A 144179-nucleotide genomic window follows, 5' to 3' on the forward strand; every position below is an offset into this window, starting at 1 on the left:
CTCGAAACACTCACCTGCTGTCTGGTCGACGCCTTTCCACAGCTGTAAGCTCCCTGTATCCCCTGTATAGGGAAGAACCCACCATACTCGAAATACTCACCCGCTGGCTGGTGGACGCCGTTCTACAGCCGTAAGTTGCTGCACCTACTATACTGGGAAGAACCAATCCGTACTCGCAATACTCACCTGTTGTCTGGTCGACGCCTTTCCACAGCTGTAAGCTCTCTGCACTCACTGTCTAGGGAAGAACCAACCGTACCTGGAGTACCTACTTGCTGTCCAGTCGACGCCCCTCTTCACCGCTGTAAACTTTCTGCACTTGAGAGATCGAGAAGAGTACTTACCTGCTGTCCAATCCACATCCCCTCCATCGCCGAGAGCCTTGGCATCCGAAAAGTCTGAGGGGTTGAGTGGACCGAGTCCTCGCCTGTTGTCCGGCCGACGTCCCGGCGGCCACTGGATGCTGGGGAGGAAGGAGGAGTTTTAATTAGGATCTACAAATTCTTTTAATCAATAAAGTCTGTTACATTTTTACTTTCCTTGTCCGCCTGGTTTCTGGTTTGCTCCTCAGTGGTACATTCTAAAGGGAGGGGGTAGACCCAGTCGACCCTCCCGACCTGTGACATTTAATTTGGACTTCTCAGTGCATGCTCTTTGAGGAAGTTGCCATAGACCTGCATTATAGGACTGACAGACAAGAACGGTTTGACCTAAAAATATCAAAATTGAAACTACTGCGGAAGCAAAGACACCTACATCTTGGATGCCCTTGAGAAAAGCTAAAACATACCAAAAATTAATTTCAAAGTGAACTATCCCTTTAGATGGCTAACGTAGGCTCTGACCTGACCATGAATTCTTTTCTTGTGTATAAATGGGGCCTAAGGGCCACAATATTGCACTTCAGTCTTTTGCCAGTATGTAACACCATAGCAACCTCAAATCAACACGCTAAAAAAACACTCAAACACATTATTAACCATGACCTAACGCCCTGGAAACCACACACAAAACCCTAGCATCATGGTAATGGATTTTGCATGTAAATGTCACCCATGTTTTCTTCATTAAATGTGAGAGTCAAGTTATTCACAAGTTTTCTTTTACTGAATACTCTAATTGCATTTACACTGACTAACATTTCATGCTTGTTAACAGTTACATACAAGCTAAGACATTTATCAGTTACCTGACGTGGCCAGATGACTTGATGTAAATCACTATCCAAGATTTATGAAAATGAATGCATTGTCACTTTTTCTATATGTGTCTCTTAGTTGAGGCTTTAAATTCCTCTTAAATAAGTGGGACTGCAGATCTCAGACTGGACCACATTAATCGAATAGTGTTTGATAAGCACAAACAGCGCTGATGAATCTTCTCGTGTCTTATTCTGCCTTAGCCCAGCAGGTTTACAAACAGAGACCACGGATACTGGAGCCATTGAGGGAAGATACATGTATCAGTATCTTTCTCCGTCCATCTTCTTTCACCAGCTCTCATGCTGAAGTCTGGAGTCCTGCAGCCTCATTTGTGAATTAGCTTTGATATCAACACGGAATTGCAGGTGTACAGTAATAGCATGCATTTGTGGTAGCAGCAGTGTCCTTGATTTTTTCTGATGGACTGGAAAATGCAGAGTGGCGTTTGCTGATTATCCATTAAATCTTCAGCCTTGCTAGCTAATTACAAGTTGTTTAAGGGGCAATTATTATTTTATTTTTTTATAAATAAAAATATAACTATCCAATTATATAATTTATAATTTAATTAGAGGCAAATTTTGATGGCTTTTGAATAAATCAACAATGAGGGTGACGGTATCAAACTAGCAGGTCAATTGGTACTAAATAGCTACATTATAAACACACTGACTCACATAATAAAACAAATCTTCCAAAGTAGGCTATGTTTTACAGTTTCGAAAAGGAGAGTGTGAGATGTTTAGAACGAACCGATTCACTTTGAATCTGACCTTTCCAATGCCAAAGCCTGTTTGAATTTATTTCTTCTGTTGAACACAAAAGAAGATATTTTGAAGAATGTTGGTAACCATTCAGTTGATGTGCCCCATTGACTTCCATAGTTTTTTCCCCCCATACTATGGAAGTCAATATGGTCAGTCAACGGTTTGGTCATGTTTGGGTGAACTATCCCTTTAAAGGTAGGCTGTGTAACTTTTTTTTGTTCAAAATTGACCAAATGTAACGAATGAGTCAATAGGCCTACATCAATCATTTACATTAAACCTACGTTTTTAAGTCTATTAGGTTTTATCAAAAGTACTTGGTAACCAAGGAGACATGACAACATGACAAAAGAAAGTAAAGAATTTTTTTGTAAATTGTGAAAAGCAATTTTAATTTTGTCTCGCTGTGTATCACTGTTTTGGTAGCCCTAAACCTGTTCCCCATGTTTATGTAATGGCATGTGGCAAAACTGAACATACAGCGCCATCTTATGGACATTCAACACAAACAATCATAGTTCATTGTCTTTACAGGAGCTGGGAGTTACCATATTGAACTCATGTGACATCCATCTAGAATTTACTCTAAATGTTCCATAGAAATACTCTAAATGTTCCAATCCAATCTGACTTGTTGCATACACTGTTCCTTCGTTGGCCAGAGGAGAACTGGCCCCCGACTGAGTCTGGGTTCTTTTTGGGTTCTAGGTAGTGTACACTAGGTTTTTTTCTCCATTCTGTCATCTGATGGAGTTTTGGTTCCTTGCCACTGTTGCCTTGGCTTTTGGCTTGCTTAGTTGGGGACATTTAATATTCAACAATATTATTGATCTGCCTTACTTCAGGTGGACGTTGACGCAATTTTCTTCTAGAAACAAACTTTGTTGTAGTATTTTCATGTTATCACTCTGAAGTTGCTTTGATACAATCTGTATTGTAAAAAGTGCTATATAAATAAAGGTGACTTGACTTGACTAGAATTGTCTAGGCTAAATTCAATTCAATACCAGAAAGTGAAAGTCTTAATTTTCACATCACACAAACCCATACAGACTCCCTGCATATGAATACTTACTACACAGTATGGCAAGTCTATTTAGGAGTTGCAGACCTACTCTTCCAGCGATATTATGCTATCCCATGTGACTATGGGAGCTAGAAGACATCAGATCCAAAAAATTTGGTTGACCATTAGTAGGTAGGCTACCAAGAGTTGTTGATCCTAGTTAACATGTAGGCCTACTTGTTTTTTATAACCAAACGTTTTGTAGTGGTTGTTTTTGGGCTACACAGCAAAGATGGTGGATGTATGGAAACAAATGGACAGTAGGCTATTCATTACACAGATATAAGAACACTTCATCAACAACTGAGAAGTTCATTCTCTGAGAGTACAGGGATTCAGATGCTTTGTTTTCCTACACAACACAAATATATAGACTCAAACCTGACAAATACAGATGTGTACCTTCACAAACATTCAGATAAAAGATTAACAATAGAAAAAATGACGACAAACCAAACATGACATGAGAATGAATTCCATTATTTGTCCTCTAGTGCTCTCTAGTGTTAGTGAAGAGCACAGCTTTTTTTCCGTTTTGGGTTGAAATTCAATTCATTACCAGTGGTGGGTCTGATGCTCATCGGTGCAGGCACATGATTCTGAAATAACTGTTTTAGTAAGTTTTCCCTGACTTGATTACACCGGTAAGTTTGCAGAACATGCAGAACCACTCAAGCTTAAATATATGATTCAATTTAACTAATGGCTTAAAACAGCCCATTTTGGTCGGTTGTGTTTGAATAGAGAAGTGAGATGGTCTGAAGTCTTAAGTTCTTGGGGGGAGGGGGGGGTGAAGCTAAAACAAAATCTTTGTACACTATATGAAGTACACTAGGTAGTGTACACTAGATAGTGTACACTAGGTGAAGTACACTAGGTAGTGTACACTAGGTGAAGTACACTAGGTAGTGCACATTAGATGAAGTACACCAGATGAAGTACACTAGATGAAGTACACTAGATGAAGTACACTAGGTAGTGTACACTAGGTGAAGTACACTAGATGAAGTACACTAGGTAGTGTACACTAGGTGAAGTACACTAGGTAGTGTACACTAGGTGAAGTACACTAGATGAAGTACACTACCTAGTGTACTTCACCTAGTGTACACTACCTAGTGTACTTCATCTAGTGTACTTCACCTAGTGTACACTACCTAGTGTACTTCATCTAGTGTACTTCACCTAGTGTACACTACCTAGTGTACTTCATCTAGTGTACACTACCTAGTGTACTTGGTCTAGTGTACACTACCTAGTGTACTTCATCTAGTGTGCACTACCTAGTGTACTTAGTCTAGTGTACACTACCTAGTGTACTTCATCTAGTGTACTTCACCTAGTGTACTTCATCTAGTGTACTTCATCTAGTGTACTTCACCTAGTGTACTTCATCTAGTGTACTTCATCTAGTGTGCACTACCTAGTGTACTTCATCTAGTGTACTTCATCTAGTGTACTTCACCTAGTGTACTTCATCTAGTGTACACTACCTAGTGTACTTCATCTAGTGTACACTACCTAGTGTACTTCATCTAGTGTACTTCATCTAGTGTACTTCATCTAGTGTACTTCACCTAGTGTACTTCATCTAGTGTACACTACCTAGTGTACTTCATCTAGTGTACTTCACCTAGTGTACTTCATCTAGTGTGCACTACCTAGTTTACTTCACCTAGTGTACTTCATCTAGTGTACACTACCTAGTGTACTTCATCTAGTGTACTTCACCTAGTGTACTTCATCTAGTGTACATCATAGTCCACTACTGACTGCTCTTTTAGCATACTGACATATGCACACTGACATATGCAAGAGAAGTGATGAAACTGTGACAGCAACATTGCGTCCTCTTCAGTCCGAACTAACCTGTGAAGTCCATGTTGGTCTTTTGTTTCCCACACAACACAAAAGCCAATCACACAAAGAACAATATAAAGAACAGTGAGGTAAGTGGCCGTCCCTGTGCGTCTGCTGGGCTGGATCATCTCAGTGGAGAGGTGAGAGTTGAAACTCTCAGAAGAACAGCTGATGATTTCAGCTCCGCTCTCAGGGGAAGAGAAACTGTGACGGAGGAAAGAGAGACAAGGGTTCGGCCCCAGGGAGAAAGAGCTTTCCAATGGTTTATTCATTTCTTTCTTTTTGTTGTTGTTGTTTTTGCAAAAAGCACACATCTGACTACGTGTTTTTTTTTTTTGTTCACTGAGGTGATTTCGAATGATAATCATTATATATTAACGATATAGTATTTGAATGATAATGTTTTATTTGGCCTTTATTTGGCCCAATCATTTTACTATGATTGCTCTGAGAAATAAGTGATATTCTCAAACTTAAAAACAAATTTGTAACATGACTGAAAATATACCATGATGCTTAAAATCTAATATACATTTTTTCATGACTCTTAATTGAGTCTCTGTTTGTTACTGAAATCGTAGTCAGGCAAAAAGTCAAACAAAATTTTCTTCCACAGGAAATACGCAAGTCATGGAACACTAACACCAACAGTCACACATCCTCCAAAAGATAATTAACACTCGGGAGAGAACTGCTGATAATCTCAAAACACGTTTTTTTTTTTTTTTAAGACACTGAGCGGAAACCTGTGATGGTTCCAACACTTTCATACAGTGTTTTTGGGTTTCCTAAGATTAAAGTGTTTTAGGGGACACATTAAAGGGTCTTCAGGTTGTAAACGGAGTCCTAACTGAATGTCATTAAATTAATGTTAATATTCCAGAATTAGTAATACTTCAGATTTAAAATGTTTTGCTACTGTACATAACAGAGCACATTGTTATCCACACAAAGACAAAACACCTACAGGGTGCGCTAGAATTATACAATAAAAATTAACTGAATAAAAACGTTCATAAAAAAATTACAAAACTTTATATAATTTAATAATAGGTCACACATGAACATCTGCCCTACTGAATTAATTATAAGGTGATTCATATATGCAAATTACTTAATATACAAACACACTATCATTCTAATGTTTGGCATCAGTAAGATTAAAAAATAACATTTTATTCAGGCAGGAAGCAATACAATTTTTAAAAATGTCAGTAAAGTCATTTGTTAAATGGTATAAAAAAAGATCTCCATGTTAAAAGATCTCAATGTTATCTTAAATGTTAAAAAAAGATTTCCATTTCAAATAAAATATGTTATTAAATAAAATGTCCACAAAATATTAAGAAGCACAAGTGTTTTCAATGTTGATAAATGTTTCTTTAACAGCAACTTACTCGGCATATCAGAAGGATTTCTGAAGGATCATGTGACACTGAAGACTGGAGTAATGGCTATGTTTTGTCATTTAAAGCTATACTGCTCTTTAACCTCCTGAGACCCAGAAAAAAAAGTTTTTTGAATTTAGTTTTTTTCCATGTCATCACACTGTTTATAGCACAATAAACAAACGTTATGCTATGTCCTCTGTAGTGGACGCCAGGACTAAGTTGTTTAAAAAATAAAATGACATGAAATTATATGTATAGGAAAAAACAATGGGATTTTTTTTTTTCAATCACGAATAAATTTTGGCGTTTCAGGATTTTTTCAACCAAAATTTGTATAAAGATTATTCTCAACTATGTTATGAAAGAAATAATGGAATGAATTGATACACCATTTTACTTTTTGCAATATGTGGGTAAAATGGCCATAAATTAATATTCCCATTCAATGCAATGTATCTATACACTGTATCTAATTTGCACATTAATGTGTTCTTGGAGCAACATTTAATGAAAAAATGAGTGTAATAATTGGAGTAATAATTGGCAATATTTTAATAATAATATCTAATATTTCACAGGAATATTGATGTATAATTTATTTCCATTTTCACTTGTTGTGTCTCCCAGAATGCCTGATAAACATGATTTAAGTCCTGATGTCCTCTACAGTGGACACGTTTGAAATCAATGCCCTGTTCTGTAACAGAAAGTCATTTTTTTATTTGAAACCCCTTAACATTTTCCTGAGATGCTGTTTTATGAAATACAATTTGAAAAAGTAGTCCAATTTAAATTATAATTATAATATATTATCATATTTCCGTAAGAATGCTACATTTGATCACTAAATTAATGTCAGACATTTTTAAAGACCAAGGAGAAGTTGTTTTCATGGTGAAACCTCCAAACATTTGGTATCTCTGAAAAGCCCTGAATGTGCTCTTTACAGGACACCCAGGTTGTGTCATGTGACATGTATGATGTCAGAGAAATTCACTAAAATATAATGTCCACTACAGTGGACAAAAGTCTATTCTTGGGTCCCAGGAGGTTAAGAAAAAAAAAAAAAAAAAAAAAAAAACACAAAGTATACAAGGACAACACGACTGTGTCATAAAAATGGGAAATATATTTTTATTGGTACCTTTAAAGATACAGGTGTCATGAATAACAGAAATACTCACAGTAATGATCATGTTGGAAAGCAAACTCGGCACCTCAAATTAGCTTTCTCTCTCACACACACACTATATACATATACACTTGTGTCCACCCACCTACACCCACACCCACACCCACACACACACACACACACACACACACACACACACACACGTCACATTTTCCTCACCAATCTCTTGGTTTGTTCTCCAAGAACATTGTTCTCCATATTCTGATTGATACATACAGATGGAAAATATCCATTTCTTCACACTTTTCCCATAAGCATTTTAACATGGATCTTCAATGGGCTTCAATAGCAGTCTATTTATTTCGAGTTTTAGCAGGAGGGAAGTTCGAAGATGGGAGTTAAGGAGTCTCTGTAGACAGAGCCAAACAAGAACTATCAGTAAGCGATGTCAAGCCTCAACATGCTCAGTGCAAGTTCAATTAACATGTTTTACATGCACACAAACTCAACAATACATGAGGGCAAGTGTGAATCCGGAGCGGAAAAGGAAGAGAAAGATTTGGTTCATTTAAAGTATGTGATTCACGACGCAAATATACTGCACTGGATTATGGGTAAAAGGTTCACAGCACAGAATGCATACAGTGCATAATGTATAAATTAGCACATGCTTAAAATAAAAACAAACAAAACAGTGCATGATGGCGGGGTTTTTTTTTAGGTATCAGTATTGACAGAACTGCAGTTGGATACATTTGACTTTCAGGAATGGATTTTCAACACAATCTCCGGGACTTACAGGAATCTGTTCAACACTCAAAGGGGGGAAAATAATAAAAACACTCATGGAAAAAGGGAATCTTCTGTGTTATATATATTAAGATCTATAAAATCATACTCACTCAACACCTGTTAGTAATTCTCAGCCAATTGTGACTGCACCATCCACTTCACACCAGGATTTTAAAAAAGGCAATCTAAGATTTATTATACATATTTATATTTATGTAAATAAAAAAAACAATCTTTTAACAATCAATAGATTTTTTGATATTCATTTGAATCAGGTATTGAAATACCTATTTGTTCATTTCAGTCACCCTTTCTGTGAAACACTGCAGCACTGAGGTCGAGAAAAAATGGTTTGTGGCACAAAAAAAAAAAAAAAATCGATAATTTCATATAAATGTTATGCCAGAACTTTCATTTAAAAAGGGCCTTTGAGATGCTGCACTAAGCGAAACGCTCACAGACACATTTCTAAAACGTTTTCTGGTCCTGTATTCCAGACCAAAGGATGGAACAATGAACTCTCCGGCCTGGGAATGGGTATTCCACTTGGGTACGTTTATTCCCCCTCTCCTCGTTACTGTGTCTGTTTTTCGGTCTCTCTGGAGAGGGGTGGGCGGTTACCATCCATTGATGATGTGGTTCATGTAGTCCTCGGTTGGCAGGCGTGCCATACCCTCTCCCCCGACTCCGTCCTCTCGGAACGGGCTGTGGAAAGACGCCTGTCCTCTCAGTAGTCTTTGCTCCCGCCGGTCCAACATGTGCTTGTACTGGTAGCGCTGCTGAAACAGGTCTTTGGCGTAATCATACAGCTTCATGTCAAGATCGTTGAGCTCCTCGATGCGCTGTATCGTGTCGTTGTCCAGGTCCACGCCAGCCGCCCGCGTGCTGTTGTACTGCATGAACGGCCGGATGAACTTGAGGTGGAAGGTGCGCTCGAACAAGTACTGCGTCTTCCGCTGGAACTCCGTGAGGCCGTAGAAAGCCATGTCTCGCAGGTTTTTCTTGGCTGATTCGAGCAGGAGCTGCGAGCGCCTCTTCTCGGGGACCGTTGAGAGGTTATAGCAGCCTACCAGGCTGAGGTCAGCCAGCATGCGCACTTGCCGGTTATTGGCTAGGTTGTAGGGGCAATCCATGAATTGCTGCAAAGTGCACCCTGACCAGTCCGTGCCCTCGTAGCAGGATGGCAGCTCTTCGGGTGTGGGGGTCCGTCCGTCACACATGTGCAGGGACGTCTTCCACGTGGCCCCGCGCTGGACGTGCCTCCATTCGCTAAGATAGCGGGAAACAGGGTCCCTCAGTAGAGTGATGTAGTAGAACTTTCTGTAGGAAACAGGATAGGAGAACTCCATTAGTCACAAATCAAACCAATAACATACAAGATTAGGATATTTATATTTAAGAATTTGGCAGACACTTGTATGCAAAGCGACATTTGATAAATGTAAAGGAACTGAATGATCTTGTCTTTGCTAGTGCCATGCTTTACATGAATATGCTATTAATATCAACAAAACACGTACAGTAGAACAAAAGAAAATGATCACAATGTGTTTTGTGGGTGTAGTATGTCTATAACTTTGTCCTACAATTAATACTCTGTTTTGGAAGACAAGATGTAACAGGTGTAAACCGTGACTCAATAAATGCCTGAATTGCTCAGAGTTTTCCCAGCATGCCCTGGGGCACCAATGTCTTAATCCTTTCCCACCACTTCACATCCTGCCTGCTTAGATTCTTTTGTGATCGATGGACCTTGAAACATCATTGTATATGCTACAAAAACAACAACTAGGAACATTCCTGGTCTGGATGTGATCAAGGAAACCTGATATACAGTGGAGGAGAATATATGTGGCATATTCATAATATATGTGGTGTGCTATTATGTATTAAAATAATTATACAATATAAAAATCTGTATAATTTATATTAATTAATAACATAATGTTATAATACAAGCTCCACTGATATAGCATGTCACTAGCAACACATGGTGATGGGTTTGACTAATAATACAAAAAAAGTTTACCTTGCAAATATTCAAAGTCACTTTGGATAAAAGCATTTGAGATTCATTTCAATTAATCAGTTTTAATGAACTTTGTGTCTACTAAATGCAACTCAATTTATAATATAATAAGTAGCAAAATGGCATTAAAGTTAAGTTTCAATTAATTTCAGAGAATCGGTTTTAAATTAATTGAATAAAAACTCAAATTTCACCCACACACACTACACAGATCTTGTATGCCCATGCACACTCCCTTAACAAGAGATGAAAAAAATCCGTATACCCAAACATCTGCAAACATCTTTAAATCATCATTATATGGAGCTGAAGTGAAAAAACAGGCATGGCTCAGAGTCTTTTACTGAAAGGCTGTTTTGAAGTGAGAGCAGTCAGATAACGATGGTGATGAAACCACCTCAAGAAAAGACCTTAGATCTTACACTGCTTACACACACATTATAGCGACCTTTCCTGAAAAACATGCAAAAATAATTTACCAGAGCGTTCTGCCACTCATGGCATGCTACAGGGACAAAGGCCACAGGGAAAACGAGTTTCAGCGGAACCATGCAAAGGATTTGTGGAGTGGGAGGAAGACCAAGCACTGCCAACAACCTAGCAGGTGGTTTTCAACAGATTAATCTCAACCAAACTGACGACAGAGAGATTTAGCTCTCAGTTACTGATTCAACGCCCCCCCGTCACCACCCGCTCCAGCTGTGCTTCACCCTACATTACCTCTTCACACCCCTGTGACCAAATGTGCCAAGGTAACAGATTCCCCTCAAAGTGCCAGAGAGCTGATTACACATTCGAAAACAGCATGAAATCTCTGATTAGACAAGAACAGTGGGCAATGCTGAAATTCATTGCTGGTGACCCACATTGCACTTAAAGGTATCACTGGGTGCTGAGATACACTGAGCAATCATCTTGCCTCTGGCCAACAGGCGGCAATCCAGCCAACATTGTGCACTCAAATGCTCTTAAATGGTACATGCAGTTCCCTTACTGACCACATGGTGGCAGTGTGCATGTATTAACCAGGCCCTAACAAAAGCATAGGACGGTTACCGGTATGCACATTTCAATACCTTCCCTGTCACAGCAAGAAGACTCTCAGACTTGCAAAGATCGTTGTTAAAAGTGACTTTCTGACTTTTTCAGACTTCTGTTGATCTTTTCCTCTTTTCTCCTAAATCAATAGAATAATTTGTTTGACTCTTTGTCTTTTCAGGATCTTCAAATATCTTTTTGTTCATTCCCTTTTCCTTTCTCACTATTTGGTGACAAGGCTGCAGGCTTATAATCATTAGTGAGCCTGAGAGACATCGGAGATCCCTCTGCAGTGCCAAGGCTTCCTGTATTAATAACTCTCATGTTTCCACAGCGATTAAACTCTGGGCCCCATCAACACACATGGCAGATCCAAATCCCAGCCAATAACTGGCTGCCTGCTCTGTGCAAGGTCGGTCAATACTAATAACACACAGTGAAACAGCCACATTATTAATGAGAATGGACCCAGTACTGAGACTTGGGGCACCTCACAATGTAACTGAGGGTCATACTACGAGCTTGGACTGCTGCAGTGTGCAGACTCATAAATTAAGCTATTGAACACTAGTCTCTTTTATAAAAGTGTTTCATAATTAAATTAAGACCAAGCTGAGGCCAGCTTGGGTGGAAAGATTTCAGCATGTGTGCTTGTGTGCAAGGTTGCTTTGGCAAAATCAACAGGAAGTGTAGGAATCTGGCGGATGTTGTTTTAAGTATTTGTTTAATCCTCTTGTACTACAAAACGTCAATGTCAGAAAGAGTATAAATTTGTACATAGTTTTACATCAACTGACTGATGGGTTGCCTAAATGAACAGTTGAGTAATCCTAAGACACTGTAAAATTACAGACCCGGGGGGGCTGGGATATGTCTGTGGTCGTTCATCATTCATCTCCATCCATGCTTTTTCACTTTTGAAATCAAACACACTTAACAAAAACATTAAAACAAGCCACAACTTCATTAAAAATCCCATTATTGAGGTTACAACCCTGCACTCTCCCACTGAGACATGGGAAAGGAAATGTGGCTCTTGAGAGAGACGGAATGAACAGCCCGCTGGAGAGTCAAGGAGTTCAAGGTCAGAGCTGAAGACAGAGCGTGCTGGAAGACTCCTCCTCGGGCTGACAGCTCACAGTGGAGCCGTCACAACTCTCCATCTGACACAACTCCACATGCAAATCAGCCTCTCAAATATATGAAGACTGCACAAAGACCAGTCACCCTTTCTGACAGACCCGACACAAAACAGCTGTGGGGGCACTTTTTCCTCTTTCAGACACACAGCAGAAGTGGAAGAAAAATAGAGAGAACAGCTTCCAGTGTTTGGTTTGGATGAGTGTGTTAACCCTGATAGTGTTTGTTGGGGCCAAGATGTTTTTGTTCTCTCACATACACACCCAGGAGGCCATTCATCTCCATTGCTGGCTTCTTAGGAAGTTTCACTCCCAGGACTTCCACCCAATAGTGCGTTTAAACTAGAGAAGTGAAGCATTGCTGCATTATTGATGGAGTACCTACACTGACTCTTGACGCAGGGTTCAGTCACCTCACCAGAGCCTCCAAACTTCTACTGGTTTAACATGTTAGTACCCCTGACTGGCTTAATTTCACCAGGGAGGGTTGTGCTGTCCTGGGTGTTTCAGTTCTGTTTTCGCTGCTCTGAGTGCGGATTGGGAAATGAAAGTTTCTTTTTTTTGCCAGCAAAAAGCACCAGACTGTGCAAAATGACTCTAGTCTGTCATCCTGGAGATGGTCCACTTGAAATTCCATTTCTCTGTAAGAGCCGAGTATAAAAAAAGAAAAGCATTGCCAATTCAGTGTGGACATTTGTGTACACACACAAAACTCTGTCTAACACACAACTGAACATTACCTCTTCCTGACCACACAAGGATGATTACACACACACTGACATATCAATGACACCAGGATGTTTTTTTTATGATTACAAGCATTTGATCCTTCAAATTTTGATGCAAGGCTCCACAACACAAGTCGTTTTGAACTGGCCCACCGCATGCGTAGTGATATAATTATACCTTTCATCAGATGATGTAACTCTACTGACATATTCAGGGTTTGGTGGGCCTGGTTGTTTCTTTCACAAAGAGACACAAAGTTGCTTTCCAGTTTATTTATTCCATTTATTTTACTAATGCACAAAAATTGCACCATACTTTATGGGAGTGAGCCATTGAGAATTATTAAAAACTCTTATTTGAAACGTTGCCATTAAATCTTATTAACATGGAGCGGTCCACATTTACATCCTTAAAGTAATTAATCTACACAGAATAAAACCCCAAAGTGTGGCTATAAACTGCTTAACTCATCTGGACTGAGTCAGAATTGTTGAATAAAAAGTGATGTTAATCAAACTAGTGTAAATGTTGTAACCTGTTAATATGTGGGGTTTTTTGTGTGTGGTGTGAAATCAGCCCTATAGCAAGCTCTTTTCCATCCGGCACAGCCCTTCATTATGGAAAAGCTGATTTTTCACACAATGTCAGTGATCATTTTTAACCTCGTTTTGGAGGATTCTTGTCTTAGAAGTGCCTGGAACAACACTATAGACCAGTGAGAGGTCTGTATGAATTATATGAATTATATTACCGTTCAAAAGTTTTGGATCAGTAAGTTTATGAAAGGAATCGCTTATGCTCACCAAGGCTTCATTTATTTGATCAAAAATATGTTGTGAAATATTATTACAATTTAAAACAGCGGTCTTGTATTTTTCATTTACTTTAAAATGTAACGTATTCCTGTGATGGCAAAGCTGAATTTTCAGCCATTTCTCAATCATTCAATCATCAATGTTCAAATCAAATAAGTCATGCTGCTTTATATTTGTGTGGAAACCACGTTTCTTTTTCCCCAGGATTCTTTGATGAATAGAAAGTTCAAAAGGGCATTTATTTGCAATAGAAATGTTTTTAACAATGTAAAAAACAACAACTTTTTGATCAATTTAATCTATCCTTGCTAAAAAAAGGAAGCAATTAAAAAAAAAAAAAAAAAAAAAAAATTTTTTTTTGAACTTTTGCATATAACGCAACGCTCATGCTAACAGTATGCAGGCTAAAATATGCAAGGAATGAGGTCGAATATCACAATCATTTCACATAACACTGCGTTATACACATTTAAAATATAACCAAATTCCATGAAAATCCAGACATCTGATAAATTATGCTTTATACAATCCTTTGAAACAAGATGAGCTATTTTTACTCTGATCTGAGAATATACACAAACATGATGAAGTCATGATGAAGTGTATAGGGAACCAGAAGTAAGATGAAACCAGAGAATGAAAGAAGTTTCAGTAGGTGGAAATTTTATCCGTGACGGCATCAAACCTGTTAAAGTACGGTGGGAATGAGGATTTCAACTAGATTTCTCTGACTATCAAAGACACCATAACTGCTTTCACCAGGATGAGTGTAAATTCCACCTTATTCGTGGCGCTCGCTGTCGCATGCTAGCCGTTACAGCTGAGAGAGCGTGACTAACAAGAGAGCGGCGATTCTTTCGTCTTGGGATGTGGGAGGATGAGACACAAATAAAGATGGCAGTGTGTCCATGAGAGAGAGGAAGAAAGGAGAAAAAGGATGAGGAGGGAGGTATAAATAATTCGATTTTTATGGGGAAAAAAAATGTGAGTAGTGCCCCAAATAGGGGTAGGAACCACGAATAAAACAGAACATCTTGGAAATGTGGTAAATAAGTCAGTGAGGATGTGTGGACCCCCTGCAGGTCCTACCCGGGGTCTCGTAAAGCAGCTATCTTAAACCAGCACAGGTGTTCCTCTTTAGAACGGGTGATAAATTACATGTTGAGATGCTAGCAGGCGGAAAGACTTAGGCAGGTTTAAGATCTGCCAAATGTGCAAGGACAGATCAAGCACCAAACCAACACACCGAAGGAACCCTGCGTGACCTCTTGGGTGTCATTAAAAAGCTGTCATGATGTGAATTGTGACGGGCATTGCGGGGCATCAGTAGTCTGAAGATTATGCGAGCGGTGCGGAAGCAGAGCTATGATTTCATCTGGAACTTTTTCAGCTTTTTTTAAGTCGGAACATCTGTTTTCTCACACTCCATAAAATGAGCATCACATGCTAACATCTTATAATGCAACAGCTCACAACATGTTAACAGATTATTGGGAATCAGAATTAAATCTGTGAAATATTAGCAGAAAGACAATGATCAAACATAAAAAAAATGTTTTGTGACGATGAACGACGGACGGAAAATGTGAGCTGACCACACATATGCTGTGCAATTTAAAAAGCCATGTATTAAGGAAAACATACAGAAGATTGCAGCTGAACTTTAAATAGAGAGGGAGTTATCGGTGGAGAGACAGACAGCAGCGAAACAGTCGATAAAGATGGAGCAGAGACTTTAATAAAGCTAGAGCTTATTGTTGCATGCGACTCTTCATGTTTATGTATGATTGATGATTCAGGAGGGACTAAGGCAAGAATGGAGACTAGAGAGGGAATAATGAAGGATTTCATAAATCCTTCTCATAATATGATGCCCTCCTGAGAGAGTCTAGGATGACCTGGCCTTTAACATCCAACCCTGAATACTTACTCCTTGCTGATGGGGAGAGTTTTCAGAGAAAGGTTTTCAGGTTTTCCATGGAATATTTTGAGTGATAACCAAACAAAACTAGAACCAAAAACAACAAAAGCTAAACAAAACAATAAAAAAAGCCTACCAGTCTTTAAGAAATCTGGTGGCCAATAAAAAAACAACAACAACAATACAATGTTAAATTTTACAACAACGAATACTATTACTACTGTATCATTACTAATTATATATAATTCATATAAATAATAAATTATTATTACTATTATTGCAAAATAAATGTAATATTTATATTTTTTCGAAATAACATTTTATTAGGTTTAACAACAGAATAACAACCATTTAAAAAAAAATAATAATAATTTGAATATGTCATAAATATTCAATGCAGCACACAGACATGACCAAATACCATGTGCCCTTAAAAAACAGACCAAAATAGGAAGAAACTACCATGGGTGCCCTTAAAAACCAGACCAAATAGTAGCGTGTGAGAAAGAGACGAGTCAGACCACCACCCACGTAAGACTCTAAAAGCACAATAAAAGAGCTCTCCACCAGGAACTCTACGGTTCTGATCCAATTAGTAGCAGGAATGTGAGCAATGTTTATAGCAAAGAGACCCCCTAACAGCCTGAGGGGAAGATCCTCCGTTTCACCTTCACTGACTTCTCACGGACACACACTGCAATTCCAACAGAACCCACAATTCCTACAGAACTGCTTGGAATAAAATGGAAACATGATCTCTTCGGTCCAGGGTATTTAATGCATACAGTCCGGACTAAATTCGAATTCTTTCCCTGTCCGTTTTGTTTATTAAACTAATCTTATTTCTTTCTTTCATTAATTCTATTTAGAACAAAGGTGTCTGTTTTAGTGTTGGATTCCTGGGTTCGGGTTTAAACAGTGAGTATCTCTGGAAGACGAGGACGGAATGCGTTTAACCCCAGGCGTCTTTAGACCATCGTCTTACCAGACAGACAAAGAGATCTTAGAGAAAGAGAGCGCGAGACAGAGAGGCTTGGAAGTGAAATACATGAGACCTTTGTTCTAATGATCACTCTTACTTTCAGTTTGAGACTGAGTGTGCTTTTACTGCATGATAAATTAAGTTAAATGGTAACACTTTAGTTTAGGGTCCATTTGTCACTATGAACTAGCATGCATATTACTAAGATATTGGCTGTTTATTAGTACTCATAAAGCACTAAACTTATGCCTCATTCTGCATGACCATATTCTACATACATTACTAACTATAATAAGCAATAATTAAGTGTTTATTGAGGCAAAAGTCGTAGTTAATAGTTAGTTACTTATTTGGACCCTAAACTAAAGTGTGACAAAAATGGGACCGCAAAAAACAACAACAACATAAAATATAAATAATTAACACAATTGTAAATAATGTAAAAATAATGAAAAAGTTATAGTAAACTTGAGTTAAAGAAAAATGAAATATTAACTAAAAACATACAAATATACATTAAAAATAAGATAGCAAAAGCAAATTTGAGTTAAAGACAAATATTATATTAATAAAATAATTAAAAAGTAAAAAATATAAAGTAGAAATATAAAGAAGGCTAAATAACAAAAGCAAAAATATGGGTTAGTACATTTTTATATACAGGTCCAGGAATTTTGGGTTTTCATGAGCTGTATGCCAAAATCATCAGTATTAAAACAATAAAAGACCTAAAATATTTCAGTTGGTGTGCAATGAACCTAAAATATATGAAAGTTTAATTTTTATCATTACATTATGGAAAATAATGAACTTTATCACAATATGCTAATTTTTTTAAAAGGACCTCTATATATATATATATACAGTATATATATATATATATATATATATATATATATATATATATATATATTAATAAAAAAAGGAAAAAGGTACAAGAGACAAAAATAATATTTTATAATACTATGAATTATGAAATAACAAGAAAGTAACAATTGTAAATATGGTTAAAATTCTGATGTGGGCCGATAAAGACAGACCATCTCTCTCTCTCTCTTCTCTAATCACCCCAGCTGAAGCGTTCTTTCTCTGATCTTCCCACTGAACTGTTTTTGAGCTCCTGTCTTTGGCGTCTCTAACCAACCCCTGCCTTCATCCTATTGGCCTTTTAATTAGGTTGCTATGGTGACACACAGACAGGTGTACTCAGTCTCTGGCATCCAGCGTTTTTCCCCTCCGCTTGTTTTTTAAAACTACTGAGGCGCGAAGCAGATGCCGTTCCTTTCTCTGCTCCTTCCTCTTCCTCATCCTCACTACCTCTTTCTCTCTCTCTCCGGCTCCTCTTTTTCAGGCTGTTTGGAAGGAGGCCAGAGGCTTTTCCCCTTTTTTCCTGGCTAATGCACATCACTGCTGGTGTTGCACATCCATCTTTTCAGGCTAAACTGTCTATTTATTGTGCCTTATTGTACCATGTACTGCTATTTATTCATTTATACAAGAATATACACATTTATTTTACTGCCATGCTGAAAAATGAGACCAGTATGCATTGTGTTGCTAGTTAGGATTGGTTTATGTTAGTCAGAATATACTGTGTGCTGATATTTGTATCTTTAGCTTGTTATCTGTTTTATATTCCAACCATCAATAGTTAAGATAGGAGAAATGCAAGAGTTTAACATGTGTTCACATTATTCTGTGCAAATAAACAAAGAATGTCTTATTTAGTGTACAAAGACAACAAACACACAAGGAAGACATGACGCACACTCGCACAGTTTGATGTTAATAAGTGTTTCTGACCTCTCCAGGATGCCTGTCACACATCACATATTCCTGGATAATTGCAAAGTCTATTTTCGCTCTATTCAATGAAGATCGTGCAAATGGAGACATTTGTGAATTTTGTCATTTTAAAGCACAGACGGCATCTTTATCATGGCGACGCTGAGAGAAACCAGCATAAAGATAAACAAGAAAAAAAGTGAAGGCTCAAATGAAACATTGGCCTTGCTGTAATGCATTGAGGGTCCTTGGTAGGAGGTCAGACAGCTGAAGCCTGCATATGCCTGAAGGTTGATAAAAGCAGACGGGCCTTGGAGACCCTTCAGGGCCAGTTGTTGATCTCCCAGACTTGAACTAAAACACACACACACGCACACACAAAGCAAGCTAATAGCCAAAGTATAGCCAAAACAAAAGGAGCATAATTCCTGAGTCTGACAAGATTACAAGTTGTGTATATTCGAACTAGGAATATATCAACTCTCAGTGTATAATGTCATCAGGAAGAAATGAGGAAAGAAAGAAATAAAAGAAGGAAAGATTGAAGGATATGTTATTTATGTGTATATATATATATATATATATATACACTCACCGGCCACTTTATTAGGTACCCCATGCTAGTAACGGGTTGGACCCCCTTTTGCCTTCAGAACTGCCTCAATTCTTCGTGGCATAGATTCAACAAGGTGCTGGAAGCATTCCTCAGGGAGTTTGGTCCATATTGACATGATGGCATCACACAGTTGCCGCAGATTTGTCGGCTGCACATCCATGATGCGAATCTCCCGTTCCACCACATCCCAAAGATGCTCTATTGGGTTGAGATCTGGTGACTGTGGAGGCCATTTTAGTACAGTGAACTCATTGTCATGTTCAAGAAACCAATTTGAAATGATTAGAGCTTTGTGACATGGTGGAAGTAGCCATCAGAGGATGGGTACATGGTGGCCATAAAGGGATGGACATGGTCAGAAACAATGCTCAGGTAGGCCGTGGCATTTAAACGATGCCCAATTGGCACTAAGGGGCCTAAAGTGTGCCAGGAAAACATCCCCCACACCATTACACCACCACCACCAGCCTGCACAGTGGTAACAAGGCATGATGGATCCATGTTCTCATTCTGTTTACACCAAATTCTGACTCTAACATCTGAATGTCTCAACAGAAATCGAGACTCATCAGACCAGGCAACATTTTTCCAGTCTTCAACTGTTCAATTTTGGTGAGCTCTTGCAAATTGTAGCCTCTTTTTCCTATTTGTAGTGGAGATGAGTGGTACCCGGTGGAGTCTTCTGCTGTTGTAGCCCATCCGCCTCAAGGTTGTGCGTGTTGTGGCTTCACAAATGCTTTGCTGCATACCTCGGTTGTAACGAGTGGTTATTTCAGTCACTGTTGCCCTTCTATCAGCTCGAACCAGTCTGGCCATTCTCCTCTGACCTCTGGCATCAACAAGGCATTTCCGCCCACAGAACTGCCGCTCACTGGATGTGTTTTCTTTTTCGGACCATTCTCTGTAAACCCTAGAGATGGTTGTGCGTTCTGGCACCAACAATCATGCCACGTTCAAAGTCACTCAAATCACCTTTCTTCCCCATACTGATGCTCGGTTTGAACTGCAGGAGATTGTCTTGACCATGTCTACATGCCTAAATGCACTGAGTTGCCGCCATGTGATTGGCTGCTTAGAAATTAAGTGTTAACGAGCAGTTGGACAGGTGTACCTAATAAAGTGGCCGGTGAGTGTACATATATATATATATATGTGTGTGTGTGTGTGTGTGTGTGTGTGTGTGTGTGTGTGTGTGTGTGCGTGTGTGTGTGTGTGTGTGTGTAAAGAAAAAGAAGGGAAGAAAAAGGAAGAAAAAAGAGGAAAGATAAAAATTAAAGTACAGGAAGAAAGCAGGAAAGAAAAAGAGAACAGAAAAAGGAGAAAAGAAAAGTAAGGAATAGAAGTATAAAAGGAGGACAAAGAAAAAGAGGAAAGATAAAAGGAGGAAAGTAAAGGAAAAAAGAGAAACAAATGGAAGGAATGGAAAAATTATAGGAGGGAAAAAGTAAAAGGTAAGATGCAGGAAAAGAAAAAAAGAAAGAAAGTACGGAAAACAAAAAGGGAGGAAAGGAAACAAAAAAAGACAACATGATAGTGTACGATTCAAAAACAAATCTTGATTCAGTTATTTTCAATGAATCAGTCAAACTGGGGCCGGTTTGCATAAACTACTAAGAATATTGTCAAACAAGCTATAGTCATCATATTTTTTTCTTTAAGACAATTCATAACTTTTTTAAGTTAGTTTCATAAAAAAGTAGATCGGTCTAATTAAATAGCAAAAAGTAAGACTGGTCGCCCCTTGACTAAACACTAGTTGGTCATACTAATACTAATATGTTTAAGCAATTAGTTAGCAATTCAGTGCGGTCTATTCTTTCACTGACCTAAATTGCAAGGAAGGAAAGACTGAAAAGAAACAAAATACACAATTGAATAAAAAAAAAAAGGCAAGACAAATGTAGCCCTTTTCACAACCACTACAAACTGGTTCTCCCCCGCAGAGAGAGTCGCTGTGTTGTTCAGACTGCTGATCAGTAAATGAACTGGATTTCTGCATCTGGTAACTCTAGCAGAACAGATGCCCATTATCACAGTTTAATCAGCCCACTGATCCTCCATGCTGACCGAGGGACGGATCTAAACACATACGCTCCTCATCGATCAATACGGATCTGTCAGCAGGGATCAGACAGTGTGTGACAGGGCGATACATGGTGCTTGGAATGGCAACTCCTTCAAATCTCATTCATATTCAAACACACTTTTCTATGCCATACCTGGTCACCAAACATGTTTCCCTTCCAATAATGCTTTTCTCCAACAACAACAAAAAAAGATTTGCTGTTATTTTATCTAACAAATGAGAAATAGTCCCTATGTTGATAGTGCTTTATCGAAGGATCGAGCTAATTCAGAATACATATTTACTCCTGTAATGAGGTTGGATCGTTCTTGGTACATAAATGGGTTTAGTGTGATTAAAAGTCAAATGCACATCAGAAGTGAAACAGAAATACTTGTGTAAATTAATACTTTTATGTTTTCTCAGAGCTTTCTAATGGCTTTTCCTATGACAAACTGTAAAAAGCAAAACAACTGCATTGAATGTTATGTGATCCACAAAACAAATCGTTCTTTTGAATCAATTGAATCTATCAGACCACAATTCATTTATTCACAGATAAATCATGATGATTCATTTGCTAAAAAAGACTGAATCAAAATAAATCATCTCAGCTGATTCAACAACTCACTTACTGGAACGGCTCACAACTCACTAAATCAGCGAGTCAGTTGTATCCTAACATAATATCCTGTGGATTTTATACAACACTTATCTAGATTTTCTTCTGATAAAGGAGTGACTCCCTCTTTAATGAAGAAATCAGAGAAGCTCTGGATTCTGCTTTTCATCCGAGTTAATCATTTCAAACCTTTCCAAGAAATCAGTCTGTGTAATATGAGCATAATCTAACACCTGAGATACCAGATCCTGGAGTGAGTGAGTGTGTGTGTGTGTGTGTGTGTGTGTGTGTGTGTGTGTGTGTGTGTGTGTGTGTGTGTGTGTGTGTGTGTGTGTGTGTGTGTGTGTGTGTGTGTGTGTGTGTGTGGGAATAAGTGCAGAGTCATCAGCGGCCAGACGGCACCTTCACCTCAGTCCAATTTGTGTTCCAGTGAATCTTGAATCTCTCTTCTGCTTCCCAGAATCCCTCCATTATCTATCTACCCCTTCTCCACCAAAACACTGCTGGTTCTAGAAGTTGGGAGATCTGTAAATCGACCCACTTTTTCAATAATTTGAGAGCAACTACAACTACTAAAATGACTATGTATGTTACTATATAACCTGCCACACATTCTTTGGATGCTAATATATATTTTCAAGTTTCATAAATCAATTCTTTCATTGTCTTTATGAGACATCTTTATCACTTATTGGAACCAAAGCTATAACAATTAACTTGTTAATTGCGTTACATAACTGTTAATTGTTGTGTATATGCATATACAGCTGAATATACAGTACAAACTATTTTCTGTCAACCTGAGTTTAGGAAACTTTACTAGGTGACGACATTAAGACACCCCATATCCACTATGTTAGTCGTTCGGGGTTGAAGAGAAGCAGGGTTTGGGGCCAGAGAGGAAGTGGACTCAATTAACAATGTGATCAAGTTTGGTCTGCATCACTTCACCATACACACTAGGTAGGTCCCTCACTTCCTTCCACCTGTGTGAGTACAAGTGCCCCACTCAATCACTCCAGCTTTCACCCAGACAGTTGTTCAGCACCAAGGACAGCGGTCAAACGCAAATAAATGTCTCGGGAGTGGAGAACCGAAATTCAGCACTCTTAGCGAGACACGACGGCAGCCACTCAGCAAAGATAAGACATATCGTCAAAGCACTCAAGAAACATCACGGACATGCACTGATACACAAACACACAGTATGGGTAGGCACCGTGCACAGCGCCTATGCCTCAGCGGGTTTGATAGCAGTCGGGGTTTCAGGTGAAGTGACAGGTGACATGTGGCCTGCTCAGCATTTTCTTCAAATCACAAAACCTTGGAGAAGCAAGTGACATGTGAAGTGTGTTTGGTCCTCCTTGTGATCCATCAAAAGAGCCAGTATAAGCTTTAAAGTGAATCTGAAATCACGACACACAGCTCTTTGTTGGTTACAGTGTCGATACAACAAAAGTGTCAAAAAGGAGGTGGTCACTGTCCGTTTAATGCATGCATACATTCAATAAACCAAGAGCTGAAAAACGGTTGAATAATATGGCTGTACTGATTATACATCCATGGCTCGATTTAAAAAAAGAAACAGTATAGTCATTTCTCACATAGACAGCTTCGCGGTTATGCAATATATAAAACATCATAGCGTGATGGGAGATTTAGGTCATGCCACCCACCCTGTAATCAAAGGTTTGGTGGAAAATACTAAATATAACCCAAATTTACTGGTATACACAAAGAGTAATATTTCATATGAACGATTACAGATAAACAACAAAAGCCAAAACATTATGAAGCCAAAGATGGTAGATATATCGCACAGCTAATGACTCATTTACATGAAATAAAAGAGTAATGATGCTATTTAAACTGAGTCATAATTTCAGCAAGAGCTCTTGGCATCACACAATAAAAGGTAATCAAATTATATTCTCATTGGCTCAGCGGTAGAGAAGAGCACACCACAAGAGCACAAATAGCATCTCTCTAACTGATAATAAACATAAATGTGTTAGTGTTTCTCACCTTTTATGACTATTAAACAAGCCCTAGTGTTAGTGCCGTATGTTTCTAGAATAAAAAAAATAAAAAAAGAGTTTGATAATAGAAATTAGACAATTAGGTTTAATTTTTTACCATTAGTTAACATGAACTAACAATGAACAATACTTCTGCAGCATTTATTCATCTTAGCTTATTATGCCAATTTAAAAATGTATTAATAAAATTAAATATTTTTCATTCAATATTTTTCACATTAAATAAAATATTTTGAATGTGCTTAAAAATATAAAAATTTTCTGTTCAACAGAAGAAAGAAACCCTCAAGTTGTTCCAAAACTGTGAGTATCTGATGACAATTTTCATTTTTGGTTGAACTATCCCTTTAAGAAACTTCTTTCAAAACATTAAAGTAAAAAGTTACCAGCAAATCTACTAAATAGTGATCAGATGGCTAAAAACTTCATCTGCTTTTTGAGTTCTATCTATTTTTGCTCTTAGCAAAGGTCATAAGAAATCTAGTGCTAGACATACAAATGTATACAGTGATGATTCATGGTAATCACAGGTTTGAGTGCTAACATCTGTGAATCTGTGCCTTGTTCCAAATATACATATCATAACGCAATTACCCCTAAACAACATAAAAAAAATTTAAAAAATCTTAGCCTAAGATAGCACACCCACAGACCATCCACAATCCGTTCAATGACTCTAGCACACTGCACACAAAAATGGCAAGTGCTAGCTGAAAAATTCTCATTGGATGGCTTGACCCAATTTTGGTATTTCGAACCAACACTGCAGTGCGATGAACATATTTTCAGCATTTTTTATTTAGATTAATGTTAATTTATACATAAACTATTGTTCATTCATGTTAATTCATAATACAAGCTTACATTATATCTTGAGGTTTTCTTTTAGTTAAAACATTAAACAAAAAAATATACAGAACAAAAGCGTTTGTACAGAATGTACACATGCACTTGAGTTGGCATATGGTTATCGTGTTTATATTGTTTCACATGCTCATGAATATCCACATGCTCAGGTGAAATTCAGCTCCTCAGTCTGATAACAATAAGGCCGGCTGCAGAGAAAACGCTCTCCGCCGACACAGGCGTTGCAGGGACACAAAGATAACTGTGTGTTAAGCAAAGTTTTTTGCAGCGCATTGTGTTTTCTGTTTTCAAACCCATCTCCCCGGACTAAACTTAAAGGAAGCATATGTCTCACAATCAGATAAGTTATCTTCTCGGCTGATGGACAGCTGTCTTTCCTCATTCGATTGATCAATAACGAATGTTCGGTGTTTGGAAATTGGATATCATGTGATTTCTCATTCTGATGGTGATATTACGATAACTCAGTTTCACCCAACAATGTTTGTTCACAATCTCTGATCAAATACAATTGTTTACTCGCTCCACAGTGCCACCAAATGCATTTAGTTATAACTGAGTTTTAGTTTACCTGCATTCATCATGGATTCACTGTATTTATGGCCAGCAACATGTAGCAAAATTTTAATAGTATTTTTATTTTTTTTATAGTTAAAATAATCAAAAGTCGGGTTACAAGGGACTACAGAAAGAAAAAAGAAGTCTCCTTCACAAAATATTGCACCATTGTGCATCATATCAAACAACACCGCTCGCTTTCTTTTATCTCTCTCTCTCTCCTTCACCCTCTCTTAATGTGAGAGATATTACAGCTAGGCTTCTGATATTAAAGCAACATGCAGAAAAACGTGGTCTCTGCCTGTCATATTTGCCTCAAAGACATAAACTTCTCCTGTCCTTGAACAACTCTCCTCCTCTACTTCCTGCTCCATTGTGCTGGTGTTTCTAATCTCACGCTTGGTTAGGATTAAAAAACTCAAAACGCTGTAATCTCGCCCACTTCAGAGCGGAGACAAAAACATCTCAGAGTCTGAAGTGCTTTATCCACCCCGATTCAACATGAAGAGGAGATTCCTCTAAACTTCAAAGTCTGTCACCGGATCAGCCCTGCCAGTGAGCGAGAGGAAACTGCCCTTCACCTGTCATTTGCACGGCAGTAACGCGCTCCACTAGTCTTATTTCCCAGCCATTCATCCATTGTGGAAGAAGACTGGAGCGGGCTGATCAAAGAAACTGAGCAGAGGGAAAAGTGGTTTCATTTCGGTGGCGTAAGAAGGAATATTCAGCAAACCAGACTGACACTCCTCCTCAGCTAAACTCTGTTAACAAGAGCACAGACGCTCTCGCTCGCAAACTGATGGAAGAAGCTCCTCGTCCTTCCCTCGCTCTCTCAAGTCCTTACCGTCTTCCATCTCTCTCTCTCGCTCTCACTATTTCTCCTTCTTTAGTATGATAATGAGTCTCATTATTCCATTTTACCTCCCTCTAAGGCTCTGACACAATTACCTCCCTTCGCTAATGTTCGACTCGCCTGTGTGTGAGAGAGACAGAGAGCAAGTGGAGGACATTAATAAAGATTGTGGTTGCTGCGTTTTAATAAAACTGTATGTTACTTTACTATTTAAAAAAGCCTTTCGCGCTAATTTATTCATAGCAGAAGTAGACATGACCAGAAACAATAGTGAAAAGAGAAGGACATGTAAAAAGAGAAACCTATTCAAAATGTTTCTATCTAAACTTTTTTTTATTTATTCTTTTGGCATTTTTGCAGTTTTTACATTAAGAGTGTTTTTAAACTAGTTAGTTAGCCTATGTTATTTGTGGCAAAAGTACATAGATGCAATGGGTTCAGGAAACATTGTGGGTCAGAATTGAATTCACATCCCCCATGTGAGCACCACAGAGCAATAGCCATACATTAAAATAATAATTATTAAAAACAACATATATATATATATAAATATATATTTACATTTAGACCGCTAAGTAAATGTCTATGGAAGTTTGTGTAGAAGAGACTATTCTCCCTCTGGCACATGTGAGAGATGGTCTGACTAACCATATGATTTCTATCGATCTGACAGTCGCCTGCGTTCATTTGTAGGACTACTTTCAGAAAATGATTCAATAGAAATCCTCTAAAAGATAGCCTTGGCCTTTAACAACGCAATTATTCTCAGACTGTCTGTTTTTTGATTTATGGGTATGTGTAGGAAGAGGAAGAGGAAGAGAAAGGGACAGGGACAAGAGAAAAAAGCCCTGTGCACATCTGGAGAAGTTTTGCAAACTTGAATCCCTTGAATTTCTCTCCATGGGACAAGAGAAAACGAATAGTGAGTCTGGAAAACACCTGACAAATCTATTAAAATTAAAAACAAAAATACAAATACGCAGGAAAAAAAACACACAAATGTATCAAAAATAAATAGGAACAATAGTAGATACTGATAAAAAAAAAGAAAAAAGATAACCGATATCTTGAATTTTTTCATTTAGTAAAGACCCCAAACGAATAAGAGGTTTGAAAAGTGTTTTAAACAAAATCTTATCATAAATCTAATTAAAATTTAGCAAGCAAATCAATCAAGCTTATTTTTTTTAAGTTAAAGTAGGTTAGTTTTAGTCTGTAGAAATTATAAATAGCTTAACTCATCCCACGCCATTGACAGAATTTTCTGTCATTTATGAGACAACGCTTTCCCGCCATTGTTGGAAATTTCTGGCAAACCATATTTTTCACTGTTATTAACCAGACGCGACTCGACGCCGCGATATGCGATAAAAGGTATCTTTTCCATGTTAATCAGAGGTTTTGTCCTGACCAGCTGCGACGGCGACACGTGATGATTCCATTTTAGAAACGGTTTCCATCTCTGCGACATCGCGGCTGGAACAACAACAGAAAGTATGATAATCCCAGGTACTGTGTATGTGCTTTATTTAATGTTAAAAGCACCAATTTTGACCCAGCGTATATTTTCAAATAGACAACTCCTATTTCAAGTAATTTCCCATTCCACTTCTCGTGTGTGTTTTCGTGACAAAACGTGGTTTGGGGACAAGATAGAGTTGTTGGGTGACAGTTGTTGTCAGCTCGTGTAGTGTGTAACCCCCTATTGCAAATCATTTACGTAGTGTGAACACCACAACGACTTCAAGACTCCAGAGCAAGACATGTAGTCTAAACAGCACAGCGATCTGCCGACGTTTAAAGTTGTGTAGTGTGAACTAGGCATAACTCATTGTTAACAGACAAGTGTATTCCATGACAACGATTGTTTCAGTATCTCAGTATGCATTTTAAATAATGTTAAAATGGTCTAATATTCATGAATTTGATGATGAACTTCTCTTCTGATTGGCTGTGATTTTTATCGCGTTACGTCTGGTGTGGAAAGACAAATAATTTGTCGCTGGAATCTCATCGCATCACGTCTGGTTAGGACACGGTGATATGGTAGGGGGCGCTATTACGCATCTTCTGAAAGAGTACAGAATCTCCGGATCAAAACAATTATAAAAGCATTGGCTTATGCACATGTAAAAAACCACAATCATCAAACATTAAGCAGCATATAAATCAAAACTGCCTAAAGTTACTGAATGAAATGTCAACCCAGGATGAGCTTTAGGACTGTGCAAGCTTTGGGGGTGTTGTAGGACTCCATCTACTCCATCTATGTTTTTTATCATCATTCTGAATCTGATCTGGACGTAGTCTTTTGATTTTCTCAGCTTTTTGTTCAAAATGTTGTTAAAAATGTTTTGTCCCAAATTCAGTAGTTGATAAAAAAAGAATGCATGAGGCTAGAATAAAATGATTCTTTTTTTTTTAAGCAGAGGCTCTGTTCTTTCATATGATATATTGCATGTTCAGATATTTATACAACAAAATCTGTCGGCCATGAAAATGTAAAAAATAAAAATAAAAATAAATAATTTAAAAACAATAGAAGTTATCAGTATATCCCTGATTAGCTACCCATGTTATCAGGAAGTATTTACATTGGGAGAGTAGTTCTCCTTTATCAGATAATTAATAAATGAACAGGTCATTATGCAGCACTCATCTCTAAATCTATACTTCACCCAAATCCTCTTGAGCTGTATTCAGGGACTGAACCCCCCCGGCATATCCATTAGAGTGGGGGAAAGAAAGAAAGGGGTGGTCCTACTCCTTTATTCGGTTTAAAAAGAGTGCAGCGTCTATGTGGCGGCTCACAAGCATACTTTGTGAATTTCTCAGGAGCTTGTGTTCCTTTCCTGTCTCTAAAGACCCGGACGGGTGGCACGGGGGTGGAGCATTACGGCATGTCGCGTTCCAGGGCTCTGGGCGGGGGAGATCCCTGCGTGCCAGTCTGTCTGTGAGGAGTGGATGACAGCTGAGAATGAGAAACATTTGCTGGGGCCACAGAGCAGCTCTGGGGTGGAGATCCTGCCACAGTCAGACCCCTCACCTCAAGTCAGCCCGTCACCTCCACTAACACAGCTCACCAATCAGGCCTGGAGCTGAAGTACAAGGCCCTGGTGCATTACACACACACACACACACACACTCGCACACATAATAGCTCGGCTTTCTTCAGGTCCCATGAGGCACGTCAGCAAATGATTGTGCTGGCGGGAACACCCTCCTCCTCAAACATACACTTTTGCTAGCGAGATAAAGAGTTGACGTCTGTTCACACCAAGCCTGGAATTTCAGCACAGGATTTTAAACTGTGTGTCCCAGTGAACCACTTCACAGTTTTGTGGGGTTTTAGAAGGCAAAAACAATCAGAGTAAAACAAAACAAGCTAAACTGTATGCAAATACTCTCACAGAGAAAGAAGACTCCCACAGGGATAGAATTCCCACAGGACTAGTTTTGGTGAGGAAAATCACTTTAGTTTGGGATATATTATACTGTTTATTGGTGTGAACAGGCCTTGAGAGATAGAATGAGAAAACATGAAGATGACTGTTAGAGAGACAAAAACAGAGAGACGATGGCTGGGACAGATGTGCAGACGCACTCATGCACCTGAGCTCTGCAGTGCTGTGCAACACAAGTGACTGTTGCCAAACGGAAGAGCTTATTGTTGCCAAAACTAATTAAAGAAATCCTTCACCCACAAACTAAAACAGTCATTATATACTTTCTTCAAGACACTTTCTATTCACATATTACACATCAGAGTCCAGCACAGGTCCTGTTCGATAAAGTTTGGACACTCATTTGGTCATCCAAAAGTCTTCATGCTCACATGATATTTCCGAAATGATTATAATTTAGTGCTCAAGAAACATGTCTTATTATTATCAATATTGAAAACAGTTGTACTGCCTTAATATTTTTGTGGAAATCTTGATCATTTTTTCAGGACTCTGTTGAATAGAACGTTTTATTTATTTAGTTATAAACATTTATTTGAAATAGAATAACCTAACCATTCCAATACGTTCACTACTACTTGGCAGGGTGACAGTATTGTGTGCGTGTTTGGCATATGCTGCATGTTAAACATTAATGAACAGTTAAGCACATGAGGGAGATGGAAGTTCCTCTACTCGAGTTGTGTGGGAGTGTCAGTCTACAAGCTTCCTCCCATACTGGGGTCACAGAGTCACACAGGGTTCAATTCCGGCACAACCGCAGGCTTCAAAGATCGGCATTTCTGTTGTCTCGTTTGAAGAATGAGGTGCCACATTCCCCCGGGTCACACACACATATACACACAGCTGAACGTGACTTTTCACAAGCCGCCGTGACAGACTTATTAGTGCCATGGGCTGCAGGGACGGATAATGGCACACATGAATGGACAGAAGGAAAACTCCCAACCCAAAGGCAAGGTGCGAATGTAGTCTCAATGTCAATCAACTAGATTGACAGCTCTCTTCAGGCTACTCAAAACACTTGACAGTAAAAGGTAAGACACCAGAGGAAATAAAACAGAATCCAGACAAACAGGGCAAGTCCTCTGAGAAGGACATGGTACTTAAGAGAACGATCTGTTCACAGAGACGCTATTTCACCAGTGGTGAACACTCGGAGTAAACATCTTCCTGGGACGGTGTCAACTGAATGAAATGTAAGAAACAAGTACACCTTTGATGCTTAGAAATGATAGACACTGCAGCCCTGTCACCATACACGGATCAGCCTCAGTATTCGAAATGTCTTTACTGTAGATTGACGCTTTTTCAATTGTAAAAATAGTTACAATTGAAAAAAAGTTGTCGTACTAACAAATTCATCCACTCAAATAGCACAAACCTACACCAAAAGACAATCAAAAATGGCTTTGCTCAGATGAAAGAACGAAAATGAAAAGTGCCTGACTTATCTGATTCCCACAAACCTTAAACCCCCCCCCAAAAATCCTAAACAATGAATATTCTGTCATCATTTACTCACCCTTATGTTGTTCTAAACCCATATGACTTTCTTTCTTATATAGAAGACGTTTTAAAGAATATCCTGGTCATTCTTTTTGATATAATGAATGTGAATGAGGACTGGGGCTGTCGAGCTCCAAAATAACTGTGAAAGTATCATAAAGGTTGTCCATATGACTAATATTCCAAGTTTTTAGAAACCATAAATGAGTTTTGTGTGGGTAAAACTTAAGTATTTCACATTGAAAATCTTTTAATTTGCTTTAACTCTCCTTAATTTAGAGAAGAAGAAATGTCTGATTTGTAAATGAATCGCTTTTTTGAACCAAATCTTAACAATGAAGAAATATCTCTGGTTCAAAAAAACAGTCAGAATGATTAGTTTGAATCCTTTTGGAAGCATTAAAGCTTCAGTTCATTGTAATTTCATGGAAAAATAATGAAAACCGTCACTTCAAATTGTCTTATTTTGTGTTCTTTACTAGAAAGAAACTAATATGAGTTTGGAGCAACATGAGGGTGAGTAAATAATGACAGAATTTTCATTTTGTGAAAATTTACAGCTGGCACAGAGCCTCACACTTTGCAATTACCAGATTTCATTTCTCCATGTGAAGAGAGAGGCAGCAAAACAAAGAAAGTGAGAGTATGAGAGACACACGGATGGGGAGTCAGATAAAAGTAGATGAAAACTGAGCAACAGCAAAGAGGAACCTCTGAATACCTTCCTCAAACGCTCGCTTTCTGTCTCATCTTTAGCCTCTGTAAGCTTGAGACAAAAGTGTTGGCGCTTTGATCCCTCAGTGAAAGGACTGTCTCTTGGCAGAGACACGGTGTTGTAACTCTGTGGTAACTTTACCGATTTCAGGAAACGGAAAGAGCGTGTAAAAGTATAAACTCCACTTCTAAGAGGAACACCTCCTCGCTTGCAGAACTTTTACTTGCATAAATGGTTTTAAGAAATCAGAAAACAGCAAATAGACCTCATTTCACTCACACCGACTGGCTGCCCAAAATGATGGACAACTGCACTGTCCAATGAGGAGAGCAGCTTCTGACAGGAGCCTACGCACTTCCCTGGATGCTACTCAAACTCTCAGGCCACTGTTTTTTGGTTAATTTATGGCTTGTTTTGCATGAACCAAATACGCATTTGCATAGCAACAGAAACCCTTTCACAATCCTCCACCATTTGCTGACTGTAAAGGGAAGGGCAAGCTGGAATGCAACAGATGAGTTTAAAGCATTGGGTGGAGATCATCCAGATGACAGATATACCCTTGGATCAACCGTCATATGCAGTGAAATCATCTACTCTAATAATAGTAAACTTTAAATAATAGCAAATAATCTGAACTAAGCAGTCTTTGAACAGCTTAAATTCACCACCAGTTGTTAAAGTTTCTAGCCTCTTTAAAGACCCCAAAGTAAGCAAAAAAGGAAACAAATGAAGAGTTTGGTTCCAAAACGCGATAAACGCCATTTAAAAAAAAAAAAATAGTTACTGCAAAAATCAGTATTGTATCTGGTTGGTATTGAAAAGTCAATGTTTAATTTTAAGTAAAATGCCGATATCCGCCGTGTTATTCTGTCATGTTTTCTCCCTTTCTTTCCAAACCGCGACAAACGCCAGTCTCCCTTCTCTGCAGAATGCGATATATCCGCTCTCAACCAATCACAACGCACCATTCCACACAATGTAAACGGTAACGGTAGTGCCTTAAATACACCCGGCTTCCTAGTTTTTCTTATCTATTTTGTACTTTTTCGATCAACAAACAAACAAAAAAATGAATAATTTTGACGGCATTGATGAACCTGTGGTTGTTTCTGCGGTGGGTAAGAAACGTAAGGCATCGAAATCGAATAATTTACGTGAGGAGGTTAAGAAGATGAGGCACTCGGGAGGAGGGAAAATGTTTTCAATCTTCTTTACAGTTCTTAATAAAAATATTATACTAATAAACTTACGTTGTTGTGTATTTTCAACAGTTTCAATATGAAAAAAAAAAAACTTTTCTATTGAATCAATGGATTAACTGCATTTTTAATAATAATAAAAAAAGGATTTATTGCATTTTGGGGGAAAAAATAATCCGTTTTTATAATAAATCTTTAATAATCAGAACCTGGATTTAAATTTTTTTTTTGTTATTATGACCTACAAATGCTATGTGAAAGTTTGAAACAGAAAATAGTGGTTTTCATCTTTCCACTTTCTTGGTAAAGAAAACACATTTTTACTCAAATTAATCTAAATGGATTTATTGCGTTTCGGAACCAAACTCTTCAAATACCAAAAAAACAGCTTGTATGACCCTGTGCATGTTTATCCGCAGTCGTCCATATCAAAGTTATCTGGATAATCTTAGTCTTTGATGACAGTCAAAAGCGAAAGACCCAGATGGTCTCAAGGCAGGACCACTGACACAGAAGGACCCTTGATCCCATGAGGCGTTATTATTGGCAACATGATCAGAGATACCTGAAATACCTCACACTGAGATACCACACTATAAAAGGGAATGAAACTGAGAAAAATAAAATGTCCTTACCTTGAGTAGAAATGCAGAGATGGTCAGCATGAGAAACAAAAAGAGAGAAAAAATAGAAAGAAATTAGTTTTAAACAGGCATTTTTACTATTGCTCATAATTAAAGGAGAACTCTGGCGCAAAATGAACCTTTGGTCTAATTATACATTGTTACCTAGTCAACCGTTATCTGAGATTTGTTTTCATGATTATCGAATGTAAATAGTTTTATCTCTAAAAACAGTTTAGCCTATAAAGCTAGTATAACGCTAGTATATTGGGCATAGATCAATGACAAATAAAAATCGCTTGTTAATAGCACTAACAAGGCTCAAAATAGCCCCACACTAACACGGTAGCATAATGAGGGTCCCTACCTTCAAACCGAAGCATTGAGAACTTTGTCAGTGTCCAGACAGTTTAATAAGAAGATATTTTTTACATACAGTCAACTTCGCGTATACAGGCAGAAGCCATCTTTGAAATACAGTCTCTACCAGTTGATCTACGAACGCCGATCCAAGCCTGCTGTTCGCGCTCACCTTATCACAACTTATAGCTCGTTCACATCTCACCAGCGCACTTGGATCGGCGTTCGTAGATCGACTGGTAGAGGCTGTATTTCAAAGATGGCTTCTGCCTGTATACGCGAAGTTGACTGTATGTAAAAAATATCTTCTTATTAAACTGTCTGGACACTGACAAAGTTCTCAATGCTTCGGTTTGAAGGTAGGGACCCTCATTATGCTACCGTGTTAGTGTGGGTCTATTTTGAGCCTTGTTAGTGGTATTAACAAGCGATTTTTATTTGTCATTGATCTATGCCCAATATACTAGCGTTATACTAGCTTTATAGGCTAAACTGTTTTTAGAGATAAAACTATTTACATTCGATAATCATGAAAACAAATCTCAGATAACGGTTGACTAGGTAACACTGTGTAATTAGACCAAAGGTTCCTTTTGCGCCGGAGTTCTCCTTTAAAGGCAGTGAAAGTGATTTGTTCCAGAAACATTTTTGTTATGCTGGTTGAAAGTCTCTTTGCATCCTGATAGCGATCACTAAGTTAAGTGGCCTAAATGTGTATAAAAATGAGTGTGGTCAACCATAACGTTGTACACATTTTAATTTTTTTCTTAAGTTTAACGCGTTAAAAATATTTTACGCAATTAACACAGCATCTGTTTTTCCCGACATCCTTTGGCTACCGTAACATTATCATCACGCTCTTATTTATGCAAATGCTTTTAAACCATTCAAGCGCGACAAGACAAAAGTGTCCTCAAGAGCAGTCTTAAATGAGTTAAAGGGGTCATATAATGCCATTTTTGTACAAGCTAGTATGATTCTTTAGGGTCTAAATTAAAAGTTTGTAATATACTTTAATTAAAAATTCTCATCATTAGTATGGTAAGAAAACACTTATTTTACTTGGTCAAAAACAGCTGCTTTCAGAAACGCCGTTTCAGTGCATATGACTTTAAATGATCATGAGCTTTGCTCACCCCGCCCCTCTGTTCTGTGCGTACACCGTTTGTAACACAATAACACAATAACACAATAGTGCGTTGTTCAGTATAAACGTGGGATTATGAATTATATTGAGAACATCATACATAGAAAACATGCCGTAATGTACCCTGAGTGTAAACCTTAGACGCATTCATTGTGAAGCGTGCAGCTAGCGATTTGGAAAGATTAATATAAATACAGCTCGGTCACGAGCGAGGGCGGGTCTGTGTTGAAACGATGCTGTCAATCAACAATCGTGGGAGGGGCTTCAAAGACGATGCTGTCAATCAACAATTGTGGGAGGGGCTTCCGAGCGTGTGACGTCACAAAATCAAACGGCTCAATTTGAGGCAGGGGAAAACATAAGGAGATTAAAACAAAAACACTGGATGGATTTTTATCATTTTATGATGGTTGTGTAGAGGCACTGCCAACACACATTTCAGTACAATCAACTTGTAAAAGTGCATGTACCATTATATGACCCCTTTAAATAAAGTCTTAAATGAACGTGAAGAGTTGTGAGAAAATGGGATGCGTGTCAGATCCACGTCATGTGCAGCAGCGGCAGGACTGAGTGACAACAGCCACTAATGCAGTCTGCCATTAATGTTAATCAAAGAACATAGGGAACAGAGAAAATTACTCATTGCCCTTGACTAAAGAACTTTTGTAGCTTTTAATGACGATTCATCTATTCTATATTGGATTTTTAATTTATGCAGTGCAGACTGTTTGATAACCATTTAATTTCTGTATATTTCCTACCTGTTAGACAGGTAGAAAGGGCACAGGTAAATACATTTATTATGACATTTATTATGTTTTAAGATCACTTAAATTCAAAGTTGTCATATTTTTTGAAGCCTAATACATTTTAAAATTGATAGCTTTCAGTTACACTGTAATATTGAATGGTTTAAAATTGAGAAAAAAAATACATTCTTCAAAACACCTTCTTATATGTTCAAAAGAAAGAAAGAAATTCATACAGGCTTGTTAAACCTTCAGGGTGCGTAAATGATGAATTTTCATTTTTGGGTGAACTATCCCTTTAAAGGTAAATGATTTGAATAAAACCAGGTAAACCAGCACTAAAGCAGCACATAAATGGAATGCAAGATAGTCTTTTCCAAAGAGATAAAAAAAAAAGAGACAACAGTAAAGCAAGATCAGTACAGTTTCTAATTTGTGAAATCTGCCTTTTACAAGCGAACGTTGCAAACAGTGACAGGTTCATTTCAGATCTTTTCTTCTCCGATCTGGGAGATAAAAAAACAGTGAGGAGCAGACAAAAGGAGAAAACACGAGAGTTTAGAGCTCGCTGCAGAAAAATTATAACATCTGATGAGGTCAGATTAAATCTTTTTCCTGTCCTCTCTATCGCAGCTGTGATCGCATGAGCAGGTGGCCATGTGTGGATTTGAATATGAGATGTGTGGTGCATGTTTCTGGCTCAGATTAGCAGTGTGAACATCACGCTAACAGGATCCACAGGGATAATCTGAGAACTGAGGGACATCAAACGCACAGGCCTATGAACTCCGGATTACCAGCAGTATGGAGTTAACTGTCATCATCACCAGTTTAGCAAAGTGACAACAACAGCAATAATCATCATTTTAAAAAGCTACCTTTAAAGGTGCTCAAATAAAATAAAAAAAAATTTATTTTATTTTTTATTATTATAATCAATTATTCAATAATAACAAAAATAATAATTATTTTATTTTTTATAGCAACATGCATTTCTGTCTAATAATTCTTTGAAATGATATGCTTGATGAAATCGTATGCTGCTCTATGTCAAAATATTTACTATTTTAATGCTGTCCTGATTTACATCTTTGTTAAATTGAGTCCATTCCATTTCAAATCTTGCTCTTTTTTTTAGTATGTTAATAAGTGTGCCGAAGTTGGTATGTTCCCCGTCTTCTGTTGTAAATATGCAAAATATGTAATAAAAAAATAAACATGTATTGAATAATAAGAATAATAACTACATTGATTTATTTTACATTTAAAAACAAAGAAAAAACAAGATATAAAAGGAAAAAATAATAAAAGAAAATAATAAAATCTAACAGTTAGTTTACTAAGATAAAATAATCATCGGTTATCAGCCATAACATGAAAATAATTACTGGTTTGGATACATGAAAAATAATTTTAATACCAGTGCAATATGAATATAACCCATGATCATCATATGGTTCGCTAACAGTCAATAAGGATGCCATCTGAACTTGAGACTTGCATTTTATATGTAACATATGCTAACTTAACAGACAGGGTTCACCGTTATTAGCATAAAAAAGTGACTGTTTGGGTTAGTCAAACACAGCTAGAATTCCTTGTGAACCGCATGACATTCAGTCAGACACAGAAGGCATTCTCAGTGTATGTTGTTTTTCACAAGTCTGTGTTTTTTGCCCTTTTCCTCTCTGCCCACTCAAGCACTCTCAACCAGTGTTGTTTTTTTATATTAGGGAACAAACAGGTGATGAACCAGTGGCTTTTGGATAATTCAACCATATGGTGCCCCGAGCCACGATGAACCTCAGCCAGCCGCCAGGATGAAAAATGAACAGATGCGTGAACCTTTCTGCAAGATTAAAAATGCAGTTTATGAAAAGGGGCATCAACCCAATGCTGCCATTTACCATAACACAGACACAATCAATCAACCTAATGGGCTTTAAATGGCAAAGCTCATCTTAAAAAAAAAAAAAAAAAACGGGCGTTAGCCGCATCTCCACAAAGAACTTCAGCAAAATAACTAAACATTTTTGCTTTGCAGAAACTAAGTCGATCCATTGTTTAACCCACCAGTGATTCACACACTTTACAAATGCATCAAGCTAATCTTCTTTTATCCAGAAATGTTTTTTTTTTTTTCAATCAGAATTTTGAATTAATTTGTAATGAAATAAACTGATTTTTTTTATAATTATTAATAGAATTTCTATTATTATATATTATAATTATAAAAAAAAAAATATATATATATAAATGATATCTTAACAATATCATTTTTTTTTTTTTTTTGCTTTTGAATTCAAAATTTGTCTTAATTAGACAAAGATTTACATACAAATGTAGCTGAAAAATTGGGATGCATCGAGAATCACTTTGGAATTGTGTCAAGACTCACTGAACTGAAATCAAATCCATTATTTTGTACCTAAAAGATTTGTGGTGAGCGAGACGATTCTGCTTTCGAACAATCAGGCTTGATGTTCGATCTGGAAAAAGCAATGGGATCATTCTGACAAGGAGGCGGCATGCCATAAAATAAGTCCCTACAGGGACTAACCCTTTGACCTCTAAGCCTGATGTTAATGGTGGTACTCTAGCCCACATGCAGGCTCAGATTCCTGCTGACCACTGACCTCTAAACGGAAGAAAAAGAGCTTTAAGACAACAGTGAGTGGATCCAGATGGCTCTAAAACAACTAATGTAGGAACTCACAGAGAGAACCAGTGGAATAATGTAATAATGGACAAAAGAGTCTCTCTGGGCCATGGTGCCACCTGCCACTGCCAGCCCTGCCTGACTTTAGAAAACTCTGTGTCTGTATATCATGTCATCATGACCACCGTTATCATAATGTTCAGCAACAGATCATGACACAGTGATTTGTTAATCCAGAGTCTCGGCTGTCATGCTTCGTACCCAACCCACACCACAGACCACAAACAGCTGCTCGCCGAAACGCTTTCCAGTTAATTACAGCCTTACAGTTAGGGGCGTATGACGAGCATGTAATTAAGAGAAACCAAGAATAAGACGCAGCTAAACCAAGCCAGGCCATGCTACAAAAACAAAGAAGAAAGAGAAACGCTTTTCAGGAGAACAAGAAAACAAATTGACATTGACTTTTTAAATAAATGTTTCTGGTCTTGTTGCACGGTTCATCAATGCACATTATCCTAAAGGGCAAAAAGTTTGTTTTTAAAATATTTCATCTAAATGTAATTTTCTCCACCACTAAAATGAAATATAACATTAGTCAAACATTTTATAGCTAAATGAGCCAATCAAGTCGAAGTTCTGCCCTACAATATTTCATGCTGAATACACTACTACACCAAATTTTCTTCATCAGTAATCAGTAATTGTCTTATTTTTAGGGATGCACGATATAGGATTTTGGCCGATATTCGATATGCCGATATTTTCAAACTAATTTTGCCCGATGCCGATACCGATACCGATATATATGTATTTTTGATATGTATTTTTGATCATTGTAAGTGCAAAAAAAAGCTTATTAAAGCTTCTATTAATGTTCTCAGTCAAGAGCAGTGAGTGATTTCCTCTGTGTTTTGTTGTTTTATTAACATTAACGTGATAGTTCTCCCAAAAATTTTAATTGTCATCATTTACTCTCTCAAGTTTCTTTCTTCTGTTGAAATTATAAAAGTTATTTGGAAGAATGTGGCTAACCAAACAGTTGCTGTACTTCAGTGACTTCCATAGTATATTTAAGCACAAGAAAGAAATGAATCCAGGTTTGAAACAACATTAGATAGACAGAATTTTTATTTCTGGGTGCAGTATCTCTTTAAAGACAAGCGGCAGAATATTATTACTGTCTCTTTAAGAACTGCACGCGAGTAACGCGACGCGTCTAATATACACGCATTTGACAAGCAGATTTTCTCTGTTTGCTTTCACTTTAGACATAACCAACTTTGTTTATGTAAACCTTGTGTGTATTTGACAGTATCAGCGCAATAAGACTCGAAAGATTAGTCCAGTATGCAGACTCTGTGACCGGCTTTTAGTTCCTGTGAGCGTCGGGTGTTTAACGCGCTCAGAAAAGCGGATGTTAGAACAGCGCATCAGCACGTGAATGACATGTTTACCTAGCAAGACTTTGACGCACATGCAAACAATGAACTTTTGTGAATTGCCGTGTCCCGTGAGTGTAACTCTACCTCTGCGTTTACATGTGATGTGAATGTACGTCGCGTTGTACAGTATGTTGAGATGAAGGCGCCAGAATTGAGCTGATAGAATGCACGATACTATGATTTTTCTTCAAAAGCAGATCGTGGAGACATTTTAATCGTCCACCATCAAAAACCGTGAGACGCACGGCACACCCCTAGTTGGAAGTTTAAGTTGCTGGCGCTCATGCTTCGTTCACGGTCGTCACGTGCGCATAGGAACACGCCACCCTATCGGCAAGACTCATCGGCAGAAATATTCATATCGGCCGATGCCGATGATGGTCATTTTAAGCTTTTATCGGCCGATACCGATGTTGTCCCGATATCATCGTGCATCCCTACTTATTTTCCAGTTAAAAACCATATCATAATAAACATCTTTTAAACAAAATAAATTACAATATACACGATTATAAAAATAGTTTGAGAACATATAGAATTCAATTTATTTTTCCTCACTTTTAAATTTTAATTTTTTTATATTTTTATGCTTGTGTTAAGCCCAAAACCATCAAAATTATGTTATGCAAGAAAAATAAATAAATAAATAAACAATGATTTTAACTTAATTCCAAACATATTCTCTGAAAAAAGAAGGTCTTTATCACAGATTCGCTTCTGAATCTGAAATACATTTATATTGCTTTAAGGATGTTTCAATATTTTTCCAAGATCATGGGTTTATTTCCAAGAAAGAAGTTACTTTGGATGAAAAGCATCTGCCAAAATGTAAATGTTTCACTTAGAAATGTTAACAGCATTGTGAATGCAGTTTCATGCCTTCAATCCTGTAAAACTTAAAGGGCAAATGTAAACAAACCAAGGTTTTCAGCATTCCTTGACCAATGGAAAAATCGCTCAGCATGTATCTACTAATTGACCACATGACGGTTAAGTGCTTTTCATTGACTTTCTGTCTTTCACAGCTCCATTTCCAAACAGTGTTTGATTATTGACATCAACGAGGGGAAGACCCTTCAGCCATCATTGAATTTTAATTGTTTAAAAAAATAACCCTGTCCCTTGATGTTTCTTAACATGACAGCTATAATCGATACCCTATCCATTAGTATGGAATACTGGGTGAAACTGAATAGATGTTAACATGTGAATGGGGGCATTAGTTTGATCGAACCTCTTCTCTCAGGTGGCCAAATGGTCTATTTAGAGTTCACCAACAGGATAGAGGACAAGCCAATTTCACTGCATTAACATTAAAATAATATTATACAATCATATATCAAAGCAGAAAAAAAAAACAGGCAAATAGAAATATCTTATGTTCTTAAATGAAGCTCAAAGCAGTCCTGAGAACAGTCTGTAAATCCTATTTGACCCAAAACCTTTAGGAAGAATCCCAGATGAGCCGTTTTCCTTCTCTCAATGCTTTGAAAGGCCATTTCTTCCCTGAAAGATGCTTAAATATGATTTTGGCTTTATTCAGTCCATCCTCGGCTGCTGTTAAAAGCTCCAGTCTGAAGGTTTAATGAAACTGAAGGTAAAGGGAAGGAGGCTTTGGCTCATTCTTCCATTAAACACCTGCTAAAGGAGGCTAAAGCCATCATTCAAAGACTCATTGGGTTTGCTGACCCTAGTAAATGATAACAGGATGCAGCTGCCAGCATTAGGATCAGCACAAACACACATATATGTGTGTACACACACATAAACAAAATCCTCAATAACAGGACCAAAAAAAGCAAAATGCCTGGTGACATGCGACAAAATGGCAAATAAAAGCTTTGACAAACTATATTTGGAGATGGTTGCAGAGTGTTTACATTAGCAATGAGGTTTACTTTGTCAAAATTGTTTTTATATATTTTTGAATTATTTTGTTTAGAATGTGTACAATAGCATGATAAACAACTCATTTTAAAAGGCATGTATGCGCATACATAGTTCTGGAAATGACTCCATTTAAATGTGTAATTTACACCTCTTAACGACAAGACCATCTGGGCAACAGCTACTTGGGACACAGAAGGTGATAACTGACACAATAAATCACAGTTCACCTCGTGTTTCACTACAGAGGGACCCAGACCACTGCATCCAGCACTGAACTCCATACACGCAACCGACCAACGCAAGAGCGCACACACACGTCATTTTTAGTGCCTGTATGAAGTCATGCACACATGTGTCCTGCAGAGACAGTAACCAACATCATTTTACATCTGCTAGGTTCGCTTGCATTGCAGACAGAGTGAGAGACACGACATGGCCATTTTGAAGTATCTCCTGTTAAGCGAGTGTTACAATAACCAAAATTAGCCCAGCTTTTAGTCAATATGAGTGGAAGTTGGGTTAAAGTGTGCAACCCACACTTCTTTTAACCCAGCATGTGTTCTGTCCGATATTTATCCAGTGCTGGGTTGCCAAATGGGTTGTTTTTAACCCAGCCATTTTTAGTGCACAGGTGTAATGAGCAAAATTTCATTCAATCGACCAATCTCAGGCTAAAATCAATCATTTTAAATTAATTTAGCAATCACAACATTTTAATTTCTAAAGATTACATTTTTTAAATTATTAATGTTTTAAAGATCAACTTTGAGCGTTAAATGACGGCAAATGTAATGTGAATGTGTGTGAAGAAATGAGAATGCAAAAACCTGTTTAATAGCTGAAATGTTACTGATATATTGTGCATACCTAGGTTTACTATTTTGTTACCAAAGGTAATTACATCTTTAAGCAGTGAGTAAACACTTTGAGATTAGCATTAAACTAAAAGGGAAAGTACTCTGCCATGTTGGGGATGGACGGATGCTTTAAATGCACCTGAAAAAGGAAACAAAACCGGACTGAGTTTCACATATCGTACAGTAGTACATTAAAAAAATGAAGTCAACCCTGCTACGCAAGAAAGACATGATTCTTTTGCAGTTCTCTCTGTCGCAATCCAGTTTTACTGGCAGAGACCAGCACTTTTTATTCTTTTTTTTTACGTCATCAATTATAATTCTTTGGAAAAACCTGAACACTATGACAAAAAAATCCCCTGGTCACAGTCCCCGTGGCTTCAACAGGGCTGCCAAAGTCCAAACACTGGCGGACAAAAAATGATGATGGAGCAGAGTTCCTTCGAAATGACGCAAGACGCAGCAAAGTAAATCAAGTGGTTTCACTCACAATCTATAAATCACATCCAGTTTCCTCCACCAGTGGCCATTAAAACAGTCTGAAATAGTGTGCGAGATGTCTTTGAAGTGTAAGGCCTGCAAGCAACGTGTACTGCACCTACTAACATATTCAAACCCCTGCACATCAGCGCTAATCCAAGGAAAACACTGTGCACTGGAGGAATAAGCAACTCGTATCAATTGATCTTCTAGAAAGCCTGCATGTTTGGCTTTCAATCACGTCATCATACAGCAAAGGCCTATACGTAGCCGTGGCCGCTGCGCTTCAAAAGGAAAATCCCCTTCAGCACTTTTTTTTTTCAATGAACAAACTTTCCAAAGCACCTACTCAGGAGTTTAGGGGGAACGGGCGGCTTGTTGAGGTAAAGACATGCTCGGCTGATGAGAATGATGGATGGTTGGATTTACTTGTGTTCTCCCAACTAGAACCTCGCTCAAACAAATACAAACAAGTCTTATAAGTGAAACATACAAAGCGCTAACTTAAAGGGATAGCGATAGATTTACCCACTTAAAGCTAATATTTAAAAATACTAATGACACTATTAAATGCAATCTTTTGCAAATCTCAAAATGAATGTCCATTTTTCGTACTTTACGTTATAATGTTGTGATGCCTAAATTCACTTGTAGCACTTAAAACAGTTTATTTTGGTTATTAGTATTTAATTATTAATTTATATTATTAATTACAAAATTGCTTAGTGTTTTCATGTTATGATTGAGATTTGAGAACCCTTAAAATGGCCAGTATTAAAATTCTAAGTCGACTTTTCAATTTCAATATCAATGTATTCCTACAAAAAAAAAAACTTCTACACTGACTAAATCTATTGAAAATTAAAGAGTGAATGAGAGACTGAGAGAAAGGAGAGAAAAGATTGACAGACATGATGGGTCTTAACTACTTTTAGTCCAGAGAGAAAAGACTGAAAAGCTTGCAGAGATTCAAAGGGTCTTTGTCTGCTTGCAAAGCAATGATTACCCACAATTCCCTGCACATACTCATAGCTTTCACAGGTGGGTCTTCTTTTTCTTGCAGTAGTCATTGTCTGCAGATGCCATTGAAATGGATTTGCATTTCCAACAATTCAATTATCATGCTCATCGAACAGACCAGCGTAGTTCACATACCTCCATACTACAAGATTCCTGCATTGCCTTTAATATATTAGATCCCAAGTTTCCCCTTTTAAATTTATTATAGAAACGCAGGACAACACCTCAGAACATTTAATAACAGAAGACTGGATGTTCTTGTAAGAATGCTTGTTCCCTCGGTTTCTTTTCATTTCGTTCTGAGGAACAACTTCAATAGTGGTTTGATCATGAAGAGAAATGCGTCCGTTTATGGGAACTCTCTTCCTCTGAGGAACAGCTGTGAGGTGACGAATCTGTGACAGTTTTTTCTCAAGTGAAGCAGTACCGGGACATGTGGGTGCGAGCCCCAACCCATCTGCAGCACAATGGAAAAATGAATATTTCAAAAGCATTTCATCATCCATTTGCACAAATTCAATCTACTTGTCAATTTAGGCTGTAGTTCACAAAAGCTCCAGCCTTTCCCAATGGCAATAAAAATCCAGACATATTAAAAACCCACACTCAGGGCCACACCAAGAAATTTAAACAAACACACACTACCAACAAACAACTCTGAGTGTCTTCCTCAAGCTCCTTAAAGGGATGGTTCATCAAAAGTGAACCTTATGTCATCATTTACTCAACTTCATGTCATTCAAAACTTGTACGACTTCCTTTTTATACAAAAGGCCTGGCCACACTTTTCAAGGTAATGGGACTGACAAGCACTTCTTAAGATCCAGTTGCATAGGTTAACAATTCACTGGAGGGGACGATTAGAAGTCAATAACTTGAATTTCAGTCTGTATTTCACACAAAGCTGTCTTGGAATATAGAGAACGAGATGTGCTACTTCTCTGGTGCATTTTTGGTCATTTTGGAGCTTGACAGTCCTGATTCATTTTTGTTACACAAAAGAGAGCCCAAAATATTCTCCAGAAAAAACCTTTTGTGTTCTACAGAGGAAAGTCAGTCGTGCAGCTTTAAAATGACATGAGGGCAAGTACATAATGACAGATTTTGATTTCTTGGTCCCAATCCCTTTAACGTCAGCATCCTAAGGTAAAACTCACTCATAATCTCCTCTACAGTTATTTGGAGAACAGATTATAAAGCAAAAACTGAATCCTTTAGCTGCTTTGGAGACCAGTGGCCCTGTGCTATGTTTAGTTACATAAAAAACTTTATTACCTAATTGAAAACGGCTGAATAATGCAAAACAGCAGAAGATGTAGTAGTATTCCATCATCCCTCGGGTATGATGTACAGTGTGCAGTCCTCTTGTAATTTTCTGGCCTTTCAGATGTTTTTTAAATTTTATTTATGTTTGTGACACTAGAAGCAAAACTACATAGAATGACTTGATACTTTTTTCAATCCCTGCCAAGGGATATATACACTCACCGGCCACTTTATTAGGTACACCTGTCCAACTGCTCGTTAACACTTAATTTCTAAGCAGCCAAATCACATGGCGGCAACTCAGTGCATTTAGGCATGTAGACATGGTCAAGACAATCTCCTGCAGTTCAAACCAAGCATCAGTATGGGGAAGAAAGTTGATTTGAGTGACTTTGAACGTGGCATGATTGTTGGTGCCAGAAGGGCTGGTCTGAGTATTTCAGAAACTGCTAATCTACTGGGATTTTCACGCACAACCATCGCTAGGGTTTACAGAGAATGGTCCGAAAAAGAAAAAACATCCAGTGAGCGGCAGTTCTGTGGGCGGAAATGCCTTGTTGATGCCAGAGGTCAGAGGAGAATGGCCAGACTGGTTCGAGCTGATAGAAGGGCAACAGTGACTGAAATAACCACTCGTTACAACCGAGGTATGCAGCAAAGCATTTGTGAAGCCACAACACGCACAACCTTGAGGCGGATGGGCTACAACAGCAGAAGACTCCACCGGGTACCACTCATCTCCACTACAAATAGGAAAAAGAGGCTACAATTTGCAAGAGCTCACCAAAATTGAACAGTTGAAGACTGGAAAAATGTTGCCTGGTCTGATGAGTCTCGATTTCTGTTGAGACATTCAGATGTTAGAGTCAGAATTTGGCGTAAACAGAATGAGAACATGGAACCATCATGCCTTGTTACCACTGTGCAGGCTGGTGGTGGTGGTGTAATGGTGTGGGGGATGTTTTCCTGGCACACTTTAGGCCCCTTAGTGCCAATTGGGCATCGTTTAAATGCCACGGCCTACCTGAGCATTGTTTCTGACCATGTCCATCCCTTTATGGCCACCATGTACCCATCCTCTGATGGCTACTTCCACCATGTCACAAAGCTCTAATCATTTCAAATTGGTTTCTTGAACATGACAATGAGTTCACTGTACTAAAATGGCCTCCACAGTCACCAGATCTCAACCCAATAGAGCATCTTTGGGATGTGGTGGAACGGGAGATTCGCATCATGGATGTGCAGCCGACAAATCTGCGGCGACTGTGTGATGCCATCATGTCAATATGGACCAAACTCCCTGAGGAATGCTTCCAGCACCTTGTTGAATCTATGCCACGAAGAATTGAGGCAGTTCTGAAGGCAAAAGGGGGTCCAACCCGTTACTAGCATGGGGTACCTAATAAAGTGGCCGGTGAGTGTATATATATATATATATATATATATATATATATATATATATATATATATATATATATATATATATTAGGGGCGGGACTTTAACGCGTTAATTAAGATTAATTAATTACAGACTTTAACGCGTTAATTAATTACACAAAAAATAACACGTTAAACACTTATTTTTGCACCGCGGAACGTTTCTCACTGGATGAGTTTCGGCGGACCGATTATACTGGAGCACCAACTAGCGTTCATGATGACTTCAGACAACAACAAACCACAGTGAACATGAACAAAGAAGCTGACGAGACCGCTTTGGTTGGCCCCGTGGATGGGACATTTTGTTATAAAAAACGAACGGATGGAAGCGTCGATAAGAGCATGGTTGTGTGCAAGCTATGCAACAAGGAATAATTCGCTATTGCTATTAGTGTAGTGTAGCAATATGCTATTGCTACACTTAATGGTAAAAATTGCACTGGTCTGCTGGACTTGGTTGAACAAAAATAAACAATATTTTGTTGCTTAAGGTCAAATATTTATGCAATTAAAATGCGATTAATTTCGATTAATTAATTACAAAGCCTCTAATTAATTAGATTAATGTTTTTAATCGAGTCCCGGCCCTAATATATATATATATATATATATATATATATATATATATATATATACATACATATATATATATACATACACAGTATATATATATATATATTAGGGATGCACGATGATATCGGGACAACATCGGTATCGGCCGATAAAAGCTTAAAATGACCATCATCGGCATCGGCCGATATGAATATTTCTGCCGATGAGTCTTGCCGATAGGGTGGCGTGTTTCCTATGCGCACGTGACGACCGTGAACGAAGCATGAGCGCCAGCAACTTAAACTTCCAACTAGGGGTGTGCGTCTCACGGTTTTTGATCGTGGGCGATTAAAATGTCTCCACTATCTGCTTTTGAAGAAAAATCATAGTATCGTGCATTCTATCAGTTCAATTCTGGCGCCTTCATCTCAACATACTGTACAACGCGACGTACATTCACATCACATCACATCACACGTAAACGCAGAGGTAGAGTTACACTCACGGGACACCGCAATTCACAAAAGTTCATTGTTTGCATGTGCGTCAAAGTCTTGCTAGGTAAACATGTCATTCACGTGCTGATGCGCTGTTCTAACATCCGCTTTTCTGAGCGCGTTACACCCGACGCTCACAGGAACTAAAAGCCGGTCACAGAGTCTGCATACTGGACTAATCTTTCGAGTCTTATTGCGCTGATACTGTCAAATACACACAAGGTTTACATAAACAAAGTTGGTTATGTCTAAAGTGAAAGCAAACAGAGAAAATCTGCTTGTCAAATGCGTGTATATTAGATGCGTCGCGTTACTCGCGTTCAGTTCTTAAAGAGACAGTAATAATATTCTGCCGCTTGTCTTTAAAGAGATACTGCACCCAGAAATAAAAATTCTGTCTATCTAATGTTGTTTCAAACCTGGATTCATTTCTTTCTTGTGCTTAAATATACTATGGAAGTCACTGGAGTACAGCAACTGTTTGGTTAGCCACATTCTTCCAAATAACTTTTATAATTTCAACAGAAGAAAGAAACTTGAGAGAGTAAATGATGACAATTTAAATTTTTGGGAGAACTATCCCGTTAATAAAACAACAAAACGGAGGAAATCACTCACTGCTCTTGACTGAGAACATTAATAGAAGCTTTAATAAGCTTTTTTTGCACTTAAAAAAAATACAAATATATCGGTATCGGTATCGGCATCGGGCAAAATTAGTTTGAAAATATCGGCATATCGAATATCGGCCAAAATCCTATATCGTGCATCCCTAATATATATACATACAATTTCCTGTTGACGTTTCTGCCATTGACAGACAGATAGAGAGATAGATAAATAGATGGTATTGCACCCAATCCCATTTTGTGATTTTGAAGGGAGGCGACAGACCATTAATCTTTTACCACAATTACTCTTCAGACAGTTTTGGAGGTCACTGTAAATCTTTTCATCAATGTGGTTAGATTTATCTATTTATCACTCATCTCTCTCTCCCTCTCTTTTTCTCCTTCAATTTCAACACCAACAACAACCCATGGGCATGCACTCACAGCTCAAACCACTGAAAGCCTGTACGGCCTGTTGCCTTCCTGATCCATGTCCAGGTAAGAGCATAAACCAAAGCCCACCCACATCCCTCAACTCGCTGCAGGCGAGCCGGTGCTCTCGCCGCCTCCAACACCATGCTGGATATGTGCAGAAAAGCGCTTGTTACTGACCTCCATCATAGTATTAATAAATAAAACATGTTCAGGAGAATGTAAACCAGCCTCCAGCAATCTCAACATATATGACCTCACTTCCCCTCAGTGCTCTGCAGGCCCAGTGGAGGTATAAATAGTACCATAAATGGGTAATAATATCTCCAGTGATGTGTGCATTGGTTTTCCCTCCCTCCCAATCCCACTAGGTTTATGTTTCAAAATGAGGGAGGTGGGAAGCTTCAAAATATGAGTTTAAGCTTTTGTTTTTCCAACATATGCTCCATCTCCATCAATCTCTCAGATGTTCCTTCTAGCGTTTAGATGTTTCTGCTTTTTCAACTGTGGGCGCAAGAGGCACAAAATCGAAAAATTTGCTGGTTTAAAGCCCTCAACTGCTGCACAGCCAAATATCAGGCAACAGCATCCAGATGTCTAATAACACAATGCCAGCCCAGATTTCACAGAATCCAATTCTCACTGGCTGAAGACATCTGCTCAGCAACAACAAGGGTAAACAAAAAAACCCAAACCCTTCAGATTCAAGCTAAATTATCGTTTTCCACACGCTCAGCCTTTCCTTTTCTTTATTTAACATCTTCTGGGATAACAGATGCGGTTTGTGCTGAGAATCGGCTGTGTCACAGGTTGGTTCGGATGCCCCGCTGTTGGGGTAATGAAGAGGCATCTCTCCCAGCTCAGTTCTCAGGGCATTAGCAGGGGTGTGGGAAGATTTACAGCATGCAAAAGGAATCAATCTGGTGCAGTGTTGCAGGATCTGTGTCCAGGACTTACTGTAAAGCCAGAAAGCAGCCAGAGGGAGCCTGGAATTACTATACGCGTGTTGACGGGCTGAGCGTATTAAGAGGCAGTGGGAGGTGAACGTCTGCAAAAGAGTGAATCCAATGAATTAGAACCAACCGTGCTCTATAACAACTATACAGGAACTCTGCGACAACTTTGTTCTTCTCCACTATAGCACATTACCCAGGCTGTTCCTCACTGCAGAGCCCGCACCTTAAACATACTCACTGGTAAGGCTGCACGATATTGGAAAAAAACAGACATAGTGATATTTTGTTTTTCTGTGATATATATTGGGATATAAAAACTATTTATAAAACCAAACACCAGATGACTTGAGTAGCTCTATTTGGAAAGAATGAATCATTTTAGAATGATTGCTGTGGTTTTGCAAATATAATAAATAAAATAATAAACAAATTACAAGCATTGATAAATACTAGGCTATAGAATAAAAATACAAATGAAATAAACAGTGCTTTGTTTTTCAGTTAAGTCTAACAGCATTCAGGCCATCCTTAAAAATATTTTGGTTTGCAGTAAAAAAATAAAAAAAGGGTCGGTAGGTAGGTCTATTTTTTTTTTTTTCAAGATTCAATGAAAAAAAAAAAAGGACAATTTTGGTCATGGTGGTTACGTTGGTATGAATTTAAACAAATTTGCATATCGTGTGACGTCACTGACTGGGTCTTCAACCCATGCCTTTGGGCGCACCATTGCGAATCTCATTCTGATACAGGTTATAGACCACAAACAATTTGAAATCTTTGTCAAAAAACATGTTTATTGCATTAATTCCAGCTGCATTCATTTGGGGGAAAAAATGGGATTTTCAGAGGGAAACAAATAAATTAAAATGACTAACCTCACCAGCGCCGCGCCGACCAATAAAACAGCGCATTTGGCACTATTCGTTTAAATTTGACCCATAAACCTCTGCTATTATTAACAGAAATCAGTGAGGTCAAGGCTAGGCGCATTGTAGAAACTATATTAAGTAGTCCTGATGTTATATTGGTCAGTGCGGCGCTGGTGAGATTAGTTCGCGCCGCGCTGACCATTGGGTGGCGCAAGCAAACACTTCCTTGTGTTTCCCATACTTAGGCCTATGTGTGTTTGTCAGAGCCTGCAGTTGCTGTGTGACGCGCGTTCGCGGCGGGCATATCGTGACGAGCTGGACGCGCTCCGAGAAAAGGCCGTTATCTATCTATTTCCTATTTGACCATTAAGAATTTCGAATAATGAGCGCCTAAATGTAGGCTCATTAGGGCTGCAACTATTAGTCGACGTTGTCGACAATGTCGTCAATAAAAAATTGTCGACAAATATCTTTGTTGTCGAGTAGTCGTTTGATCTCACGTGACCTAATGTAAGGGCCTGCAATCCCGCGATTTGACCGCTACGGCGCTGTAGCGCTAGAGTGTAGGGCAGCCCTTACAAATGCTATTGCGGTAGAAGAAAACACAGCGCGAATTATGACAGTGCAAACGAATCCGAACTAGCAAGGTTTAGGTTTGGGAAAGTTTCACAAAACTTCAAATCAAGAATGCTGTCGTGTGCAATTTTCACGGGAGCACAACATGCATGTTGGAGTGCAAGAGGAAACATCCCGGCAAAAGAGGAGCCAGTGAGAAGTGAGTGTTCTCCAGCTGGAGCTAACTAACCAGCGGTAAATCTCTCTTTATTAGAGAATGCAATACTACTAATAATAGTAATAATATTATCAATAGTAATATAATTACAGTAATGTGATGACTTATTTTGTATAGAATAAAGCTTGATCGAGCTTAGGAGTCAGGGCTGTTTTTATTATTGTAACTATTAGTATATTAGGTATTATTATAGTCTTATCACTTGCCTGTATTTTGTTCAATAATCATGAAGACTTACAAAACGAGATGTTATATCCTTCCTATGATATAGGAAGAATATCATGGCAGTTACTTTATCATACTATAAATTAAAAGGTGAATGAGAACGTCTCTGTCAGCTCAATTGTCATGTAAAAAAAGATTGTAATTTTATACTAATAATAATTGTTTGCAGATTAATATTTTACCATTCTTTGTGTCCTGAAGTAAATGTCCCTTTTTCTGTTTCAGTTCTAAGAAAAGCAGTGGGCCTATTGAACAATGCTTAGAGAGCATTTGTGTGTGATTTGAGTTGGACCGAAATCTGAAAACTTAAAGAGAATGACCTGTTTAGTTGGCTCAAAGTTCATTAAAACAACTATTTCAAAAGCTGAAGTGATTTTCTTTTTTTATATTATAGTTAGAATATGTATAACTCAATGTTTTAACTAATTGGAAAAGCTGAATAATCGTTCCAAACTTACTGATTAGTCAGCGAAATAATCGACGATTAGTCGATTAATCGTTCTAATAATCGTTAGATTAATCGATTATCAAAATAATCGTTTGTTGCAGCCCTAAGGCTCATACAGACGTATTTCACAAGCAGCCGCGCCGCAGCCATCACCGAGCGCGAACCATTGACCGTGAAGGAAACGAAGCGAACGCACAGGCCATAGTGTGACATGCGTCAACCAATGGTGCTGTAGCCTAAACATAATCATCATCATAGATGACGCCACGGGTTTTTATTTAAAAGAAAGAACGTAGCCTATTCAATTTATATTCACAATACTTACTATAATATAATTTATATTTTATTGCATTTGTATTAGTTGTTTGAAGAGTAAAAAAAAAATCGGTCGGTCTTAATGCAAGTTTACAACCGGCAAGTCGGTCGGACTAAAAGGAAAAAAATAATAATAATTGGGTCGGTCCTAAATTGACAGGGTCGGTCGGGTTACGGCAAACAAGAATATTTTTAAGGATGGCCTCAGGTACAGAAATTGAATAATCAAATGTAAAATAACACTGCATAGTCTTCACTGCATGAATTAAATGTAATTAACCTTTGTTAAAGCTGCAAAAGTGATATTCTCTTTGTATTTTATTGTTTGATTATCATTAATGACACAGACAGCAGCAGGTTTATTAGGGTGCTGTCACTTTAAGACTGAATGCATGGATCTTTAGTGTAATTTGGTACACATCTGTTTTAATTGTTTACGTTCACTTAAGCCATAAGTGACTGTTTACGAGGATACTCGCAGAGTCTGGCATTTTGACATAATTCTGCATGTCCGTTCAAGCCCAAATAGATGTGAAAGAGAACGAAATTCTGTTTTTGCATGCTGTTTGCACAGAAAACAGCGCACAAATTCCAAATTGACTTGTGCTTACATTTTTTAAATTGCTTGAAAGTTTAAACTGACAGGACCTAAAACACATGCAAATGATAAACTTTCACTCTATGGTGGATAAACTTTGTAATTAATCCGCAAATCATGTGCGTTTCGAACTGTGGGGCCTGTTCTATACGAATCACCACGATCCCTATGCTTGACATCATACATGTGACTTTCGCGGATGTGCACATTGCAAAAATCAATGCAAAATTCTCACTAAAGAAGCAAAAAGGCAAAAAAGAAATCATATTTAAATAAATGCACCTGATTTTCAGTGTGGAAAATGTGGGGAAAAAGTGTCCAAATTCTGTGCAGGCACAATTATGTGTAACAGCTTGTGTTGCCCAATGTCACCAATGACGTCCCAATGTAGGCAAAAAAAGAAAAAAGAAAAAAAACAACAACTCCTACATGAACCACTAAGTGTGCATGTGCAAATATGTTGACATGTGCTTGACAATTCGCTAATGAAATCCCACTGGGAACTACCATTTGGTCACAGCTTTGATTCTGTCATCGTTCCCGCACAAACTGCTCTCCTTCATCACCTGTTTTCACATGTTTTATTAAGACCACTTTTAATGAGGGTATCTCAGCTAGCACGAGCTGCATCTCTGCAGTCGGCTTGCGTCCTTCCGTCCGTTCAGTAGAAAGAGACAGATTGCATGTCATTGTCATAATAGGCCCCAGGGCTATTATTAGTCCGCCTTGAAATGGGCCTCCAGATTTGGAATCGACTAAAAATACAAGGGAAAGTGTGAGACGGTGACCAGTAGCTACTTGAAAAATCCAGACACACAGAAACAGGCACGCAATAATCCATAGTTGTCCTTCAGACTCACTCGAGACCATCAGGCCATAATTAAAGAGTGTCTCCTGCTAACCACTCATTACCTTGTAATTTGCCCTTGTAGGGCATCAATCAAGTGCAAGACGGCAGGACGGCCCATTTCCTGAGCGCACCGGTATAGATCTGAAGACGTGCTAAGTGAGATGTCATTCAACTGCAGACATCTCACACACCGAGACAAAGGAAATCAAAGTTCATGGCAAAATGTTTGAATTAAAAATGAAAAAGCATGACTGTCATTATTGCCAACATACATTCCTCATCCCCCTAATGTCCTTGAGGACGACAGGAACACAGATCATGAGAAACTCTTTTATTTGACAGATCGACCAGTTTTCGTGTAGGCATACTTCCTGAGAGGTGAAGTCCGTATGTTTGCTTCGGTTTAAGCCTGCTTTTCCCGAAGGGAGTAACTGATAACATTTCTCTCCCTAGTAGAATACAATGATCAGCTACTAAATCCCCATCTTGCGGTCTTCGCTTTCCCTGAATTCAATTTCATACAGCACTGAGTCCTGGCAGATGATGTGAACATCAGTCATCTAGTCACTGAGGCAACGCAGGACGTATTCGAGCAGGACTTTTAGCCATTAAAAGTGTGACGCATTTGTAAGCATCAATTTCAACTTTCATGCTGAATAAGACATTAAAGTGTTTCTCGGTTTGGTACAGACAAGAGTTTCATATTTAAGAAAAAACTTTCAAGTTTGTTAAAACCGAGGCCAGATTAAGCCTTTTCCGTAACACTGTAGGGATCAAAATTGTAAAGAATTTAACAGCTCTGGTTCCGATAATACTTCCAGTAACAATTCTTGAAATTATTGGTTTCTTAGTGATTGTCGGGGAAAAAAAACATTGGGGGAAAAATGCAATTGCATTCCCAAAATAATAAGATAATTTGGTCACACTTTAATTAAGGGTCCAATTCTCAATAACTATTAACTACAAATTTTGCCTCAAACTCCCAATTACTACTTATTAATAGTTAGTAAGGTAGTTGTTAAATTTAGCTATTGAGTAGGATTAAAGGATGTAGAATATGGCCATGCAGAATAAGGCAAAATGTGCTTTATAAGTACTAATAAACCAGTAATAGGCATGCTAATAAGCAACTAGTTAATAGTGAGAATTGGACCTAGGGCTGTGACGGTATGGGATTTTTTCTTACCGCGGTGAAGAAGCAACAAATCTCGCGGTTTGGCGGTTAACCGCTTGGAATAAACTACACATTTAACAACATTTATTGCATTAAAATAAAGTAACGAGAAGAACGTCGCCCAACGTAACAAAGTAAAAGTACAGAGAACTTTCAGCAGAAAAAAAAAGTGCGGTGATGACCTCACACCGCGGTAGGCATCTCATTAACGCGATATTGCGGTGATGCGGTTATCGTCACACCCCTAATTGGACCCTAAACTAAAGTGTTACCGAGAATGATTTTCTATGTTTTTGATTCACTAAAATGAGCCAACTCATAAGATTCATGCATTCAGGAAACTGGTTGCACAGTATGTTTCTGATTCACTAAAAAGAACTGACTCATTATATTAATTAATTTAGGAATCAAACTATACATGGGCGGTGTTTCCCAAAAGCATCGTAAGCCAAAGTTAATTGTAGAACAATTGCCACCAATGGTCTCTACGATCAACTTAGGCTTACGATGCTTTTGGGAAATGCAGCCATGGTTGTGGCATATATAAAGACATTCCACGACCCTAAAAAACAGATTCAACATGTTCAATTGGTGAAAACGAGCTCTGACCAACGGCAACAGACGTCGACAGGGTTAACACACTGATCCAACAAAACCCGACAAAGTGTTTGTTGCTGTTGGTCGGCGTCTGTCAGTTCAGTGTGAATTGGCATTAAGACGTTTCTATGTTCCCAACCCTTGTGGTCCAAAAAAATGCTACATCATCGTGGATGTTCTTTTTTGTATGAAATTACCCCATGTAAACACAGGAACCAACTGCCTGTCTCCATCTCATGAGAGAGAGAGACGCAATGGCCCAGCACACATCGCTAAAGAGATTAGCATAACTCCATGGTTTTCTTCGGAGACAACGGCCTCTAATCCCTCGCTGATCTGATTGGATTAACACACTAAGGCTGTCCCAGCTCATATGGACGTGGCTGTGCGCTATGCTATCATGCAATGTACAGTCACTGACACAGCTAACGTTCCAAAGTTCAGGTGTATCCTCTGACCAACTAACCTTATACTGAGCTTTACCACAATCATCAAAGGCTTTGAACTTTGCAAACACCACATCCAATTCAATGTGCAATGGCCAAGAAATGTGCAAATGATGGACCGCCATTGATTATGTTTTTCATGAGGTCAGTTAACCAAATCCAAATTCGTCGTAAAAACGACAAAGGTTGTTCAGACTGAGATGCATTAACAAAATCTAATTTCAATATCTGTTCAGTGTTCAGACTACAAAAAAAACTAAACGGATTTGAGTTTGAGAGAAGAAAAACCCTATTATATTCCACATTACTCGAAGAATTATGTCCAATTTACCTCAAATGTCACATAAAAATCAATCAGTTTGGTTGTTGGAATGAATAAGCTCCAATGCGGACTTCAAAATTCATCATGAGGCTGATAGACCACGAGGCCCAGTAAAGGGTCTGAATGAGTGATATCAGTGAAAAATCTGGATAATATCAGCTCAACACAGGTACGGTATCTCTTAAGATAAATCAACGTAAGAACGAGTGAGGTTGAACAGAAAAGTCATCCAATTACCTCCAAAGTGTGTCTGAGTGGCTCTCACTGAACCGTGAGCCATCACAGCCTGACAACATCTGATTCAATTTAGCGACGAACCTCCTGCTTCTCATTGCCGCTACAGACCACTGCTCATCCAGAGCTCATCCAGTTTCATGCCTGCTACAGGAAATCCATGCCCAGACTTCTGCATTAAACTCAAATGCCAGGTAACCACAATTTATTTACTTTTCCTTAGAGTGCCAGGCTGCCAGCATCATTTTACTACGCAAGCAACACAAAAGAAGATGGTCATAATTGTGCAGTTTTACATTAAAGGAGACATTTCAGTCATGCTCGCAGAGAAGAACAGGGAGAGAATAGCTATGAAGTGGAAAGAAAGAGGAGTAGATACAGCGAGGGAGGTAATGAGCACAACAAAAAAATAAGAGCAGGGGAAAGTCTGTGAGAATTTGGCCCTCATTTGTCTCAGCGGACAGGTAGTTAGTGGCTTACCGCTGGCCTGTTCCCTCACAGGCTGCTGTCCTGTCTCTCTGGCTCACAGTAAATCACATCCTGCAGCCAGCACCACTATTACCAGACCATGCACCTTCTTCAAGATTACACCAGTGCGGCAAAGAGGATTCACCCAGTCAGAGTCTATTTATAACCTTTGTGAGTGTGACCCCCTCTGTGTCATTGATCATTGTATTAATTTTTCAGCTGGTTATGTTTAGCCATTAGGCCCTACCGGAAAACACCAAAACTACATCATTATAACATTTTTTTGCAAGCAACAAATAAAATGCAATTTTTTGTATTATAATATGTTTTACCAGTGCCCAAAAGGCTAAAATATTTGCTAAAAATGGCATGAAAATCTTTATGAATCCTTTATATTATATTCATATCATAAATATATGTTTGTATAGGACCATGATGTGACACTGAAGACAGGAGTAAAGGCTGCTGAAAATTCAGCTTTGCCATTACAGGAATAAATTACATTTTAAAATCCGTTAACATAGAAAAGAGTCATTTTTCATACTTTCAATAACAGTAAATATTAGACTCCAAACGTACGTACTCCAATAAATAAATAAATAAACCACACCTCAATCCTACACTTAGCCTAAACTCAAAAATACTTCTCAAAAAAGAAAAGAAAAATGTATAACCATTACAAAAATGTTATGATTACGTAAGATTAAATTACAGAATTGTCATCATTTTCCCATTTTAAAGTTTATTATTTTTAGGCTAAACTAAAGTGATGAAGTCCTTTTAAATTAGTTAAAAATGCCATCATAAATCACACAGAGCAGAATAAAACCATTAATAATGTGACATGAGGTAAATAAACAAATTTAATGGAATTGAACAGATTAAATTATTCTCGTTTATTAAATAAAATAAAATCAACTCAATTAATTCAATATCCTACGAACCTAAAACTATTCATTAACATTTTTACATCTCTAAAGTTGTTCATATGAAATACTACATTTCAGATGCTATTTATATGTTGATAATGATGCAGATATCGTTCTAAACACACACATGCTAGAACTACATAGAATGACAAATAAGAACGCCAACAGACATTTCTGTTGTATTACAGTATTATGTTATTACAGTCTCCTTTAGTTTTAATACACAAATTGCTTTATTCATACAGTAGGCTACATCTTCGACTGAAACCTATTAGTCAGTGAAAGTCTTCCAGAAATAGCCATTTGACTCTAGTGGGCTAAGTATTCATCACAAAACGTCACAAGCACCATAAATACTGCTAAGCAATTCATAATAAACCTGTGCTGCACATTAGTTCCATAATAGCTGTGGTGGAAAATCAGGCTGAAGATGTGCTGTACTGATTATTATCAGCATTTATGTCCAGAACAAATCCTCTTATAATCATTCAAGCTACAAAGAGACCTTACCTAGACATAATATCCCTGAACAGTTCCCAGTGGAGCCCGAGACCCAAATTTAGCACAAAAGCAGCTCTGTCTAAATCTATGTCACCATCCCGCCTGATCCAGATCTATGACAACCAGCGTTTCATCACATCTCCACTTTGAACTGCACATCATCAGCCCAGAAAGAAGAGAGGTGTGGTGCTACTTAAGTTACATATAGATTAATAAATAACATTACTGCAACATACATAATCTAATTATCTGATAACGGTAAGGTTTATGGATGCCATTCCTGCATTTTAACTGCAGTTTCCTATACAATCGTTGAGATAAGCAACTCTCATGACATGCAGACGATGTAAACAGTCTGTTGCCAAGGGCTACAGACAGATTGGACTTAAAGCTGTCAATAGCTGCTTGCTTAGGTGAAAACTAACATGGTGTGTGTGGGTGATGGATTAAGCAGAATGCAGTGTTCTTCAAAACACCAAGTATTAAACTTTAGCAATGTCCACAGGTTGTGCTATTGACACATAGCCTGACTTCGTCACACTCATATTCTAGTCTGCTCCATAGGGCTTTGATTATGAGGGGTGTCTTAACCGAACCAGAAAAAAAAAACTCTGCACTCAATTGGATAGACCTACAACCAATCAGAGCAATGCAGTAAGTGTTTTTTTTATGAGCTACGCAAGTCAACACAACAGAACTCAACTACACGCACGCTGGAAGTAGTAGTAAAATAACGAGTGTTGCTTCTTTTACTTGGTCCTCCATGAGTGCGACCAAAGGAGAAACCACAACGGCCACAGGGTTTTCATTGCGTCCCATCTTCTTAGCGACCATCGGAGCCAGCTGATAAATTAAACTTTTGCCGAATCCCGTAGGAAGGACGGCAAACACATCTTTCCGATCGACAAATGCCTTGATTGCAGTTCTCTGTTCGTCTTTTAAAATGAATGCGCTGTCGATTTCTTCTACAACAGACGCGATAGCGGAATCTATACATCTCAATTCTCCAGCTGCAGTCATCTCTGAGGGAAACCAGTTCAACCCAAGCGCTCTTTGATAACGTGATGATTACGTAACTGCAGATCATCTGTCCATCATCGTATAAAGCCCGCCCTGGCAATTTGATTGGCCCGACTAATTCTGAACTGATCATAATTACTCCTCAATGGATCGAGTCCAGACCGAACTTCCCGACCAAAAAATGTTGTGGGCAGGGTTCAGGCTGGCATCCAGGCTAATTGACACGATTAATACCCCAATAATTTGACTTGTTGATTACTATTTATCTTTTATCAGACTTACAAATCCCCTCAGACCAATAATGAAAAAAAAACGTATAGATTTAAATCGAAGCACAAACCAGCAGATGGACTGTTTTGACCTGGACTATAAGAACCCACCTAGCAACCATCCAAAACACCTTAGCAGCCAACCTGTCATCAACCTTACATTGTGGCACAGGTTTTGGCCACTCATACCACTTACATTTTCCTCAGAAAGTGAAAAATGTTGCGCATACACATACAGTATTGCTTGCGCGCTCCCCTTTAAATGAAGTCTCACAAAATCCTGTAGGAAAAACTGAATTACTCCTCTATGTTGTTATCATTATAGTTAGGTTAAGGACTTATAGTAAATCACGAAATATGTGTCGGAAATATGTGTCGGAATATTGCGAAAAGCTTTTTTTTTTCTTGTTTCACAATACTCAATTAATGATTGTAAAATGAGATTGGTGTCTTTAGAAGAAGTATCTGTGCTGAATTTGAAATCACAACAATACTGTGCTATGGGCACAGCCATTGATACAGGCTACAGCAGACGTTTTTTACACTACTATTTGAAGCTTGAACCTGAACACGGTAGTGTGAAAAGGCCTATTACGAACACAAGATACAGAAAGTATTCATAGACAGTCACAAATCACAAATGAGTCATTTACACAACACCTTTCCATGCAACTGCATGCGATGTTAATTCAGTAGTGCACAGACGGTAGACCCCATCCAAACTATCAGTTACAACATTTTCCTCAAGTGCAACTAACCTTATTCTATTTCTGGTTGAGAGTCAAATTGCTCTCCTTCTCTCATCGGCGTGCACACACACACACACGTTTGTGTGTGTCATTAAGACGTTACCCAGGGGAAGGACAGATAATGACCCTTTACTCTGAATTTTATGATAATCTTAACAAGCAACTGCCCCCACCATAAAACACATTAGAGAAGGAGGTTCAACTAGTTAGAATCAATAGTCAGCCAGTGACTAGAGCAGCGACTAGAGATTGATATTCAATGTGAGATTTTCTAAAGATTACATTTAGTGTTTTTATAAAAAAGTAGATAAACTTCAAGTGAGAATTAGATGATGGCAAATATAATCTAACTGAAAGAAAAAAAATTAATAGTCTGATGATAACGGATATAGGCTAGTACTGATATATTGTGCATTCCATCAATTTCATTAGCATGTGAACATACATTTCTTAATATGCAATGCATTTACCTATTTTAAAACTTTCCTAGAGATTTTAACTTAACCTTCCTGCAGGGTCACATTATCTCTGTATTAAAACCCAGTGAATTGTGTTCTATAAAGCACTTTGTAGTCACTGAACACATGGCGATTCCATCTTGAAAACATGTCAACAGCAGGGGAGTGTGAATGGCGCTCTACTTGTTTAAGTGTAACTGTGGCTGATGGTGTGGGGCCTTTGAGATCAGCCAGTAACAACTGATGGCTCTCTTGGTAGTGCGAGTCTTAGGCCTGTGCATCAAGGCATGTGTGATATGCACTCAGCCAGCGGGATACCCATTAGGCTAGTTGGGCCAGCTTTTAAACCCTCTCTTTCAGTTATTGGACATAACCGTCCATGAAATTTCCAATTTTCATCAGCCTAGTAGCCTACAGCTGACAGAATGTGGCCATTCAATGGTTGAGAAACCTGTGGATCTAGAGGGTCTTGACTGAAAAGTGCAGGTTTTTCCAAACATCATGTCAATTAGAGGTTTAAGAGGTTAACTGGCCATTTGCTAAAAGTACACTGCATGCTCAGTCATTCCACAAAGTTCCCCGGCAGAGTCAAAAAAAAAAAATCCTTTAGAAAACCACCTGGGAAAGTGAAAGGCAAGGCAAGTTCTAGGATGACTTTTCCTTGCACTTAGTAACTCTGGAACATGAGTCACAGTATCCATTATCACATTTAGCGCCAGTGATTTTTAAACGCACAGAGAAGTCATGAAAGACGTCTTTTTAAGCTGTCCAGAATAGCAAGATATCAGCATGTTATTTCAGCTCTCCCTGCAGGCCTGCTAAAACACACCCCATTGTGCATCTGAGTTAACTGGTTACACAGCTGGAGAGCTTCCTTGTGTATAAACTGAAACTGCTTTGGTGTTTTCTAGTCATTGTGACAATAAACACAACTGAGCCACTTCATTTTGTGGTCAGCTTAAAAAAAAATTGACATGCAGGACAGAAATAGGGGTGATATAGCTTACTGGTTAAAACTATAAACTGAAACCCTGTATAGGTTCAAGCCATGCATGCATGGGGTGGAACGACAGTTTCCCATAGTTTATACAGTCAATTTTGTTGACTTGTGATACCACTTTCAACAAAAATATAAACTAAATAAGAAAAAGTTCTGAAAGTTCCAAATACAATTTTGCAGAAACTGTGGGACATTTTCAAAGAAATTAAGGACAAGTTTAAAGGGATGGAGCAATAAACTAACTATTACTACTGTGCCACTGAGTAATACATTTCTCTTTAGGTCAAGTTCAAGGGACTAAATAAAAAAGTTTCAACTTAATGATGTAATATTCCATTAATAATGTTTTTTTTTTTTTAAATGTCATAATGACATCATCATCAACTCTTCAGGATGTAAACGCTTTAAGGACAAGTCAAATGAGTTGTCAGTATGGTCTTAAATAGTCAGTCATGTGACCATGATACATAGAGAAAACAAATGATTATTACAAATATGGACATGTCAAAGCATTAAATCTTTCTAACAAACGACTTGTAGTGCCACTACCTTGGCTTGAACACATGACTAATGGCTAAATTAACTAAGCTGTCAACTATTTCCCATCAGCCTTTTCAAAGACACAGCAATGCTAGGCTACATCATTTGTCAATATATTATTAGGCTATATGGGGCCCAGAGACTACTACAGATGAAATTGATCTATCTAAATCATATTTTATGTCTGATTAAATGTTTTTTTTAAAAAACAAAATACGTCAAAATCACTTTTTCAAAATGGAAAAGCCCTTGGAATGTCCCTTTCAACTCTTACAGCATAACGAACGTTAGGTAAAACTAATAGGCTAACGTTACAGAAATTCTGTACGACTGGTGATTTACTGAGGCGATTTTACACAGTTAAACCCTGTTATCTATACAGGCAACGATAAACCCAAAATTTGACTTATACGCTCTCTTCGCGACACTTGTTTAAAAAACCTTGAGATGTTCAGCACTTGCAGGGTCAAACAAACAAACAAACCTCATTTTTGTCGACTTGCTCTCTTTTTTGTTGAGAACTCCCGGGACGCAGTTGGTGAGCTCGGTCCAGTCCGCGTGTAAACCGCAACTCCAGCCGGTGGAGAACCGAGAAAACAGCCAGGTCTCCTTTCGGTTCGGACGGTAGCAAGTACACTTCTTCTGCCCCGGTCTACAATCACACGGAAGCTCCAGTCGAACATTTTGGACCAGGTGTCTCCCGAAGGTGGTCCCGCCGGTCTTTTGGATGTGGAGAAACACAATCACGTCTTCTCCCTTGATTTCGAAATCGATATTGCGTTCTAGATCTTTAATAGGGAAGTAGTACTTTTTCACATAGTGCGGATCCGGAGTGGGGAAAATGGTCATGTCCTCTTCGCCGAGAAGGTACCCGTGCGGGGAGCCGAAGTTTATCACCCCGGGCGCCACGTACTGGTACAAAATCAGCATGAAGAAGACCGATCCGACGACGATCAACAGAAATTTACTGGTCCTTTCAACCATGTTCCTTTCCGTGTCGTTCATTTGTTATCATTTCTCAGACAACAACAGTCCGCGGAACTCCTGTGGTGGCTTGCACCCTTCGCGTCTTTTCGTAGACAGATCATCATAGGTCCACTTAAGAGTTCGGGATCTCGAAACAATGTGTGCTTGGATACATTACATCCACATTTCGACCGGTCCTATCCCTGTCAAAAATCCAGATCAAATCCGTTCACGGGACCCGTACTGCAGATGAAGACACAGCAGTCCTCAGACCTCGAGTCCTGTTGAGTCCTCTGTGAAGCGACTAGTCAGAAAATACCTCCCTTGTCTCGTATAATTATTCTACACAGCGACACCCACTTTCCCCCACACACACATCAAGCTCTCACTAAAAATGGGCTTTAATGTTTCGTTTGGAGTTCCCGTTTGCATTTTTTTTAGGCAAAAAAACAAACAAACAAAAAAAAAACTAATGTGGACTGTAATGCTCTGTTACCTTTTTTATGCCAATGATCGCGAAATATAATGATACATTTTAAAACTTTTTCTTTGGAAAATTCCACAGACCCCCTAAGCAGCCTCTTGGTCAAAATAAATAAAAGGTAATACATAAATAAATAAATAAACTTATTTTCCATTAACAAGTCGACTCGAATATTAAACAATTACATGTTTTATGGTGCACACAAGTTAACTGAAAATAAGCAATTCACTTAATGCCAGTGCATTGAAGCACACATAAATTTCGCACGAGAACCAAAACATCAATCCTGTAGTAATTGAGGAGATTTAGTTAGCGCCGCTGATCCACACAGAACTGATAGGGGGCGACACAGAGGAGTACGACAATGGAATATTGTGAAATTCCTCCATACATATAAATACTGGGGTAGGTTGGGGTAAGATGACCCCAAACCCCCACCCCACCTTAATTTTTTATCCTGACCATAGATGGCACAATTTTTTATCACAGCACTTTTGAGGAATGGCTTTGCTAGCTATATTTTATTTAGTAATTTTATCAGAATATCAACATTTCTGAGATTTAGTCAGTCAAAACAGTTTTGAGGTTAATTGATCTAATTTTGTGTCTCTGGAAAATAGTGATCTATGACACTGCCTATGTTAAATATCAAGTTTTTTTTTGTGTGTGTGTCTATTTGTTAATGAGGGATTTGTGGACACATTCATGTTTTTAGAATTGTGGAGTAAAGGTTATAGGCTATAGTTTTTATTTTGAAGTAAAAAAAAAGATCAAATTAGACCTTTGGGGTAAGAAGCCAGAATTGGCACAGAAGGCCTCACGTGGTATGTTAGTGTTATTATTTTTAAATTGAATAATTATTGTAATTAACAGGGTTGTTATACAGTATTTCCATGAATTTGATTTCATTTTCAAAGATACATTTCATCTTTGCTTTCATTAAAGAGCCCCTATTATGGATTTTTGAAAATTACCTTTCATGTAGTGTAACATAGCTCTAAGTGAAGGAAAACATCCTGCAAAGTTTTAAATCTGAAAGTGCACTATAAAGTTATTGTCTTTCAAAAGTAAGGGTCGACTCTGAGTCAATGAAATGAATCGTTTTTCAAACGAGTCATAAGTCGTTTCGCTGTGACGTCAGGACGAAACATTAGCATATTGCCCGCCCACTTATTGCCCACGCAGACACCAGGGATAACTTGAACCTCAAACACTGCAGCTGATTCCTGTGGATACTGGACAGCATCATGTCGAGAAGATGCTGTCCTCTACAATGTGAAGGTAAAGCCAAAGCCAGTTTTTTGTCACTGCCCAAGGACGAGCATGTGAAGAATCAGTGGTTAAAATGAATCTTTACCACGATATCACAGCAGTATAATCCTAAACTTTTGCTGTGTTCCCTTTAATTTACTGACGACTGCTTCTCAAATATCTGAGTTCAATGCAGGATTCGCAAACCGCTTGTTCTTGAAAGATGGTGTTCAAAATACTTAGTTTTGAGTTTTATATTGTGTAGGTCTCCTGCTAACTGGCTAACTCACGTTATCACTGTCTTACTGAAATACTTCTGCTAATCAGTTGTGGGCCACTATTACTGTGTCTATTAATGCAGATTGTCTGTCGTTCTCACTACTTTGAGGAAAGATTAAGCATGGAGCAAGATTTGTTTTACCAACGTTTATGTTACATCAGTCATTCACGCTAGAGCTCGGCTAATGTACATCAGGGATGGAAATTAGCACCCGCCACCAGCCAAATGCGGGTGATTTTGTGTTGTGGCGGGTAAACTCGCTTCACCTACCGGCCACCGTGGCGGGTAAATAAAAATAGCATACTGTTTCACCCGGACGGCGGACACTTTTAGAGGAGGCACACCTTCAAACAAAATGTGGCGTTACATCGCAGGCGTAGAGGTCTGCAGAGAAAACATCATGGTGCGTTCACACCAGACGAGAATAGAGCGTCTGGCGCGAGTGATTTCATTGTTAAGTCAATGCAAAGACGCGTTACGCGCGTAAAAAATTCCTGCGGCGCGAATGAGGCGTAGAGCGCGCCGTGGTAGATGCAAATACGCCTCATTCGCGCGGCAAGTTCGAGCGTCTGACGCGTTCCGCGCGCATGATTTTATTGAGTGCTTTTGTGCATTCACGCGTTTGACGCGAATTCGCGTCTGCCGCCCGAGTTGAAAAATCTGAACTTTAGCGTCAATTCGCGCTGCGTTAACCAATCAGGAGCCTAGCTGCTGTCACGTGGTGAAGTATCTGGATGCTTCAATAAATTATTTTGTACTAAATGCCTGATGTGGTTCTAATGCACAACAAAGCAAATATTTTATCACATAAAACTTGATTTCAATATATGAGACATATTCATTTTGTATTGAATGCTATTTATTCCATTTCATATCTAGATTATATTAAATATTATTCTAATGTAAAGGCAACCAACATACTAGCTCATAAATCCGTGTCTGGAGAGTGTTGTGTGAGAGAGAAAAAAAATCACAGGACAGGTTAATTACTTTTGGAGGCTGGCTCAATTTATCATCAAAACAAAAATAAATGACAGATTAGGTGGATGAGGCCGAGGGTGAGAGAAAGAGAAAATGTCAGTATTTCATTGAGACTTGAGATTAAATGAACTGCTTAAGTATTCTTGTAGTATTAATTTTCACATGCAGTTAGACATTGTCGGTTAAAAACAAGAAAGTGGCTGGTAAAAACATTGAGTGGCTGGTAGATTTTGAAATCCACCAGCCACAGTGGCCGGTGGACAAAAAAGTTAATTTCCATCCCTGATGTACATGCTTGTTGATAACAGTTTCCTGTATTCCTTCATTATTGATACAGTTTCCACGTGTTCACCACAATATATTAGAAAAATACTCAATAAATAAATAAGTACAAGTAAAATAATCGGTTTGTTGATGGACATGCACTTGTTAATGTCATCTCATAATGTTCCTTAAACTGAGTAGTGTATCACTGAGAAACGTCCTGCTCGAGTTGTCCTTGCGATGAAGGTTCGGGTTGAATGAATAGTCGGATTGATATGGTAAAATCGACATCATTGTTCGTTACTGTCTTTAGTTTATGGTGTAGGAAGTCTCAGGACAAGCAGAGCTGACGTTGTTATGGCAATGGGCGTTTTGGTTTTCGACACGCGTGGTAAACCAATCACAACAGACTGAGGTGTCTGACCAATCAGAGCAGAGTAGCTCGAGGAAAGGAGAGATTTAGCGAGATTGATTCATGTGGTGATGTGCAAATGTATATTATGAGGAAATGAAACCGTTTTTTTTTTTTTACCTTTGCTGCATATAAACCTGTTGTAGGAGACTCCAAAACAACATAGGAAACTTTAAAATAGCATAATAGGGGCACTTTAAAACCTATAGGTTAGTTGAGTGAAATCAGTAAATTTGCATTTGTGTTGCTATTATGACATATCTTCGATTAAAATACGGGCAATTGAAGTAAATATTCATATGCCTGTATGAAATATTCATAGAATAATTTTACCTTTCAGACATTCTGCTTTAACTGTCATCAGTTATTCAATTATTCAACTAAATTGTCAAAAAAAAAGTTTAAATACAACAGTTTATTTAGTATTTCACATTAATGACAATTAAAAAAATATATATATGAATTAGAATTATATCAAAAGTCTGATACATTATAAAACTGTCTATATGATATTTCGATAACATACAAATGGTTTCCTTCTTTAAAAACCTCTAACCTGTTCTTATATCTTATAGTTCGGGCATTTAGGCTTTATTTTCAAAGTAGGCTACATCTAAAAGCAGAGACAGAGATTGATGGACATGGTTGATTTGTGACACAGGAGGGCTTTTGAACCTCTAAGGCTTTTGAATTTAAGCCTAAGTGCAAGTAAAGCAATATATTTAGGTCTTAAATATTCCATTTCAGAACACACTATCAGAGACAATAAGGCTTATAAGTAAGCCTATGTTAAATGTGGCTGTCGTGACTGTGAACGAACCCACATAGACCCTGTACAGCTTTTGAATGATGTTCCATTAAAATCTGCTTTGCCTTCAATTTTCCCCATAGTCATTTACTCCATTTGTCAGTCTAAAATTTCAGTAGGAAGCCTGACCTTAACCCCTTTTAGCTCAAACACTAATGATTATATGAGCTTTAAGCGCACCTTTAGTGTCAGCCTCACAGTACAGTTCACCTGACTACATATCCGTGGAAAATTCTGCATTTATGTCAGCTCAGCTGAAATGGATCGCTTGATCCCAGGCGTATTTGTTGATAATACAAAGGTGAACTCTCTCTATCGTCACTTCAATGAAGCAATCAGCAATGTTTTTCTATGCGAGAGAATCCATTAGCAAATAAATGAAATTATACCATACAGCGGAGCCATCACAGCGTTTTATGTTGCTAAATCATGTAATTTGAAAAATACAACATTTCACCACCTACTATACTGTAAGCTCATAAATGTTTAGACTAAAGCATTTTTAACTGCAAAAATTGATTGAAAGCAATGTTATGCTTTCAGTATCATTAAGAAACTATAATTTTTTTATATGTTGAATTAGTTTTGAATTTTGTTTTGTTCTATTTTTAGTGTTTATCATTTTTGTTGTGTGTTTTTGTCATTAATTAATATTAGTTATTGCTTCTTCTGTCTATAGTTTTTATTCATTTTTATTTTAGTTATTATTAGTTAAAGGTACACTATGTAACTTTTTTTTTGTTTGCGAACCATATTCATCCGCACAGTCACAGAGCCGAAGTACAACCAAAACAATGTTCTTTCACAAAAAACATGGAGTTTTGTTTTTTAACGGCTAGAGGGCCAAAAGTTACAGTGCAAACTAAATGAAATGAGAAATGTTGCTAAAATAAAATCAGTTTGTTTTTTCTTTATCTTTTTTTTTCTTTCATTTAACGAAAACTTATTTCAAGTAGGCCTAACACTGTTTTTATGGTTTTAGTTTTATTAAACTGCGATAACCCTAATTGAAAGAACAGATTGTCACATCCCCTCACGTCAGTGGTCGATTCGGAATTATTGTTCTATCCACCTTTGAGCCTACTGTGTTTTAGATTATGGGAGGCACTACCAGTTTGGGGAAGTTCCACTCAGAAAGACTGAAACAAATCATTTCAATTCATAAGGTTGCGCTACAAATAAACCTTATCCGTCCATTTGACTGAATGAACTGTAAAAAAATCCTTCATGTTCTATTTTCAGATGAGAATAACAATGCTTGGTATTTTAATGTGACATGGTATAACAAGTGTGGGCAATAGTGGCAAGATCTCTTTTCAGTCACTGCATACTTTTCTTCCTGATTTTTCTTTTCACCTTTGTACTGTATTTTATTTTTTATTGTAAGCTGTTTTAAATATTCTTATTCCTTTTGATTATTTTAATTTCTTATATGTAAAGCACTTTGAATTACCATTGTGTATGAAATGTGCTATATAAATACATTTAATGCCTTGCCTTGCCTTGTAACAGCGAGAGAAAAAAAACAACATATTGGAATTGCAACAATTACACAGACAACATACTGTGCAATTGTGGACTGCTCTCCTGATTTAATTTATGATATATCCCATAAATAATTCACTGGAATGCATACAGATCTCTTGTTTTATTCCTAAATCCTCACGTCTCTTTCCAGGTTTGTTTTCACACAGATTTTTTTTTTTAAATGTAATTGTCTCCCCTTTTCACTTCTAATCCCTATTAGCAGTTTTTTACTGTAATGTTTCTAAAGCAGGTAAATCTGTCAAAATGACAGAAATCCCTTTGAAATATTGTCACTATATTATTTAGTTAAAGGTTAGTTCACATAAAAAATTAAAATTATCCCATAATTTACTCACCCTCAAGCCATCACGTGTGTATGACATTCTTCTTTCAGCCAAACACATATATTAAAATATATTAAAAAACATTCTGGCTCTTCCAAACTTTATAATGGGAGTTATTGGAAACTTGGATTTTGAAGCCGAAAAAAGCACATCCATCCCTCATAAAATAAATTCATACGGCTCCAGGAGGTTAATAAAAGCCTTCTGAAGCGATGTGTTTTTGTAAGAAAAATATCCATATTTTTAAATTCATAATCACTAGCTTCCGGTTAGGGAATTCCGTACGCAAGTCAAGTTCCGGCCCGAGTGAACTCTGACCCTAGGGCTAGCAACAAACTCAAGCTCCTCCAAAATTTCTCTCTAAAAAACTCTAGTTTTAGATTTCTAATTCATGACCAGTGTTTTGTTTTGCTCTATTCCTGCACTTCAGCGCTCGTCGTCAATACATCATGCGTTTGGTCAGAGTTCACTCGGCCAGAACTCCGGAAACCAGTGATTATAGTTGATAAAGTTTAAATATAGATAGAACTCAAGTTTAATGTGATGGTTTCATCCTTCCATCTATACAATTTGTTTCTTAGTCCTGAGATTCTTAATGAATAAATAAATAGATCAGCTACTGATAATTGTGAGTTCGAATGGTCTATAGCAGTAGAACTTTTGCTAAGCATGCCAGAGGTTCTGGGTTCCAAACCGCCCTTGTATATTTGATTCTTATTTTTTCTCATTAAAACCAAAGATGTTCATCATTGATTGTATATCAAGAGCAGGGACACGTTTGGGTGCATTTTGTTTTGTGATTTTAATGGAACGAATAGAGATTCTCAAGCTAGATAGGTGAAAGTATTTTCACATTTTTGGGTATACCTTTACTCCTTTTTGACAGGAATAAAGCACCCTTTTTATATACCTTTTCCGTAATCCCCTCAATTCTACAAAAGACAAGCAGTTTGGAGAATCGATGGATGGATGGATGGAAAAGAACTTACTTTGATCATATGACCTATAGGAAGTCATTGCACACAGTAACCTAATTTGTGAATACGGCCTGTATTGCATTTGCAAGATAATGACTAATATTGATTGTGCAAACTACTTCCATCTTCAATAGTCAGGTTGAGTTTCCATTATAGACGGCTGAGGCTAGTGACTTGAGCTCATCTGGACTCCTGCAAAGTGAAGATTATATTTCCGTTTTCCTGCCCTTTTCAAAACACACATTTCACAATAATACCTGATAAAGTTGTTACTGTTGTTCCCAAGGCGTCATCAAATTGACGCCTTGGGAATCATTTTGACCATGCTTCAATATTCGACGCTTTAGGCACCATTTAGCGTCAGTTACATGACGCGATCCTAGGGCGTCATCTTACTGACGCTTTACCTTTAGCGTCATGTAACTGACGCTTCCTACCCCAGACCTAAACCTACCCGCGTCATCTAACTGACGCTACAGGTAAAGCGTCAGTAAGATGACGCCCTAGGATCGCGTCATGTGACTGACGCTAAAGGGTGCCTAAAGCGTCGAATATTGAAGCATGGTCAAAATTGTCATTTAGTGACGCCTTGGGATGAGAATGCGTTGCAGCTATTCTACAGGTAAGTCTTTTAATTCATTGAAACCCAGTGAGAATCTGTGCATGAGAGCTAGGAACTCATTTAATTAAATGTTTTTGTAAGAAGGACCTGAGATTGACAATTGCCGTTGTTGATGTAATTCATCACACTTGGCCTTGCACAGAACGTTGTCTGAGTGTCTCTGACTTTAACTGCAGTTATTTGCCTTAGGGGTTGAAAGCATTGAAGCAAGAAAGTGGTTCAAGCTCCTATAATGAGCAAGGACACATGTAACCCAACTCCAAGTTAAACTGCCTTTAATTATTCTCCTTATTGACCTGTGATCTTAAAGTCCAACCCAAAGCAGAGATGATCATTATGGAAAATCCAGGCAAACAGCATTTTAAATGGAAAAAGACTGTCAAGCAATATGTCTGGTGTCACTTTTGTACTGTTTTGTAATCAATACGCCCTTTTGTAATGCAGATGGTTTGCATTTTTTGATTAAATTAATTTTAAACTCATTAAACTCATTGCTGTTGCATTGTTTAATGTTCATGTGAATGATTTTCATTGGAAATAAATTATTTGATTTTTGGATGAGAATTTGTCACTAGTGATGATAAACCTTTCTTCACTCATAAACTAAAATGAAATACAAAAGCCATGTTGTCCTTTATGACTTTTAATAATGCAGATGTGCTAATAGTATCAGCTTTATAAGAGAAACCTTAACTAAATTCAATACAGAAGAATAAGAGTTTTGTTTCATCAGTCAGTGTTGTTTATTCAAACAGTAGAAGATCATATTCATATCATATCAGGACACCTTCACACATCAGACAGCTCATTTTAAACAGAAGCAGATCTCAGTAAAGTGCATGTTCCTCTTGAATTCCACTGAACACTAAACATCTACTGATTCACAGAACAGGAAACACTTCCTGTACCGTTACATTCTGCACCCTTGTACTGACTTTGTGATGTGCAGATAATCAGAAAGCAGGTTTTTCAGAGCTGTTATCCATTTGCGTTGTTCCTAAACACAAAACCGGGAGTAAATTATTACAAAATGGTTCTGTTAATAAATAATTATTTCTATTTTTTTTTTATTGTGTTGCCAAAGTTTCAGTGACCAGTACCTCAAGTCAATCACACTTTGATATATTTATTTTAATGTACTAATATTTCAAATAAAAATGTGATGTGATCTCATGGGCTCATGTCCACAAGATCACCCAGATAACCTAAGTTATCTCCAAAGAAAGACAGCAATCATCTCATGTTATGGTCAATCAATGGTTAAACGTTTGCTAAGAGACATTAAATTACCCATATCTGTGCTTGTGGAATTTGAACCATGTTTTTGAGGTTGAGATATTAAGACATTCACCTTGTTTGCAAACAACCCAACAGATCTGACTAGAGCACTTTAAAGGCCCGATATATTTCAAGTGAAATTGTGTGGCGTCATTTTTAACAAAATCAGGCAAAAACAAAGTTCGTTTGGAGTTCATTTCAGGAGTTTGAAACCAGAAAAGTTCACTCTGGCTTGTAAACACCTTCGAACTACCATTGATAAATGGCGATTAGATAATAGTAGGTTTATACCGAGGCTCCGCCTTCTTTGAAGTGGAAATCTTCTCCCCTTCATTTCTTCTGTGCAGTCCGTCGAGGTCGGACGTCCGCGAGTTGAAAGATGAACACACTGGAGAGCCGCTTTATAGTAGAAAATTAAGTTGTAATTCTAATTGAAAGAGACACTCACACTGTTTTTTTTTCTTTCACGTTTAATAAAACTGCTTCATAAAAAAAAAAAATATATATATAACTTATATTACTATATACACTATATAAAGTGGTATATGAATAACGTCCTCGGGTTACGACTGTAACCCTTGTTCCCTGAGAAGGGAACGAGAACTGCGTCGAATGACACTTTGGGGGAACGCCCCTCAGCGTAGCGCCTCTGAAGCATGAATGAAACTGAGCCGATCTCCGATTGGTGCAACGTCATGACGTAGTGTGTGACGACACACAGGCGGAACTATAAAGGCACGCCGGCAAAACAAAATGTCAGCTTCCGTGATGAAGCAAGCGCTCCCAGGCAGGGAAAGGCGTGGCCAAGGGACGCAGTTCTCGTTCCCTTCTCAGGGAACAAGGGTTACAGTCGTAACCCGAGGACGTTCCCTTTCGAGGGAACTCCAACTGCGTCGAATGACACTTTGGGGGAACGAGTACCCACTACGCCACAACGTGCCCTGCCTGCCCTAGTGTGAAGCTGCTCACAGGCACACTTAGGACGAGAGCACAAGAGAGCCGGGTAGTTGACGGAATGTCCAGACTGTAAAACCTAATAAAGGTATGAGGGGTAGCCCATCCCGCCGCATCGCAGACCTGCTGGATGGGGGCCCCCGCGAGAAGGGCTCTAGAGGACGCCATGCCTCTGGTAGAATGAGCCCTCACGGCCAGAGGTGAAGGCATACCGCGCACCTGGTAGGCCGTGGAAATCGCATGGACAATCCAGTTGCTGATGGTCTGTTTTGAAGCGGAAAAAGCCCCTTCTTGGGCGACCCGAAACACACCAGCAACTAAGCCGACTTCCGCCATGAAGAGGACCTCTGAATGTAAATACTCAGTGCTCTGACAGGGCAGAGCATGTGAAGTCTCTCTTCATCTGCCGTCACGTGAGGTGGAGGATGAAAAGCCTGCAGAACCGTAGGCCGTGCCGCACTGGACGGCACCTTAGGCAAATAGCCGGGCCTAGGGTGAAGAATGGCCTTAATGTTGCCTGGAGCAAACTCCAGGCACTCGTTAGATATGGAGAGTGCCTGGAGATCTCCTACCCTCCTCAGAGAAGTAATGGCCAACAAAAAGACCACCTTCAACGAAAGGTTCTTGGCCTCAGCCGACTCCAGCGGCTCGAAGGGGGCCTCGGCCAGCCCTTCGAGAACCACTGCCAGGTCCCAAGTGGGAACCCTGGTACGAGCCGCAGGTCTCATCCTCCAAGCCCCACGGAGGAAACGTACGACCAATTGGTGTCTCCCCAGAGGCCCATCACTCAGAGGAGCGTGGAAAGCCACAATGGCAGCCACGTACACCTTGAGTGTGGACGGGGTAAGACCAGTGGAGAAGCGATCTTGGAGGAACTCCAGCACTGAAGCCACTGGGCAGTTAACTGGGTCCACCTCACGCTCCCTACACCAAACGGTGAAGACGTTCCACTTTAAGCCGTACAATTTCCTCGTGGATGGAGCTCTAGAGCTGAGTATGGTCTCCACTACTCCAGCTGATAGGCCGGCCTCTAGGTACTGTGCCCCCTCAGGGGCCAGACCCACAGTTTCCATAACTCGGGCCGAGGGTGAAATATTGAGCCCTCTGCCGGTGTCAGCAGGTCCCTCCTGATGGGAATCTCCCATGGAGGGCCGTCCAGGAGCAAAATTATGTCGGAGAACCATACTCGGGCCGGCCACAACGGGGCTACCAACAGTAGACTGATCCCGTCGCGACGGACTCTCTCTAGAACTCCCGGGAGCAGAGCGATCGGGGGAAATGCGTACAGACGTAGCCTCGGCCACGTCTGCACCATGGCATCCAACCCCAGCGGGGCTGGATGGGTGAGGGAAAACCACAGTGGACAGTGGGTCGTCTCTCGAGACGCAAACAAGTCCACTTCCACTGGGCCGAACCTCTGAGATATTGACTCCACCACCTCGGGGTGGAGTCTCCATTCCCCGGGCCTCAGCCCCTGTCTCGACAGGATGTCTGCTCCCTGATTTTGACTCCCCGGGATGTATGTTGCTCTTAGAGACAACAGTTTCCCCTGGGACCACAGGAGGATCTGATGCGCCAGTCTGCATAGAGGGCGAGACCTCAGACCCCCCTGATGGTTTATATAGGCCACTACTGACATGTTGTCTGACCTCACAAGGACATGATGACCTTTGAGGTCCGGCAGGAAGCCCCTCAGGGCTCGGAACACCGCCAACATCTCCAGGCAGTTTATGTACCAGGAGACATGATGGTCCTGCCATAGGCCTGACGTAAAGCGGCCGTCCATGACCGCGCCCCAGCCCGTGAGGGAGGCGTCTGTCGAAACGGTTCTCCGGCGACATGACGCTCCCAACACCGGCCCTTGGGACAGAAACCAAGCTTTCTTCCACATAGATAGGGAACGAAGGCATCTGCGCGTAACCCTGATCATGCGGAACAGGTTTCCCCTCGGGGAGAACCCCTTGGTTTTTAACCACCACTGAAGGGCCCTCATGTGCAGCAGGCCGAATGGAATGACACTGGACGCTGCCGCCATGAGCCCCAACACTCTCTGGAAGTGCTTTACAGCCCGCATCGTGACCGAGTCCCACACCACTCCCAGGAACGTGGTTCTCTGGGCTGGTGTCAACACGCTCTTTTTCGTGTTGAGTCTCAACCCCAGGCTCTGGATGTGGGCGAGGACGACATCTCGATGCCGAACCGCCAGCTCCTGTGACTGTGCTAAAATCAGCCAGTCGTCGATATAATTGAGCACCCTGATGCCCTGAAGCCTCAGCGGTGCCAGAGCTGCATCCATACATTTGGTAAATGTGCGAGGGGAGAGAGCTAGGCCGAACGGAAGAACCCGATATTGGTACGCTTCGCCCCCGAAAGCGAACCTCAGGAACTTCCTGTGAGATGGAAGGATGGATATGTGGAAGTATGCGTCCTTTAGATCTATCGTGACAAACCAATCCTCGGACTGAATTTGACTCACGATAATGGGAATAGTGAGCATCTTGAACCTGAATCTCCTCAGAGAATGGTTCAGGTGCCTGAGATCTATTATTGGACGCAACCCCCCATCCTTCTTGGGAACTATGAAGTAGCGGCTGTAAAACCCGGACTCCCTGTCTGGTGGAGGAATACGATCTATAGCCTCCTTTGCCAGCAGGGAGTTTACTTCCTGTTCCAATACCCGACCCTGCACTGGGTCGACTACAGTCCAGACCACCCCGTTGAATCTGGGTGGGCGGGAACTGAACTGCAGCCTGTACCCATTTTGAATGGTGCGCAGGGCCCAAGGAGAAATATTCGCCAGATTTTTCCATGCATCGAAATATTTTACCAAGGGAACCAGGCTCTCGAGCCTGGCTTCGGGTATTAATCGGGATTCGTTCACGGCCCCCTGAAGCGGATTCCCGGCAGGGCTGAACCGAAAACGATTCTCGATGGGCGGACGCGAATGCTGCCTGACTGCAAGCCTGTGGGGCGGACAGTGCAGCCTGCGTTCGCTGGATACCGATGTGTCCCGAAGCGTGTTTAACGGCGGGAGAGCAACATCGATTTCCTGCGGGCTCCGTGAAGGAGACGACCTCGGTCGTTCCACCACGGGTGGGGCTGCCCGCAGAGATCCTAGACCAGCTAGGACCTCTTAGACGAAGCCTTTTTAGCCTGCAGGACGGCCCTCAGGTCACCCTGCTTCTGCTGAGGCTTCGCCTGAGTGCGCTGTCTAGGCCCCCAGGCTCCTTGAGGGGGGGCTCTAGACGCAACGCTCTGTTTTTGGGCCTGTCTATAGGCAGAGGAGCTGGAGGATGGCTGTGGCTGCGGCTGCCCACTGGGGGCAGACTTCTTGGACACCGAGCGGCGAGAGAGATATTGTTTGAAGGCCGCTGATTGCCTTTTCGCCTCCTGAAATATGTAGACGACGGTATTAACGGCGTCGCCGAACAGACCAGAAGGCGAAATCGGGGCATCAAGAAGGAAAGCCCTGTCTTTCTCCTTGATGCCCGTCAGGTTTAACCATAGGTGCCTCTCCGAGACCACCATTGCCGCCATGGAGCGACCGACAGCGCGGGCCGTCTCCTTGGTGACTCGGAGAGACAAATCAGCGACCTTCCTCAACTCCGCAATATCCTCCGGAGTTGGACCCTCGCCCTCATCGATGTCCTTAAGAAGGTCGGCCTGGTACGCTTGGAGCATAGCCATGGTGTGAAGACTCGCACCAGCCCGACCCGCAGCCATATAAGCTCTGCCCACCAGCAAAGATGTGTCTCGACATGGCTTAGTGGGCAGCACCGGGGCTTTAAGGGATGATGCCGATTCGGGAGATAAATAGTTAGCTAATGGCTGTTCAACCCGCGGCATCATCCCATAACCGTTCTCTCGTGCCCCCATGATGTTACTGTAATTTAACACAGGGGGATTGGAAACACGGGAGGAATGCGGTTTCTTCCACGATTTACACAACTCGTTGTGCAAATCGGGAAAAAACGGCAAGCCCCGGTGATGAGGTTGTTCCCCGTGCTGCAGGAAGCGCTCATCCAGCTTACTTTTAGTATGCGCTTCCTGCTTATCTTGTGGCCGTGTGATATTTAAATGGGCCACTGCACGGGAAACAACCTCCACCAACTCCTCATACGCGGGGACACGGGGCGGCGAGTCGTCCCCGAAATCCCCGCCCTCGATGCTGAGCACGTCTACCTCCTCGGAGGCAGACAGCTCGAGCATCGGATCCTCGACTCGCGCAGAAGAAGCCGCGGGGCGGGCTTCTGCGCGAGGCTCGAGGACATCGGAACTGCCCGATGAATCCCGAGAAGGTGCCTCAGCAGCCTCGGGATCCCCGGACAGATCCATTTGCGAGCCCCATGAAGAGCGTCGCCGCGCCGCCTCAGCGGACGCGGGTCCCGCACCACGGGGCTCGTCCGGCTGGCTATCTTCGTCGAAGATAGCCAGCCGGGAACGCAGCACACGGATTGTCATCTTATCACAATCCTCGCAAGCAGCCCCCTCGAGAGCTGCCTGCGCGTGCTGCATTCCCAAACAATGCGTGCACAGTCGGTGTGTGTCCCCGCCCGTGATGTAACGAGGGCAAGGATTAGGGTTGGGTACCGAAACTCGGTGCCAATAGGGAACCGGTTCCGACGTAAACGGTAGTAACCAGACCGAAAAGAACGAAAATTTCGGTGCCTGATTTCGGTGCCTAACTTCATTAGGCACACACGCACACACAAGGTCTCTCGCTCTCTCCCTCTCCGCCGTGCGTGTGCTACACAGTTTGGAGCACAGTTTCTTCTGTCTCGCATGCGCGCTCTTTCTCGCAAGGTTTGGCTGCATTTCACGTGTAAAATTACGTGTCAGAACGCCCTCTGGGTGTGCCGATAGTCTGAATCCCATATAGAATCAAGCCAATTCATTGGCTGATGGCGCGGGCGCCGCATCGACGCACTTACGTCGTCATATTATGTTGGCGCGCGCGCGCCATCTGCTCCTCTGATTTCTCTGCCGAAAAAGGAAGCTGGTCGGCAGCGCGAGGAGCTTGGCAGCGTCCCGTTCCCTATTGAGAGATATGTTACACCAGTAACCAGAGATGTTCTCTTTCATAGGTTCACTCAACGCTGCGTAGCTAAGAAGCAGTGGATTTGTATTTGTAGGCTGCTGTATCACGTGCCGTTTGAACTGACGCGCTACAGCGATCTGTCACATTTCAATGAGCCAAAACGTTATTTATTGTGTGAATCTCGTAAAAATATTGACAGAATCTGACAGCTGTGGATTTGTTCCATATCAAAAGTAACCTTCTCTGTCTTGTCTGTCCGTGTCCTCTTTGTCCGCGATTTTTCTGTGTGAAAAGGGTCATTTGCGTGAGTCTCACGGTCAATGCGTGAGAGTTGGCAGCTCTGCCTGCTAGTAATCTCTGTTAATTCTCCAGTATTATTACATTGTTTGATACAATATTGTTTCATTTGATATTATGTAAATATGAATTTTTATTTTATATTGTTTTTATTATTACCATATGTTACTTGTATTTATATTGTTTAAAGATTTAAGTTAATATTGTGTCCAGTTTGGCCCTGTAAATTAAAGGGTATTATTTTTTGATAACGTGTGTGCGGTTTCATTTTCTTAAGTACCGATTTAAGAACCGTTTAAGCACCGGAACCGTTTAAAAAATACCGAGTAGGTACTGGAATCGGATAAAACCCAAACGATACCCAACCCTAGCAAGGATGCACACACTTTCTGAAGCTCACACTCGCCATTCTACTCAGTTTTCAAACAGACAACAATAAATAGGACAGACAGTCACAAATAGCGCTTGCTGAAGAACAGAAAGCTGACATTTTGTTTTGCCGGCGTGCCTTTATAGTTCCGCCTGTGTGTCGTCACACACTACGTCATGACGTTGCACCAATCGGAGATCGGCTCAGTTTCATTCATGCTTCAGAGGCGCTACGCTGAGGGGTGTTGCCCCAAAGTGTCATTCGACGCAGTTGGAGTTCCCTCGAAAGGGAACTGTGACTTGACTGAAGTGCCGAATTGCAGAGCTAGTGCAAACATATCCATCGCTATAATCAGATGCTTTCTTAACTGCTGTTTTATTCACCGCTGCCATTGTTTGCCACTGTTCGCTAATAGTGTAACTCTGGCCACATATTTCGAACTTTTTACCCCTAAGTGAAGAACCAAAAAAAAAAAAAAAAACTTTGCTGTGAGGGTACAATAGGAGAGTCTTTCTGTTTTATACACTTTTATTGACCATTGTAGGGTTACAAATGTTCCATGATGTTCCCCAGCATGATTAGTTTGGTCATTTAATGTGACAAATGAGAATAAATGTCTCCTCTGACTCAGTGTGCCTGAGCGCCGGAACATTTCAAAAAGCTATAAAAGGCACTAAGTGCAAAGACACTGGCTCCAGCGTATCAGTGTGGAAATTATGAATTTGCTTGGGGCCACAGATTCTTTGTAGCAGAATAACTCCTTCCATATTTCCCTGTCACACAGTTTCTGTGGGTTCGCCTTTGAAGCACAAAGGGCTGACGTCAGAGACCAAGGCAGCTGCAAAGCAAAATTAGATTAGACAAAGCCACACACCTCCCAGAGACAAGGTGGCTCGTTGAGCCGCCGTGAAAGGAAAGTGTTGTTAAATTCATACTTTCCATCACAGCATCAAACATCACACATTTGGAGATAATGAAATATCATGCACCTACAAATACTGACACAAAAGGAGACTAGAAATGGCAAAAATGTTTCTAGTAACCTTGACGGAAAGCGCTCAAATTTTTAAATCAGGTTATTTCTTTCTTAAAATAATTTTCTGTAATTTTGATATTAAAACACTTCCTCTTATTCCAGTTTAATGTGCATACACAACTATAACCAAGTCATAGGCATACTTCTCTAAAAGCTCAAGTACTTGTGCAGTTATGCTTTCAAACATTACTGGCCCAATGAGTTTATGGTTCAACCAATGGGGTGATCTTGGGACAGGATTATCGGTTTGCTCAAGCAATGAAACACAAGGGCGGATGGACATAAGCAAACTGCACACCAGGGTTGTGCACCCTTCAGAATTGAATTAGAAAGCCTTTCAAGATCCAAATTATTTTTTTGAAATTAAGATAAAGTAGCAAACAGGATGCAGAATGGCATTATGGTTTTGAATGTAACTGAAATTCAATGATATTCACATTATTATTTTAATTTTTAACCTGTTCGAAATATGTGAACACAAACATATAACAGTGTTTAAGCTTGAAGGTTTACGAGCCTTACAGACAGAGAATACAAACAATTGAATGAACGACATACAGAGAATACAAACAATTGAATTGAGATAGGCATAGATAGATAGATAGATAGATAGATAGATAGATAGATAGATAGATAGATAGATAGATAGATAGATAGATAGATAGATAGATAGATAGATAGATAGATAGATAAAGACAGATAGAAATCACAGTGTACACAAAGTGAATAATATTAAAAGTAGTATGATAGTATTCAATTCTGAACTTAGTTGGAATTTCACTTGGCGCAGAAAGTGTCACAAAAAGCAATAATTTTAACCCATGTGAACACTATAAGCCCTTGACATATTTCCAAATGGCTTTATGAAAAATAACTGACATAACATAGATAGAGGACTGTAAATGTTGCAACTCTGTGAAAACTTTTTTGTTGCTCCTAGCCAAATGCTATTTGTGTAACATGTGGAAAGATGGTGAAGGGTGTCTCATGAACGACACACTGTGGTTTGTCTCTGACCCCCTGAGGACTGTGAGATTGGTAGAAACACACCTGTGCAGGTTTTCTCATCAGATCAGCTCATGGCCAATCAGACCTCTCTCCATATGTGAGATATCACACATGTTCACCAGGCTCCAAAGGTGCCGTATTTCAGAAATAATTGCATTATTCACCCCTAAATCTCTCTCCCTCTCTTTTTGTCTCAAGGACAAGGCAATCTTTTGAAAAAACTGCTCATGAAGGTACGCCTTTGACTCCAGTGGCTGTCCATTGGTTAACAAAAGACTTCATCACAATACCTTAGCACCTGGTACCCCTCTTCACTACTGCAAGTCTCTCCATATGCTCCACTACCCACAAACACATAGTGTGTGCCAAAGTGCTTATTGTCTTTCTGAGGGCAGAACTCATCATGCCTGCAACATCACAATTAAAGCCATCTGTGCCAAGCCATGGATCCAAAGAACAACATTGGAGGTCAAAGACAAACATGCTGTAATTAAAAAAATAATAGATCATTTGAAATGTAGTACCCTGTTGCAGCAAAGAAATACACAGAAATACAAAGTTATCATTTAAAAGCTTGGGTTCAATAAGATTTAATATTTTGAAAGAAGTCTCTTATGCTCACCAAGGCTGCACGTATTTGATATATTGAAAAATAACAGTAAAAACAGTAATGGTGTGAAATATTATTTTTAAATATATATATTTTAATATATTTTAAAATCTAATTTATTCTTATGATGGCAAATCAGAATTTTCAGCAGCCATTACTCCAGTCTCCAGTGTCACATAGTTCAGGCTTTTTTAAAATTATTAATGTCTGTAGTGTCACTTTTAACCAATTTAATGTACCTTTACTGAATAAAAGTGCTAATTACTTTAAAAAAAGATAGCTTGACTGGAAATGACAATAAAAATATTCTTTTCATTCTTTTATTCTTTGTAAAACAATCAAATGTTAAAAGGGTAAAACGATAAAATCCAGTGGTTTAATGCAGATACTCCACTAAAATAATAAACACCTATTGTTAGATTAAAATCCATCTATATTTGGGATAATCAGCGCATGATTTTCTTCTCTGTGATCTATTTTGTGCTATACATGCAGGAACAGTATGGAAAATCCAGTGTTATATTCTAACAATTCAATGTAGTGTTATATTCGAACAATCCCCCAACCCTAAGTACGAGCAACAGTAGAAGTGATGCTCACCTCACCAACCTCACAAATATATAAGCGAAATCACAACATGCAGCCTATAATTGCAGAGCTGCTCTCTCTCAGATGTCAAATCTTTGTTTGGAGAGCCACCGTTCTTTACAAGTGATACAGTATGGAAGTCTCTGAAATGACAAACACAAGACAGCTCAGATCAAACAGATCACAGAGTCTGCGTGACAGGTTAAAGACAGAAATGTCCCCATCAGCCCTAACCTAATCAACAAACCAACAAACAAACAAACAAACAAGAAATTATTCATATATTCTCCCTACACAGCAAACCTGCAGAAAGATTTGCATCACCTCCGCCAACTCCTTCAGCCGCAGCATCTCTGCACGCTTCTGACGTGAACCTCAAACTAATGAGCTGAGAAAAATGTGCTAAAACACATTTACATTTTACAAAATGAGCACAGGGGAAAACGAACAGGCTGCTTTAAACACAATGAGTCATATTGAAGCAAGCTGTGCATTGAAAAGGTAATCAATGCCTCCCCGAGAGCCCCAGTTCCTTTTTGCGTCCCAGCGGTTGCTCATTTGATATGTTAATAAGCTCCAGATGCAATAATTGCAGGGTTAATTAAATGTTACATTCAAGGGGCCGCAGTGAAGTGTTTCCTGATTACGATGTAAGAATAGTGTACAGACCAGAGCTGCTGAGAAAGAAAAGGAGAGATAGAGAGAGGTAATAGAAGGGACAGAGAGGGGGATGGAGTGATATAAAAGACGAAAAGAGGAAGAGGCATTAAGGGGGGCAGTGATGCTCATCTGGCGGTGCACATCTGTAGCCCACCCATGAGTCAGGGGTGAGGGTATATGTGCAAGAGTGTGTGTGATCTTAGTGCCTATATACTTGGAAACACGGCAGACGGAAGCCGACCACATGTGAGTCCTTGGAGAGCGTTCACACAGGATTGATGGGTAAGATTCTACAGTTCGTTCTCATCACTCCTTCCCATCTGTTCTCTTAGTCTGCTATTCCTCTACAGTAATCGTCACAGCGAGCATTCTAGAGGGGAAATAGATCACATAAAAGGATGAATTGGAATCTTTAGCAACTTGCCTTGAATTTGTGCATTTTTGAAGGTGAAGAGCTTTGTTTCTGTTCCATTAGAATCACACCAAATTATCTGGGCTTAAGTTTCTGTGTATGTCATAATATCATTTTTGCTTTATATTGCCAGGAAAAAACGCAAATAAGAATCACAAATTAGATCTATTAAAAATAAATATATTTTGATACATTTTAGTTGCTAGTTTGATACATTTTCAACATATGTTCAATATAGCTCTTGTCCAAAATGTACTTTAAGAATGGAAATGTTTTTTGCTCCTAATGTACATTTTGTATATATATACAGTCGTGCTCAGAATTAATGGTACCCCTGGTAAATATGATCAAAACTGGCTGTAAAAAAATAAATCTGCATCGTTTATCCTTTTGATCTTTCCTTAAAAAAAAAAAAAAGCCAAAAATCTAACCTTAAATTGAAGTAAAAGAATTGAAAGTGGGGGGGGGGGGGGGGGGGGGGGGGGGGGGATCACATTATGAAATAAATGTTTTTCTCCAAAACACGTTGGCCACAATTATTGGTACCCCTAGAATTTTTTACGAGTAAAATATCTCTGAAGTATATTCCCATTAATGTTTACCTTTTTTAGCACACCAGGAGGACGGAACATGAAATTGTCCATGACTTCTTGGTTCACAGGAGTTTAAATATGAGGAAACACAAAGGCCAAATTCCCTTAATCATCCATCACAATGAGTAAAACCAAAGAATATAGTTCTGATGTGCATCAAAAGATTGTTGAGCATCACAAAATAGAAAGTGGCTGTAAGAAAATAGCTAAAGAATTGAAAACCCCCATTTTGACCATCAGGGAAATAATTAAGAAGTTCCAATCAACTAAAGATGCTACGAATCTGCCAGGAAGAGGACGTGTGTCTATATTGCCTTAATGGACGGTGACGATGAAAATTTGAGTGGCCAAAGACTCTTCAAGGATCACAAATGGACAATTGCAGAGATTAGTTGATTCTTGGGGTCAGAAAGCCTATAAAAAAAATCAAACAACCCCTACATCCCCACATGTTGTTTGGGAGGGTTTCAAGAAAAATCTTCCTCGCTCATCCAAAAACAAACTCCAGCAAATTCAGTTGTCAGACAAGACTGGAACTTCAAACGGCACAGGGTTCTGTGGTCAGAAGATGAAACTAAAAAAATTGCTTTTTGGCAGTAAACACGCTAGATGGGTTTGGTGCACACAAGGATAAAAAGTACCCCATGTGTACAATTTAATATACTGTTGGATCTTTAATGTTGTGGGCATATTTTTCTGCTGGAGATCCTGGACTTCTTGTTCAGATCCATGGCATCGTTGATTCTATCAAAAATCAACAGATAAAAAATCAAAACCTGACGGCTTCTGCTAGAAATCTTATAATGGGCCATGGTTGGATCTTCCATCAGGACAGTGATCCTAAACAAACATCAAAATCAACACAAAAATTTGTTACGGAGCACAAAATGAAGCTTCTGCCATGACCGTCCTAGTTCATTGACCTGATGAGGTGGGTGAACTGAAGAGAAGTGCCAACATGGATCTGGGAATCTGAAGGATCTGGAGAGATTCTGTATGGAGGAATGGTCTCTAATCTCTTGTCAGTTGTTCTCCAAACTTATCAGGCGAAAACTCAGAGCTGTTATCTTGTCAAAAGGAGATTGCAAAAAGTATTTAATAAAAGGGTGAGGGTGCCAAAAATTGTGGCCAACGTGTTTTGAAGAAAAACATTTGTTTCATAATGTGATTTCCCCCTCACTTTCAATTATTTTACTTCAATTTAAAAAATCAAAACCTGACGGCTTCTGCTAGAAATCTTACAATGGGCAATGGTTGGATCTTCCATCAGGACAGTGATCCAAAACAAACATCAAAATCAACACAAAAATTTGTTACGGAGCACAAATTGAATCTTCTGCCTTGACCGTCCCAGTTCACTGACCTGATGAGGTGGGTGAACTGAAGAGAAGAAGCACCAACATGGATCTGGGAATCTGAAGGATCTGGAGAGATTCTGTATGGAGGAATGGTCTCTGATCTCAGGTCAGTTGTTCTCCAAATTCATCAGGCATTATAGGAGAAAACTCAGAGCTGTTATCTTGTCAAAAGGAGATTGCAAAAAGTATTTAATAAAAGGGTGCCAATAATTGTGGCCGTGTTTTGGAGAAAAACTTTTATTTCATAATGTGATTTCCCCCCACTTTCAATTATTTTACTTCAATTTAAGGTTAGATTTTTTGGCAATTATTTTAATGAAAGATCAAAAGGATAAACGATGCAGATTTATTTTTTTACAGCCAGTTTTGATCATATTTACCAGGGGTGACATTAATTCTGAGCACGACTGTATACACACACACACACACACACACACACACACACACATATATATATAGGATACATTTAATGTAAATGGAGAGCAGACTTTTAGCTTTCTACTTCTGAGAATTTTTTCCTGAGAAAAATGTCACATGCATCTCGTTTAGAGCTTCAGAAAAGTCAATGTCTCAAACTGTGCTTATTTTTTACCAAGAGACCAAATATTCAAAAGTATAATGAGATTATTATAAAATGCAAATTTCTAATCAAATTATTCCAGGCCCAAATTATCTGGTCTATGTAGACTTTATTAATATTCTAACTCTGTACTCTCGCTGTACTGCATGTCAGCAAATGTCTAATTTGTTTCCATTTTAGTTGCACAAAGGAATTTTTAGGATAAATATCTGAGCCAACGGAACTGCAGAAATAGTGATAGTGATTTCGGAACATTCTCCCTAAACTCAAGCTAATTGGTTAAACCATTATTGCTGCATCGGGCTGGTTGGAATGTTTAAATAAACAGTGTTAGTTAAAGGGATAATTCCCCCCAAAATTTAAATTCTGTCATCATTTACTCACCATCAAGTTGTTCCAAACCTGAATGTGTTTCTTTTGAACGCAAAAACTATTTTGGGCCCCATTGATTTCCCTAGGAAAAATAAATACTATGGAAGTCAATGGCTGCCGTCAAACTGTTGTCAGGAAAACACAGACTCACAGGAATAGTGAATAACAACAATTAAGTTTATTTATAAACAGGAGAACGTAAAGATGAGTATTCGCAGGCAAATGAGAATAGGAGGATGGAGACGAAGATGGATCAGTCCAACAAAGGTATGTTGCACCACGAGCACACACACGATTCACTGATAACTTGGGTAAAGGATATCTTTCTCTCTTACAGATTCCTGGAGAACTGACTTGGAGATGGGGAGACAGAAGAATAAATCAGATGAGATTGGAGACGGGAAGCACACATGGGATCAGTATCTCAAGAAAGAACATCATCAGAATCACTGGTAGTCCTAGTCAAAGACCAGAGCCACAAGAAGAGTGTGGTGCAGGCTTTTATGGTGTGGAGCTGATGAGGGTAATAGATGGCAGGTGCGGGTGGATTATGGGAAATGAAGTGCTGAGGTGACAGGTGATCGTGACAACTGTCTGGTTACCGACATGAGTAAATAATGACAACATTTTTGGGTGAGCTATATCAATCTGCATATTGAGAGAACAGTAAAACCCACATAAATCCATAAAGAATTATAGAGAGGAGTAGATCGAAGCAACACTAAGGGAATTTGTTACGGGGGAGAATGATACGCTGTACTGTAGGATGCTGTTATGCAACATTACTGGAGTTCAGTTCATCGTACTGTGCTGCAATGCTATGCTATATGCTCTTACAGAAATCAGAGCTATTCTCTCCCCGTCTGGGCTGAAAACTCTATTTCATCATCTTTAACAAGGCAGATTTTATTGTGCTGATTATGTCAAAAACTCCTGTAGCAGTAGTTTACCTCCAGGGCTAAAGCTACATTTCTGTGGTATTGTAAGAAGAAACCACAAGGGAGAGTAATGAGAATGTAAGAAGAAAGAGTGTGTAAAGGTACAAAAGAAATGTAAACGCTGTGCTGGATAATATGCAGTTATTCTGATTAAAAAAATGAAGGGTATTATTTGAGTGGAATGCAATTACAACAGCTTCATTTTAGTGTTAAATTATTACCATGGGCTTCAGAAAATATAGCTGGGCTTATTTATAACCTCAGATGATATAGAGACTAATCTAAATCTAGACTAAAAACACATAGAACATTTTCACATAGAGCATTATACATTTCTATTATTCAAATCAGTTAAATGATTATTAGGCTGCATAAATTAGGTCAGCAGGAACCGGGGACAATTCCTACAACACCCGATGTACTCGCGTTACATCAAAAGAAGAATGGCATCTACGCTAATGTTAGTCTTTCCATTTATTCCGAGGTATACTGAAGTATCCAGATCAGACGGTGAACCTGCGCCTGGACACGACCACAACGCATCCCTGAAGTGCCAGCCTCATCAGCCCTGTGCAAACTCATCTCCATGCCGGCATGATGACTCCGACCTCCAACCAGATGGAACTGGATAAATATTGTGAATGTTCTGATCCAATCTGACTTCTGACCTGTAATGTTGCCTGAATCATAATCATACACTGTTCGTTCGTTCGTTGGCCAGAGGAGAACTGGCCCGCCACTGTTGCCTTGGCTTTTGGCTTGCTTCGTTGGGGACATTTAATATTCAACAATATTATTGATCTGCCTTACTTCAGGTGGACACTGACGCAATTTTCTTCTAGAAACAAACTTGTATTATTTTCATGTCATCAAGCTGCTTTGATACAATCTGTATTATAAAAAGCACTATAAATAAAGGTGACTTGACTTGACTAGAGCACAATACAGAGAAAGGCAAAAAGAACTGCAAAAAGTAATGAGTTTGTTAAAATAATTTTTTTGCATCATCAGATTTTGCTCTGATTAATTTGAGATGTTTTTCATTTTAGTTAACAATAATTATCTGGGTTTTTTGTGTTTGCACACGATTGTGTAAATTAATTACAGTTAGTTAGAATTTTTTTGAACTAAAATTAAAATTAAGTAGGCCTGGCCAGGGGTGCGTTTCCCGAAAGCATCGTTAGCCAACTATGGTCGCAAGTTCCGTCGTTACCAATAGAGTTCAATGGGATTTGCGACCAACTTGCAACCATAGTTGGCTAACGATGCTTTCGGGAAACGCACCCCAGATCAGGGGATCAAAAGGACTATAAATAGTTGTTGTTGGTAATCAATGGGAGTTATGACAGTGCTATAACAGTGCTGTTACCTACATCATTAATGTTACTGTCATTGAGATGAAAGTTTGATACTCACCAATGAAATTTATTCTAATCTAGTCAGATTTTTCAGATATTTCAACATGCAACCATATAAAATGCAAATAAATACATGATTAAACATGAATAATAGGGTTGGAGATTGTTTACTAAAACAAAATTCTAATCATGCATTTGTAATGAACAGCAGCCAGTAAAACTGATGGGACAAGCCAAAAATGGCAAAATATTTAGTTGTCTTTTAATGGTGTTAACCATTTTTATCACAAATCACTGGTCAGGAAATTAGCAAGAATTGCACGAATTCTATAGATAAAGTAACAGCATGGAACAGCCTTCCCCAACTTGCAAACAGCTTTTTACAGGTAGAAGAGTGAGTGTTGTTCCACTCAATGTTAATGGCTTCAAACAATTCATAAAAAATGTCTCCCAGTTTGTTTGAGTTTAATGCGAGACCAAATATTCACTAATGACCAGGCCAAAACATGAGTGTGATGGACTCTTGGTTCTCTTTGGAATTTGGGCAGGAGCATTGTCTCATTCAAAAATAACATCTGATCATTCCTCTTTATAGATAACAACTTTTCATTTGTTGAAGCAAGCCATTCTGCAATATTCTCCTGTAGTATCACTAGTAAATCACAGTGAAGTAGCTCACCAATACCAGCAGCTAAAAAGGCTCCCCACAAAACGACACCTCTTCATCCATGCTTCACTGTGGTAGAGATGCATTTATTATGATATTTCTCGACAGATTTTCGAAGACACTGCTCTGGAGCATCACCATGCAACTCGTGTTTCCTTATGATTCATCACTCCACACACAACTTCCCATATTCTGCCAAAAACTTAATTCTGTCTTTGATGTTTTTCTGAGACAGCAATGGCTTTTTAAGTAGTGCATTTGCTTAAATTGAGCTAATTTCCTGACTAATAATTTGTGGTTAAGACAATTAAAAGCTTAGTATTTAGTCTTTTTCTTTTCAAATAAACAGACATTTTTCAGCAAATGGCAGCAGTTTCTTGCCTCTTGCCTCTATTCACACTAAAATGCGCTATTGGATATAAATACTTGATTGTGTCAACAAACGGCAGTATTAAACATATGTTCACATTACAGGCTGACATATTGTGTTTTTCTTGTCATGCGACGTGCTACATAAATGTGAGACATAATTTGATCCATTTGTTCCATTGCGATGCCTACATCGTTTAAAACGGCAAAATCAAAAGTACTGACTTTATCTCAGATGCTTCTTCTAAAAGAATAAAATAGAACCAAATTAGACATTTGCTGAGAGAGTACAGTGCAATAAAGCAGTGCTCTCTATTTAATCGAATTGCTGTCTAATAGAAACAGAGACATTCAAAAGATCTCATTTATCTTCCCTACAGACAAAAAATTATTCTTATGACAAAAAACATGCATCCTTCCCTGAGGAAAAGTCGGAAAAGTCCAGCTGGAAACTTAAATGCCTGGAAGAAAAAATGGCAAAATTTGAGAGGCCATTAAAGAGCAGCTACATCCATTCAGTGACATGCAAGACAAGGGAATTATATGGAGCACATAAACCTGTAAAAATCACTCTAAATCTCTCATCCTATCGAGAGGTGTGTTTGAGGTTTATTTATAATATTCAGCAGAAACAAAAGTTGCTGGAAGAGAGGAACCTCTGTAGCCCTGAAAGCTGATTCAGAACGTGGGCTGAGAATAGAGAGATAAAGAAAGCGTCTACAGACTCCTCAGCGAGGTGACCCACGCCCACTGTATTAATGCAGGGAATAAGTGAGAGCATGTGATATCCCCTCTACACTCCTCCATGCTCTGCAGTGGAAATGGAGATTAATCAGCCCGGGTGCATGGGCAGGAGTCAGCGAGTGGGTGGAGAGAGTCATACACAGTCTTCTGAAGTCCTACTGTACACCCCAGCCCAGCCAGAAATGCCCATAGGCGAGCTGACCAAACTGGGACAAACTGGGTGTTCATCTTTCCACACACTCTGGGATAATGCACTCGTACATGTTCTTGAGGTCCTATATTTAACTTCAACTTTTTCATAAAGTTTAATGCTTGAAACTCTCTTGTAATCAATCTTGATATGATTCAGATACAGAGACTAAAGCCTCTGAAACAAGAGTTTAAAGCTGAACTGTATTTGTTCTCAGTTGCTTTGGTGCATTTCTCAAATCAGAAATGAAATTCTCAAAACGACTTGTTCAACCTCCACATCATCTAGTCACTTGTGCACATCATACAAGCAGTTTCTCATTCTTTGGTAGAGCGAGAGAGGGAGAGAGGGAGAGAGCGAGAGAGGGGGAGAGAGAGAGAGCGAGAGAGGGAGAGAGCGAGAGAGGGGAATACAGTTGTCTGCGGTTTCCTACATGATCAGTTGCTAATGTTGCTGAAAATGTATTAAATAGTTCTCTTTGCAATAGTCTTACCCCCCAAAACATCTAGTTATTAGTTCATCGTATAAGTCATTAAATGCAAAATGGTTGATAGTTGTCATAAAAATTTGACTTTTTGTAAATGTGATGAATTGTGCAGGTGAATCTTGACTTTCACTAATGAAGAGAATGTAGATCAAACAATGAGAAACCAGTTCTCTGAAATAGCTCAAAGTTGCATCTCATGAACCTTCAATTGGCAAGCACTGCTGCATGCAAAAGCAAAGTTCTGCCTCAGGAGTCTTTCCTGTGTTTGCCTTTCTAATGTTGTATTTTCACCTTTGTGCCCCTATTTCTTTTTCTTTTCTATATCACAATAATATTGTAATGTTTTTTTTTGTCAGACCACTAGCACTGTAAAAGTGTAACTGTGAATCCTATCCAGTCTCTTTCAATCAATAACTCACAAACAGTGGTGTGTAAATTGGTACTTTTTAAATGGATAAATGGCATACAGAAGAAGCACAACTTTGTACATTTCAATACAGCAACTGTCCAAACTGTTGCCATAGTTTACATCAAGTAATACTAACAGAGTGCAATGTTTTATTGACAACATGACTAAGCATTTTGACTATCTTGTTTGTGAACAATGACACAGGGACTTTTCATTCTGATGGCACTGATATGTTCATTGACATACATACTTACTTTTGAGAGATGAACTCAATTTTTGAGTAAGTTACAGGCTTTTGCAGGTAATCCAATGTGTGGTGCTGTTTGTACGAATTGTTTTGAGAATGCACACTTTGCAAATATTACAAATACTTTCCTACCCCATCTTAAAGTCAACTTGAAACAAAACCGACGTATTTTTTTTTTTATTCTTTATTTTTTAAAATGGGCCCTCTTTAATCTTTAATTAAAATAACTTCCCCTCCCTCTTGCAGCAACATGTCTTCTCAGATGATGTGTTTACTGCCGTGAGGGAGGGACAACCTGTCATTCACGAGATCACAGCAATAGTAAACCACAACAATGATCAACTCCTTTTTTGCCATTTCTAATGGCAGGGTTGTCAAATAATAACAAAAATAATTAGACTGAATTTCAAAGACATTCATAACACTGCAGTTTTAAAAAAAGTTTTGAAAAAAGTTTAAAAAGGCTTGAGACAGAAAGACAGACAGACAGACAGACAGACAGACAGACAGACAGACAGACAGATAGATAGATAGATAGATAGATAGATAGATAGATAGATAGATAGATAGATAGATAGATAGATAGATAGATAGATAGATAGATAGATAGATAGATAGATAGATAGATAGATAGATAGATAGATAGATAGATAGATAGATAGATAGATAGATAGATAGATAGATAGATTGAGACTGCTAAACACTGAAGATACATAGATTGAGACTGGATGGGTTCAGTTGCTAAACACTGAAGATATATATAATATATGAATGTAATGTACACAGGATATCAAACTCTTTTAACTTTTAAAAATGGGATTTTCCATGCATGACATTTTTAAACCCCCCAGACACCAATATGCGGATCTAAAGAACCTTTGAAACATCAATAAAGTTGTTTAATCTCCAAAGAAACATATAGCCAACTTAAAGCTGCAGTCCGTATCTTTTCCTCTTTGTCGCCATCTCTCTGTTCGAAATCTGTAACTGCAGTGATTCGCGGAATTATCATCTTTACGTGGGTTGTAAATCGGCATGAAACAGCGCGGATGAACACAGGCGAGTGCTGCTGTCAGTCACCGCGCTGTGTGGATACTGTCATACAGAATCACAGATTCACTTTTTGAAAGTTTGACCAACATAAGAATTTTCAAAAGAAAATGTCTTCTGAACAAGTAAGTAAAATCCATTTTTGTTCTGACCAACTAAGGGGGAAAAAGCATTCGACATGATAAGCTTCGTTAGATTAAATCAACGCGATTTACAGCAACCGTGCAAATTATAGCCTACTTTGTTCTCAAATTGTTCATGTTAACATCAGCATTGCGTGACTAATGTTAAATTTAATGTGTTTTATGGTTACCTGTGTAGTTCAGAATTCATATTCTCCATAATAGCAAAACGAGAAAGGCACAACAAAGGAAACTCCATAACTGTGTGAATTAAGAAAACGTACTGTTACACGATTGAACTATTGAAATGTCTTACTTGTTCAGCAGAAAAAAGCCGTCTCTTCTTCCGTTTCGAACCCCTTCAAAACACGGAGTTCACGCACTTTTCAAAAGCCCCGCCGATGTTTAAATCCTTGTGTTCGCATGAGACGGTTTCTTTCTCTTTCTCTAGCCACCTTAAATCCGAAGTACGAAGTCTTTTGGGTTTTATAACTGCTGAATCTCCAGTTGACACTGATGATGGTTGTTTGGATCTTTCTGGATGCCATAAGTTTAATTATGTAAAGTGCTGCGAGAAAAGCCTATACATCTAAACATCTCGTCACGCGCAGTATAGCCGGCTAGCTGAAACTCCTTCTTTATGTGTACGGGTGTGACGTAAAGACGCAAAGACATGCTCGAATTTCCCGCGGAAACCCACCAGTACCACTGGAATTAAAATCATTATTACAAGCTAATCGTTTTGAATCTAGCTATGGCAAGCAGATAGTTTTGACCACTGGTAGAATAAGTTTTTTTTTATATAATTATTTTGGATTATTTTTAACTTAAAAAAGTTACGGACGGGAGCTTTAACAACCCTCTACAGGAAGAGTAATTTTTTGATAAGGTGCTACAACAAACTTTTTTAACCTTTTTATCTAAGAGAGTGGTACTATATACACTCTGTTTGGGGCATAAATATGATTTCAGAATAGAGAATCAGGACAACATGAAATGGATGAACATGCTAGTTTTCGGAAAACAAAATAGCAAGTCACTGTCACTGATGCATGATCCCAGAGAGCCATTCACCAGACCATAAACATTTTTCAGCTGTGTCTATGATATCCAGTGTTTTCTATCAACAAATTAGCAGCACAGTCACGTTTGAGTTGTGCCAAACTGATATATTTGCAAAGGCCAGATAAATGCCTTTCACAGCTTTAAAATGCTTTGGCTTTCACAGCAGTAGTTTGGCCACTGCTGACATATTCACTGCAACTTGATTCCTCCAGTGCGGACACAAGGGAGGTTGCCCTAATTAGTGCCTCTACAAACTAAGGTGGGGTCACGGCCCTGTCAATAGGGTAGTTGGAGGTGGTGTCCTTGAAAAAGACATATAGTTGCAATAAGGGCTTCAGGTTTGACGTTGTGAAGCATAAACTGGCTTAATTACCAGCTGTGGAATGTCATTTGACAGCCACAAGGACCCTGAAGGAGACAGAGGGAGAGGGATTAAGGTTCATTTAAATTGTGAATCCTATGACAGTCCTTCGTTTAAATAACACACAGGTGAAAATACTGAAAGGAACAAGGTTAAACAACTCATTTACATGCTCGCAAAATCCATTATGGTGAAAACAATTCATTGGAAACACTGCCAATCATCTAACCGTCGACAGACAATATGATCAAATAAAGACTTCAGTTTTCTTTATCTTATTCTCTACGCTTATGGCTAAACGGCTCATGTGGAGATATGTGCTGTATCACCTTTGAAACTGACCCCGATGCAGAGCATAAGACAGGAAAAATAAATTATTCAGCATGGAGAAATATGACCTCTGAATGGTGTGACTCACAAGAACTCTTGGCCAATAGGGACACTGATTTTATGAAAGATGAGGAGTTCATAAGAAGAGCGAGGACTTCTTTCATCCTCAGAGAATAGCACTGATATAATCACAGTGGGGAAGAAGCAGAGCATCAAAGTGGGATTCCTTCGATTGATTACAATCACACGGTCAGTCCAGAAAGGCCAGCTGAGGGTTGAAGAATCACTGCAGAATGTCCTTGGGCTGAACGTAAATATAACTGTAAAATAATTTATATAACTGTGCTTTCTAGTTCAGTCCCTCATATAAAATGGACGGTTATATAAATTAATTTACAGTTAAATTAGCCAACACATGGAGTCTTAAAATAGGACAAACATCTATAAGTAATTATCTGTGTGCAAAAAAAAAAAAAAAATGACTAGCAATCTGTCCAGGTGTTTCCTCCGCCTGTGGCCCAAAACACTGGGACATGCATCATCATCCCTGTGACCTTACAGAGGATACAAGGTTTGGAGAATTGATGGATGAAATAAAAAAATAAAATAAAAAAGATGTAATCAAAATACAGAAGGGAAGGGGTTTTGTATCACAGATCAGACTTGACTTAACCAATATGCATCTAATCAAATTTGACACTGCTTTTCAACCTTCACAGAAACACCTTTTACCCTTTTTTTTTAAAATGTCCTGAACTATTTAACCACCCACATGCCTGCAAATGGCGTTGGAATTACCCACTGAACTACTACTAGACATGTGACATTAACATCTGAACTCTGACCACACATATTTTCTAGCAGGACTGGCAAAGAAATACATACCACACAACACTAGACACGAGTTAAACCAATTCAAAGCAGATGCTTTTAACCAAAGTGACAGTCCACTTATTATAAGAGCAGTCCTCCTCAAACAAACCCATGGTTAAGTGTGGGGTTCAAACCCAAAACCATTAGGTCATCAACCCAAATCTTTAACCAACATTAACCAAAGCCACACAGTCGGTCAGCATTCCATGAACACTGTAGACAAGTCGAATTTAATTTATGCACGAATAAACTGCTTAAATCTGGAGGCGCATGCAAGCTGTCTGATGTCTGACATCATGCTAAGAAACAACAGTCGCGTGACTGACTGACTGACACTCACTCTTGGTGAGAAGAGACACGAGAAACCAGAGACATGTGACAGAAGCTGTGTATATCAGTCAGTCACTGCCTGCAACGACATCTACCCACAACTCACAACAGCCCTAATGGAAATATAAATATGCTAATGCATTGCTCCTGTAACTAAAGATCAAATATTGTCTTGTAGTTTGTTAAAGCATTGTGGTAGGGCAACTATTTATGAGATAAAGACATCTAGGGAAGCTGTCCACTGTTGAAAGCTTGATTCACACCGTACTGTCCATGAGCACATTAATACATGTTGCACACCAAAATCAGCAGAAAACAAGTTGAAATTGCACAATAAACCTATTTATCAACACTATTTAAATATATATATATATATATATATTTAATTGTTTTTCTACTGTGATAAATTATTAAAAAAACATTATTAAAAAAGAAAAAAATTCTGGGTTTGTTGTGATTAATTTTGATGTATAAAGATACACAATGTTGCCTCAAATTGAGGGTATATTCACATTTGACAGGTTTGCTTTGATTAAACCGAACTCCTGTGCGATTGCTCTGTTATTGCTGTTCATTTGAATAAGTTTGAACGCTGCCATCTGAACGTCTCGGTTACTATTGTAACCCTCGTTTCCTAACGAGGGAACGGGAGACATTACGTTGACGTGACGTCGAACGTGAACGACTGATAGGGAACCATGGTACACCAAACAAGCGGACCGAGACCCCCCTGTTCAGGGGATCTTGGTCCACTTCCAAATGAACTCAGGTGCGGTTCGACTGAAATATGAATGCAATTCAACAACGAACAAACACGTTTAAACAAACCAACAACAGAACATGATGTAAAAAGATGAAGAAGTTTGGCCGAATTCACAGTACACATAAAAGAGTAGGCAAAAAGTAACCTGCATCTGTCTGCCATGAAGTTAAAGCATACCCATGGCTGTCAATCATTTGTCAGGTAACATGACATTCTGAATGGACAGGAATCAGGAGGACTGGCAGCCGGTTGAGAGTTTCTGATGTAAGAAATAGTCAAATATTCGGTTAGGCCAAACACAGTACATCATTTCTAACAGAGGATTATATGTAATTAAGAGACTTGTGATAAAACATTACATATGTTTTTGAAAAATAATTACTTAATTAAATTAAATTTGACTTAAAAATTAACACAATCTAAAAAGAATTCTGTACATTCAAGCATGCCATCAAGCCAAAGACGTCTTTTTTTTTTTTAAATAAAAAAGATGTTTAAAATATCAGCTAAATCTCCTAGCGTGTCACTAATAAGAAAAAGGTCAAAGGGTTTACCGGAGTAACTTGGAAATTAGCTAATCAAATTAGCACATTAGTCTTTTTGATCATGGGCTGATTTTGGAAAAGGATTTGAACCTGAAAAACATCACAGGCCTATGTTGAATTGCACGCTGAAGTCAATCAAATTAAGAAGGTTTGGGATAGGGTTTTCAAACAATTTAAAGTCTTCAAATAGAAATGGAAAATTATGCTTTTCTGTCTTAATGACAGCATAACTCAGTGTTCTACTTTAAAACTAAAAGAAAAAAAAAAACAGCAAACATTAGAATGATCTTATGAAATGCCATTCAGTGATAAATGATGTGGTTGCTCTGTACCATTTCTCAAGTTCTCCCTTTAAACCAAGAGATAAAAGGTACTTGAAGACATAACTGATCCAGCAACAACATAAAGTTCAGCTAGATTGTTTTTCAAAGCATATGTTTTGAGTTGGAATGCAAAAGCGGCATTTTTTCATTCTGTGCTCAGTGGTCATTCAGTCTGGTTATTATTATTTTCAAATTCTGTTTTGTTCTTTGGATACGACCACAGGTTCGTTTTGGAACTTAATGAGGAAATGCAAGCCAAGTGTGAGAGAGTGTTTTCAAACTAAAGTAGAACTACACACTGGGGAGCAGCCAACAGTCTTCAACAGATAAACATGCTTAAGTATATGCAATCATTCTCTCATTTAAGAGCGGATTGATGGATATGCACAAGTGAAATGCAAAGCATTGATTTTTTATCTCTCTGCAGGGAACAATGCATGCATAAAACATCTCCAAAAATCTATCTGAGTTTATATTGTGTGATACTTCAAAAACAATCAGATTTTTAGATCTCCTTTTGTGTAATATGATCAAATTCTCACCAGCCTCAGGTGAAGAATTAGGAGGTTTAAGCAAAGACCTGTGTAATGATCTGTGATTAAATGTTCTTTAAAGTTTGTGTAATTTGCTTAATAGTGGTAAAATGTAAATTATTAAAAATACAGCTAGTGGGATAGGAGTTGATAGTGAAATGGAGACTGCGCACAAGCAGTGTAGTATCACTATCAATCTCCATATTTATAAAAAATAATTACTGTCATTTCTGACACATTAGAACTTTGAGCATACAGAGTCTTCCTTTACAGATTTGCCTTGGAGTGGGATAGAGGTTATAAGACTCTTCATCTTAGCAAGATTTATATGTGGTTACATAATAACCCTAAAAAACCCCCAAAAAAATCCCATTATCAAACTGATAGAGGTTATGCATGGGAGAGAGATGATTTATTACACACTAAGCAATGGGAATGAAATAACTATGTTCCCTGACCAATTTCTCATGTAAACGTCTGACCTTGAACAAACAACAGTGCGATTTATGCTCATTAAGGACAGCCAATTGTTTACTCCTGGAAAGAGTGAGCTCCTCAGAAACCCCAGGGTTTCACGACACAAGATAAATCACGCTTCATTTTGGCACAGTGAGCTTACAGAGTAAAATAAAGGACAGCATTTATACAAGTGCAATTCCCTTTCCTCTCCTGGCATTGTTCAGAAAATAGATGCTTGCCTTTATTATGTCTCTTAATCAGTGATTTAGCTCGCTTACTCTTCATGCAGATCTGCTGAGTGGAAACAAAAAAAAATCATACACAGACAAAACAAGTATAGGTGATTTTCTTCATTTCTAGATCAACAAGCAGTACACAACGAATTCAGCTGAGAAGATTGATAGTAACTAGAGCCTACACCTCACATTCTTCTCAATAGATATGGCTCGGGATTTTCCATAAGTGTCAATGGTATTTTATCACCCACCAGTCCAAAATCATATGTCAAATCAATCAGTTTAATGGCACAACTCTCCTGAGCAAACCACGATTTAAGGTTCCATTCATGTCCGAAGCACAATGCAGATGGGTTGTTTGCCCCAAAAGCCTCAAATAGGGTCTGCGGTGAACACAAGCTTAAGACATTTTCACGTTTTATTCTACGACATAAAACACAAAAGCAATACCCAACTCATACCCATTTCTTTAAAGCTTTTACATGTCTTGAAAAAGGCGGTTGCTGACAAGCTGCTAAATTGGACTATGTAAACAGGTAAAGTCATATACGCAAGAGTCCGCTTGCACAGCCATGTTGGGTTTATATTCGTGCTCTTGCAAACTAACTCACCCTTTCAGGTAAAATGTTTTTTTTTTTGTCGGAAACTTGGTGGTAGTAACATTGAAGTCGAGCTACTGTGGAGTGAAGTTCACAAACGTAATTTCAGGAGGAGTAAACCCATCTTTCATTTAACTGCCAGAGCATTTAAGCAGCCACTCACCTTGCTCTGGCATCAGCTGTTTTGGGATCCCTCCACCTCCCCAACTCCACCAACATAATTTAGGCATCTTTCTACCATACTCATTATCCAAGCATTAGTCCCACTGGGGGGTATATGTAAGCTTGAGTTGAATCTGCTTCCTCAAGCCCCTCCACTGCGGACAGCAAGCCAAATGCGCATAACCATTCTTGGGCAAACAAAGTCGTGAAATAGCCTAAGGTTAGCTTTTTTTTTATGTTGATTGTTTTAAGGTTTCAAAATTCATAGAAGTTTTGTTAATTAGTGAAAATTTTCTGGATGGACAAAATCTGCAGCCCTATAAGTATCATACACTTTTTTGGGATAATTCAAAAGCCTATGGAAAAATTATATTGGGTTTTTGTCAAGGGAACCAGTGTGATGCTAACTTCCGGGTTGGCATACAAATATATGTCAACACTGCAGCACTCTATATGTAGTAACTTAGACACAAAAGTGCCAGTTATTGTGTTCATTTCTGCTCCATCAACAAAAACAGTTCAAAACAAAGCCAAAGCAGTATCAACCATTTCCAAAGAACACACAGTATAGTTGTTTTGTTCCTAAATGAATGAGTGTTTTTGAACAAATCATTTGATCAAAAGTAGACGAAGGAGAAACATGCCCGTTTACGCCTGGTGTTTTGTTGCCGAATGAATCAGTGTTTTGAATGAATCGGTGAATGATTCAGTAACTCACTCAAAGACAGTCACTTATTTCATTTGAGAATGAATAATTTTGAACAAATTGGTTGTAAGATTGAATAAAAACAAATCTACTGACGAACAATGTAACCTGCAGAAAGAGTAACTGAAAAAAATCCACTTGTGTTTTCTATCCAGAGTAATGTTAAATGTTCAAAAGGGTTTTGAATATGGAATCATCATCGATATTGTTTTTTGTTCACTAAATTCTCTGCATAGTTAATTCAATGGTGTACAGCATAAAACAGACTTGTCGTCCCTTTACATGCATGTACTGCACCATGTATGCAAATGCTGGGTCACCTTGACTATAATGACTGCAGTGCTAACTACAAATAAAGGGAGTCTGTGCAGCCGGGCGAGAAAGCGAGGCACTGCCTCATAGGCCGGTGTGAGAAAACAGTACGGCGGCAATCTGGGAGCCACACAACTCATAGGGGAATGAGAACGCTTTGTCAACACAGCAGTCCTCACACCCTTCTCCTCTGTTAATTGGCTGTGCCGTTAGAGGCGTTAGCACTGGGGGAGAGAAAGGCAGAGACGACGTGTGCATTTCGCACAATTCTGCCTCCTCCTGTGTGTGACCTTCTGCCTCACAGGGGGTTTCAGCGTACTTTTCTGGGTCTACAAGACACGCCTCAAATATCTAAAATCCTGCACAGCTACTGCAGGCACCCTATCTTTTATCTGTTTCCATACAAAAGTGAGTCAAATTTTGGACAACAGTGCCAAAATGGCTCCCACTGAGAGAAATGGACCATTTTCATAAATGGTTTTAGTACTTCACACCGTTGAACTTCGAAAAAGACACGTGGCACTTCCTTGAAATAAAGTAATATCCCTCTATTCTTTGTGCTCTCACAAATACGAGCTCTCGCCACTTATTCTGAAACATATGAAAGAGGAAAAGGAGTATTTTCAAATGGAAACTACAGAGCCCAGTCACCTTTAGGAGACTTCTTTGGTAAAATTGCAGTTTTGCAGTTCCTCACTTTAGAAATTGTGCTCAGATTCTTAAAGTCTATGAAATCACTGCATTTATTGCAGCATTTATTACAATGATTCATGCACATCTTTTTTTTTTATATGTGTCCTCATAACCTTTAATCAAATGTGTTGGCATGAGGGAAGGACAACCTGTCACTCATCACAGAAATAGTCCCACCCTACATTTTTTTTGTTTGAAAAGCCGTTTCACTCAGATATACTGTACATCACAGTACGGAGGAAAAGACTTCTGTTTCTTGACGACTTTAAATTGATTAAATTGTTAAACCGTACACATGAGTAGCCAATCTGAACTCTCAGATTTGCCAATCGGTACCCAGAAATTCATAAACCGTGCCCACACTTTTGCAAGCCATTCCAACGGGTTTGCAAACTGAACTCACAGATTTGTGGCCCACCGACACAAGAATTGAACAAGCTCCCAGGTAAGTGGTTAAAAAATGTTGTTTTTACTATGTGAAGTTGTGAAGTCTTATGTACCAAGATGATCTTTAATCAAATGGCATTGAGAAATGTATTGCATGCTGTAAGTGTTAGGTGAGTGCAAATAGCTAACAGTTAAAGGAAGATAGATTTATAGTGCATGTAACAAGCTTCTTTGATTAATTATTATTATTAAATAACTATAGCATGCAGCCAGAGAGAAAAAGAATAAAAAGGAATTACAACATAACCTGTACCTCATTAGTATTGTATTGGTGTTTACCTTCTCCTCTCGAAATGTTGACAGTAACGTCATCCAACTTGCTATCTTTTATACATGTATAAAATTGTGGAAATTCTCAATTAATAGCCCAGACTTTTGAATGTTAGTGAAAAGCAGGGGGTTCAGCATGAATACATCTTTTTTGAATAAAGATTTAGGGCCCTATATTAAAGATCTAAGCGCATGGTCTAAAGCACAGGGCACAATTGCATTTAGCCCGTGTCCAAATCCACTTTTGCTAGTTTAAAGGGTAACTAAACCCCTGGTCAGAGAAAAAAAAAAAAAGGTCGACGAGACAAATGGTCTGCGTGTGCGGCGCATGGTCTAATAGAGTTGTACCTATTCTCTTAATGAGTAGTGGGTGTGTTTTGGGGCGTAACATGAAATAAACCAACCAAAGTCTCATCTCCCATTCCCGTTAAAAGCCAGTTGCGGATTGCTATTTACATGACGGAATTTGCAAGTCTCCAGAGAGCAAACGGATCTGCTCATGCGCGAGGTTAAAGGGTGCATGCAGACCATCTACGGGACAAGCCGGATTCCACCTATCTTTATGTACACAATATTAATCTTTTACATTGTAATCCTTTTATTTTTAATATTTGGCATGTTTGTGTGCTGCTGCGTGTCCCTGTGTGTTTAATAAACAGAGTGTACAGTACACACGTTGGGGACCCGCTTATAGGCGCACATTACTAACGCGCTCTTTAAATAACAACAAAAAAATTGTTTTGGTCAATGGCACAGTCTATTTCAGTTGCCTCAAAATAGCAACGGGCCAACAATGCGCCTGAACACACCTCGTCTTCAGACCAGCACGCCCATGGGTGCATAAATAGGCGCAAATACATTTGCTATTTAAACAACGTGGTGTATAGGACGTGAAAATGATAACTGCGTCGGGCTGAAACTAGCAAAAACCACTTGCGTGGCATTTGCTGCTGTATTGTGCCGGGTGTATGATAGGGCCCATGATGTGTCTTTGATTACAAAACATGCCAGTGTTATGCTTTTGGTTGCTGAGGGGCAGAGTGTCAGGAAATACCAGAGATGATGACAGCAAAATGTAAGTATAATACATGTTTATTAGGGGTGTAACGATACACGTATTCGTATTGAACCGTTCGGTACGAGGCTTTCAGGTAGGTTTTCGGTACGCATTTTTTAACCGAACGGTTTGTTGGACCATTTTTCCTGCCGACCAAAATTTCGTTATTTCAAATGTAGGCGCGTCACACTGCGTGAAAAGAGCTGTAATCGGGCATGTAAAACTCCTGAGTACTCCTGTGTACTCCACAAATAAACGTGTGTGTACGGGAGTTTGCTGTCCCGTCACACAATCCCGAATACTCCTGGATATGTACCAAGTTTGGGGCACAGCAGGGAGCCACTAAGGGCCATCAGTTACCATGGTGAATAATCCCCCGGACGGGGTCAAAGGGAATATTAGCATTTCACACCTTTGGGACACAAGGCAGTGGCCTCCTTCAATTGGTCAGAGGTCTTACATAGGATTGGCTGCTCAATGCTTTGTCCCTCCTCTAAACCCCCACACTATTGGTCCAGTTTATGGCCTCATTTGGGTTTATTATTACTCATTATTAATATTTATTATCATTGGTGTTCATGGTTATAATGTCAAGACAATCAGATAGACAAAGTTGAGTTTGTTATTTTTATTATTTGTAAATGACACTGGGCACATGACATATATATACACACAGTCAAAATTCTATAAATAAAAATACGTTAGCACAGAATACACTTTACTATTAGTCATACAATATATAGCACAGCGCAGACAAAACTGTACTACGGGTTGGAGGCTGAACAACCCACACCGACTTTCCATCCAAGATGGCATCCTCCTCTTCAGACATGTGGTCAACTGTTGCAGTCTTCCAGATAGCTGCCTCTTCCTCTGTCTGGAGAACGCCATTCCTGCTGCTCAGCAGCTGCAAAATAGGAGGGAAAAAAGTAATTAAACCACTGAAAATATCAAATGGGTTGGGATGGGAGCCTCTCCCAGGCTGAGTCTTTTACTGAGATTTATATTTATTTATACTTACTCTTCTTTTTCTTTGTCTCATGCGCGCAATGATCCTGCTGTCCTCCATCTTGTCTTTGTTCTCATCTTGGGCCATCCTGTAACCCCTTCAAACAGTTTCAAAATACGTCTTGCAGGATGCTAGAGAGAGGGAGATAGTGAGGGGGGAGAATGTGTTTATTTACTAACTAATCTATCCAGTTAAAAAGTTGTAGCCTTGGGACATTCTCTTGTGACTTACCTTTAACAACAGCAGGATCTACGTCCGGTACAGCCATGGAGACGCCATTAAAAAGATAGGTTGTGACCTCGAGGTTGTGGGGGGAGGATAGACTGTGGAGCAGTAATTAAAGAAGGTTGATTAAAAATATAATTTAGAAGAAAGGACTGTTATGAAACAATAGTTTTAAAGATATACCTTGTCTGTGGGTCATATTTGTGTATGTTGTTTTCCCCATTGTGCAATCTCCGTACAGCTTCCTGTAAAAATCCAACATAGTATGAGGGCTCAATTCAAATACATTAACAAATAAATAAAGCACACAAAGTTAAGCAAACACCGCCAAATGTTTGTGACGGTCAGAAAATAACTTACCGGAACAGAATTATTCCCAGCTCTCTTTAATTTCTTTGAAGCAGGCTCCTCTTTTGCCTCTTTGAGCTCATTGATGTCAGCCTCCATCTTATCCAACCTCTTGTCCATCGTCTCCAGCTTTTCAAATATCCTCTTCAAACTTGCATTTACCATATACGCCAGTCTGTTTTCGTTCGGACTCGGAGTTTGAATGGCCACATACACCCAGGACACCCAGATACAAACAGCCTAATCACCTTTCCTGAATACTAATGAGGGGGGCAGGGGAATGGGGGCAATCTTGAGCAGCCAGTCCCAAAACAAATTAGCATTTACAAAGCCAAGCCATCAACTAACAGCATGTGGTCAGACAAGTTCCTGTTTTCGGGCCTTTGCGGGCATTTACAGGTACGCATAACAAAGTTCCAAAGATCCCTGCCAAACAGCACATTTAGCGGGCGTATTCATTGTCTGAATTCTCCCGTATACACCCCTTTTGACGCAGTGTCATGCGTGGCAAGTGCGCTCATAATGTAAGAGACGCTGGCGTAACCACAACATTGCCCAACATCAAATGGCAAATGTAATGTAAGCGGAACGAAACCACTCGTTATTGTGTGGTTGACGGACCGTTTATCAGTTTGGACCAATGCAGCGCGAGCCGATCTTAATCATCAGCACTGTTACTACACAGCAAAATCCAGTAAAGAAAGCATTTGAATTCGCCACTTAAGTAATAACATCGCTGCGAGATCTAGTGAGAAACATTCGCATTTCTCCGTTATTAACGGATCAAACAGCGCTGACGTGGAAACCAGGAAGAAACATTGTGCCATTAATGAACTATCCAGTGTCCACAGATCAGCAACATTCACCATGGATTTACTGTAGTAACACTAACTGTAACCATGGAAGTTTGGCAGGAATAGTTGGCTATAATGCTTTCAAGTAACATTACATCGGTTTTATTTTGACATTATGAATACAAATGCTGCCCTCAAATGTTAATCTGAACTAAAATAAACCTTTGTTTATAACTACAACAATATTACATTTCATTTTGTCCAAGGAGCTGTTTTGTTTTATAAGCTCCTAAGAAAAGTCAAGTATAGCTCCATCATTGCTCAAAGTTAAAAAATATCATACTTTATGATGTAAGTTTTAAAAACATAATTAAAAAAAATAAATCAAGGAAATTTCTCTGGCATTTCTTTCTTTTTGCTGTATCGGAAACGTACCGAATCGTGTCGAACCGTGAGACCAGTGTATCGTATGGAACCGAACCGTGAATTTTGTGAATCGTTACACCCCTAATGTTTATTATTGGAGTGTGGCAGAAACGGGACAGGCAGGAAAGCAAACTAGATTGGCAGATGACAATGAAAAAGGAATGATAACTAGAGTCTTTTACTAGGGATGGCCCGATACCGATACTGGCATCGGGGATCGGGCCGATACTGTCCTAATATACTCGTACTTGTACTCATAAAAATTCGCCGATACCACGTACATTTTGCAAAACGAAACTGGCCGCCGCGAGTGCTTTGTCGAGGTAACTGAACTGAGGCATAGGAAAGTATAATTTTGGCGGTTTGGGCTCATTTCAAGATAGGGGGTGATGACAACAGCAAGGCAGACTGTGAGTTATGTTCAGCTAAGGTGTCGAGAGGAGGGAAAGAAAGTACATCGTTTAACACCAGCAATCTAATTAAACATCTGAAGACGCATCATAGATCTGATGGCCGAGCGCGCGCGCGGGCGGTAATGCACTCACTCTGTGTGTGCGGGTTACGGGAGAATAAAACGATTCGCGGGACTCCCGCAAACTAGAAATATCTATGAATAAAAACATAAAAACTAAAAGATTTGTATTCATCTCTTGCAGAAAAGCAACAAGAACAACTACAACAAAATAGAAACGATTTACAGGCCAGAGTTTCTATTCATAACATGGTTACAGCGTTGAGCGATGTAGCCAATCACAGACATATGTGTTGATTTCTTGAACGCAATGGCCAATCAGAAGCATTTAAGATAGACTCCCCTCACCGCTCAAAACGGAATTTTTTGTTCAGTGCTGAATTCTGTATGCTGGCATATCCTCTAATTATAACAAACAAAGTGTGGATATTATGAAAGATTGATTGTGCAGTCAGCTTCATTGATAATAACAGAGATGTGTGAGATCGCGATGAACTGTCAGCTTTTAGGATTTATTAAGGGAGCGCACTTTGCTCGCATTCAGTCACAGTGGTTTGTGTGTTACATTTATTATTTTACTAATTTTTATTTATTTTTAGACTTGTTAAAACAAGCAGAGAAGAAAATAAAAACAGTCTTCTAACCTGTGTTCTAAAATAGTCGTCTTCTTTTCTGGGAGCCTATTACTTTTGCGGTAGAAATATCGGTATCGGTACTCGGTATCGGCAAGTACACAAATGTAAATACTCGTACTCGTATCGGTTTGAAAAAAAATGGTATCGGGCCATCCCTTTCTTTTACTGTTTTACAGGTGATGTTGGAGCTTGTGAATATGTGACAAGTGATGGTGAAGAGCACACACTTACAGGAATCGTCCAAACAGTTAAGTTTAAGACTTCATGTCATATACCTAAAATTGGTTATTATAGTTAGCTTGTAAGAAGTTGTTTGTGACTAATTTTACAAACAAAACCTGAAGTGTAAGGCATAGAAAGAACCATGCAGGCAACAAAGTATTGATTAGCTCAACAATTGTAACACATAACAACATGCGATGTTATACACAATTCAAGAACTTTAATGGGGGTCTTTTCTCTCTGTCCTGGCTGAGCTAATGAAAGTGAACCAAGTGAATTATTCAATTCATTCTTACTGAAGCCATACAAATATCATTATTCATGCTCTCGCTAACATGATCACTGAATGTGCATGCTAATCCAAAGCAGAATGAATGTTCATTTAACATTATTAATAGTGATACGGTTTTGGAAATACTACAAACTGGGGAGGAACGTGGAGTGAGCCCAGCTGTTGTTTTCTTTCGTTGTTTCTGCATGAGCAGCCATGGTATAAAGGGCAGTGGATGTCTGTGCTCTGGTGAAAAGGGAACTACTGTTGCCGTTCTTTTTTTCTTTCTTTTTTCACTCATCTGGGGCACTTGGTAGTTTCTAAAGAAGAAATATCCAATTAATTCCTGTTTTCGTTTGGTGTACTAATTAATACTAGTTGAAGCGCTATTTGAATGCTGGCGTCAGTCTAATTGTTTTGGCCAGGTGCCGCGTAAACAACATGGTTTGCATTTGCACATGAAAGATGTAAGACATTTGTTTCTGAGTGTTTCAGAGATATGTTGGCATTTTGTGTTTTTTTCATTTTCAGTTGAAGAGCCTCAAGAGGTTTTTGGGAATTTAAATTTTCAAAATATTGAAACTGCATATCTCTTTAGTATTTCAATACAAACAGTCAAATTCAAAGAATCCAAATGCAAAGTCTCTTAAAATTAAGCCTCTTCACAAACCTGATTCTAAAATGGGTTTTATAGTGCCCACTACAGAGCCAAGGATGGCTGAAACAGTCAGACAACAGAAAAACAACACAAAATGAATATAAATTGGCAAGAGAGCAGACGAAAAGCAGAATAACATTACCATTTATATAAAAAAAAATTTAGTCAAATTGGTTTATTATATATGATATAAGTTCAGTTATGAAACTCTAGAAGACGCAGGCTGATAGGTATTTTACATGCAATCTGCAAGCAATCACACCGTTACTACATCGTTACCAAAAGATTTTTAAAAGCTTTTGATAGACGTCTCTTAAGGTTGCATTTATTTGTATCAAAAGTACAGTAAAAACAGTACTATTGTAATTATTATTAATAGAGATAGAATAGTACACTGTCAATACTTTTAGATCAGATTCCAATCGTATAAACAAATAAATGGATTTGGACTGACAGTGTGAACGTAGCCTAAATGTCTACTGTCAACTTTGATCAATTTAATGCAGCCTTGAAAAAAAAAAAAAATAAATAAACATCCTACACTGTAAAAAATGATTGTGATTTTAACGGTAAAAAATGCTACAGTGAAAAACTGTTAATTGGTTAACAGAAAGTTTCCTTACTATATACGGTAAATAACTGTGATATATGTAATGGTACATTTAATGTAATTTTACTGTAAAATACCGTTAAATTTACAGTTTTTGGAAGTGAAAAAGAACAAGTCATTGTATAATTTACAGTGAAAAAATGTAAATTGACATTCCCACAATTCCCTGCGTGACACTTCACATTTGATGTATTTTGTTTTTAAATAACTGTTTCTTCATAATTTTCTTAGTTTTTTTCTAATCAGTTATGTACATTAGGGTTTTATGTTACATTTAATGTTGTTAAATTAATGCTTATTGCATTTTTTAAATTTCAACATGTTACCATGATGGTGTTTAATGTTTGTGTGAATGACACTGTGCAGCTTCTGTACATTAGTACTAACTTTCTTGTGGAAGAGCTGCTTATGATGAGCTTTGGTTGACCATTTGTCTCTCATCACTGCTGTGATTGTTGGCTGTCAGTGTATTACAATGGGAAAAAACAGATATTAATACTTCAAAATGTCAGTAAATTAACATTCAGATAATGAAATACGGTTTATTGCTGTAAAATTATATACGGTTAAAAGTCTAAAACGTTGCTAAAACCTAAAACGTTGCTACCGTATTTTTAACAAGAAAACTCTGGTAACCACAGCTGCCAGGGTTTTCCTGTAAATTTAACGGGTTTTTTTTACAGTGTACTGATGGCAAGTACACGGCTTACTGTAGTCCACGCTTCAACAATCCACAGGAAAAAGTATAAAATAGTAATGGCTTACTGTTTTAATGGATTATGATTTGGGACACACTAATTCTAATCTGAGAAAATCCTGTTTAGGATGGATAGCAGCCTGTGTGAACTGTGATGAAGCCCATAACTACTCATTAGACACACACACATCTCTCTCTGACCTGAGAACAGGCAGTAAACATAGCAAACATTTATTGTAACTCTTACAATAGTTTCTTGGTGGAGTCTTTGTTTTTTTGGAGGTCTAATGCTATTATTTTCCCTAATGTTTAATCCATCACTCAGGAAATCAGCACTTTAAAACATGCATTATGGGATCAGACCTTTCTTAGAGATTTGTTCCGTTCCCATGACTTGAGAAGAATGTTTATACTGTTCTGTTTCTCAAACTCTTCCTCTCCTTCTCTTGAACTCAAAATCTAGAGAGTAAGATCTGAAAAAGAAATGCTTGGTTTGTCCACTGATAATTATGAGACTAAAATCTAAAATGAACTGCAGCTAATCTGACAGATTTGAGGACCAAGTTGAATAGATCAGTTTCATCTCTCTAAACCTATGTACTTAAGACATTTTTTACATATTTTTTTTGGGGGGGGGGGGGGTTGTGTGTATCAATCAATCAAAACTCATGGTATAAAGGGAGAAATTACAATTAACAATAATTACATATTTAGAATTTAATCATAATGAATAATTGTGATTTAATGAAAAAAGTGACAAGTCATAATTAATAGATATGACATGATAATTCTGAAATAGAAATGCACAATTGTGAGAAATATACACAACAGTAAAAAACCCATGCACAGAACGGACAGTAACTCAATCCTGTACAAATTTGTTTTCATTTAACGAAAAATGAAACATGACATCTATCCTGACTAAGGTCCATAGATAGCCCTCGTCTTCATGTTAGTCTAACTGGTCTTTTCAGACTTGGAAGCCTTAAATTGAATTTGCTGCAATTTGTGTTCAGAAGTTGAATGGGACAATCTCTGCACAGTAATAAATTAGAAACATCGAGATATGCTGATAAAACAGGAAGCAAACAAGATAAATCAAGAGAGAGGCAGAAAAGGGGTGCTGTAATTCTATCTCTATTTGCAGCTCCAGATCTTTGTTTTGGTGTATTTTTTTGGCTAAAATTGCTACAGTAGTTTTTTTCTTTCTCACCAGTAGATGTTTCCTACAGATCCTGGGAAGTCACCTGTAGGAGAAAAAAAAAACAAGACACATGGCCACGGTCTTGCAATTTGTCCCCTCAGTTTATAAACCACTCTCAAAGACTTTTAAATTATTCCCTAAATTTAACAAATTGTACCCACGAGTTCCCAATCGGTGCTCTCAGGTTTGCAATTCGTACCCACATATTGAAAAACTGTGCCTGCGCTTTCACAATCCATTCCATGACTCCTCTCTCATTTTAGAAATCTGTGCTGACTGATTTGACCAGGCCTCACATTGATTGCTTATGCAGTATCGTGACACTGCATTGTGATATGTACATTTTTAAGTAATACTTTTATTCAGCAAATATACATTTAACTGATCAAAAGTGACGCTACAAAAACACTGACATGACATTGATGTTACCACGTATTTCTGTTTCTGTTCATTTGAACTTTCTATTAATCAGTTAAGCATGAAAACATAAAAAGGTTTCTACAAAATATGTTAAACCGCACAACTGTTTTCAACATTGATAGTTATAAAAATAAATGTTTCTTGAGCACCAAATCAGCATATAAGAATGATTGGAGGATCGTGTGACAGTGATTGGAGTAATATTGCTGAAAATTCAGCTTTGACATCACATGAATACATTACATCTTAAATAGAAAACAGGTATTTTATATTGTAATAAAATTTCACAATACTACTGTTTTGTATTTATCAAATAAATGCATTCTTGGTGAGTGTAAGGGACTTCTGGACTTTCAAAAACATATTACTGACCCCAAACATTTGAACAGTATGTATTACAGTAGTGTAATGGTTCTTATCCCTGTTTTCCATTTAAATCAATATTATGAAATATGTGCTATAGGACAATAGTGTATTAAACATTATACCACAATTCTCTGTATTTTCCCTGATGATTCTGGCCTGTTCACGCAGATTTATCCAGTCATCCATCTGTTGTTCTTCCCTTGGATGGCTTGATGTTTATTTGCTGAATAACTAGTAAATCCATCCAAATCCTGACTGGATTATGCCTCTCCTTGGAAGCTGCAGGGATCTGTGAAAGGGAAATGATAAAGCTGAGGTTATTACAGGGTGTGATAATCATCATTTGAACTCTGGACCCCCGAGGCCCCCTCCGAATCATTAAAGTGGTCTTAGCTCGCTGCTCCGACATGCTACAACACCCAGTTTGTTTACAGCTCACACCCGCAATTTATTTATAGTCAAACCCAGGAAACGCACTCAGAACCTGTCCGTGTTCCTCTGGGCATCGTCTTGCTCTTCTGCAGGACTGGGGTATGCTATGGGTCCATCAACAGAAATGTTAGTCACTACAGTCACCATTATTGAATTAGCACAGAAAGATGATGTCTCTCTTGGTTTCATTCGCCTCTCTATTAGTGGAGCTTCAACCAATATTCTCAGGGATGGGAATTGCACAGAGAACAATCTTCCTTTTAAACAGAAAAACTGCCAGGATTGCAGATATTGGTCCATTCATTTTATCAACATATTTTAATATCAGTCATTTTGCACCTGATAACAAGGACTTCAGAGAATCACGTAACATAATTTAAAGCAGGTGCAACAATAATAAATGTCGTCAGCAAGCTGGGACGACAGGGGCGTGTCTAGAGGGGTGGCACGTCACTGTTTATGGTATATACACACTCAATTACAGTATATATTTTGAAATATTGCACCGTATTTTAGTCTGATTACTTTCATGTGAATCTTTTTCTTATGGCTATCACTTCTTTAAAAAGAATCTTGCATCCTCATCCTGACTACCCTAAGGTCCCCTTCTCGACCGTATATGCGGTCACTCTTGAGGCCTTCTGCCCTCTGCCGTTCACAACGCCGGGTCAGAAGAGACTTCACAGACTGTGTCCAGTCCATGCTCTTCAGACCTACGTCCACCGCACTAGCCAGTGTCATAAGTCAGAGCAACTATTTGTTTGTCATGGAGGCCGTAACAGAGGCGGCTGCTCTTCAGACAAAGACTGCTCTTCAGACAAAATATCCTGTTGATGTAGATGTGGCTAATCTATTTATAGCCTCGGGGCGCTCGTGCTCCAGTGACGTCACCACACAAGGCTATAAAAGTTCCGGGTCAATTTCATTGACGTGTTGCACACATATTCACAGCTGGTCACGTTAAAGGGATAGTTCACTTTGAAATAAATTTTTGGTATGTTTTAGCTTACCTCAAGGGCATCCAAGATGTAGGTGTCTTTGTTTCCGCAGTAGTTTCAATTTTGATATTTTACTGTTCTTGTCTGTCAGTCATATAATGCAGGTCTACGGTCACTTCCTCAAAGAGCATGCACAGAGAAGTCCAAATTAAACATGATTTAATGACTCGTAAATGTAATTACACATTTATGGGCTAAGACACGAAACGAGTGGTTTGTGTGAGAAAACGAACAGTATTTATATCGTTTTTACCTCTTGTAAACACAGCCACGTCCAAGTGATCTGATGGCGCCGGCGCTTCGGTCTTTTCCGGAAAGCGCCGGAAGTGATCTCTCGCGCGTGTACGTCACTCATACAATTGTTTTATTTTTTATTTTTTTAAATTGTTTTCTTTTATGACGGTTTAAACATCCCGGATAAGCGCAAATTAGTACCATTTTAATTAGCCGTCTTACCTACAATCTCTGTTCTGTGTAAACAACGAGTGACGTACACGCGCGAGAGATCACTTCCGGCGCTTGCTGGAAAAGACCGAAGCGCCCGCGCCCTCAGATCACTTGGACGTAGCTGTTTACAAGAGGTAAAAACGATATAAATACTGTTCGTTTTCTCACACAAACCGCTCGTTTCGTGTCTTAGCCCATAAATGTGTACTTACATTTACGAGTCATTAAATCATGTTTAATTTGGACTTCTCTGTGCATGCTCTTTGAGGAAGTTACCATAGACCTGCATTATATGACTGACAGACAAGAACGGTTTGACCTAAAAATATCAAAATTGAAACTACTGCGGAAACAAAGACACCTACATCTTGGATGCCCTTGAGGTAAGCTAAAACATACCAAAAATTAATTTCAAAGTGAACTATCCCTTTAAAGACGTTCCCAATGCGCTGATCAGCGCAGCATCTCGTTCCGCTTTTTCAGGGAAGTCAAGTAACCCGAGACGTTTTTTTTTTTTTATACGTGATAGTGGGTAATCGGAAGAAACATTGATTTGACCCCAGCCGCAAATAATATTGGGTAACCAGCAGTGCCACAATATATACATTCAATCATTTCATTTGTTTATTTATTCATTTGTTAATTTACATTCTCTTTTGTTTATTTGGCCTTGCATTAATTTTTTGTTTGTTTTTCATTCGTTCATTTTCTTCTAATTTTTGTTCTTGTTCATTATTCACTCGTTCTGTCAGGTCCATTAAGTCAAGAACACACAGACAAAATAATTAAGAATTATTTGAATAGATTGCAAACAGGTTGATGTTCCTGAATTGAAATTTGGCGGTATGGCTCTGTTCAGGGAGTCCTCTGACCTTTCATGAGCACCATGAAATAGCAGAGAGTCAGAGGACAGCAGCAGCAGCATTAGGGAACGCTCACACGGTTTTAGACTGTGAGAGCTAAAATATCCCCCTGTGAACAGAGCAGGCAACATGACATAGCAAATGCCACGTTATGCATAAGGAGGAGCTGGGGAGGTGGCGGGCAGCAGAAGCGAGCAGCGAGCCAGCAGAAGCGAGCCAGCAGAGCGAGCAGCAAGCATGTATGAGCAAGGTGAATGAGCTTTAAATAGGGCGCCTTGTTTGAGCTTGGCCATTGAGCAGCGAGGGGAGTTAACCAGCTAATGCAGCTCAGCTGGAGCAGATCAGCTGACGGGACAGTGTTGATAGCAAATAGCATAAGCAGCTGCTTGACTACCTGGCCTGCCAGAACTGACGCTGACGCTCAATTTCTGTCAGGTCCATTAAGTCAAGAACACACAGACAAAATAATTAAGAATTATTTGAATAGATTGCAAACAGGTTGATGTTCCTGAATTGAAATTTGGCGGTATGGCTCTGTTCAGGGAGTCCTCTGACCTTTCATGAGCACCATGAAATAGCAGAGAGTCAGAGGACAGCAGCAGCAGCATTAGGGAACGCTCACACGGTTTTAGACTGTGAGAGCTAAAATATCCCCCCAAACAAAACCACACCTGGCAATCCTCTGTGATACAGAGGATGATTTATTTGACCACACGAGCTATTCCCCCCAAAACAAAATTGAGTGTCTCAAACGGTGTCGACTGAGCCGCCCTAATTTAGCGATTTATAATAGTAAAAATATTAATTAATTACTGAAATGACTAATCAAGACCGCAATAGCTAAAACATGCTGTTACCTAGATTATCTGTATTTAACTGTTTGACAGTCTACAGTGTAAGCTCTATGGATAGATGACTAATCCACCTCTGAGAACGAGCTAGATGAATAAATTAACAGCTGATAGCGCATTCAGGGGCGTTAACTGAGCAGAGCAGATGATCAAATGTGTTTTATTAACGAAACAAATCAGAGACTTGAGCTCATGGCTTCTGGTCGTCAAGAATATCCCGAACATCGAGACGGAGGTATCGTTCGTAAGCAGCAGAAACCACCGCCCCATAGCTTAAAGGGTTAAACCGGAGCGAGTGTCGCCGCCGTAGTTGTTGCACAATGCGTAAGAATGAGCTGTATACGGTGCGGAGGCAGTCCGCAGAAGTGAATTCCTATCACAGCAAGCTGTTTGAATCTGCGCTGCATAGTGGTAAAAGCCAGCGTGAGCAACGCGATCAGTTGCCAATGACAACAGATAACGCACGTAGCCAATATGATCGCATAAGCATTTTTATGAAACGATTAGTTAGATAAGCCCAAATGCCACACGGATAGCATTAACAAGAAGGATGTTGCCAACACACTGATAGCTTTTAGCAATGAATATTAAAAAGGAACTTAGCTTCGTGAAGATTTTCAGAGATGAATGGAGAATGAATCACGTCGAGTCCTGTGTCAATATTGCAGCAGAAGCGAGCAGCGAGCCAGCAGAGCGAGCAGCAAGCATGTATGAGCAAGGTGAATGAGCTTTAAATAGGGCGCCTTGTTTGAGCTTGGCCATTGAGCAGCGAGGGGAGTTAACCAGCTAATGCAGCTCAGCTGGAGCAGATCAGCTGACGGGACAGTGTTGATAGCAAATAGCATAAGCAGCTGCTTGACTACCTGGCCTGCCAGAACTGACGCTGACGCTCAATTTCAGTCATTCATTCATTATTTTGTTAGTTTGCTATCACTTCTGTTAATTTACCCTTTCATTCATTTATACAGTTTATAAAACATTTGATTAATGTAAATGGAATGTACATAGGTTTGGTTTTGGAGGACTAGATCTGGTATGCTGCTGCAGAGCAAATACGACTTGTTAAAATGTTAAAACATAAAATGAATGGAAACATGCTTCTGCTGCTGCCAGAGAGAGGGAGACCCCTGTAGCAGATCTAGGCAGGTGGTGCTGGGGAGGTGGAGGGTTAGAATAGGAATTTGCATAGCATGCAAAGTTATTGAATTCGTTTGGATACGTCGTGGTTGTAAAAGGAAGTAATGGATACATGAAATCGATTGGCTGTGGAAGTTACATTGAAACAGCCGATTAGAATGCGAATAGAGTTTCATGGTTGAACTATTTACTTTTGTTTTCTCTTTCATGTTTTTGCTTACAATCATTAATTTTGTTTGGTTTTTTATTGGTTTATTCTTTTAGTTCGCTTTCCCTTTCATTCACTTTCAATTTAACTTGTTTTTCCTTTTGTTTATTTTGCCCTTTGTTTGTTGTTTATTTTCACTAGTTTTATACTTTCGTTTGTTATTTTTTTACTTTCTCTATCGTCATTTTTGCTTTTTCATTCTCTCTTTTGATCTTACTTTCATCTCTTTTATTTGAGAGTTTCTTATGTTCATTTTTTACCCTATTCTTTACAGAAACAGTCAAGTTTCAGAGCAATGATCTGATGTAGCTTTGGGGCTTTGATGGCTAAGGAATAGGATTTGAAAGTACTGTGTGTTCATGTTTTATCAACGAGAGCTCAGCAAAGCTGTGAGACCTGAAGAGGAGATGCCCAGCTCTGAAACACCTCTCTCGTTCCCTCGTTCATCAATCTCACCCTAAAGACCACATTTGTTTTTGGTGCTTTTGTTTTCTGCGCCACGATTAGGAAAACACATTTCGAATATGGCTCCAGGGAAGAGCACAAATCTAATTCAAGAAGATAAAGCAACTCTCTTTTCCTTCTCTTCTATAATAGACTAGTCTAGAAAGTCACTTTGCAGTGTTAATGACAAATCACCCAGTGACAGCAAATACATAATGCTTACTTGGAGACTCCGTTCTTTATCATAAATGTGTCTGTGCAGCACAAGCATACACACAAAAGCGCACAAGCGTTCGTTCACAAAGCAGTGTCAATGTCCTTAAGTTTCGAACTTCCAGAGCAGCTTTAATTTCGGTAACACTTTATTTTGATAGAAAACTTTAGACATTCTATAAGTAACTTTATGAACTATAAGTAACTTTGCAACTGCATATCAACTACCAGTCAATAGAGTTTTAGTATGTCTGTTTAATATCTTCTAACACTTTATTTTGATGGTCCCCAACAGAAGTAAACAAACATGGCGGACGACGGTCAAGAACAAATTGCGATAATAGTGTTTTTACTGCTTTTTACAGAAAATTTGTGGGGGAAAAAAAGAAAAAGGTTTGGATGCTTTCTGATTTGGTATCGTTACATTCCACGTGGCAATCCACAGAGTGTGTCCGCATTTGTCCTCGGGGTTCCCCCCACACAACAGGACTTCTGATCGTAAATTGTTCAAAATGTTGGATATTTAGGATTTGAGATTGGTGCGGCCCTGACGTTCTTCCAAGCAGATTCAATCACTCTTAACACACATCACACCACAGGGATATCTGATAAGATAATCTGTAGAACCATCAAGATGATCGTGACTTTACCTAGATTTGTAGATTTGTCGGAAGGGGAAAATTGGGCCTAAAATCAGCCCGATTATTTTGTAGTGTGGGTGCCTTTAATTGATACCCAGAAGGGCAATAGCTGTCGTTTCACCGTCTCGGTTAACTAAAGACCTGATATAGTCCAGCTATGAGTAACCCACTTATAGCCAAAATAACCTTAAATTTGGTTACATGTCGTTTTTGCCAAAACTCAACAGTTATTACAAGGTGTTTGGTTTAATTTCTTTGACATGTTCTATGTGTATGATTTAGCTCCTTGTCAGACCAGCTATTTCTATTCTTGTGCTATAGACGTCTATTAAATTTTCACTGACAGTCCACATTTTGCCTTGTTTTAGCCTAGATGTCAGGGCTGTGTTTGGACGGCTATTAGATAAACAGAAAATTGCTTGCCGGGCATGTAGTTTCAAAGTTCAGGGCTGAATTTGCCTCCTCAAAGTTTTCTTGCTGACAATAAGAAGATAGAAACATTTACAAATAAATCTGTCTTTGGATAGTTGATACGGCTGTAAACTGACAATGTAAAGATGCAGCCATGGTGGCTAAATCAGCTGGCACTTTTATTTTACATGCAGCATGGGTGTGTTGGGTGTGTGTTTGTGTGAATGTGTGTGTGTAAAACCTCCTCTCTGTTGAGCAGATCTCCAGAATGGTCTGCACAGATGGCCGTATGTCCTTCAGTCTGACTCTGATCCTCAGCAAAGAGACTTGTCCTCTCCATGGGTCATTCTATAATACAGATGCCTTTTCAAATTTGATAAAAATACATTTTTACATTTAAGTAAATTTATGTGTGAAGATTATAAACATTCAATGATGTATGTGTATTGCTATGTGGCATCTCAATCTAAATTAAGTAAAGTTGCTGTTCAAAAGTTTGGGGTCAGCACGTTTACAAAAAAAGAAGAAGAAATGAATACTTTAATATGTCCTCAGCAAGGACGCATTAAAGTAATCAAAAGTGACAGTAAAGACTTTTACATTGTTACCAAAAAATTGTGGTGCGAGTAACAAAATGATCTCCCTTTCCCGTCTTCTTGCATTTGAATATTTAAATTGTCAAGACTTAAACTTTGTGGATGATGAAGCGCTGGCCCGCCAACTGTCCCAAGCGTTGTTCACATTTGTTCACGTTCATGCATTTTTAGAATTTACTCACATTTGGTGCTCATAATAATTATAATACTAATAGTGCTAATTTTATATACACAATATATGTCACAGTGTCTGGTTTATGTTCCCTGGTGTCCACTAGAGGTCCTCTTTCCTCACGGTGTCATTCACGTTTGGAACTGCATTCCCCACAATCCTTGTCTGCGCTCATCACTGTTCATTGCACTCAGCTGTTCCCCATCATGATTGTCTTGTTCTGTGTATAAATACCCTGCCTGTTTAGTGTTTGTTACGGAGTCCTTGTATATTGTCACACCACTTCTGGTAGCCTGTTTTTGCCTGTTCTTGTTTGTTTTCTTGTTTTTGGATTGCCTTTTGGATTTGACCTTTGCCTGGACTAGTTTGTGAGTACGGATTACCCTATTAAATACTGCTTTTGGATCTAACCCCTGTTTCCCGTGTGTGGATCGTGACAGAAGGACTCCGTCACAAAGAGATCCAGCATGATGGGGTTCCGTATCCTCCCTCCTACCACGGAGAAAGAGAGGAGGGGCCGTGTCCAAAATTTGATGAGCTTTCGTCAGCAATGCCTGCCGGTGGGTTGCATTGCCCAGTCATTTTGGACGCTCTCGAGGGGAATGGGATACAGTGAGGCAGCATTAAAGGACATTTTTAATACCTGTCTTGATGACCCATTGCCGGGGTGGGAAATGAAGGGTCTGGAAGTCTTGGACTTTTGGAGTTTTACCAGATACCTTGAGCATCGGAGTCAGTGGGATGTATTGGAGCCTCGCCATGCCGACACCGTCACGAGTCCGGTGGTCCCAGTTCCGGTGGTCCCAAGTCCGGTGGTCCCAAATCCGGGGGTCCCGAGTCCGGTGGTCCGAAGGCGGAGGAGGAGGAAGAAAGAGACGTCTACCGTCACGTCTGCCCAGCCAGAGACTGTTCACGTCACGTCTGCCCAGCCAGAGACTGTTCACGTCCCGTCTGCCCAGTCAGAGACTGTTCACGTCACGTCTGCCCAGCCAGAGACTGTTCACGTCACGTCTGCCCAGCCAGAGACTGTTCACGTCACGTCTGCCCAGCCAGAGACTGTTCACGTCACGTCTGCCCAGCCAGAGACTGTTCACGTTCCGTCTGCCCAGCCAGAGACTGTTCACGTTCCGTCTGCCCAGCCAGAGACTGTTCACGTCACGTCTGCCCAGCCAGAGACTGTTCACGTCCCGTCTGCCCAGTCAGAGACTGTTCACGTCCCGTCTGCCCAGTCAGAGACTGTTCACGTTCCGTCTGCCCAGTCAGCGACTGTTCACGTTCCGTCTGCCCAGTCAGAGACTGTTCACGTTCCGTCTGCCCAGTCAGAGACTGTTCACGTTCCGCCTGCCCAGTCAGAGACGGTTCACGTTCCGTCTGCCTTCATGGACCTGGACCACCTGGAGCGTCTGGCTCGGATCCTGGACATGCCCGTGTCTGCTATTCCAGAGCCGTTGCCCGTTCCAGAGCCGGAGCCAGTGACCGTTCCAGAGCCGGAGCCGGAGCCCGTTCCAGAGCCCGTTCCAGAGCCGGAGCCAGTGTCTGTTCCTGAGCCGGAGCCAGTGTCTGTTCCTGAGCCGGAGCCAGTGTCTGTTCCTGAGCCGGAGCCAGTGTCTGTTCCTGAGCCGGAGCCAGTGTCTGTTCCTGAGCCGGAGCCAGTGTCTGTTCCTGAGCCGGAGCCAGTGTCTGTTCCTGAGCCGGAGCCAGTGTCTGTTCCTGAGCCGGAGCCAGTGTCTGTTCCTGAGCCGGAGCCAGTGTCTGTTCCTGAGCCGGAGCCAGTGTCTGTTCCTGAGCCGGAGCCAGTGTCTGTTCCTGAGCCGGAGCCAGTGTCTGTTCCTGAGCCGGAGCCAGTGTCTGTTCCTGAGCCGGAGCCAGTGTCTGTTCCTGAGCCGGAGCCAGTGTCTGTTCCTGAGCCGGAGCCAGTGTCTGTTCCTGAGCCGGAGCCAGTGTCTGTTCCTGAGCCGGAGCCAGTGTCTGTTCCTGAGCCGGAGCCAGTGTCTGTTCCTGAGCCGGAGCCAGTGTCTGTTCCTGAGCCGGAGCCAGTGTCTGTTCCTGAGCCGGAGCCAGTGTCTGTTCCTGAGCCCTGGCCGCCCGAGGGTTCTTCACCGCCCTGGCCGCCCGAGGGTTCTTCACCGCCCTGGCCGCCCGAGGGTTCTTCACCGCCCTGGCCGCCCGAGGGTTCTTCACCGCCCTGGCCGCCCGAGGGTTCTTCACCGCCCTGGCCACCCGATGGACTGTCCGCTTCGCCCGGGCAGCCGGATGAACTGACCGCTTCGCCCGGGCAGCCGGATGAACTGACCGCTTCGCCCTGGTCACCGGCTAAATCGTTATTTCCCGTTTTTGTTCCCCTACATGGACCTGGCCCACCATCCCTCCCCCTGATCGTCCGCCATTCCACCTCCCTCCTGAACTCTTGTGTTGTGTGTTAGTTGTCTTGGAGCGTCTGGTAGCCGCTCCGTAGAGGGGGGGGTCATGTCACAGTGTCTGGTTTATGTTCCCTGGTGTCCACTAGAGGTCCTCTTTCCTCACGGTGTCATTCACGTTTGGAACTGCATTCCCCACAATCCTTGTCTGCGCTCATCACTGTTCATTGCACTCAGCTGTTCCCCATCATGATTGTCTTGTTCTGTGTATAAATACCCTGCCTGTTTAGTGTTTGTTACGGAGTCCTTGTATATTGTCACACCACTTCTGGTAGCCTGTTTTTGCCTGTTCTTGTTTGTTTTCTTGTTTTTGGATTGCCTTTTGGATTTGACCTTTGCCTGGACTAGTTTGTGAGTACGGATTACCCTATTAAATACTGCTTTTGGATCTAACCCCTGTTTCCCGTGTGTGGATCGTGACAATATATTAATTATACAAATGATTAAATTATACATTTATATATACAGTACATATTAAAAACTTAACAATTTAAAACAGTTGTAAAATGATCAATTGCGTACTGTTCAAAATCATGGTAACAGGGTTAACTAATTATTACCATCCCCTAACTGGTTTGATGCAGAAACAATCAAATATTTAATAAATAAAATAAAAATGTTTATGTAAAAAAAATATTTTGTTGTAGAAAAAAAGTCTATATGAGAACATAGCACAAAATCAAGGAGGGACAAAAATGGCAGTTCTGTAGAATGACCCCGCACTGATTTTTCTGCTTTCTTCTTGGCAAGAAGCAGGCAAATCTCGCTTCAGGCTTGCATCAAACTAAAACGAAGGGCCACTCAGAGTCATTTCAGTCAAGTGTGACTGGAGCACAGGAAATCAGAAAGCACCGGTTACGCAGCAACGAAACAATTCAAGTTAATTTATTTTGAAAAGCTGCTCGCAGAATAATGGATCGGGCTCTAATTGAATCTGATATGCACATGGCCTCAGAGATTTTTTGTCCATGGTCTTTCTGGCAATGAGGGAAAAAGCTGTAAAAAGACAACTGCTGGGCATTCTGCTGTTGACACGGGCAATAAGCTTCTCTTAGCCAATTACAGAGATGCAGAAGCTGAAATAAGCCGAGCAGGAAAATGTGCTGATAGCCTGATGCCATCCAAGCCCACAGAGTTTCGCTGAAATTTAGGATCATTCTGACCACATATATCAAGGTGGGTTGCAAGAAGGGAGTGTAGAAGCAGGATCTATTTGCAGCAGTCTAATAACAATAAATCAAAAATAACAATCACACTGGAACACTGGACAGGAACAGAAGCACACAGGAGAAAGCAAAAAAGCAATAAGAATCGACCAAAACCAGCTGAAAATGAGGTCTATGTATACACAGGTTAACTGAGGAAAACAAGGCACAGGTGGGGACTAAAATGAGCATATAAATGAAAACCAGACTGAATATCTCTGTATAAAGTCCTCCCATTTCTATTATAACTCACACTCGGGCTACAAGAATATTTGAAAATAAATGTAATTCATATTTATATTATAATGTTCAAATGTAACCTTCGTTAGTGGTTCTCCATTTCTTCTGGCAAGGACAAACCGGTAACAGAGTGGAAGGTAAATAAACAGGCAATGACGAGTGACAGGCAGATTTCCAAATTGAGTTCTGTTGACCGACCCACACTTCGACAACATCAGCACAATGTCTTGATTTAATTGCAGAGAGAATGCATACTGTCACACTCAAGGGCTAACATGATACAAAGCAGGAATAGTTGCATGCCTCAGGGATTTAGAATACATTAGCATTGCCATTAGACTCTAAGCATTGAAGCCATGAAGACATGCAGGCAAATACAGTAAGGGACAAAAATAAACCAAAATTAATAGGCTATAATCCTTCTCTTTCCTGAGAGGCCCCCTCCATCAGCCACGGCACACTTTTTGAACAAACTGCAGCCTCACTTTGACTTGGAACAAAAGGAAACAGATTTTCAAGCGATATAAATGATTTTTAGTTATGCTAAGACATCCATTAAAGCATGGATGGAAATGTTATAGGCTACTGCAGCCTAGTGATTATGAAATAAAAAAATGAATAAATTAAAATAAGAATTGCTTTTTGGAAATATTCGCTCATCTTTTCAAAAGAAAAAGTACAGACTAATGAATTTTTCTATCCTATTCATGAACAGCTTCCGGTGCTATTCTATATGTAGATGATGCATCATGTGGTATCATATATTTCCACTGTATTTTAAGTTAAATCTTGAATTGTAAATGTCGTTTTCCAGTTTCAGGCTTAGTAACAAGGAGGTTTTCCAGGCGCACCTGTGATGATGAATCACCTGCAATCCATTTTTAATTTTCCCTTTTTTCGGCGTGCATTGAGAGGAAGGGGAAGAAAAATGATCACCCTCCCGAAAATCTCAGGATTACGGAATTCCTCTCGGCATATGGCAAGCAAGATTTATAGCGACGCACAGTTTCCCTGGCTCACGCAGAGTAGTATCTCTGCACTGCATCATCGGGAGCGCATCTTTGAGCCATTTGTCTTTTCTGTGGAAATCACATTCTCAAAATGGCCTTTCCAGTACAATGTTAAATGCCTCACACACTGGCCCAGAAACACAACCGGTCCGTTCCTTTTCTTATATCTGGGATGCAAGAGACCGCAGCATGAGCGAAATAATGTAGTAGGTCAGCCTGCTTCCACATCATGTTCAATTTCCCTGGATCATGTTGTTTGAATGATGGGTATTTTACTCCCTGACTTTCAGGGCTATGAACAGTGGTGTGGAACGCATTTGTCTCTTCTTGGATCCATTATTGTGGCGGCATTGAGACCTTTAATGACCTTCTACCCTCTCAACATAAATAAACTCCCAGGTGAGAGAGCAGATGCACGCAAACACAGGGCAGATGGTGACCTACTCAAAGATACTTGGAGATGTTTCTTGGCGTAGGTCACCATCTGTATTTGTTGTATCTAAAGAGATGGAGGTAGAGTAGCTGAAGCTCTGGTCTGGACAGAAGGGCTGATTTGAACCGTGTCAGGAATGAACTTTGTTGCTCCAAAACTACTTTCATCATATTGAAAAGAGTGGCCAGCATATTCTTTAAAAATTCACCTTTTGCATTCCACAGAATAAAGAAAGTTGGTTTCACTTTATTTTGATGGTCCCTTTAACACATTATGTTGACTATAAGTGGTATTGCACCTACATGTCTACTAACTCTCATTAGAGTGTTAGTAGAGTATTATTGGTAGGGTTAGGGCAGGGGTAGAGAGCCGCTGTCCTGCAGAGTTTGGCTCCAACACTGAAAAAAACCTCTCCTGGATATTGAGAATGAGAAGGTGACATCACGCGTATCACTCCGCGTTGCATTGTGGGAAGGATTCGCCATCTTGGTAGGATACGCTACCCGTTGTCATGGTTACTTCGACCGTGAGACCAAGAGAAATAGAGACAGAGAGAGAGAGAGCAGCTTGATATTGTTTGCATTATTGCGATAAGGCACAGTTTCTTGGGAATAAATGAAGAAGGGGGAAGCAAAAGGAAAGGGGCTCTATCGGGAGAGACTAAATAACAACACCAAGCAGCGTTATTTAGAGAAACTACTTGACATCAACATGGACCCGTACGACCTGCTACAGAATGGACGAAAGACCCAAAGCACTACCACCTTTCACATACGCTGACATAGTTAATAACCTGGTTTGTTTATGGTATCAGTTCGGGGCGGCAGTGGCTCAGTAGTTCATGTAGGTTGTCTACAAACTGGAAGGTTGGTGGTTCGATCCCCGGTTCCACCTGACCAAGTGTCGAGGTGTCCATGAGCAAGACACCTAACCCCAGCTGCTCCCGACGAGCTGGATGGCGCCTTGCATGGCTGACGCCGCCGTCGGTGTATGAATGAGTGAGTGAATGGGTGAATGTGAGGCAAATTGTAAAGCGCTTTGGTGGCCATTGGGTCTGTGAAAGCGCTATATAAATGCAGTCCATTTATCAGTGAGTAACGTTACTGCCTACACAATGCAAGAGTTCAGATTCAGAAGCTTTAAGTCTTTAGAAGCTGAACAAGTCTGTTGCGGCTGGGTGCAAGACTTAGAAACCCCCAAACTTGTAACGTTAAACTGCGAGAGTTCAGTAATACTTGATGTTTCATTCAGGCCTCATTCATATGTGGAAATATATCTGATATGAATCAGATACGTGCATTTGCACCTGCCGTGCAACGTTAAGCGAACAGATCGGACATTCCCCTGTCAATGCGAATCGTACGTCATTAAAAAAAGTGTCTTTTTAAAACATTTCGCGGTACAGATATATCTATAACAAATGAAACAACTCTAGTTGAATAACAGAGTATTAATTTTGTTCGTTTGTCTTAAATAAAAGGCGAACTGTGCTGAAATGTGTTGCTTTTGAAAGCAGGCTTTGCTCGCTGTTGCTGCTGTCAGTTTATTGACAAGCAGTTTCTCTAAGCTGGCTAGCATTGTTATTTAGTCTCTCCCGATAGAACCCCTTTCATTTCTCTTCCTTCTCCATATCTTCCAAAGAAACTGCGGCGTATCGGTAAAATGTAAAATGTAAACAAATACTAAGCTGCGCTGTCTCTCTTTCGCTATTTCTGGAATGTTTAGTCGCGCCTCAGTGAAGTTCTGAAGGCGTTGCCCCTGGCAACCGATAGCGTCTCCTCCCATCATGGCCGACCGGCTCAGACCCCGCCCAAATCGGCACGTGACTCCTCACTCTCAATAGCCTATAAGTAATCCTGAAGACATTGATTAGCTTGTTCAGGTGTGTTTGATTAGGGTTGGAACTAAATTCTGCAGGACAGCGGCTCTCTAGGACCGAACTTGCCTACCCCTGGGTTAGGGTTAGAATAAGTTGAAAGGTAGTTGCAAAGTTACTTATAGTCAGTGAATGTCTGTTGGGTCACAATTGCATCACAATAAAGAGTTAGCAGATACTAGGCAGAGAGTCTACTAATACTCTAAAGAGAGTTAGTTTACATGTAGTGGCAAAGTTACTTACAGAATATTCAAAAGGGACCATTAAAATAAAATGTTACCAAAAAGTCATATGTAATGACATGAGAGTGAGAAAATGATGACAGATATTTATTTTAGGTGAAAAAAAAAAAATCTTGGGTGAAAACGTACTTACTGTAAATAACAATGTGCTAACAGTGTGATTAATTTGCCATATACATTTAGTTAATGTATGCATGAACTGACAGTTTGTGACAAGCTTTGACATTCTGTCCAAAACACGAGATTGCAGTTATGACGTGTAAATATAAACAGCAAAACTGTGGAAACCCCTCACACATGTACAACACTGTCATGTAACAAACTATTTTTACAGCTGCTAATATGTTGTTGATAAATGAATGTGTTTGCATCTTCGCAGTCTTTCGGTGCGAAACTCAACTGAAATTCATCGTTTGTGATGTGAAAGCTGATACCGCCTTAGGCTCTCTCCCTGGACCTGTCGAAATATCAGCATGCACTAAAGATGTGCTGTCTTATCAGCTCGTAAAGTGAAATTCTCAGCCAGGCATGACCTCACAATGCACAATGGTATTCTGACAGCAACATGTTGTACCTTTCTTTCCATTTGAAAATTGGACGTGAAAAGTTCCATGAAAGAAACACACAATCTCAATAAGATTAGATAGAGAGCAATTGGGGACTTTGCCTAAATCTTTTGCTTCTCATATTTGTTGCCTAAATCTTTGCCTCAATCTTTTGCTTCTCATATCTCTAAAATGTGGATTATGAAAGATATTTTGAAAATTATATAGCCTATATATACACACATGTAAGACCTGCTAATTCGATCCAAGGGCGGCATTCAAATTAGCGGTGAAGGTCTCAACGCGCGTTCCGTCTCTTCCAATGGCAAAAGGATTTTTTAATTAAATATAATATATTTTGTCTTATGTATTAACTCGTTTCATCTGACTCCATAGAATGAAAGTGTTTTAATGATATCTGTGCATCATTAAATATACGTTAATGTTTGACTATTCCTTTTAACTCCAATGAAAATAAAGTCAAAGTCTGTTAGAATAATCAAATATAACAATTTATTATGTCAGGTAAATGTATTATAACAATTCCATAATCAATTGAAAGATAATCAATTCAAATCATCAAATGTTCTAGAACAAAGAGGAAAATCTTTTACCCGACATGAAATACATGAATGCTGAGTCTTGGCGACTCAGCCTCCATGGGCCGATCTGAGATACAGAAAGAGCCACGATCCCTTGCTGCCTTCCATTAAATAGCCAGACCTCATTTCATATGTAAACCTGTATTCACAGTGGAAATGTACTGTGTTCATCCCCCCAGACTTACTGGGGGCAGAAGTAAATTTACATGGTACCATTTGATAACAGTGGAAATTAGCATTGAGTTCACACCTTGGGAGTAGGAGACCACATTCATTTGTGTGCCAGATATCCCTAAACTCTTAAAAAACCTTATTACCTTTTGTTTTATACTTTGGGAATGAGACATATGTACCAGCCACCCTGAGACCTTTAAAATGATACTAAACACAATCCTTAATGATAATCATTCACATTAAAACCATACATATATTCTTATGTGAGTTTCAGGTGATCTGCAAGAGTGGGGGGAAGCTGTGTGTGTGTGTGCGTGTGTGTGTGTGTGTGTGTGTGTGTGTGTGAGAGAGAGAGAGTTGTTCACATGTTAATTTGCAAGCAAGGTCCTTTGTCTTCGGAGACCAGTGGTCAGATAATTTCTCTTTAACCAGTTTTCCAGTCTTACACACATATATCATTTTTTTTCTCCCATGCAATGGAAGTCAATGGAATCCGATATTTCCATTGATTTTGCCTTAAAGCAATACTTCGGTAACCCTACAGTCTACTAATACTACGAGAGTTAGTTGACATGTAGTTACTTATATTTTGTAGAATGTTTAAAGTGGACCATTGAAATATAGTGTAACCAATACATCATCTAAAATGTAAAATTCTGTTATCATTTACTACATCTTTTACGAAAAAGCAAGTGGAAATCCAACTGCTAGTGGACTGTGGAATAAGCATTAGATGGTGCAATGGCGGCTACAATTTTACTGTTAAAATCTATTAAAAATTGGTTCAGCGAGTCATATGTACTAATTCTGCCGACTTTCTAAGGTGTCATTAAGTCAAGATTATATTGTATATACTGTCATTGTATTGAATTGTATGAGAATCTTTTGTATTCCACAGAAAAAAGTCATACGGCTTTGAAACAACATGATGGTGAGCAAATCATGATATTTCCATTACAGGGTAAATTATCCCTTGAATAAAGTAGTTTTGTGAGTCAAATTGACGTGTATGAGTATTTGTCCTGTCTGCATCTCCATTTGGGGTTTTTTTGGAGAGTGGTCCTACCAACACCCCCTGGCACCTGCTCTTCAAAAGTGTGGCCCTTTTCCCCTTAAGAGCCCTCCCACATGCACAAGAGCCACTCCAGGTGTGCATTAGAGTCACTCTCCATTAGTTACTGCATTGCGCAACCCACTCCGCTCCACCATAAACACGTCAGGAGCCTCCCAGGATTCCTCAGCCTCTGAGCAGGCAGGCAACAGGGACTCATGGAGATACTAAGTTCTGCTGGAGAGACTAAGTTTGAGTTCAGCCCACAGTAAGTAGTGGCCTTGCTGCCTCCACAGCGGGGGAGAAATATTGTTGCACACAGAGAACAGGAGCGGGTCAGAACAGCCCACAATGTACAGCAAGCCAGTAAAATCCCCTTTCTGACTCAGGACTATTCACAACAACACGCTCTGATGTCTGGATCAAAATCAGTGGGAGGAACTATGGAAGGCTTCAAACGGGATCTTTGAATAGACATATTTATGTAATTTGTTTCTTGAGTTGATATTCTATATATTCAGCAAACATCATGTAGTTTTGTGAAAGGACTCTCAAATCCATACGACAGCTGTGTCTATGGAACAGACCATTTTTCTTTATTCTTCCATCCATCCTTCCTTCATTTTTTTCGATCCATCCATAAATCTATTTATCATCCTTCCATTTATTCTTCCATCCATCAATCAATTCATCCTTCTATCCATTAATCCATTCACTTCCATCCACCCATGTTTCCTTCCTTCCTTCCTTCCTTCCTTCCTTCCTTCCTTCCTTCCTTCCTTCCTTCCTTCCTTCCTTCCTTCCTTCCTTCCTTCCTTCCTTCCTTCCTTCCTTCCTTCCTTCCTTCCCTCCCTCCCTCCCTTCCTCCCTCCCTTCCTTCCTCCCTCCCTCCCTCCCTCCCTCCCTCCCTTCCTTCCTTCCTCCCTCCCTCCCTCCCTCCCTCCCTCCCTCCCTCCCTCCCTCCCTTCCTTCCTTCCTTCCCTCCCTTCCTTCCTTCCTTCCTTCCTTCCTCCCTCCCTCCCTCCCTCCCTTCCTTCCTTCCTTCCTTCCTTCCTTCCTTCTACTCATCCATCCTTCCTTCCTTCCCTCTCTCCCTCCCTTCCTTCCTTCCTTCCTTCCATGTTTTTTTCCTTTCTTCCTTTCTTCCTTCCTTCCTTCTACTCATCCATCCTTTCTTTTTTTCTTGTCTGATTGCTTTCTCCTAAGTGGTTTTCTTCTTTCATTGCAAACACTGACACCTTTATAATTTGTTCTACTAATTGCTCAAGTCAATTTCAGTCTTTTTCTCACTTATCACCTTTTTTCAATGCAAGAGATTAGCGTGAAAAGAATCCAATACTCTTCTATAATTGAGCATGTAATGGCTGTGGCTGTTTTGATAACTTAATGAAAGGGGCTCTGACTATATGCGGATGACTTCAGTCACTGCAACAGAACAATATCAATTACTGCACTGCAACTAATTACTGCAGCTCACGCTTGCTGCCTTTTCTTTGTCTCATTTCACATATAATTAAGATGAGGGAATTAACTGTGATAAATGTCCTTTCCTGGGAAATAGGGGGAGTATTTAGAGAACTGTCCACCAGGGACTTTCTTCTGTAATGGTTCCCACCTACATACATGCCTGTGTTTGGAAACAGTTTTGGAAAGGAATTAATACATATACTGTACACTCAAAATTTTGTGGTTATAAAGGCTGCATTTAATTAAAAAATATATATATATATATTCTTGAAATGCAGCATACACTGTGCCCAAGACAAATTTCCCTAAGGGGGACAATAAAGTATAAAAAGTATTTATTTGATCAAAATACAGTAAAACAGTAATATTGTGAAATATTATTACAATTTAAATGACCTGTTCTCCGTTTTAATATATTTTAAAATGTAATTTATTCCTGTGATGATAAAGCTGCATTTTCAGCATCATTACTCCAGTCTTCAGTGTCACATGATCCTTTAGAAATCATTCTAATATGCTGATTTGCTGCTCAAGAAACAATCCTTATTATTATCAATGTTCAAAATATTGAAAACCGGGAATTCGGGATTCTCCAATGAATGGAAAGTACAAAAGAACAGCAAAATATAAGTTTTTTACACTTAAACAGCTCAGCTTTTAGTTTTGTTACATGGTTATGTTCAGTCTTTGGTCTGGAATGTTCTTATCTAAGACAGAAAGTCATTTACAGAAGGCTGCAGCCAAACAAACCCAGTTGGGCTTCAGTCTGGGTGGTGTCTGGCACAGCTGGCACTGGGACGGCACCAAAGCACATTATCTACCATGCACAGAGCTCAGCGGACAACTTCAGATTAATGGTGCTACAGCATCATATTAAAAGTGATGGACCAAGGGCTGCGATGCATCAGCCGTCCTCCTGTGCTGCTGTGGACTAAAAAGACTGACAGATGAAAGAGATCATAAACACTCTCATAAACCAGTGTTGTTATTGTTAACTAACACCATTATTGTTTTGAAAAATAAAGCTCAAATCAATGTACATATTACATAAAAGGAATGAAAAAAAAAAAATAGAAATGTTGAAATACAAATAAAGGTAAATAGAAATAAACCACTTTTAAGGTTTAAATCTGCGAATTACTATGCATTATCACCACTGTGTCTTTAACTAAAGCTCTTAAACATGCTCTGTAATTTCGTCTTGTTGCTCTTGTTAGTGCACTAGGTTTCTTTGTGTAAAATCATCCATTATCTCACCATTATCTCTGATTCAATCTCTGACCATTATCTCTGATCAATCAAGTTTTGACATAACATTTTATTGACATTTTGTGGTTTTGCTAGTCCTCGCCACAAGTATTCAAGGAAAATAATTGACTTCAGTACACATTTACGTGTCTGCCTCAGATCCCCATTTGCAATTTGTCTTTTTCCTAATGATTTATTTTTCTAGTAACTCTGTTACTACCTCTCAGAGCTCACTTTCGTTAGTGTATCTTAAACTCTGCTACACAGGGCTTGCTAACATATTTGCATATCTGGTCCATTAAATATTTGTCAGTCTCTCACTTGTGGTGGATGAAGCTAAATTAATCAGAAGAACAATGACAGATTGTGCGTTCATGTTGTCAGGTGTGAAATTGTTTTTTTTTTGAGTTTATAAACATGTAAAAAATTGTCAAAATTGGAGGGTTCCTTCCTGCTGTTTCTTTTCATTTTGTTAGGCTGGTTAGGCTTTTGTTAGGCTGCCCTTTCTCCTGTAGCCTTGATTGGCCCAATGATTAGTAAAGCCACACCCCCATACACAAACACACAGGAATCCGAAATCGCAGACTCTCTTGAGTAGGTACTAGGGGTGTCACAATATACCGGTATTGATTATAATCGTGATATTCAAAGCTTGAAATATCGACATCGTGTTAATTTAGAGTGTGGCAATATACCGGTATTGGCGATAACCACGATGTTTAAAATGAATAGGACTTTTATGATAACATGACACGTATACTCGGTGGGTGACAGTATTGCACCCGCTGAGATCTATCAAATGAGAAGAAGACGCAGCGCGCGCCCGCGCAGTACTCTGGTATGGGAATTCTTCGGCTTCAAAGAAAACAGCACTTTAAAGGAGGTCGCACACCGGACGAGAAGCGCAGAGAATTCTTTCAAATTCAAACACATTATTTTCTAGGAGTTTAACTTACACACACCACCGGCACCATTCGGCGTCTGTCCGCGACGCCCAGCAATGTCTCGGATTTTCAGGTGAGATTCTCAAATCATTCAGTTAACGGATGCGCTCTGACTGAGGTAAAGTGTTCAGACTGCAGACTTAGCAACGATTGTATTTAATTGTACAGTACAATCATAACATAGTACAGACATGATCTTAATTTCATAATGTCCTTAAACATAACAATATTGCTGGCCATGAACTGAGAAAGTGCGCGTCAGGTGTGCTACACGCGACGCGGCGCGGAGCTGCGCTTCTCGTCCGGTGTGCGACCCCCTTAAGCCCAATCTGCAGAATGTGTAACGTTAGCCACCAACCTTTTTACCCATCTCCGTGTCCATCACCCTGCGGATTACGCTATTTTACAGAGTAAATTGCGATTACTTTACTAGTCATGGAATGGGAAATGTGACATTAACCTGTTAACAGCGGGTTTTTGTTTTCATATGTTTAAATAAAGGGTGATTATTAAGTACCCCGTTATCTTTACTCGTCTTATTTTTGTATTTTTGTGTTTGCACTTGATTTGTTTTGTACAAATCTTCATGACTTGCACCGGCGCAACAATAGGTTTAAGAGCTTGATCAGTTCTTCAGGAAACATTCAGACAGTGACTACGTTTACATGCAGCCAATTTTCGGGTTATGGTCGGGTTAAGGTCACTATTCGGGTTTCTGAAACATTAGGAATAACCCGTTTACATGCGTGAGCAGAGAGAGTTTCTCCTGGATACATGGAATTGGAATATCCCGATGTAAACGGCGACGCACGGTTAGCGTCAAGACGTACGGACAACCTTAAGACGCACTATGCGTCATTTCTGATTCTTCTTCCTGTATCCAAAGACAACAACAACAGCAAGCAGCGCGGATAATGAATAGTTCGGGGCAGATAGCGATTGCCTTTGTTTGCGCTTTGGTGCTGGTACTGACCTCGCTCCAAAAGTATGCTGTGCTGCGTCTCGCCATGTTTACTTCCGGTATACTGCACGCGGGTTTTTGTATGCGCTGAGAAGTTCCTCTACTCAAAAGACCAAGATTCCTTGCGAATAGAACATGCGCAGAACACACATCACTATGGGGATATGCCGATGCGCGTTTACATGACCAAAAATTCGGGTTAGAAAAGGGGTACCCCAGGTATCATATCCCGGTTTTTAAAATCCGGGATATGAGCATATTCGGGTTTTTGCCGGTGTTTACATGGCCGTGCGCGACCGGGTTATTGCTAATATCCCGGTTTTGAACGGGTTTTTGGCTGCATGTAAACGTAGTCAGTGTTTCGCTCCAGTTTGAAACCAGATATAGGCCTACTTCACATGCTTGTCTTACTTCACAAAAATGTGCATTCAAATATAAGAACGCAAGAAGTAAAAATGCAAAAAAAGAAAAATTAAATAAAGTAAAAATGAATTTGATTTGACATTTTTTCCCCCAAGGTTTCTATAGATATCGCGATATATCGATATCGTGAATTATTTTGGCCACAATAACCGTGGTGTGAAAAATCTAACATCGTGACAGCCCTAGTAGGTACTAATTTTCAATAAGTAATTACTTCACAACTGCTAAAAAAGTGTGTTCTATATACAGTATAAGAATGTGTGTAGAATGAATGGACATACTACATTCGCCATGCTTTTATTATCGTATGACCAGTGTCAGTTACGTCGCTTCACTTCCATTCACCAATCCTCTCCCGTGGCCTCCATCGTATGCATACTTCAGAATTTCGCTGAAAGTATCTACTTTTTGCCTACTTTTATGTGAATTCGGACATACTTATTTTGTCACATACTGTTTTCACCTATATAGTAGAGAAGTGTGCGATTTCAGATGCAGCCACAAGCTGTTTAAAATAGCATGCTACCATACTTTTTCATTTGCAGTATATATAATGTGTACAGTATGCAACGTTTCTGTCTGTATAGATTATTGTCCCACAAAGCACCTGACCTTCCATTTCTCCACTGGGGAATTAATATAATGGATAGTATTTAAAGAAGATCACTGTTGCTCATTATTTGATCATACTTCCAAATTTGGACATTTTAACACAAAATTTAATTAAAATGCAAAAAAAAAAAAAAAACATTTTAAATGATTTATTTTATTTAGATATTTAAAAAATAAATAAATAAATAATTAGATAAAAAGACGATTAAAATGCCAAACAACCATTTTTCAAGATGATAACTTGACACTGGATGGATGGATGGATGGATGGATGGATGGATGGATGGAAGGAAGAAAGGAAGGAAGGAAGGAAGGAAGGAAGGAAGGAAGGAAGGAAGGAAGGAAGGAAGGAAGGAAGGAAGGAAGGAAGGAAGGAAGGAAGGAAGGAAGGAAGGAAGGAAGGAAGGAAGGATGGATGGATGGATGGATGGATGGATGGATGAAAGAAAAAAAAAACATACAATAGAATCTAGGTTATTTTTAACAGGGTTATTTATTTTTTTATCGTATGTCACCGCATACCGAATGTCCACAAATGTATCCACACAAATTACACATAAATGCAGAAGGTTGTTCTTGTCTACATATTTATATAGAGATAATTGCTTCCGCAAATTTTCCTGTAATGATCCTGGGATTGAGAATTTCTGCTAGAACAAATATGTGGGAAATAAAAATCAGTTTCTCATTTCTGTGTGTGTGTGTGTGTGTGTGTGTGTGTGTGTGTGTGAACACAGTGTGTCTCTCCTGTGAATAAGTTATTCAGCTGAAGCTTCTTTAGGATTTTTTTTCTTGATATTCTAAGAAAACAAAACAGAGAGAGAGAGAGAGAGAAATATGAACAAATAAACCACGTTAACTGTGCCAAACCATGTCCCTGTATGCCTCTCGCAATCAGACCTGAACAAACACAGTGATTATTCAATGCTATTGAAATCTGACAGCCTTTCAAATTGGCTGTAACACCAACCAGAGCAGGTGTGTGTGATTGTGGTGGAGCAATCACACACTCATCCCGATGATCCTCTCCCTCAACTAATTCGATAGATTTTAGGTGCCTGCGAACAATGATCATGTGTTGTTACGCCTCAAATGGGGACATGTTTCATTATATGCTATGCTCAGTTTTACGTGGAAATGTCAATAAATATGATTAACTGAAGTCAAAGTAACAATTTCATCCTGATACACAATTGAAAATTATATTGTTTGGGTAGTTGTTTTCTCAAAATAGAGAAATATTTATTCGATGTGGTTTAAAAATGAAAACTAGAGATGGACAATAGTAATGTCGGAAATTAATTTTTGTTTGAAATTGCAATGATTATTCACCAACAATTTACAGTTTATTTTAGAAGTTTTGCCTCACTGAGTGAAAAGTAAAATGGTTCTGATCATTTCCTCATGTAGAAAAGGATTTTGGTGCACCATCATGTGGACTGAAGCTCTAACACCAGTATTTAGGATTTATCTTTAAACCTTCTTTTCACATAGGACACACTTACAGAGGATCAGGATAAATGGAGCAGTTAAACTTCTTCTCCATGTGTTGTGTTTGGTGGATAAATCTGGGCTTCAAGGTCCAACAAATAAAGACTATAGCTTTGATTTCAGGGGGAAACAATTCGGCAAACCATGCAAAAGCTTCTTATCTGTCTATCCTGATCCCTACCACCACTTCTAGTCTTCCTGCATTCTTTCTGTAAGAAGCAACTGCATTAAACGTGTGCTTAATAAGTTTATTCTGCGTCAAACACTAAACATTAAAGTAATCTGCTCTATCATTACAACACAAGATCAACTGTTAGAGCTCTTTTCAAATCTTAAGAGCAGAAAAACATTTATGTAATAATTCTGCACTATTCCCTGAAATGGTATAAAACATTGTGAATGTTGCAACAAATGAATCAGGTCAACAATATAGTAAATTACAAAGCAATAGATGCCGCTGAATGCTGAATTTATTGGACTAGGTAAAAATGCATATTATAGGGTTTCATTTACAGCCTTGAACATATATTTCAAAGAAGATTTGATCTATATATCTGTTCGACAGATATAAAAACAGATCTAGATCAACACGCATTTTGTATGCATGAACTCATGTTACCCACCGTTCAATGTTCTTTCTAACATATTCGGTTCAGAAAGAAAAAAACCCATATATTTTATATTAAATAAACATGTTCTTTATGTCCAGGGTATTGCCTTTATAGGATGGGGTCACATGGGGTAGTAATAAAGCATCTTGTCACTAGAAGCTATAGAGAGACACAGTGTTTTAAATCAAAGTCACTGTTTTACATTTATCTTCATTCACAACACTACTGTAGTTTATAGTGACCAGTTCATTGTCTACAGAGAGAAAGATGCCTCTGGAACAGCAGCGGGAGAGAAAAAACAATTTGGGGTCATTTTTAAATGTCTTGTTGAAGGTCAGATTTAGCAATTCCAATGGAGGACCGAGGGACGTCAGAGTCCCTGTGATAAGGGCAAAGCCAAAGCAGTGGAACCCTCTCTGATCACTGTCACCTTTTATTCTCTGTGCTGCTTCTCTAACTGTCTGCCTTTCTGAGGCCCACCAAAATTGCCGAATGTTTTTCGACCTTCCACTGTCTTAAATTTGATTAGGTCGATTTGTTTTGTAGTGTCCAAACAAGTGTTGCAGTCAAGACCACCAAAACCGAGACCAAATCAAGACCAAGACCAGTGTGTCTTGAGGGTGAACGTGATTTGACCAAGTACAATAATGTTCCTGGATCAACATCTTTGATTCTGCTTTTTTAAAGAACCCTTGATGGCAAAAAAGTTTGTATATAAGGAGAAATGTCTTAAATGATTGCATAATACTTCTATGTTTAATGGGTTAAGGTTTTCTAGTGATAAAGAATGATTATGAGCTGCTTAATTCATAAAATTGAACATAAATTAAATTAGTTAATTAATCCATAAAATGATCCCATGATGGGAACCCCTAAAATATGAATACATAAAGTATGAAGCATCTGACAGAACTTGGTCCTGATCCGCTTTATTGACATCACTAACAGCTGAACATCTGTATTGTCTACGCACCTAGTTTCATATACCAAAAAGTAATAAAGTCAAATAATATAATATAATATATAAGATAACACAATATAGTAGGCTAAAAGTTAAACACTATAGGGAAAATTGAGTAAACAAGTAAATAATAATGAAATAAATAATGATAAACAAAGATAATCAAATTAATGATTATTAAAAAATACAATATATGAAAAATACATTAAATATTAATTTAAGTTAAATTAAGTTTAGCTGTCATAATATGAAAATACTATATGCATTATGCAGCAAATCAGTATTAAAAACCTAATACAAATAAAAAAGATAACATTAGCAAGTAATAATAAAGTAAATGAAAATAAGTTGTCCTTTTCTACCCTTCTTGGTCAGTCAGTCTCACTCTCACACACATGCTCAAACCGATGAATGGCATCAGCACGCACACTGTCTCTCCTCACACACACTTAATCCTTCACATTTGTTTCTCTCACAACCCTCCAGCTCTCCATAACCCCTCCGGTGCCGGCTCTTCTTAGAGAAATGTTCAGCTGTGTGTTTTGACTGTGAGCGATGAATGCAGGAGCTAGGATCCATTCAGGATCCATGCAGGATCCATTCATCCCGCATGGACTGGGGACCGGGCACCACGGGGATCTGGGATGTTCCACTGACATCAGAACCACAGATATAACTGCTATACAAAGAATGTTGTAATTCTTTAATTCCTCTGTTAGGCAGGGTGTCTGTATGGAAAAGTAAGTCTGGCTGTCTAAAAGGTCAAAACCCTTTCAGAATATGTATTTTAATAATTATCATGATTTCTGGAATTATTATTTAACAATTCTATGAATTAGAGCTACACGTCAAATGTTTTTATCACTCATAACATAGGTTAGCTGAGTGGAATCATTCAATCATTCTAAAAAAGGTTCAAATCAAAGCCATGGCATTGTTATTGCTAGTGCCATGATCTACCAGTTATAGAAACACTTTTGGAGGAAGAAAAAAAAAAGCCCAAAGGGTGCGGTGTGTCAAAATAAGACAACATTTGCCAGTCGCCACAGCCTTGAATAGCTCATATGACTATTTCTGAAGCAGTTTGCATTGCCACTATTATTCAGAGCCAAAAACAACACGACGAGACACAGACTGACTGACGGCTCACAGACTGACATCATGCAGTCATTTTGGGCCTACGCTCTACAAAAGCAGAACAGGTGATTCCCTTCTCCCACAATTGAATCTGTTAAAACTCAAACTGCATAATCACAGTCGAAAAAGCCAGCCTCCAAACAACACACAAACTCCAAAAATAACCTTCTCCCATTCTTACTGGACATAAAAATGCATTTTGCATAAAATGCTTATGTCTCTACATAGGTTTGTATGAGGAACAGACCAAAATGCACACTGTTATACTCTGAAAATCATGCTAGCACTCAAAGCGCATCCATTCTTTTGCTTATTCATGCGGCAAGACTGAATGTGTAGAAGTGCAAAAGACATTTCAGAGCTATGATGGATAACACAGAAACAAGAAACTCATAAAGTGGGGGGTCACGTGGCCAGGACCTGGATGGCAGCTTAGCGGAGAGGCTCCGAGAAACCGTGCACAATTTAATATAAAAACCCCTTATAAACACGGCCAATATTCGAGCAAAGTATCGGCGTTGATATGTCTAAAGTTAACCTCTAGCAACTAAACAGTGTGACATCTTTACTCGAGCACGCAAAGGCAGCGGTAAAACAACTTCGGTGAGTTCACTAGGTGAAGTGGAAGCTAACCACATGGATAGCTTAGCCGAAGTTTTAAACGAACTGAAATCACTTCGAGCAGAGATCGGAACGAAGTTGGACAGCATAGATACCCGTTTGACTGATATGGCGAACTCAATGGCCGCGTTGGAAAGCAAAGTGTCAGATGTACTGTAAAACGAGATGTTTCTTCTAATGCAGCGCGTATTGAAGAGGCTGAAGGCCGCATACACGGTGCAGAAAAGGCACTTGAGATAACAGAAGCCGCACTCGATTCAGCCATCAAACGAATCGTGTACCTCGAATCAAAGACGGATGACTTGGAGAACCGGGGCAGAAGGAAGAACCTCCGGCTCTATGGTATTCGAGAGGGCGCCGAGGGTCCGAAAACTCTCCTCGAATTTGTAAGCGAGAGGTTGACACAATGGCTGGGACCAGACAAATCATTCACCCTAGAGCGGGTTCATCGCACACTCGCATCGGGGAAGCCCAACCAAAACAGAGCAATACTCATCCGCTTCTTAAAGTTTCAGGAGAAAGAATTTGTCTACCGTGAATCAAGGCGGCGAGACATCATGCACGACGGGGTCAAGATATCCTTTGCACAGGATCTCTCAGCGGAGACGGTACGGATTCGACGGGGATTTAATCCAGTCACGAAATTGTTTGTTGAAATCAACGCTTTCCGTGGATTTCAGTATAACCCTTGCAAGCTTCGAGTGCTGCACAATGGCAAGATTCATCTCTTCTCAACACCGCAAGAAGCTGAAAAGTTCTACAAAAGCATCCCACAGTCAACGTAGAATATACACAGCTGGGTGATCTGTACGGTATTAAACCAACATGTAACCATGTTTAAGCAGCTGTTGATAACGGCGGACAATCGAGATGTACAGTATGAGTGAGTTTAAATAACTCGAAGTATGCTTCAGTTGGAATGTGCAAAGTTTGAAGTATGCCTATTGTAATCATTTTCAGCGCGACGCGTCGGATACAACTGTGGTAACTTTGTTCTATATAGTTCTTATGTTATGAATATTAGATAAATAAGAATTGTTTTGAAATGGTCAAATTATATAGGCTATTCTTATAGTTAAAAGGGGAGATTAATAATTAAATTGAATGTGCATGGTTGACAGGTACGGACTGTTTTGTTGGGATCTTGGGCTGAGCTACGCTGGCTAGTTGCTCCTCAAATATTGTGGATCAGCGTCCCTCAGATTCTCATTTAAGGGGAGGGGGGGTGGGCACTTCAGTTGGAAGTACCGGGGTTAAAACTCGAACAGTTCGATGTTCTAAGTGTGAGTGTGGGTGTGTGCATGGGGGCGGGGGGAGGGGGGTGCGTGTACACTTGCTTCCCTTTTTATTGATCTATTTTTTTTTCTCTTTTTTTTTTCTTTCTTTTTTCTCTCATTTATATTTCAAAATATGCTATGATAATTAATGGAGAAAACAAAACTAACAAACAATCTGGACATTAAAATTACAAGTTGGAATGTCCGTGGAATGAGAAAATTGGCCAAACTGAAGCAAATATTGAATAGGGTAAAATATCTCAAATCTAAAATAGTCTTTCTACAAGAATCACACTTGGTTGCAACAGATATACACGACTTAAATAAAAGATGGCCAGGCCAAGTGTTTCACGCAACTTTTAATAGCCATGCAAGGGGTGTAGTTATCCTCATTCATAGATCATTGCCATTTCAAGTTACAAAAACTATACAGGACCATTCAGGAAGATATATTATTGTTCAGGGGAATATTTTGACACAAAAGCTAAATCTTATTAATATTTACGGTCCAAATGATGACAGCCCATTATTTTTTGAGAAATTATTTTTAACTGTATCTGCTTTGGAGGGATTTAATATTATCGCCGGAGATTTTAACTGTACCCTCGACCCTGTTTTGGACAGATCCACTCAAATTGATACAACTCACATACAAACTAGAAAAACAATAATTGATTATATGAAGGATCTAAGATTAATCGAAGTTTGGAGAATGCTAAACCCGAATAGAAGAGAATATTCCTGCTACTCAAGTTCCTATAAAACACACTCGCGCATAGATTATTTTATAATCTCAATGGAACTACTGTCTAATGTAAAAAAATGCTGGTATAATAGTATAGTAATTAGTGATCATGCTGCAGTATCTATGGAGATACATTTTGGGTGGATTTCAGCAGTGTTCTAGATGGAGGTTGCAAACTTATTTGTTACAAGACCCAGCGTTTATTAAATTTGTGGAGAATTGTATTGATAAATATTTTGAACTAAATACGAATGAAACTACGGCAAGTATTAGATGGGAAGCGTTTAAGGCTTACATAAGAGGAGAAATTATGAGTTATACAAGTGCTAAAGCCAAACGAAATAATCAGGAATTACAAAAACTAGAGGATCAAATTAAAAAAGCTGAAATTGAAATAAGTATTGATAATAATCCTGAAAAATTACATAACCTGTCTGTTATGAGAGCTAACTATGATAAATTAACAACCGATAAAGTGGCTAAAAGCTTAATGTGGACTAGGCAAACATACTATGATCAGGGGGAAAAAGCAGGTAAGCTATTGGCTTGGAGGATAAAGAAAATGCAATCTGAAAGAACAATTAACTCTATAAAGCTGAAATCTGGTCATTTAACTATGGACTCAATAGAGATAAATAATCATTTTAGAGACTTTTATCAGCAGTTATACAAATCAGAATATAAAGCAAATAATAAAACAGTTCAGAAATCGTTTCTTGATCAGCTGCAATTTGAGACTATATCAGAAGATGAGAAAACAACACTAGATAGTCCATTAACTATACAAGATCTTAGTGAAGCTATAGGGGATATTAACAGTGGTAAAGCGCCAGGGCCAGATGGGATTCCAATAGAATTCTACAAAATATTTAAAAGGCAGCTTATAAGACCCTTACTTGACATGTATGAGGAATCATTTATTACTGGAAGGCTCCCAGATTCATTAAGATTAGCTATAATAACTATAATATTAAAACCAAATAAACCCCCAACTGAATGCTCATCATACAGACCAATTAGTTTAATGGGATGTGATACAAAAATACTTTGTAAAGCACTTGCTAGAAAATTAGACCAATATCTTCCCCAATTAATTATTGACGATCAACAAGGTTTTGTACAAAAAAGACAAGGTTATCATAATATCAGAAGGGTCTTGAATGTACTATATGAGAGACATAATGAAAAAGACACCGCAATGTTATCAGTAGATGCATGCCAAGCATTCGACAGAATAGAATGGGACTATCTCTTTGATGTTCTTCCAAGATTTGGACTAGGTGAAACTTTTCTGAAATGGATTCGGCTGTTATATACGGACCCAGCTGTTGAGATACTAACTAATAACACCATTTCAAGATCATTCAATCTACAGCGATCCACCCGTCAGGGGTGCCCTTTGTCCCCGTTGTTGTTCGTGTTGGCAATCAAACCCCTAGCTATGGCAGTGAGAGCACATATAGGAATATCAGGCATTAAAATTGGGGAGAGGGATCATCGTATCTCTTTATTTGCAGATGATATTATATTTTTTCTCACTAATGTGAAAAGTAGTATTTTCAATTTGACGAGATTAATCGAAAACTTTGGAGATTTTTCTGGATATAAAATTAACAACTCTAAATCAGTATTATTATTTCTTAATAAGGAAGAAAGACATAGACCCATAATAAATACCCCCTTTATGACCACTACGGAAGGATTTAGGTATTTAGGTGTTGAAATTACTCCCGACCTTAGTAACATCCTCTCAAAAAATTACGATCCCCTGGTGGAAAGAACCACAGAAGCATTGAAAAAATGGTCAAATTTACCAATATCCATGATCGGACGAATTAACATAATTAAAATGTCTATTCTACCCAAATTCTTATACTTTTTTCAAACACTCCCATTGCCATTGTCAAACATGTTTTATGATAAACTAAACAAACTAATTGCTCAATTTATTTGGAATGATAGAAAAGCTAGACTTCGCCTTAAGCTATTACACCTGCCCTATGAAAGGGGAGGGCTTCAACTTCCAAATTTTAGATGGTACTATATGGCTGCCCAGCTGACTTCAGCATTAAACTATTTCTCTATAACAGTGCCTCCAGCTTGGGTAGGCATTGAACAAGAGTCCATCCCAGATATACCATTAAAAATGTATCTATACTCCTCAGAGATTAAGTCATTGAAGAAGAAAACAAAAAATCCTTTCCTCAAAAATACTGTTTCAGTCTGGCACGCTGCACATAAGCATATTGGTGATATGCCGAGATTATCCCAATTTACTCCTATTTGGGGTAATGAACAATTTATACCTGGTAATAAAGATGGAGGATTTAAGTTATGGAATATAAGAGGCATTCAGAAAATTATGGATCTATATGAAGATGGTGTTTTACTTTCATTTGATCAGCTGTGCCAGAAATATACAATCCCCAAAAAGCATTTTTTTAAGTA

At 39.2% G+C, this 144179-nt stretch overlaps 1 protein-coding gene across 1 annotated transcript; it reads right to left on the reverse strand.

Moving 5' to 3' along the window:
• Positions 1–7670: 7670 nt before the first annotated feature.
• On the reverse strand, positions 7671–64247 carry hs6st1b (heparan sulfate 6-O-sulfotransferase 1b). Its single transcript, XM_056249170.1, has 2 exons — positions 63438–64247; positions 7671–9530 (listed from the first exon to the last, which is right to left on the reverse strand). The coding sequence occupies exons 1-2, from the start codon at positions 63956–63958 to the stop codon at positions 8828–8830; spliced, it is 1224 nt and encodes a 407-aa protein (XP_056105145.1). The 5' UTR covers positions 63959–64247; the 3' UTR covers positions 7671–8827.
• Positions 64248–144179: the final 79932 nt, after the last annotated feature.

This window comes from Rhinichthys klamathensis, unplaced genomic scaffold (assembly GCF_029890125.1).
Source record: "Rhinichthys klamathensis goyatoka isolate OS25496 unplaced genomic scaffold, OSU_Roscu_1.1 h1tg000059l_1, whole genome shotgun sequence".
Taxonomy (NCBI): domain Eukaryota; kingdom Metazoa; phylum Chordata; class Actinopteri; order Cypriniformes; family Leuciscidae; genus Rhinichthys; species Rhinichthys klamathensis.

Excerpts from the sequence above, each read along its gene's own strand:
- hs6st1b (XM_056249170.1), bottom strand. The coding sequence starts at position 63,958 with ATGAACGACACGGAAAGGAACATGGTTGAAAGGACCAGTAAATTTCTG. Across the intron at positions 9,531-63,437 it reads AGCAAGTCGACAAAAATGAG|AAAGTTCTACTACATCACTC; the intron begins GTTTGTTTGTTT and ends TGTTTCCTACAG.